Genomic DNA, 121839 nt, shown 5'->3' on the forward strand with positions numbered 1-121839 from the left:
TGGAAGATGTGTTGTGTGGAAGGAAGGGGTTCACTTACTAAAAACTAGAGCATGCAAAGTGTTCATGTAGGGCCGAGTACTTTCGTGAGCAGGACAGAAGTGGGCTCTCTGCTACGGTCAGGACCCATGAGGAAGAGGCAGAACAGAGCAGGGCATTTCTGGTCAAGCTCCAATGCAGCCATTGAGTTCACTCCTGGAGGGGGACATTGTGGTGCAGCTGATTAAGCTGCCAATGACACACTCCCACATCCTATATTGGAGTACTTAGTTCAAATGTGAGCTTCTCCACTCTTCCTGGTTCAGCTATCTGTTAATGTGCCTTGTAGGCACTGATGAAGGCCAAAGTGTTTGGGTCTTGCCACCCAGGTGGGAGACGGGTTGGAGTTCCTGGCTCCAGCTTCAGTCTGGCCCAGCCACTGACTTTCGCGGACACCCAGGGAGTGAACCAGTAGATGGAATATTGATCTCTTTCTCTTCCGGTCTCTGTTGCTCTGCTACTCAAACAAATAAATAATCTGTTTTTTTTTTTTTTTTCAAAAAAGAATTCACTGTCTTTGCCAAAGGCAGAGGGAAAAATAGGGTAGAATGAAGCTTTTCATGGGGGAGCGACATCTCATGCAAGGGTGGTCAGCCACAGGTAGATCTAAAAACATTGTGTTCATGAAAAAGTTAGGAATGTGAGAAGGTAGAGCTCAGTACAGTATACGTATGTTTAAAAACACATATGAACAAAACAAACAGCATATTTTTTCAGGAATATCCACTTATGAAAATATGAGCATATGGAGAGTAAACTTGAAAAACTGAAATTCCATACATTTTTGTGAATGTCTATGTCTATGGGGGATTCATGTTAAAAGTGTTAAAAAATAAAAACAGATTTGTGCAGATAAAGGAACATAGAGTGACTTAAGTGAGGCATAAGGAAAAAAAAAACTCACTCCTGTACCTCAGGTTAAAAGGAAAATATTAAGGATGCAGAAATGATACTGCATTTTATTATTGCTTTCATTTGTATTCCTATATGACCAAAAATAAAATCCAAGAGCAGCAACAAGAAACAGTTCCCGATTGATCTCAAAGGTCTCAGGCATTCAAAGATGGGCAAGGTATCTTGTGTCCTGTGCTTAGAATCGTTTGAGTGACAGCTTTCATCTGTGTGTGTCAAGTGTTTATCTCTGGGAGCTCATTATGAATCAGGAGATGGGATGTTTGCGGGAGAGAAGGGAAAGCAAGTCTGAAATCAGCCTGATGCTCTCGGTCTTCCCTACCTTCCAGATTGCTCCTCTCACTTCCGGAGGGTGCTCCCTAACCCGTCCTCTGCTCACTAGCGATGGAGACGCGAGGCTAATTCAGTCCCTCTTGCTCCTTTCTCAGACTCTATAGCAGAGACACAAGTATCTGCTAGCAACTGCTTCTGTGGAGCGACTGAGGAGCTAGGCCAGCGAGGAGCAGAGGAAGGGGCTTGCCAGCCAGGGACCCCCCGCCCCCTCCTGGGCTTGTGACTTCTTCAGAGCTGAGCGCCGCCTTGGTGCTGGGGCTGGGTGTGTAGCGCTGGGCTGCTAAGCGGCACCGACTAGAAAGGCGGCACTTGGAAAGTCCCGCTCAGCCCCCCGGTCGACAGATGGTGTTTCTGCAGCGTTTGTGTGGAGGGGTGGGGAGTGGTGGTAACAATAAGCAGCAGTAGCCACTTGACAGGCTCCCTGCTGCCAAGAATTTGCATGACGAGCGCTTGCTGCCATCTGGAGAACTTCAGCTCATTGAGGAAGAAGCCGTGTCTCAGCGTGGGTGCTCTGTCGGTGTGAGGGATCTCCCCTCCCCCAGGGAAGCAGAAAGCAAAAGGCAGATTCATCAGATGGACCTGGCCTGGGGGAAGCAGGCGGCACCGTCCCTTAGGGAAAGCCAGGGCTAGCTGGCCGTGCTGGTCTGATCTGGAGGATGTGCGGACAGGTCCGGCATGGCAGAGTGGGTTAGGTCAGCGGAGTCCATCGCCTTTTGAACGTGAGTTTGTTTATACGCCAGCAGTTTGTGGGGGGGGAATGTAGACTCTGGAAAGAGAAAGCTCAAACAAGTACCCCCCTTTCCCATGACCTACACTGGAGAGTTCAGTGAGGCGAAGGCTGACCATTGCACCCTGGGGACCGGGTTCACAGACCACAGTGCGGTGCATTGTAAGCACATGTGCGAGCCATTTCGTTAAACGCATAACAGGTTTCCAGCTGCTAAGATTGTGTGTATTTGAAGCAAAATGTATTTTCAAAGTGTAAAAAAAAAATCACTTTTATGTTGGTTTTACATTTGAGATATTTTCCTTTCTTCCTTGTTAAGTGACCTGGGAATCGTAGGCTTCAGTTCGTTTTTGCTAAGATATGTTCACTAAAAATTAAATTTCTTTCATGAAATTGTCTCTAAATTACATTTACATTTTATTGGAGTCAAATGGTATCTTCAGTGTACCGATGTTTTATTTAGAGATTCTATCCCATAGCTGAAAAAGTTGTTACTGGCTGTGGAAGACTGTATTTAATACACATAATTACGAATTATAAACTCATTGTCTTTCCAGATTTTCCAGTATCAAACAACACAGTGGGAGCTCCTCACAGGAGAAGAGACACGAGCCGTATGAGTGTATTAATTCTAGACTAATGAAGGGTGTGAGAGTAACAGCGTATTTACTACCAACACTCTATGAGAGTTTCAAAGGTGGAAACTGTTGTGTCTATCATCATTATCATAGCAGGTAGCATACTTCCTGCCGTAGACAGAATAAGAGTCTGTGACTGTTATCACCTTCGGGCTGTACAAGGAACCAAAGTTAGTCCTGGTCAAGTTAAACCCATGGGCATTTATTAGAAAGGTATTGAGGCATGATAGGACCTTCAGAGTTGAACAGTCATGACAGAAAAGAAAATACCGCTCCTCCACTGCAGAAATTTGTAATTTTTGACTCTACAACTTGATAAATGTGCACACTTGCTGTGACCTGCGCATCTAAATTCTACATTCTCTGCAGGTAGATTTTGAATGGCCCAGCTTGATATCAGGAGATCACTCTGGACCAATCAGATAGGGGAAGATAGTAGGCAGAAGATGTATAGTAGCGGCTGTTGGAGACTAATTCTGGGTATCAGAGGCCATTTTCAAGGAAGGGGAGCAATAGTTCCACAGTATCATGCCAACAATAATGTGCATTCCATTGTGAAAGTCATGTGGCATCATCTCATCAAGGGTGAAGTATTCTAGTTGAACTGCATTATTTCAGAGAATTTAAGCTTAATGCTCCTGTGCCAAAACTTAAAATCCAAATTACTTAAAACTTGGAAGCACATTTCCCTGCCGTAGTAGACAGAATTATCAAAGTAATTCAGTATTTCTGTGAGTCAGAATCAGCATCATGCACAGTAATTGTTCTACAGTAATGTAGCACACTGATCGCTTCTAGAACCACTGAACATAATGAGAAGCAGGCCCTGGACTTCGGTGAGTAGAGGGAGGCACCTGGGACGTAACATTTATGAAGCCTCCCAGTCCACCATGAGAATAAATTAAGAGTGAGTATTGTCTTAAGTTCTGTGCCCTAGGCTACGTCCTGGCCGCACTCTTCTCAGGACGCTGACAGAAGACTATGTTTATATAACATGGCTCCATATGATTCAGCTGGGTGGTCTCTCAGCTGTCACTTCTCAAGAAAACCATGTTTTCTGGAAGAACTTCACTACAATCATTCTTAGCTCCCTACCTATTCAAACTTTTGTTAGCCATAAACACGTGTCCTTATAGAGCTTTCCATTCCCATATACGACCACATGTATCAATGAGCTACTCATAGATTTAGACATCTGTATACAAACTGACGAGGTTTTCAGGAAAGAGTCATTATGAAACAAACACTAAATGAGTAATTATGTGCAAATACATTGGGATAAACACGTTTCCTATCAGAGTGTGTCTTAAAATACAACTGTTAAAACTACAGTCTAGGGAGAACTAAGCAATTAAATGAGAAAGTAGATAACTATGCCAGTAAAATGATGCAGCATATTTTAAATAAAATTCAAAGACAACACAATTTTTTTGTTTGAGTCCTTGAGGGTAGCCACAGTTCTGGCCTGACTTATAAATAGCACACAACCTGTGTGACAGACAAGATCTAATTTTTGGTATCAAAAGTGATTCCAAGTCAAGGGAATAATGATCCAGGCACAGAACCTTTTTAACTTGGGGAAGTTAGGTCTCGGATATTTTCCTAGCTCTACTGTACCATGATTACATAATCAAAAAAAATTCTTATATTCAAATAAAGTACTTGAATATAAAACTTGGAAAAAATTCTATTGTTTCTCAAAGTGCCTGAGGTGATCTATATACATCGCACAGGAAAACCATTAATTTTAAAGGTTTACATCTTAGCATCCATTTGATATTCATTGTATAGTGGAGCCAATGGTACGGCATTTTTTTTTAAAGATTTAATTTATTTTTCTGAGAGGTAGAGTTACAGACAGTGAGAGGGAGAGACAGAGAGAAAGGTCTTCCTTCCGTTGGTTCACTCCTCAGATGGTTGCAACGGCCGGAGTTGTGTCCATCTGAAGCCAGGATCCAGGTGCTTTTTCCTGGTCTTCCATGTGGGTGCAGATGCCCAAGTTTTTGCTGTATCTACATGATGTCTGTTTAACCTTGCAAAAATTAAACTAACAAAAATTAACCAACAGTTGTTTGCCCCCAAAACACCAAGCCATGAGCTAGCTCAAATTGAGGAACAAATTAAAATACCCAACTTAGTGACAGGTATTGTGGCTTGGAGTGCTGGTTTCAGTCCCAGCTACTCTGCTTCTGATTCACTATCCTGCTCAAATGTTTGAATTCTTGCTACCCATGAAGGAGATGTGGATGGAATTCCAGATTCTTGGCTACAGCCTTGTTCTGGCTATTGTGGCCATTTGGGGAGTGAACCAGTGAGTGGAAAATCTCTTTCCCTCTCTATCACTTTGCTTTTGAAATAAGTAAATAAATGCGTTCTAAAAATAATTCATGTTTGCTGGTAACATAAAAAAATTGTAGGATAAATAAAGTATTATAGACACCTGATTTTAAATGTGATTTTGTATCTTATTTTGTGTAATTATTCTTTTAGTGGAATATGTTAGGTTGAATTGTGTCCTTCCAAGATGGTATGTTGACATCCTAATTAAAGATTAGTTGGTACTTCAGAGTACCAACTTATTTGCACGTAGAATCTTCACTGACGTAATCAAGTTAAAATGAGGTCTTTAGGTGGGTCCCGATCTTGTGTGATTGATGCCCTCATAAAGATAGGACACTTGGACACAGACATGTAGGTAAGGAGAGCATTATGTGACCATGAAGGCGTAGATTGGGCAATGCTTCTGTAAGCCAAACAATGCCACAGACTGGCATCAAACCACCAGAAGCCAGGCTTTCAGACGTGAAGCAGATTTTTTTTCTCTTGGTCCTCAGAGGGAGCCAACCTTGATGATTCTTTGATCTTGGAATTCTGGGAGCCAAAGATGTGAGATAATGGATTTCTGTCTATAGTACTTTGTTCTGATAGTTCAAGCAAATAATATGTGGTACTTATTGGAACAGTGTCTAGATAAGAAACCCTTGTGAATTTCAACACTACTTTTGGATACATACATACTCACAGGCATTCCAAAATCACACATTGTTTTAGGTATCATAGTAAAAGAAAACATGTGGTCTGAAGGGTTCCCTAAAGAATTTGTACTTTATATACATGCTCACCAGTGGCTTGAAAGCCTGATTGCTTTCTGGATCTAATTTTATTAATTGAATACTTTTGGAAAACTTTTCAGAATCATCTTTTTCTTTTTTTGGTAAAGATGTATTTATTTTTTTATTTATTCAAAAGGCAGAGTGACAGAGAGAGGGAAAGACAGAGAGTGAGACAGATCTTCCATCCACTGATTCACTCCACAAATACCTGCAGAAGACCAGGTTGGGACAGGCTGAAACCAGGAGGCAGGAATCACAGCCACATCTCCCACACAGGAGGTAGGAGCCCAAGTCTGTAAGCCATCTTCCCCTGCCTTTCCAGCTGTATTAGCAGGAAGCTGGATAAGAAACGGAGTAACAGGGATGGGACCGGAACTGGCACCCCAGTATGGAATGTGGTTTAACCCACTCTGCCACAATACCAGCTCCGTCACGAATCATCTTGCTACTGAAATGTACACACAGAGTTAAGAATTTACTATAGATCATTTATGAACTACACTAAGCAAAGATCTGTGTAACAAAGAATGATCCTTCCCCCATTAAAACAGTGCAACGTTCTGCCATCAGTGAGTTCACAGGCCATATATGAGCCTTCATATCCTTCTTCCTCCAGGAGATATATTATTGATAGATTACCTTAAAAATCATTTCTTTCTTCTTTATAATCTCATAAAAAAGAAATTTCATAACCTTCCTAGTTTCCTCTTCCAGTATTTCAGAGTCCCCTAAAGGAAGATAATTCTTCCTTATCTCTTGGTAAAATCCCCTCTTTTTAAGAATTTATGCTTTAACAATTTTTTATTCTGTAAAAAATAAAGAGCCTGCTTCTGCAACTACCACATATTATATGCTTTCACGTGGAAGTGATGAATATGGAAATGAAGGCTATAATATTTTTAGTTACTTGTGCTTGCTTTGCCAGTTTTAAAGTGAGATTATATACTCATAGAAATGTTGTTTTCTTTCTGGCTCACTAGGCTGCATTTTTTTTTCTCTCTCTTTGATATACAGGGAGCATAAGTAGGGCAATTTAAATATATCTTTTGAGCCAAGGAAGCCAGCAAGAAATAATCACAATTTTAAAGAAAATAAGAAATGGTGACAGTGTTTAAGTAGAAGATTACATTGTATTTGGATTCTGTTAATTACTGCTGCAACTCCAAAAGCTGTTACAAAGGTCCCCTAGAGATTATTTCCAATCTATTTATGGAATCTTCATAGGCAAGGTTATGAGAGAGTCTTTTTATGAAATTATCTTTAAACTTTCATTTTCAATAGCTCACAATTAACTTCCTGGAATGAGGATGCATAGTAGGCTAAATATGCAGAGGTCATAATTTTCTGACCCACTTCCTTCTTCATGTCCAAATACATTTGGAAATAATTATTTCCAGATTCTATTTGTCTGCTGTGTTAATTTACAATGACATCTTTTCAACTATCTCGGTTTCAAAGAGTCCTGTAGCTTTAAAGTAACGACTTCCTATTTGAAGGAATTCATTACCATGCCTACAAGAATGTGGGTGGGTTGGAAGAGGCACTCCAAACGACAGTAGTCAGTAACTTGGGAAGAAAGCTTGAAACAGATATGGACAGACAGAATAAAGATGGGAGAAAATTAATGCTGAGAAAGAGAGATGGGTTGTAAAGGGAAGCTGGGTGGATCCATCTTGATTAGGAATCTCCAGATTCCAATGGAAGTTTTTTTTTGTCTGTATTTTAAAATCATAATTGGTAATTTGGTTTTATTCATTGAGTTTCACAGAGTAGAATGTTGTACCTTTCTCTTTGATACCATATGCACATTTGAGAAGTGCAGAGCTGCCTTAGATCTCTCCAATGGGCTTTGTCTATGCCAGAGGGCAGCACGTGACACACTCCCATCTGGCATGCAAGTTGCCACTTGGCTGCCACTGTGCTACCAGCCAGGACCCTTGCCACTCCTCCCTCATCTAGTGCTACAGCCCATAAGTCCCCGAAGTCTCTTACTGGCTGCTGGCTCTTCTCTAGTGGCAGATGTGGGGGGTGGGAAAGTCTTTGAGGGCCAAGCATTTGTTATTACCAGTCTGGCATAGACCCAAACAGTCCTCTACTGGCAAAAACATTGATTATGCTTGTCTCTAAAAATACAGCCCTGTTCTGTCCTTTTCTGCTACTCCAGCTCTTTCCATGTTATTGAACACACCTTACTTTGACTTCTTACTCTAATGTGGAGCGTGTTTTACTGAACTCATGATCACTGTGCTTTCATCCCCGGCCTGCACGTGAGTCCTCTCTGGGGTGAGGAGGAGGCTTGATGCATGCTGTCTTTAATCAGCTAAGCTTAGGCTCTTAGCTGATGTGCTCTTGGTTTTGGACATGCGAATCCCAGATCATCAAATGTTTTCATTGTGAACATGATGATAGACTCAGTGGCAGTGCTACAGAAGCCTTTAGAAGAACAGTCTGGAGGTGTAAATGGATTCGATTGCCTTGGTGGCAAGAGAACAACTCCAGGATCATACTCATAGTTCTAGAGCTAGAAATAATCTTGGAATCATTCATTTGTTTGGCAAGTGACAGAACTGATACTGTTCTGTAGCACAGTTATGCATTGTTTATACATGTTGACATTATTTATTAACTGATATTCTATAAAAACAAATGTCATTAAGTGCATTTTTATGTTTTTGGGGTTTGTAGCCTACACAATTACCCTTTGAAACATTGTGAGAAAAAGCGTTTCACTTGAATTTGACCATTTGAGTGCTAAGACCCCCTCTTAGTTATATGTTACATACCAAGGAAATGTTTTCTCTCCCTTCCTGAAAGCCCGTGAGAATATCTTTGGGAGAAACATTATTCAAATCCATAGCTACTCACTTAACATGTACTTTTGAGTATTTATTCAAAGATACCAAACACAAAACTAGGTGCTAGAGATACTTGAGGGACAAAATAAATAAGACTACGGATGTTAAAAATGAGTACCTCACATTTATTGACTTAATGGGTCAGTGAATATGGTCTTAAGAATATAAAACTATTTTTATTTATGTTGTTTTATCTAATGTCACCAACATTTAAAACGTTTGTTAGGTACCCAAGTATATTAGAATGCATTTGTCTGTAAGTGAAAGAAAAGTCAATTAAAATCAAAGCGGTTTAAATAATAAAGGGAATTTATTGGCTCAGTAACTTGAAAGTCCAGCTGGAGGGTGGGCTTCCAGCATGGTTTAATTAAGGCTCCAGGTCAATTGCTCTGTGACTCTTTCAGCTCTGTCCAATTCCATGCATGAATCATGTTAGTTCCTGACAGGCTTCTCTCATGACTGCAAGACAAATGCCAGGAAAAAACAGGGTTTGATGCTTTCTAACCCTTGCACGGGGAGAGAAAGAGTACTCTTATCTCAGGATTCCAAGCAAGATTACTTCAATAGAATTTGATTACATTGTATGTGTACGTCTGAGCCAATTATCATGGCTGGGAGAATGAAATGTATAATTTGATTTAAATCAACCCAGAACCTATAATAGGAGATGAGGATGGGATCGGTTTCCTGCAAAGTAATTTAGTTGGAAGAACAATAGCAGATATTTAAAACCAAGTCTGAGTACAATTAAAAAAAGTAGTAAGTGAGTAGATAATGGATACCAGAAAGTCATCAAATACTAAATAAGTTTTGGGTTATGGTCACATCATGTATGATCTCGCTGGTTGCTTCTTAGGGACAGTTATTTAACAAGCTCAAAATCAGTTTATGTTAGAGGCAATGTTTGAAGTGATAAAGCAAAGAAAGTAAACGTTAAACATTCAACTCAAGGAGTTTAAAAACACCATCATAAAATAACCCAAAGAAATAAAGACAAAAGAGGTTAATAAAGACAATCCAGAAATTAATTAGAAAAGAGAATGGAATTTTTCTTTTTGCAGCCATGTGAGACTTTTTCCTTGTAAATCCACTCTACATACTGAGAAAGCCTGAATATGCTGAGCAGCAGCAACAGAATCTTTGAAGGCAAAGAAGAGCTGCCAAGGGCTTGAGTAGCAAGATCAAGGGAAGAGAGCTCAGAGATAAGCCTTGCCTTTGGAGCCACTTCTCCTCTTTAGGCCTTTGCCAGTGGGAAACAGGGGTAAAGGTTGCAGAGAGAGACTGAGAGGCTGAGCAGAGTTTGGGTAGTCTTGTGGAACTGGGGAAAACAAACACTGGAAAATATAAAAAGTTAAGTGGGAATTTGAGGACTAAAAAATGTGGCATAAGCAAAAATGGAATAGACAGATTTCACTGAGCTAGTAAACTGGAAAGTAGATCAGATGCAAATATCCAGATACCCAGACTGATGAATCAAGAGGCAAAAAGACAAAATATGCATAATCAAGCATCAAAGACCAAAGAGACATGGTGAAAAGACCTCACATATGTGTTCTTAGAATCTTGAAATAAAAAAGAAAGAAAAAGAATATGACCGAAGCAATGTGGAGAGATTATCTTAGAAATTTCCAGAAAACAGATGGCAATAGGAAGAAGATCCAAAGGCTGTTTTTTCAAGAAAACAGCAAAATCTGACAAAGCTTTAGCAAAATTAATCAAGAAAAAAGAAAAATACAAAATAGACATCTGCAAATAAAAATAGGAAATCCAATAATTACGAACAAAAAATGACCAACTAGAAGTCAATAAATCACCTCCAGAAAAGCATTGCTTCGATGTTTTCATGGATGAATGCCTATATACTTTCTTCTTTTTTTTTAAGATTTATTTATTTATTTGAAAAGCACAGTTAAAGAAAGGCAAAGGCAGAGTCAGAGAGAGAGAGAGGTCTTCTATCTGCTGGTTCACTCCCCAAATGGTTGCAACTACCAGAGTTGCACTGATCCCAGCCAAAATCCAGGAGTGTCTTCCAGGTCTTCCACATGGGTGCAGGGGCCCAAGGATTTGGGCCATCTTCTGCTGCTTTCCCAGGCACATTAGCAGGGAGCTGGATGGGAAGTGGAGCAGCCAGGACTCAAACCAGTACCCATAGGGATGCCGGTACTGTAGGCATTGGCTTTACCCGCTAGGCCACAGTGCTGGCCCAGCCTATAAACTTTCAAATAACAAATGCTTCTCACAATGTATGAAATTATTTTAAAGCATTAGAAAAAGATATAAAATATTCCAGTTCACTTTCACTATTTGTGATGATAGCCATTTGAAAAATCTGTCCATAAATGACATAGAAACCTACAAAAATATCTCATTTATGAATTTAGATGCCAAAATTTCATAACTCATGTCTGATAGTATATTAAGAGAAGGCTAGTATATTCCAACAACACAAAAAGATTTAATATTAAAATCCCACTAGTGTATTTTTATCACACAGATAAAAGGAGAAAAAAATATAGTATATTCTGTTCAGTGGCTATGAAACGCTTTGTTCCTGTTGAACTTTATTATATCAAGAAACAACACATTTTATTGGAAAATTGACACACCATGTCATTGATTCTAAAATAAGAGTAATAGACATCATCCTTCCTACCTTAGTTAAGAAAGGGGGTGGATTGAAGAGAGTCTCATGTGTCTGGCTTGGAAAAGCCCCACAAGTGATTTTACCGTAAACCCCAATGCATTTCCCTTTCTTTCCTCAGTGTTTCCCCAATGAGGTCACTGAAATAGAAATTTCCAAGATATTTATTTATTTAAAGGTTTATTTTATTTATTTGACAGACAGAGTGACAGAGAGAGGTAGAGCCAGAGAGAGAGATAGAAAGAGAGAGAGAGAGAGAGGTCTTCCATCTGCTGGTTCACTTCCCAAATGACCACAATGGCCAGAGTTGTAGTGATATGAAGCCAGGAGCCAGGAGCCAGGAACCAGGAGCTTCTTCCAGGTCTCCCAAGCAGGTTCAGGGGTCCATTAAACTTCATATCTATTTTAAAAATGAACAGAATGATGCAGCAGGTTAAAGCCCTGGCCTGAATTGCAGGCATCCCACATGGGCGCTGGTTCTAGTCCCGGCTCTTCCTCTTCCGATCCAGTTCTCTGCTATGGCCTGGGAAAGCAGAAGATGGTCCAAGACCTTGGGCCCCTGCACCCATGTGGGAGACCCAGAAGAATCTCCTGGCTCCTGGCTTTGGATCAGCCCAGCTCTGGGTGTGGCGGCCACTTGGGGAGTGAACCAGCGAATGGAAGATCTCTCTTTCTCTCCTTCCCGCTTTGCATCTCTACTTTTCATATAAATAAATAAAAACTGATGAACACATGAATAAATGGACATTTGTAATAAAGGGCTAATGCTTGAGACTGGTCCTCTTGAGGTAGCCAGGCTTTGTGTCAAACAGGATGATGGGAGGCTGGCGTTGTGGCATAGCAGGTAAAGCTGCCACCTGCAGTGCCGGCATCCCATATGGGCACTGGTTCATGTCTTGGCTGCTCCATTTCCTATCCAGCTCTCTGCTATGGCCTGGGAAAGCAGTAGAAGATGGCCCAAGTCCTTGGGCCCCTGTACCCATGTAGTAGACCCGGAAGAAGCTCCTGGCTCCTGGCTTCGGATCGCCGCAGCTCTGGCCGTTGCAGCCAGCTAAGGAGTGAACCAGTGGATGGAAGACCTCTCTCTCTGTCTCTACCTCTCTCGGTAACTCTGTCTTTCAAATAAATAAAATAATTTTTTTTTAAAAGAACAATCATCACAACTGTTATAAAATCAAGAATAGATAGATATTTCTTTTTCTTTCTTTCTTTTTTTTTTTTTGACAGGCAGAGTCAGACAGTGAGAGAGAGAGAGACAGAGAGAAAGGTCTTCCTTTTTCAGTTGGTTCATCCCCCAAAGTGGCCGCCACGGCTGGTGCGTTGCAGCCAGCGCACTGCCCTGATCTGAAGCTAGGAGCCAGGTGCTTCCTCCTGGTCTCCCATGTGGGTGCAGAGCCCAAGGACCTGGGCCATCCTCCACTGCCCTCCCGGGCCACAGCAGAGAGCTGGCCTGGAAGAGGAGCAACTGGGACAGAATCCAGAGCCCCGACCGGGATTAGAATCCAGGGTGCCGGTGCCGCAGGCGGAGAGTTAGCCTATTGAGCCATTGCGCCGGCCAAGAATAGATGGATATTTCTAGAACTTGATGAATAAGTTTATCAAGTCAAAGACCAGCACGGAGATGTCACTATCATTACTATTCAACGTTATTCTAGATACATTGTCTTATATAGTAAGATTAATAGTAGCTATAAATATTGGAATTGCCACTATTTATATATAAAAGAACCTTAAAAGATCTCAGTAGATTCAACTGATAAACTATTGAAAATTCACATAGCATTGAGTAGCTGGAAGCAAACTAAATGTGTGTATGAGTCATTTTCTTATGTACCAGCCACAACACCATAGGGTGACCAATGATTGTCATGTTCCTGGGACTTTCTCAGATACAGCCCTGGAAGTCTTATCTCTGGAAAACCTCAAAGTTCTCAATAAAGGGGAGAGTTTCATTATCCTAGAACAGGAAAAATTCACAAAAATACCAAACATGTAAACTTCCTAAATTAATTCATATTTTGATTGCAATTCTAATAAGATGTAGCAAAATGACTCCATGTTTGTATGTAAAAACACAAATAATTGAGGTAAGAAAACTATAAGACAGAATAATGAGGGGGAATTTGGATTATAAGCTATGAAAATATATCAAAAAGTGAAAATAATTCCAATTATTGTTCCTGTACAAAAATTATTGTACCTGAACAAGAAATTCAAAGGAGTAAAAACTCTACAGAGTAGAAAACTAAAAGGCAGTTCAAGTATATATAAATATTTTTATAAAAATAGGTCTATATTAATTCAGGAGGAAATATCAATAGTCAAAAATGATGCTAAGGGGCCGGAGCCATGGTGTACTAGGTTCATCCTCTGCCGTAGCACCGGCATCCCATATGGGCACTGGTTCTAGTCCTGGCTGCTCCTCTTCTAGTCCAGCTCTCTACTGTGTCCTGGGATAGCAGTAGAGGATGGCCCAAGTGCTTGGGCCCCTGCACCCTAATGGGAGACCAGGAGGAAGTGCCTGGCTCCTGGCTTCAAATCGGCGTAGCTCCAACCATTGCGGCCATTTGGTGAGTGAACCAATGGAAAGAAGACCTTTCTCTCTGTTTCTCTCACTGTCTGTAAATCTACCTGTCAAATAAATAAATAAAAATCTTTTTAAAAAAAGATGTTGAACAAATTAGTTACAATTTTGTATAAAGTTAAATTCCTACCTTAAGGTGTCATAAAATTTACTGCAGTGAGATTACTTAAATATAAATGAAGCCACCCCATCTCCTTCTCTTTCAAAAAAAGAGAGCTTGAAGAAAATAGAGTTAAGTTGAAGAGGATCATCTTTTAAAGTGTTAAGCAGAGAAAAATCTTTTTGTTTTGAAGCTTTTATTTAATGAATGAATTTTTCATAGAGAAAAATCCTAAAGAATGTATTGAGATATTTGATTCCACACATAAAATTAAAACTGCTAGTATCAAGCAAACAAATAAATAAATACCATAAATAAAACCTAAAGACATATTGTGAATTTGATATCTTTATCTGAATCAACTATGACAGGTTTTATATTGTGAGTTTGTGAGTATTATTTATAATTCCATAAGAAAATTATGTAATCCTTATATAATAGATAATATATAATGTAGACATTCAGAAAATGAGAAATGAATGGCTGAAATACTTAAGGAAATGTGTTCATCATTGCTAACACTCAAAAAATGAAAAATAAAGCATCAATGAGAATATATGACTTTCTTATACGTGATTAGACACAACTTTATTTTGTGCATGATTCATAGATGGAAAAAAACTTCCTCTCCAGTAAAAACTTACCTGATAAAAGAATACTTTCAGGGGCCAAGGCTGTGGCCTAGTGGGTAAAGCTGCTGCCTGCAGTGCCGGCATCCCATATGGACACCAGTTTGAATCCTGACTACTCCACATCTAATCCAGCCCTCTGCTATGGCCTGGGAAAGCAGTGGAAAATGGCCCAAGTCCTGCACCCATGTGGGAGACCAGGAGGAAACCCTGGCTCCTGGTTTCAGATAGGCCCAGCTCCGGCTATTGCTACCATTTGGGGAGTGAAACAGAGGGTGCAGACCTCTTTCTTTCTCTCTCTCTGCCTCTGCTTCCCTGTAACTTTGCATTTCAAATAAATAAATCTTTTAAAAAAGAATACTTTTAAATGTGACACATTGGTTCTGCCTACTTGACAACATTTCAATTTCATCCATGTTTCTATTTTTACCAATATGTACATGTGTATGAAATTGCGTATTTTATCACATTTTGCTGTTCACTATTTTATAATAGTGAGTAAACATGGACAAAGAGATATGCACCCAAATCTATCCTAACCCATTGCAAAACTGTCCCTTCAAGAATAATGAGACAAAATTAAAGGTAGAGAGATAGAGATAGAAAGAGAACACAAAGAAAAAGGAATCATGAAATAGATACGAAGGAACAGAAATAGAAGGGTGATTTGCATCATCAACCAGAAGCAGTAAATGTTGGGAAAACGCTATAAAAATTCCAGGATTTTTAAACCTGGATTTCTCATCTAGTCAGATAATTAATCCAATGAAGGTAATGATAATCCTCTAATTTCAGTGGCTGAAGACATCAAATGTTTATTTCTCACTCAGGTACCAGGGAGGCTGGTGAGAGCTCTGAACCACTTAGTCATTCAGGGACCCAGGCTGATGGAGAGTCCACTACCTACAACACATGTCTTCAAGGTAGGCTTGGGTGTGGACTTCCAATCAGCAGACGTGGAAAAAAGATGTACAGGCTTCACCTGCTTCTCATAGGCCCCAGACTGGAGTGTCCGCATCAATTCTGCTCATATTCCTGTTGTGGAAAGCAGCTGCATGGCCTTACCCAGATATAAAGGGGTCTGAGACATGAAGTCCCTGGCAGGGTAACCACACACACTAACAACTCCCTCTTAAGGAAAGCAAAGCATAAAGTTTATATGACAATTAGCTGTTATCAAAACTTTTATTCAGGATTTTGAAAAAGCTACTTAGAGATGTGGGTCATCAGAAAAAGCAAGAGATCAGGAGGTTGCAAATACAAGACTGTGGAATCAGGAGAGCATGACATCACAGGTGAGGAGCCAGGAGAAGGTCTAGGGTGGCAGCCACACAGCTGTGCAGCAGGCCTGGAAGAGTGGCCAGTCCAGGTTAGACAGGCATGATAAAAATCTGGGACTGTCAGAATATCTGATACATTTGGCGATACGAAAGATAGTATTGTGAATCATTTTATATATCAGTTATATTTAAATTTTGGAAAAAGATTAGGCACAGATATGTAAAAGTTCCAGAAATTATAAAAAATTAGGCAGTTATTAACTTTTGGAAATAATAAAGGTACTAGAGGAATGGGAACATGTGATTCTACATAGCAACAAGTGCTAATGATCGTGAGATACATTTGCATAGGATTTTTTTTAAGTTTTTATTTATTTATTTATTTGAGGAGTAGAGTTACAGACACAGAGAAAGATCTTCCATCTGCTGGTTCACTCCCCAAATGACTGCAATGGACAGAATTGGGCCTATCTGAAGCCAGGAGCCAGGAGCTTCCTCTGGGTCTCACATGGATATAGGGGTGCAAGAACTTGGGCCATCTTCTACTGCTTTCCTAGGCCACAGCAGAGAGCTGGATTGGAAAAGGAGTAGTTTGGACATAAACCAGCTGCAAGAACAGGCTCCCATTTGGGATGTCAGTGCCATAGGCAGAGGCTTAGCCTACTATGCCACAGAGTCGGCCCCTGCAGAGGAAGTTAATCAAAATCTTCTGTATAAACACACTGGGAAGGTGTTGGTGCTGGGATGTGATTGTTAGTGCAAGGAAGTTTATGTAAGAAGGAAAGGGATCTGTAATAATTGGAATTCAGTAGATGAAGTAGAAACATATTAATTAGAAATGTAGAGGCAGAACGCAGACAAAATAGGTAAAAAATGAAAATATTTGCCTTTTAGAATTAGAACTCGGCGTGGAGGATGGAGCAGTGCATGCTGGTTACATAAATATTTCATAACTATTTGATTTCCACAAACTCCATGTGCAAACTACTTTGATTGAATTAAAAATCAATGACTTTTAAGAGAGCACATGGCTAGTAAGAGGCTAACCTACTAGATTGTGGAAGAAAACTAGGATTTTCCACTCACATATCTAGGATGATTTTCAGAAGCAAGAGAATTTGTTTGCTTAAAGTTCTTTGGACATGAAAACTAGTATGGGCTTTCCACCAGATTTGGACTACCATCTTCCAGTTCATTTCAGCTATCATCTCAAAGCCATTTGGTGTATTCATTGGTTGTTGTGGAAGCCACTTGATTATAATTTTTAAACTGGGTTATTTTGATCCTTTTGGTAATGAAGACTCCTCAGCTTTCCCAGAGATGGTTTAGTGTTAAAATGAAGTTTATGTTCAGAAATTGAGTCCTTGTTCTGGCTGAATGTGGCTACTGCCATGCTGGACTGTTGTCCCTTTAGTGTATACTTCGATTCTAACACCATGTAAAGAGACACAGATGGATAAATCAACGTGATTGTCACTCATTGGCACAGAAATTATTAACAAGTTTCTTTTTTCTCTCTCTCTCTTCCTTCCTCCCTTCCTCCCCCCTTCTTCCTTCCTTCCTTCCTTCCTCCCTTCCTCCCCCCTTTTTCCTTCCTTCCTTCCTTCTTTCCTTCTTTCCTTCCTTCCTTCTTTCCTTCTTTCCTTCCTCCCTCCTTTCCTCTCTCCCTCTCTTCCTCCCTTCCTCCCTCCCTCCCTCCCTCCCTCCCTCCCTCTCTTCTTTCCTCCCGCCCTCTTTGCTTTCCTTCCTTCCTTCCTTCCTTCCTTCCTTCCTTCCTTCCTTCCTTCCTTCCTTCCTCTCCTCCCCCTTTCTTTCTCTCCTATACTTATTATAATGAGAAAATTAAAAGAAAAGCATTTCAACTTAGATTCTTATACACAATGGAGAAAGTGATAACTGGTTTGGAAATCCTTTGCTCTTAACTCAAAGACCTCCTATTGTTGATGACTTCCTGAGCTGAAAGGGAATACTCAGGTTTTACTCAGGGACCTTTCCCTGTAGAGAGATGAGCACATACCTCACCCCTGAGATTAGGGAAGATGGCTTTGCACCTGAGAAATTTCTCACTTATCACTTTTCTTTTTCCTTAGGCATATATGGTAGAATTCAAAACAGGTTGGAGCTTTTCTGCATTTCCTGCCAGGTAAGCTAATGAAAGTCAATGTGCATGTAAAGACAAAATGATTAGCTAAGTATTTGCCAAAGCCAAATTTTCCAAGAAAGAAAAAAATGGCAAGCCATTTTAAGAGATGAATAGTCTAACATTGCTCTGTTCAGCTACCGGTGGAAGTCAGCGAATTGCAGTCATGACTTCCTTTGGGCATTAAGAACTAAAGGAACCATATAATGTCACCATTTGTCATTCATGATCATATAAAAGTTTTTGTTTGTGATCTGATTTGCACCCAGACCCTCCCCTCTTTCGCACTTGATTTTAAAAAGTAAACGTTTCATCAAGTTCTAAGACAAGCAAGGAAAGGGATGCACTTAAGGTAGGGAAACAAAATATTTTTGTAATTGTATGTTTTTCTCCTTCTTGGATTGATAATTTTTCTGGAATCTTCTGAGGTTTTTGTTCTAAGAAGAATCAAGCATATCTTCCATTCTCCACTCATTTTCTCAATAGCCATAGGCATCTCTCCTTGGATCTCCTGCCTCTCAGATCTCTTCTCCTCAAGGCCATGGCACTAGTGATCTAGTGGCATAGAGCTTAGCTAATAATCCTAAGGTGACAGGCACCTGTCACACTTACTGTCAAAGCATGTGTTTTGTTTGAAGCTTAGTTTCACTTAACTGTTAAAATTTCCATGTTTGTTTCAGGTTAAAAAATGACATTGCATAAGTCTATGTGGATATGTAAGCCCTTAGGTTATACATAACTTTTTTCAATGAGTTTATAATAATAATTTGTCCAAAGCCTGTATAATACTCCGAGAGTTCTAAAAAGTATATATATATATATATATATATATATATATATATATGGGTTTAGCTCCAGAAGAACTGGTGGAAAGATATTGTGGTGTCAGGAAGTTATTCTTCCACCTTTGTAGTCTCCCTCTTACTCTCATTTCTTTATATACATATGTATAGGCACACACATATTTCCAATACCTCCATTGTGTCTGATACAATGGTGTATGTTAAAATATCAATAGAGAAACAAAACTGGGTTACTCTAGGATTAAGAACCAGAGTTGTAAACTATCCTTTCTTTTCTCATCAGAGAATTGTCAGCATTTGCTCTTCTGAGGCCAAATCATTTTGGTTTTCCTTAAACAATGTAAACATGGATGACTATCTATAGATAGTTCTTTTCATGTTAGCCTCAAGGTTCCTTCTTCCATGGCCTTATCTGGTTTCAGCTGCTCTTCAGAATGAGCACTGTATATTTTCTTAGTCTGCAAATACAGACAAAGCTCCTACTCTTGTGATTTTCCCAAAGGCAGTTTGGTCTGAGTCTCAGTGCGGTGCTGCAATGTATTTGTATGAATAAGATCATCCTTGGGTGAGTCAGTCACTCTACCTCCCACAGACCCACGGGCCAGCACATGTAGTTCTCCCTGGTCAAAGGAGGGGGCAAATCTGGCCCCGCCAGAGCTCACTGTAAACCTTGCAAACAATCTTGGTGCCTGAGGTTATTTTAAACCTCAGCATTTTAGCATCTGACTATTCTTTTTCACTATTAAAAGTAATTTAATAATAGTTTTTAAAGACAAATATTATGGAGTCTTTGCATTTATGAACGAGTTAGTTAAAATATATTCCATATTTAAAACAAGCAATTAGTATTTTTTTCTGAAGATAATTTCCAATGACAGAGTTAATGTACATTTTAACTTTTCGAACTCTGTAATGAATGCTATTTTGCAAACAAATATTTTTAAAAAGAAGAAAACAAGAAGCAAAACAGTAAATGTTATTTCTTAAATTACTTATTTTCTTGGCTTATTTTTCAAGAGTTCCTCTCACTGAGTATTTATACCCTTTATGAATGTTGTGTTTAGACCCAAGTTCAGGGTGTAGAATGTCCCCTAAAACATGTTGTTGATTTGAAGGATTATTGACATCTATTTCTAATAGTAATTAGATGTTTTCATTAAAAATTATTCCTCATAGTACTTTTTCAGCAATAAAAATGAAAATGCATTGTTTTTCCTCTGTTAATTTATACATAACCATTTTTGAGTATACCTTAGATGCAAACATTCATTTAGGTTTCAGAAAACACATATCACTGACCCTGTATAGTTTTCTTATGAAAAAAATACAATTTTTGCTCCTAAAGGTTTGATGGCTTAGTTTAGCACCATAGGGTCTAGTGAAGTAAGAGCCAATTGTGTTTGGCTTTGAAAAATGGAAAGAAGCTAGGCAGAAAGAGGCAGGCAATTGCAGGAAGTTAGCAGAAGTATGGGCTCAAAAACTGGAAGAAGAAGAAACAGGTTTCACTGAGGAGAGTTTCAGTTGAGGTTTGTGGTAGTTATCTGTGGCTGTGTAACAATATTAACACAAATAGGGGATTAAAACATCATATCTTATTATCTCACAATTTCAGTAGCTCAGAAATTGGAGGCAACTTGGCGGGTACCTCTGCTCACATGACTCACAAAGCTGCAGTTGTTGTTGGCCAGAGAAGGAGGTTTCATGTGAGGCTTGATTGGGAAGGATTTGATTTTAAGCCCAGGTTATTGTTACTAGTACTCTGTTCCTTATGCATTGTCAGTTCCTTGTTGGTTATTGCCAATCCTCAGCTGCTTGTCATGTTGACTATCTCCCAAACACTGCCGATAGCTTCCTGAAGCCAGGAAAGAAGGGAGTGTCTCCTAGCAAGAAAGGCATTGCAATTTTATGTGATATAATCATGTACACCCCATCACCTTTGCTGTATTCTGTGGGCAGGACGCAAGTCACAGATCCCACCTATACCTAAGGCTTGGAATTGCACAAACAAGTAAATCACAGAGCCAGGGACCAAGAGAGCCACTTTGGAGTCTGCCTACGATAAGAATCAAACCAAATAAGTCAGACAATGATTAAAGGCTATTTTTCAAATGAAAAAAATGTAGGTGCTTGTCGCTCCCCCTCTTCGTGGAGGAGCAACACAGGACCCTGCGCTGTTCCTTTGTCTGCTCGGCCCTCCCCGGGTTTGCTGCTGGTTCTTCCCGGGTTGGCTACTATCCCTTCCACCTCCGTGGAAGGGCAGTTCCCCCTGGCCGCATTCCCCACTTCCTCAGGGGAGCGGCACACCGCCGGCCGGTTCTCTCGGGGGCTGCACGGGTTCCCTTAGATGTTCCCCATAGATGTTCCCGGTGCATGCCGTCTCTCTCCTCCTTTATAGTCCTCCTCCGCCAATCCCAACTCGGCTGCCCACACGCCGAGTACGCTGCTCTCCTCCAATCAGGAGCAAGTCCTACAGTTAATTGGTTGAACTGGAGGCAGCTGTGCGGAAGCTGTTTACTTCTCTCCCAGCGCCATATTGTGGGAGAGCAGATGCATAGAATAAGTCTTAATTCCAGTAACAGTCTAGTCCGAGCTGCTCCCCACAGATCCCCCTTTCTTTTTATTTTTTTATTTTTTATTTATTTATTTTTTTTTTTTTGGCGTTGATACGCGCCTGTCTTCGGTGTCCCGCAGCACACACTCTGCTCTACTTGCTAGAGTTGCCACAGGCTCTTACAAGTCCTATCCATCAGGCAAACCGAATCCGGGTCCTCTCTTCGCCATGTTGTGAGGAGGTTTTTAGGCGCTGATGCGTGCCTGTGTTCAGTGCCCTGCAGCGCATGCTCTGCTCTGCCTGCAGGGGACTTACAAGACCTATCAGGCAAACCGAATCCAAGCCTTCTCATTGCCTTATTGTGGGGGAGACTTATTAGTGTTGGTTCGTGCCTATCTTCGGTGACCTGCAGCTCATACTCTGGTCGAGCTTTGCTGGCGCTTACCGCCTTAAATCAGGCAGACCGAATCCAAGCCTCCTAATTGTTGCATTGTGGGGAAGCTTTACTGATGTTAATTCGTGCCTGTCTTCGGTGACCTGCGGCTAGCCGCCCAGGTGCTCATCGCCTCACTAATCGGGCAGACCGAATCCAAGCCTTCTAATTGGCATGTTGAGGGGAGGCCTTATTTTTCTCTATTTCTCTATCTCCGGGCATTCCTACCTCTCCCATTTCACTTCTATCTTCCAGCATTCCCATTTCTCTTTTACTTCACTTCCAAACTTCTGTTTCTCTTATCCCCGCAGCTTCCCGGCACCTCGCCGCTTCAGCCCGCGCGCCTCTCTCATCTGCGCAGCTTCCCGGCTTTGCGCGGCTCGGCTTTGCGCGCTCCGCGGTCTCCACGCTTAACCCTTTCGCGTCTGAACCACGGCCTACGCCAGCGTTCCCTATCTATTCACGCCCCGTGCTCTCTCTGCACGCGGGCGGCTTCCGCGAGTAACACAGCGTAGCTTGCGTCTCCACCACTAGCATTCAATCCAAGTTCCCCGGGCTAGCCTGGCGAATTCAACCCAGCGTACGTCTCCGCCCCACGATCTGGCTTCCCGTCCTTTGCTCCCCGGGCTAATCAGACGGATCCCAATCTGGCTTACGTCTCAGCTTCTGGTTTCAACTTTTCGCCCCCTATTCCCGGGCTAACTTGAGAACCCCAAAGTGGCTTCCGTTTCCGCCTCGGCCTGCCCCCCACGGCTTCAATTTCCCTAACATTTTTCTCTACCCGGTATGTTTCCCTAAGTTTTCTTCCAACAATATTCCTCTCATTTCTCCTGGCTTCTCCCCACAGTCCGTATCCGAGTCCAAGCCTCCTCCAGGTTTCACTTTCGCTTTCAATCTCCTAGCTTCCCCGCCATAGTCCGCATCCGAGTCTATGAAAGCTTTCACTTTCGCTTTCAATCCTAACTTCTTTCCCACAGTCCATATCCGAGTCTATGCCTAGGCTTTCAATAGCTTCTTCCGGCACCTAGGCTCTTCGCTAGTCTCTCTCTCCGGTATTTTCCTGCTTCTTCCCGTTTCTTCCCTCCTAAGTTTCCTATCCGTCCTAAGTTTCCTATCCGAGTCACGGCACCATTATGTCGCTCCCCCTCTTCGTGGAGGAGCAACACAGGACCCTGCGCTGTTCCTTTGTCTGCTCGGCCCTCCCCGGGTTTGCTGCTGGTTCTTCCCGGGTTGGCTACTATCCCTTCCACCTCCGTGGAAGGGCAGTTCCCCCTGGCCGCATTCCCCACTTCCTCAGGGGAGCGGCACACCGCCGGCCGGTTCTCTCGGGGGCTGCACGGGTTCCCTTAGATGTTCCCCATAGATGTTCCCGGTGCATGCCGTCTCTCTCCTCCTTTATAGTCCTCCTCCGCCAATCCCAACTCGGCTGCCCACATGCCGAGTACGCTGCTCTCCTCCAATCAGGAGCAAGTCCTACAGTTAATTGGTTGAACTGGAGGCAGCTGTGCGGAAGCTGTTTACTTCTCTCCCAGCGCCATATTGTGGGAGAGCAGATGCATAGAATAAGTCTTAATTCCAGTAACAGTCTAGTCCGAGCTGCTCCCCACAGGTGCTGGCATTGTGGTGTAGTGGGGAAAGCCACTGTTTGCAATGCTGGCGTCCCATATGGGTGCTGGTTAGAATCCTGGCTGTGTCACTTTTGATCCAGCTCTCTGCTAATACGCCTGGGAAAGCAGTGGGAATTGGCTCTATTCCTTGGACATTTGCACCTGTGTGGAGACCTGGAAGAAGCTCCTGTCTCCTGGTTTTGGATTGGCCCAGGTCTTATTCTTATTTTGAAGGAGGAGAGTATTGGTTATCTCTCGTAGTTTCTATAAAAGGCATCCTACAAAGCCAAGACACTGTGGCAAAAAATGACTTAAATGAAAAATCTCTGTGAATGAGATCCCAGTGGAAAGAAGGGACCATCAAAGAAGGAGGTACCTTTCTCTGAAGGGAGGAGAGAACTTCCACTTTGACTATAGCCTTGTTTAAATAAGGTCGGAGTTGGTGAACTCAAGAGGCTTCCATAACCTTGGCAGCTCATGACAAGAGCCTTGGGTGATTACTGATGTCATAAATAAGAGTGTCAATTGTTAAATCAACAACAGGAGTCACTGTGCACTTACTCCCTATGTAGGATCTCTGTTTTTAATGTGTTGTACTATGAGAATTAATGGTAAAAATAGTCTTCAAACAGTACTTTATACTTTGTGTTTCTGTGTGGGTGCAAACTGTTGAAATCTTTATTTAGCATATACCAAGTTGATCATCTGTATATAAAGATAATTGAAAATGAATCTTGTTGAAGAATGGGATGGGAGAAGGAGTGGGAGATGGGATGGTTGCGGGTGGGAGGGTGATTATGGGGGAAAAAGCTGCTGTAATACAAAAGTTGTACTTTGGAAATTTATATTTATTAAATAAAAGTTTTCTAAGAAAAAAAGGCATCCTACATAGTTGAAAGGAAATGAGTTTCGGAAGAGCTCTTTCAGACTTCTTCTGGTCAGGAGATTAGGGTATAAAGTCATTTTCGTAAAACAAAGTCTTAATAGAAGCAGCACCATGTCTCTGGAAAGAATCTTTTTCTCCTTCATTCTTCCACTTGTTCGGTAAAAAGTCAATGGGAGGCTTTTGAAAGCAACATGGGATGAAGGTGGAAGAGCCACTCAAATAAATCTAATCAAGGATTCTTGTCTGCTACCTTCAAAGAGAAGGCAAATGGAGCATTTGTGTAGATTCAGCAGGCAGGAGACTTAAGGTATCTCTTGACAGTTTGCTTGGATGTGTAGCCCTGTTAAGTATTAGAAGCATCTAATGAAGCCAGAGAAGCCTTGAGGGAAAAACAGGTACTATCTGAATCTAATCACAAAAGAAGTTCAGGTATGTTAGTCATAATCAAATCAGGTTGCTAGATTATCTGAATAGAGTTTGAAGTGTTTGCTTTTCAAAACAAGGATCTGATTAGGTCTTCATTAGTTTAATCAATCAATCACTACCTCATTAATGTTCATTGCCACCGAATCAACAGGTATAGAGGCTTGCTGACAAAGACCAGATACAGAAGGGAAGATGAAGAGCACACAGAATGAACTCTTATTTGAATTTCCATGCAGATATTTGCTATTTTACCTTCTTTTCTGTTTGGATTCATTCACGTCTATCTCCTTAGAGATGCTGTAGCCATTAACACCATGGTCTTGAGGTTCTCCACACTTGTATAATCTGAGACTCAGGAGGGCAATGTGATTTGACTTGGCCACAAATCAACGTGGCTGCAAAAGCCAGGGATTGGGCCCCTAAGAGTATGTCCTCTGTGTCAAGTTCTCAATTTAATTCTTGTACTAGTGATATCACAAAGAAGAAAGAAGTTAAAATGAGATATATCTAAGGATACATTCACTTAAGGATAGCAATGAACTTCAGTGAATTATACTTCATTTACATATAGACTTGTTCTTTTTCTTTTTTAAAGATTTATTTGATTTTATTTGAAGAATATATATATAATCTACCTTTCATATATATATATATAGACACACACAGAGATAGAAAGAGAGAGAGAGAGAGAGAGAGGAAAAAGAGCTTCCATCTGCTAGTTCACTTCCCAAATGGCTGAAATGGCTGGAGCTGGTCAGATCTGAAGCCGGTAGCCAGGTGCTTCTTCAGGGTTTCCGGCAGGGGCCCAAGGACTTGAGTGATTCTCCATTGCTTTCACATATGCATTAGTAATGAGCTAATTAGCTATGTGGGGCAGCTTTGACTTGAAACTTTGCCCATGGTGGTGGTGACTTTACCCACAATGCCACAGTGCCAGCCAATGAATCTTATTCTTTAGCCTTAAAATTCTGGAGCTTCTCTTAAATTTAGGAGTCTGACTAGATGCTATAAGACTTAATTATTGGGGCCGGTGCTGTGGCTTAGCAGGTAAAGCTGCTGCCTGCAGTACTGGCATCCCATATGGCCACTAGTTCAAGTCCCGGCTGCTCCATTTTCAATCTAGGTTTCTGCTATGGCCTGGGAAAGCAGTAGAAGATGGCCTAAGTCCTGGGCCCCTGCAACCATGTGGGAGACCTGGAAGAAGCTACTGGCTCCTGCTTAGGATTGGCGCAGCACCGGAGGATGTAGCCAATTGGGGAGTGAACCAGCGGCTGGAAGAGCTCTTTCTCTCTCTCTGCCTCTCTTTCTCTCTCTGATTTTCAAATAAAATAAATAAATCTTTAAAAAAGACTTAATTATTGATGAAAATGCATATAGAAATCCTTAGATGAGAGATGCCGTATAAAATTATTCTGTATAAAGTGCAGAGTGCTAGGTGTAGATTTGACCTGAACACAAACCACTTGGTGAGCCAGTGGCCAGGTTATTTTGGGGGATTATGTTTACCATTGCAATAGCAGGGACATAGAGAGTATGGTTCTGTTATTCAGTCTGAGAATAAGCCCTGAGTAAATTTAATCAAAGTCCTCCTCTCATTAATTATTAAGTTTTTTTTTTTTTTTTTTTTTGGCTTTCATCAAGTATCTTTGTTTTTCAAGGTGGTAGTGTCACTACCTTATAGTTCGCAAAATGTTCATTTTGATTATCTTTGGAGTCTTAAAGTCTGTGGGTATTACCAGACTCCTTTTATTTTTTAAAATAAATACAGCCATTTGTTATAAATACAGCATCAGAAAAATGAAGCTCTTTGCCAGAACAAGGCTGCTTGCCTGTCTGAACAGAGGTAACCCCGATGTCACCATGCCAGGGCCTGCTGTGGCGTCACTGCTCAGTGGCAGTTGGCAGTCCTGGGAGGGTTACCAAGAAGGATTCCGGTTCTTCTGGTCGTAAGTGCCAGGAAGTTAGGTCTCTCCCACTGGTTTTATCACCTTGTGTTATGAAGTTTTATGGAAGAATTGCTTCACTCTTCAGGGTCTCAGATGTTTGTCTTACCTCATTTAGGAGAATGCACCGGAACTGTGGGAAAAAGGCACTGAGTATGTCTTCCCAGGCTGTGTATAGTTGTGCAGGTTGTGCACTATACAATTCGTATCAAAGAGGGTACAGATATTCATTTTTTAAACATTTATTTAGACATTCTTATTATTACAACACTGTTCTAACAGGTTGGAACAAAGTGTTGAGGAAGAGGGCTTTTTTCTAATTTATGCAAAAGTTTAGGGCCCTGAATCAGGGCAAGTGTATGAAAAAAAAATATATAAGATTTAAGCAAAAAGGAAGGGTTAAAGTTCTTTATTTTATTGTTGGTTCATTTAGTATGCAATTTGTAAGACTATAATGCAGTTTATATTTATGAGCAAAAACCTATAAATTCTACCAAATGATAGATGTCCCATCAGACAATACTGAAATGTAGAAATTTCAGATATGATTTTCAAAACATTTACAGCTAATTAGAAAGTCTTGGCTGGCACTGCAGCTCAATAGGCTAATCCTTTGCCTGCGGCGCCGGCACCCCGGGTTCTAGTCCCAGTCGGGGCGCTGGATTCTGTCCCGGTTGCTCCTCTTCCAGTCCAGCTCTCTGCTGTGGCCTGGGAAGGCAGTGGAGGATGGCCCAAGTGCTTGGGCCCTGCACTCGTATGGGAGACCAGGAGAAGTTGGCTCCTGGCTTCGGATCAGCACGGTGCGCCAGCCACAGCAGCCATTGTGGGGTGAACGAACGGAAAGGAAGACCTTTCTCTCTCTCTCTCACTGTCCACTCTGCCTGTCAAAAAAAAAAAAAAAAAAAAAGTCTACACAGCTACAAACATCAAACAATGTAAAATAAGTGAAATTCTTTCCTCTAAATTTCACAGGTGACTGAAACTCCAGGTTCTGTAGGTCCTTGAAAGAACTTGCCCAAGAGATATTTCTACATTTTCCCACCTCTGTAATTTCATCAAAGATGACTCCTCTCATACTCAATGCTTCCTCAAATTATGTCTCAATGATAAATGAGTCATTTCATTAAAGAGTAATGGTTTACAGTGTTTTAGTTAGCTTGCATATGGTATTTGAACTGAAGCTTGACTAATAGAAGCTTGGAGACAAAATTGAGTACAAATTATAAATAGGTAAACCAAGGAAAGCTCCAAGTGACCAAGGAAAGCTCCAAGTGACCAAGACAAAATATCCAAAAGAGGTGGAAGGAAATGGATTTTGCATGTTGAAAACAATAATTAAAAAAACATAACAGAAAAACAGGCATCAAACATGTTTCTCCAAATTCTAAAAAATCTGTTTTCTATTATGCTCCCAATCAATTTATTACATCATGTTTAATGGATTACAGGAAGTTCTCAATGAACTACAATATTACTCTTTTAAAAAACTTGACAGACAGTGAGCTCTCTGCTGGTTAACCCCCCCCCCCAATGCCTTCAGTTGCAAGGGCCAGCCCAGACCATGTGGGTAATAGGGTACCTCAGCAAAGATCTGCTGCTTCCCAGGGTGCATGCTAATTGGAAGATGGATAAGAAGTGGAGTAGCCTGGATTTGAGCAAGGCAGTCTGATACAGGATGCAGGCAACCAGGCAGTGTGTTAATGGCTGAGCCAAACTCCTGTCCCTCCCATTTTTTTGTAACCAGGTTTACAAAAGTTTTATTGTTTATCACATCTCTTGCAGAGTTCCTGTCATTTAGTTTTCACGTTTAAGGTAACATCTTGGTGATATCTTTCAAGTGAAAACTCTTGATTTCCTTTCTTTTCCTTCTCCGTCTTGTCACTGATTTAACATCGCTGGCCATAGTTTCATTTGGATTCTCCTTATTAAAATAATTTTTAATTGCTTAACAGTTATGATTTTTACTAATTTGTATTATTTTTAGAAATATTAACATATGATCTTTGTTCATTTTTATGGGGTGCAGTGCAGTATTTCACACATACGTACAGTGTAAACCAATTCACCTAAGCAACTAGCCTTTCATTTCCTCATTTTTTTCTCAGTGTTTGGCACCTACCAGTTCCTCTCTTCCAATTCTTTGTATGGGATATAATACATTGTTGTGGACTATTATTGTCCTATAGTGATGAAGAACTTCAGGACCAATTACCTCCGTCCGACTGCATTTAGGTGCCCATTATTTGATCTTTCTCTATCTTGGATGCTGATGACTTCAAAATTATTCTGCTCTTTTAGCTGTCTTCACAACTTTCTTATTTCCACTTTCCTTTTCTCTTTCCTGGACCCTCCTAATTCCCCATATCATATTCTCTCTCTACACCTATATTTTTTACATGCAATCTCTGAGCATCTTTATTTTTGTTGATATTTCTTCACCTTGCCTTTTCAAATTCTTTCCCTTTCCCTAAATTGTTGGTCATAACATTGTAACTGTTTTGCTTGAGTTATCAGCCATATTTATGTCTTTCCTTCAGATGTTTCCTAAATTCATTTTACTGACACAGACACAATTAGCAACTTCTTTCTTAATTCCCCTGTCTAGTTTATTTTCATCTGATCAGCAACAAACATTATTTTACTCATTTCCTGTGACCTCCAAATTTAAACACCTCAAGAGATTCTGGTCTTTCCATCACCTTCTTCCTTCCATCTCATTACCCTCTACTGTTCATAGTGTGATGATACATCCTGGCTTACACAGGATAGTCCTAGTCTCTGCCTGCTTCTCCAAAGCAATTACAAGTTGTGTTCCTTTCACTTCCAAACTGTCCTACTTGGATAATAAATTATGGGACATCAGATTTATCTGGGACTTTCTTCCTGAGTCTGCTCATATACAAATTGATTTTGCAATTCTCTGATTGGAGTTGCTTGCATACTTATAAGTATTGGTATACACCATTATTCCTGTGATTTTTTAAAATGCTCACCTTATCATAACTCTCCTATCTGCCAAACTGTGCTCAAGATCACATCGGGTAAACCTTATTCATTCTTTCCTCTGGGTGCCACATTTCCTCCAGAACATTTCATTTCCTATAGGCCAACTCATCAAAACCGCACCTCACACAACAGTGAGGGCTTGGATATTCTACTTTCTATTCTTACCAGTATGACCTGGTAGAATCAGGGTCCATTTTTTCAGGGGCTATGAGACCATTCATCAAAATGGTCACAGTTTTAAACATTGGGACTATAATTATTATCAGTTTATGACTATTAAATCATTACTTATAGGTTGCATTGTGGCATAGTGGGTAATGCTAATTACCAGCATTCCATATAGGTGCCAGTTTGTATTCCGGCTGCTCCACTTCCAATCCAGCTCCCAGCTAATGGCCTTGGAAAGCAGCAGAAGGTGGCCCAGATTGCGTGGGCCCAAGTACCCATGTGAGAGACCTGGAGGAAGCTCCTGGCTCCTGGCTTCATCCTGGCCTGGCCCTGGCTGTGGTGATTATTTGGGGAGAGAACTAGTGGATAGAAGCTTCCTCACTCTCCCTCTCTCCCCCCATCCTGTAACTCTTCCAAATAAATAAGTAAATAAATCTTTAAAAAATCATTACTTATGAAATTCCTCCCAAACAAAACCAAAAATAAAAATAGATTTTTATCTTATTTAGTTTACTTCTGATCTAATGATACAGGAGCCAATTTTGACACGTCTTGTCAATTTGCAATGTTACCTGGTATATTTCTATGTGACATATGTAGATCTGAGTTCTTCTATTTCATTGCTTTTTGAAAAGAGTTCTGTACTGACAACAGTTAAATAGCATGTTGGCCGGCGCCGCGGCTCACTAGGCTAATCCTCCGCCTATGGCTAGGCGCCGGCACACCGGGTTCTAGTCCCAGTCGGGGCGTCGGATTCTGTCCTGGTTGCCCCTCTTCCAGGCCAGCTCTCTGCTGTGGCCAGGAGTGCAGTGGAGGATGGCCCAAGTGCTTGGGTCCTGCACCCGCATTGGAGACCAGGAGAGACACCTGGCTCCTGCCTTCAGATCAGATCAGCGCGATGCGCCAGCCACAGCACACCGCTGCGGCGGCCATTGGAGGGTGAACCAACGGCAAAGGAAGACCTTTCTCTCTGTCTCTCTTTCTCTCTCACTGTCCACTCTGCCTGTCAAAAAAATAAATAAATAAAAATAAAAAAATAGCATGTCAACCATAAAGAATTATGAAAGAAAACTGAATTTTTGCTATTTCTTTTTTTAAATGTTGAACTTTCTTCTTTTACAAAAAAATTATTTTTTATTGGAAAGGCAGAGCAACTGAGAGAGAGGGAGAGACAGAGAATATCTTCCATCCACTGTTTCATTCCTCAGATGCCCTCAACTGCCAGGTCTGGGCCAGGGCAAAGCCAAGATGTGAGTGCAGGGACCGTTGTCTGCTGCTTCTCAAGCACAGTAGCAGGGTGCTGGAGTGGAAGCAGAGTAGCCAGGATAGAACTGGCACTCCAATACGGGATGCTGGAATAGCAGGCAGAGGCTTAACCGGCTGTGCCACAACACGGTCCCTATCTTTGGTATTTCTACTAAATAAAGGAAGTTGCAATTTTCTCTCATAAAAAACTTTGGTATTGGGGCTGGCGCTGTGGTGTAGTGGGTAAAGCTGTGGCCTGCAGTACTGGCATCCCATAGGGTGCTGGTTTCAATGTCGGCTGCTCTGCTTCTGACCCAGCTCCCTACTAATGGCCTGGGAAAAGCAACGAAGATGGCCCAATTGCTTGGGCCCCTACACCCACATAGAGAGCTGGATGAAGCTTCTGGCTCCTGGCTTTGGCCTGGCCCAGCAGGGACCACTGTGGCCACTTGGAAAGTGACCCAGCAGATGGAAGATCAGCCCCCACCCCAACCCCGGGTCTCTCCCTCTCTCTCTCTCTTTAACTTTGACATTCAAATAAATAAATAAACAAATGAATGAATCTTTCTAATAAAACTTTATATGTTGGTACCTTCTGTTTTGTACATTGATCTGAAGGTCAAACATGATCTGGAAGACCCTTGTTTCCCTCTGGTTCTTGCCTTTGTAAAAATAGCAAAGTTGCCAAGTATGGATTGTATAGATTTAGCATTATCTACAAAATGTTTCAGAGGAATTCAGAACAAATGTTGTTGGCTGGTGTCAGGGAGGTTGACCGAAAGCAACAATTTCTATTTCTTTTCTTGTTCCTAAAGGAATTCTGTTGGGTCTTATCAGGGCGACTGGAAGAAAACAGCTGAGGATTGAGCACAGTGAATGAATTCCCTCACATCCTTCAATGTGCAATAGTCGGTGAAAAGGAATGTAAACATTCTTATGGTAAAAGGAGTTCAAAAAGAAACCCTAAATCCTTGCAATTAATAAACCAATAAACTAAAACATAAAACTGCACAACTATTTGAGGGGCTGATAAAAAGGAAAAGAATTTCAGTTATCTTTTTGAAGAAAGGAACAATAAAACAAGTATATTTAAAAAACAAGATTAAACATTGCACAACAGAGAAAATATAGAAGGCACCAAAAAAGAGAAAGTAAACATAAACTTTTATTGAAAGAGAATGCTGGCCAGCGCCGTGGCTCACTAGGCTAATCCTCCACCTGCAGAGCTGGCACCGGGGTTCTAGTCCCGGTTGGGGCACCGGATCCTGTCCTAGTTGCTCCTCTTCTAGTCTAGCTCTCTGCTGTGGGCCCGGGAGGGCAATGGAGGATGGCCCAAGTGCTTAGGCCTTGCACCCGCATGGGAGACCAGGAGGAAGCACCTGGCTCCTGGCTTCGTATAGGCGCAGCGCCGGCCGCAGCAGCTATTTGGGGGGTGAACTAACTGAAGGAAGACCTTTCCCTCTGTCTCTCTCTCAGTGTCTAACTCTGCCTGGGGAAAAACAAACAAACAAACAAACAAACAAACAAAAAAACAAAAGAGAGAGAGAGAATGCCTTATGGAAAGCCAAGACACTGTGGCAAAAAAAAAAAAAACAAAAAACAAAAAAAACAAAAACCTAAATGAAAGGTCTCTGCGAGCGAGATCTCTGCGAGTGAGATCAGTGGAAAGAACGGGCCATCAAAGAAGGAGGTACCTTTCTCTGAAGGGAGAAGAGAACTTCGACTTTGACTATGACCTTGTCTAAATAAGATCTGAGTTGGCAAACTCAAAAGGCTTCCATAGCCTTGGCAACTCATGACAAGAGCCTCGGGTGATTACTGGCGCCATAAATGTCAATTGTTAAATCAACAACAGGAGTCACTGTGCACTTACTCCCCATGTAGGATCTCTGTCCTTAATGTGTTGCACTATGTGAATTAATCGTATAACTAGTACTCAAACAGTACTTAACACTTTGTATTTCTGTGCGGGTGCAAACTGTTGAAATCTTTACTTAATATATACTAAATTGATCTGTATATAAAAACAATTGAAAATGTATCTTGATGTGAATGGGATGGAAGAGGGAGCGGGAGATGGGAGGGTTGCATGTGGGAGGGAAGTTATGGGGGGGGGGAAGCCATTGTAATCCATAAACTGTACTTTGGAAATTCATATTTATTAAATAAAAGTTAAAAAAAGAAAGAGAATGTCTTTTAAGAATGATGATTTGATTTAATAACTTCCTTTATTCCCTGATCCATTGCACTGAACTTTTAAAGTTTTGCTTTTTTTTTAAAGTTTATTTATTTGTTCTTGTTTTTTTCAAAGACAGAGACACACACACGCATACACATGTACACACACGCACACACATACTTAGAGAGAGAGAAACAGAGATGGAGACAGAAAGAGAACTTCCATCCCCACATGCTTGCAACAGCAGAGGCTGGGCCAGCTGAAGTCTGGAGCCTGGAACTCTGAGTCTCCTATGTGGGTGGCAGGGACTCAACTATTTAAACCATCACCCATCTGTCTCCCAGGATGCACATTAGCAGGAAGCTGGATCAGAAGCAGAATAACTAGGATTTGAAACAAGTACTTCAATATGAAATATAGGCATCCTAAGTGCGGACTAAACAGCTGTACCAAATTCCTAGTCCTACTATTATTACTTCTTGAATCAACTATGGTAGTTTGCGTCCTTCCAGATATTCATTCAGTGCATCTAGTTTGTTGAGTTCATTGATGTTAAATTGTTAGAGTATTTCCTTATTATCCTCTTAGTATGAGTACAACTCATTGATATTGATTTTTTAATTTCTGTTATAGATAATATTTATTTTTTGTCTTCTACCCCTGATGAATCTGTTCAGAATTTGTCTTCTCAATGATCCAGGTTTCAGTTTTTAGACTTTATTTTTCATTTTATATTTAATTGATTTCTGCCCCTATCTTTATAATTTTATTTCTTCTGCTTACTTTTCTATTTAGTTTTCTCTTTTTAAATTTCTTAGGACTGGGCTGGCACTGTGGTGTAATGTGTTAAGCCTCTGCCTGCAGTGGTGGCATCCCATATGGGTACTGGTTCAAGTCCTGGCTGCTCCACTTCCTATCCATCTCCCTGCTAATGGCCTGGGAAGGCAGTGGAGGATGGTTCAAGTGCTGGGGACCCTGCACCAAATGCAAGACCCAGAGGAAGCTCCTGGCTTTGGATCAGCCCAGCTCTGGCTGCTATTTGGGGAATGAACCAGCAGATGGAAGAACTCTGTCTCTCTCTCTCTTTATGGCTCTGCCTCTCAAATAAATAAATAAATCTTAATAAAAAGTTCTTAAGGTGAGGGCCAGGGTCTTTGAGTTGTAGATTTTCTTTTTTTTAAATATATATTTTGAAAGTCATAAATTTCCCTTTTAGTACTGCTTTACTTGCATCTCACAAATTTTTATATGTTGTATTTTCATTTTTCCTTGCTTCAAGATGCTTTTCCTTTTGTGTCAGATTGTCTAAATCTATTTAGATATATATTTGTTTTCTAAATACTCGGGGATTTTCCTGACTTTCTTTTCTGTTAGTGATTCCATATGCAATTACTCTGTGGCAGAGAACTTATTTTCTGTGATTTGAATCTTTTTGAATTTGTTGAAGCTTGTTGTATGGTTCAGAATATGGCTTGTCTTGGTCTGGTAAATGGCCCACAGGCATGTAACAAGAAAGTGAAAAATCCTGTGTTTCTTTAGAGTTTCTTAGTAAGGGTACCAATTATCAATTTTTTTAATCCCTGTGTGCTTTTAATGTGTTGCTAAATTTGAGAATTAATGGACAGGACCACTTTGATAATTACCCAAGTGCCCTGTTAAAATGGTTGCTGAGTGCTCCTCCCACAATTTCTGGCCCAACAATTCTATGTTGGCTTCAAGAATTTGCACTTTTAATACTTTCTAAGGTGATGCTGATAATGGTATTCTGGCATTACATTTTGAGAGAGACTGGACTAGATTCTTGTTACTGAAGTACGGGCCATGGACTAGCAGTGCATCACTTGGGAGCTTGCTGCCTATGCAGAATATGTAGCCTTACTCCATTTCCTGCTAGTTAAAACATGTGGTTTTAATAAGGTAATCTGGTTGGTCATAGATGCATCAAAAGTTATAAGTCACTGGACTAAAGCATGGATTTTAATTCTGATTCAGTTATTAGTCAGTGATGTGGGCTTTGAGATTCTGCATTGCAAGCAAGCACCCAGGTGATGCCTGGACTGTTGGTCTGTGATGCATTCTTTCCATAGCATATCATAGCGTATCTACTGGATGCACTGCAGTTAAGAGGCTATACCAAGAGAAATGGTGCAAAAATCCTTCCATCCAGAATCTTCATACGCTAGGGAATGTAACATGGAAATGCTTAGCCAACACATTTAATTTGGTAAGAAAGGAATGAATATCAAAAGGAAATGATGTGGTATGTTTAGGGTGGAAGTATTATAGAATTAGAGTTCATGTTTAAATCAAAGCTTATTTTAGTCAGAAATAGTCTAGTAAACAGTTGTGAGTTTGGAACTAGCCCTAGAAATTTAGAGGGATAAATATTCTTAATTATGAAGATTTAAGGAGTAGTCACACTTACCTGTGGCAGAGGAGAAAGACATTGAGTTAGAACTGGAGAGTTTCCAATATGGAAATAGGTTATATCGATAATGCATACATCAAAAGGACCAAGGCCATTGTGTTAGTAGGCAGAACAGGAAAAACACATTATGAACCAGGTTCAAATACCATTAATTCTGAGTATGGATTAGACTCATCTGAAAAACTAAAGTTTGATCCTTATAATTAAGAGTTTTGTACCAATGTTCATTCCTTAGTTTTGACAAGTATAGTACAATTTTTTTACATGTTAACATTTGGGGAAGCTGATTGAAGAATACATAAAAATTGCTTTATTTTTGTAACGTTTCTGAAGATCTAAATTTATTCCAAAAGTGAAATAAAAAAAATTGATGCTAGAGCTGAACTGTAGATCAATTAGATTAGATTTTATCAAATTAGGACTTTGAGTTTTTTAAGGTCTTAAATGTGCTTCAGCATTGAGAACTATTGGTTTAGGTAAGAAAGTTGTAATACTTGGGAAAGTTGGAAACCCATAATATTTATCATTCTTTTAGATACGCAGCATACAGTTCACTGATTTTTGACTTCAGAAACAATGCTTTCATAAAGAAAAAGGAAGAAGGAAATCATGAAATGTTTGATAAACATCTTCTATGTTCTGGGCATTCAAGATGAAAGAGTGACTGAAGTTCCACTCCTGCCACTGGGTGAATTTATAATTTAGTAGGAGAGATAGAAAAGTTAACCAACACATCACAATTGTTTTATATTTGAATCACATGAAAAGTAAGTGGGGGCAGGAACTTTGTATAGGATCCCTTTGTGGTGAAAGCGAGTTTTCAGGTCCTTTAAAGTCACACTAGCGCTATCAAGAATCTGGTTTGCCTTGAGAAAAAAAGCTCTGATTACCCTCTCTCAATTCTCCACCATCTAAGTATTTTATATAGTTGTCTGCCCTTATCTGTGGTTTTGCTTTTCTTAGTGTTCATTACCTGTGGTCAACGTTGATCTGAAAATGTTAAAAAGAAAATCCCAAAAGTACACAATACAAAAGTTTTCAATTGTGTGCTTTTCTGAGTAGCATGATGAAACCTTTTGCTGTTCTGCTACAGCCTGCCCAGGACATAAATCATTTCTTTGTTGCATCCATGCTGTATATGCTATCCACCTGTTAGTTACTTAGCAACCATCTCAGTGGTAGCATTAACTGTTGTGGTATCACAGTGCTTATGTTCACACAATTATATTTTTACTTAATTATGGCCCCAAAGCATAAATTTAGTGATACTGGCAATTTGGATATGCCAAAGAGATGCCAAAAGGAACTTTCTTTAAATGAAAAGGTGAAAGATTTCCTCTTTTTTTTTATTTGACAGAGTTAGAGAGAGAGACAGAGAGAAAGGTCTTCCTTCTGTTGGTTCACTCCCCAAATGGCCACTACAGCTGGCGTTGCGCCAATCCAAAGCCAGGAGCCAGGTGCTTCCTCCTGGTCTCCCGGGTGGGTGCAGGGCCCAAGCAGTAGGGCCATCCTTCACTGCCCTCATGGGCCCACAGTAGAGAGCTGGACTGAAAGAGGAGCAACCGGGACTAGAACCTGGTGCCCATACGGGATGCCGATGCCGCAGGCAGGCAGAGGATTAACCTAGTGAGCCACGGCACCAGCCCCAGGATTTACTCTCTCTTTTTTTTTATTTAGTAAATATAAATTTCCAAAGTACAGTTTATGGATTACAATGGCTCCCCCCCATAATTTCCCTCCCACTCGCACCCCTCCCATCTCCCGCTCCCTCTCCCATTCCATTCACATCAAGATTCATTTTCAATTATCTTTATATACAGAAGATCAATTCAGTATATATTAAGTAAAGATTTCATCAGTTTGCACCCACACAGAAACACAAAGTGTAAAATACTGTTTCAGTACTAGTTATAGCATTACTTCACAATGGACAACACATTAAGGACAGATCCCACATGAGAGGTAAGTACACAGTGACTCCTGTTGTTGACTTAACAATTTGACACTCTTGTTTATGGCGTCAGTAATCACCCTAGGCTCTAGTCATGAGTTGCCAAGGCTATGGAAGCCTTTTGAGTTCACTGACTTCGATCTTATTCTGACAGGGTCATAGTCAAAGTTGAAGTTCTCTCCTGCCTTCAGAGAAAGGTACCTCCTTCTTTGATGGCCCTGTTTTTTCCACTGGGATCTCACTCACAGAGATCTTTCATTTAGGTCTTCATTTTTTTTTTCCAGAGTGACTTGGCTTTCCATGCCTAAAATACTCTCATGGGCTCTTCAGCCATATCCGAATGTCTTAAGGACTGATTCTGAGGCCAGAGTGCTATTTAGGACATCTGCCATTCTATGAGTCTGCTGTGTATCCACTTCCCATGATGGATAGTTCTCTCCCTTTTTTATTCTATCAGCTAGTATTTGCAGACACTATTCTTGTTTATGTGATCCCTTTGGTTCTTAGTCCTATCATTATGATCAATTGTGAACAGAAATTGATCACTGGGACTAGTGAGATGGCATTGGTACATGCAATCTTGATGGGATTTTTTTGGAATTCCCCTGGCACTTTTCTAACTCCACCTTTTGAGGTAAGTCAGCTTGAGCATTTCCCAAATTGTACATCTCCTCCCTCTCTTATTCCCACTCTTATATTTAACAGGGATCACTTTTCAGTTAAAATTTAAACACCTAAGAATAATTGTGTGTTAATCACAGAGTTCAACCAATAGTACTAGAACAAAACAAAAAATAAATTCCTTTGGGTAAATTCCAAGGAGTGGGATGGCTGGGTCGAACGGTAGGGTTATCTTCAGGTTTCTGAGGAATCTCCAGACTGACTTCCATAGTGGCTTGACCAGTTTGCATTCCCACCAACAGTGGGTTAGTGTCCCTTTTTCCCCACATCCTCGCCAGCATCTGTTGTTGGTAGATTTGTGTATGTGAGCCATTCTAACCGGGGTGAGGTGAAACCTCATTGTGGTTTTGATTTGCATTTCCCTGATTGCTAGTGACCTTGAACATTTTTTCATGTGTCTGTTGGCCATTTGGATTTCCTCTTTTGAAAAATGTCTATTGAGGTCCTTGGCCATCTCTTAAGTGGGTTGTTTGTTTTGTTTTTGTGGAGTTTCTTGATCTCTTTGTAGATTCTGGTTATTAACCCTTTATCTGTTGCATAGTTTGTAAATATTTTTTCCCATTCTGTCGGTTGTCTCTTCACTCTCCTGACTGTTTCTTTTGCAGTACAGAAACTTCTCAATTTGATGCAATCCCAATAGTTGATTTTGGCTTTGACTGCCTGTGCCTCCCAGGTCTTTTCCAGAAATTCTTTGCCTGTGCCAATATCTTGAAGGGTTTCTCCAATGTTCTCTAATAACTTGATGGTGTCAGGTCTTAGATTTAGGTCTTTAATCCATGTTGAGTGGATTTTTGTGTAAGGTGTATGGTAGGGGTCTTGCTTCATGCTTCTGCACGTGGAAATCCAGTTTTCCCAGCACCATTTATTGAATAGACTGTCCTTGCTCCAGGAATTGGTTTTAGATCCTTGATCAAATATAAGTTGGCTGTAGATGTTTGGGCTGACTTCTGGTATTTCAATTCTGTTCCATTGGTCTATCCATCTGTTTCTGTACCAGTACCATGCTGTTTTGATTACAACTGCCCTGTAGTATGTCCTGAAATCTGGTATTGTGATGCCTCCAGCTTTGTTTTTGTTGTACAAGATTGCTTTAGCTATTCGAGGTCTCTTGTGCCTCCATATAAATTTCAGCACCATTTTTTCCAGATCTGAGAAGAAGGTCTTCAGTATCTTGATTGGTATTGCATTGAATCTATAAATTGCTTTTGGGAGAATGGACATTTTGATGATATTGATTCTTCCAATCCATGAGCATGGAAGAGTTTTCCATTTCTTGGTATCCTCTTCTATTTCTTTCTTTAAGGTTTTGTAATTTTCATCATAGAGATCTTGAACGTCCTTGGTTAAGTTTATTCCAAGGTATTTGATTGTTTTTGTAGCTATTGTGAATGGGATTGATCTTAGAAGTTCTCTCTCAGCCATGGCATTGCCTGTGTATACAAAGGCTGTTGATTTTTGTGCATTGATTTTATATGCTGCTACTTTGCCAAACTCTTCTATGAGTTCCAATAGTCTCTTAGTAGAGTTCTTTGGGTCCCCTAAATAAAGAATCATATCATCTGCAATGAGGGATAGTTTGAGTTCTTCCTTCCCAATTTGTATCCCTTTAATTTCTTTTTCTTGCCTAATAGCTCTGGCTAGAACCTCCAGAACTATATTGAATAGCAGTGGTGAGAGTGGGCATCCCTGTCTGGTACCAGATCTCAGTGGAAATGCTTCCAACTTTTCCCCATTCAATAGGATGTTGGCTGTGGGTTTTTCATAGATTGCTTTGATTGTATTGAGGAATGTTCCTTCCAAACCCAGTTTGCTTAGAGTTTTCATCATGAACGGGTGTTGTATTTTATCAAATGCTTTCTCGGCATCTATTGAGATAATCATATGGTTTCTCTTCTGCAGTCTGTTAATGTGGTGTATCACATTGATTGTCTTGCGCACATTAAACCATCCCTGCATACCAGGGATAAATCCCACTTGGTCTGGGTGGATGATCTTTCTGATGTGTTGTTGCATTCTATTGGCGAGAATTTTATTGAGGATTTTTGCATCTATGTTCATCAGGGATATTGGTCTGTAATTCTCTTTCAATGCTACATCTTTTTCCGGCTTAGGAATTAAGGTGATGCTGGCTTCATAGAAAGAATTTGGGAGGACTCCCTCTTCTTCGATTGTTCTGAATAATTTGAGAAGAATTGGAGTCAGTTCTTCTTTAAATGTCTGGTAGAATTCAGCAGTGAATCCATCTGGTCCTGGGCTTTTCTTTGTTGGGAGGGCCTTTATTACTGTTTCAATTTCTGTCTCAGTTATGGGTCTGTTTAGGTTTTCGATGTCTTCCTGGTTCAATTTAGGTAGGTTGCATGTGTCCAGGAATCTATCCATTTCTGATAGGTTTCCCTGTTTGCTGGCATACAAGTCCTTGTAGTAATTTCTGATGATTCTTTTTATTTCTGTGGTGTCTGTTGTTACATTTCCTTTTTCATCTCTGATTTTATTGATTTGGGTCTTTTCTCTCCTTGGAATTTACCCAAAGGAATTTAAATTGGCAAACAAAAAAGCGGTCTACACCCTAATGTTTATTGCAGCACAATTCACAATAGCCAAGACCTGGAACCAACCTAAATGCCCATCAACGGTAGACTGGATAAAGAAATTATGGGATATGTACTCTTTAGAATACTATACTGCAGTAAGAAACAACGAAATCCAGTCATTTGCAACAAAATGGAGGAATCTGGAACACATCATGCTGAGTGAAATAAGCCAGTCCCAAAGGGACAAATACCATATGTTCTCCCTGATTGGTGACAACTGACTGAACACCAAAAAGGAAACCTGTTGAAGTGAAATCGACACTATAAGAAACGGTGACTTGATCAGCATAGCCCTGACTGTTAATGAACAACTTAATACATTATCCCTCTTAGTAGTTTTTTTTTGTCTGTTCTACTTAATATGACTGGTTTAATTTTGTAATTAATACACAGTTATTCTTAAGTGTTGAAATTTAACTGAAATGTGATCCCTGTTAAACATAAGAGTGGGGATAAGAGAGGGAAGAGATGTAGAATTTGGGACATGCTCAGGCTGACTTGCCCCAAATGGTAGAGTTAGAAACATACCAGGGGACTCCAAATCAATCCCATCAAGGTGGCATGTACCAATGCCATCTCACTAGTCCAAATGATCAATTTCAGTTCACAATTGATCATAATGAAAGGACTAAGAGTCAAAGGGAGCACATAAGTCTAGTACCTGCTAATACTAACCGATAGAATAAATAAAGGGGAGAGTGATCCAACATGGGAAGCGAGATACTCAGCAGACTCATAGAATGGCGGATGTCCTAAACAGCACTCTGGCCTCAGAATCAGCCCTAAAGGCATTCCGATCTGGCTGAAAAGCCCATGAGAGTATTTCAGGCATGGAAAGCCAAGACACTCTGGCAAAAAAAAAAAAAAAAAAGCCTAAATGAAAGATCTCTGTGAGTGAGATCCCACTGGAAAGTACAGGTCTTCAAAGAAGGAGGTACCTTTCTCTGAAGGGAGGAGAGAACCTCCACTTTGACTATGACCTTGTCTAAACAAGATAAGAGTCAGAGAACTCAAGGGGCTTCCATAGCCTTGGAAACTCATGACTGGAGCATAGGGAGATTACTGATGCCATAGACAGGAGTGTCAATTGGTAAAGTCAACAACAGGAGTCACTGTGCACTTACTCCTCATGTAGGATCTCTGTCCTTAATGTGCTGTATATTGAAGCTTAGTGCTATAACGAGTACTCAAACAGTATATTTCACTTTGTGTTTCTATGGGGGTGCAAACTGTTGAAATGTACTTAATGTATACTAAACTGATCTTCTGTTAAAAAAAAAAAAAGAAGAAATTATCAATTCCCAACTTGACTCTCACTGGGATTAAACATGACAATAGGTCTGATCTGATTTCATCATCATTTAAAAAATCATCTATTATTTTTCACTTTATGTTTCTGTGTGGGAGCAAACTGTTGAAATCTTTACTTAATGTATGCTAAACTGATCTTCTGTATATAAAGAGAATTGAAAATGAATCCTCATGTGAATGGAAGGGGAGTGGGAATGGGAAAGGGAAGGGTTGCGGGTGGGAGGGATGTTATGGGGGGGAAGCCATTGTAATCCATAAATCGTACTTTGGAAATTTATATTCATTAAATAAAAGTTAAAAAAATAACTAAAACAAAACAAAACAAAACAAAAAATAATACTAAAATGGATAAAGTATTACATTGTACATCAACAGTCAGGACAAGGGCTGATCAAGTCACTGTTTCTCATAGTGTCCATTTCACTTCAACAGGTTTCCCCTTTGGTGCTCGTTAGTTGTCACTGATCAGGGAGAACATATGATATTTGTCCCTTTGGGACTGGCTTAATTCACTCAGCATAATATTTTCCAGATTCCTCCATCTTATTGCAAATCACCGGGTTTCATTGTTTTTGACTGCTGTATAGAATTCTACAGAGTACATGTCCCATAATTTCTTTATCCAGTCTACTGTTGATGGGCATTTGGGTTGGTTCCAGGTCTTAGCTATTGTGAATTGAGCTGCAATAAACATTAATGTGCAGACAGCTTTTTTGTTTACCAATTTAATTTCCTTTGGGTAAATTCCAAGGAGTGGGATGGCTGGGTCGAATGGTAGGGTTATATTCAGGTTTCTGAGGAATCTCCAGACTGACTTCCATAGTGGCTTAACCAGTTTGCATTCCCACCAACAGTGGGTTAGTGTCCCTTTTTCCCCACATCCTTTCCAGAATCTATTGTTGGTAGATTTCTGAATGTGAGCCATTCTAACAGCATGGTACTGGTACAGAAACAGATGGATAGACCAATGGAACAGAATAGAAACACCAGAAATCAACCCAAACATCTACAGCCAACTTATATTTGATCAAGGATTTAAAACCAATCCCTGGTGTAAGGACAGTCTGTTCAATAAATGGTGCTTGGAAAATTGGATTTGCACATGCAGAATCATGAAGCAAGACCCCTACCTTTCACCTTACACAAAATTTCACTCAACATGGATTAAAGACTTAAATCTATGACCTGACACCATCAAATTATTAGAGAGCATTGGAGAAACCCTCCAAGATATAGGTACAGGCAAAGACTTCCTAGAAAAGACCCTGGAGGTGCAGGCAGTCAAAGCCAAAATAAACATTTGGGATTGCATCAAATTGAGAAGTTTCTGTACTGCAAAAGAAACAGTCAGGAGAGTGAAGAGGCAACCGACAGAATGGGAAAAAAATATTTACAAACTATGCAACAGATAAAGGGTTGATAACCAGAATCTACAAAGAAATCAAGAAACTCCACAACATCAAAACAAACAACCCACTTAAGAAATGGGCCAAGAACCTAAATAGACATTTTTCAAAAGAGGAAATCCAAATGGCCAACAGACACCTGAAAAAATGTTCAAGATCACTAGCAATCAGGGAAATGCAAATCAAAGGATTTACTCTTAATAATAAATAAAACTGAATGAGTAAAATTTGTAAATGTCTAAGTCAAGCATTTTATATTTCAGCTAAGGTTTTTAAAGGGTAATACAATTCTAGAAATTTTCTTTGTATGCGGGAACTTAGTGTACAAAGAAAAAGATGGTTAGTTTGGTTGTAGTAAGTGAACTGCAATGTGGCAGTTTTAAAACACGTCCTCTAGTTCTTTGGCATTGCTCTCACAGAGAGGTAGGATCTTGGCTCTGCACGATGGAACAGAGCCAAAGTTAGTAACTAACGTATAACCAACAGAATGCATTGGGAGCCACGCTAGTGACTTCCAAGGCTAATTCAAAAGAGGCTATGTAATTCCTTCTAGATTGTCCTGGGTTGCTCACTCTGGGGGAAGAACATCTCCAGTGAGATCTGCTGGAGAGTGTCCTCTGCAGGTGCTCTGGTCAACCCTCCCTGAACGCAAATGTGCAGGAACTGCCAGCTCCCTCTACAAGCCCAGGGGAAGCTATCTTGGCCAGCCCAGGCCAGTACAACCTTCAGTTGACTCCAGCCACATCCCTGTCTCACCATGACCTCCTGGGACATCTCAAGTGAGAACTGCCCCGGCAAACACTCCCTCAGTTTTTCTTTTGAGGCAGGGGTGTGTATGTGCACACACACACACACATACACATGTCCTACTCTGTGGTTTACTTCTGAAATACCCACACTCAGATCTGGCCCAGCCCAAACCAGGAGCACAGAACTCAACCTGACTCTCTCACGTGGGGCAGATACCCAACTACTTGCTGTCTCTCAGGATGTACATTAGTGGGAAGCTAGAACTGGAAGAGGAGCCAGGTCTTGAACCTAGGTCCTTGGATATAGAATTCGAGCATTTGAAGTGGTATCTTAAGGACTTTATCAAACCAGCACTTTGCTTCTTCTGATTTTGATACACAGAATAAACCAGTTGTTCAAAGGCACCAAGTTTTATGACACTGTGTGAGGAAGCAAGTATAGCTAGAAGAGTATTAGAAAATTTGTCTGAAACTATTTCTGCAACAATTTGTAGGCTTGAAGCTCTTCACCTGCAGTCCACAGAGGTTGATTTGCTGACTAATTGTTACCTAATTTTAATTGAGTATTCCAGGTTTTACATGCACGTAGGCTGCACAGTCGCTTTGATGCATTGTATTGCTGGTGGGGAGGAGTCATGGTTTAAATACACTCTGAAGGGCAGCTGCTGCCAGGGAGGAAATGTGTCTCACTGGACTGTGGAGTTAGGCCCAGTTTTTCTGGCTCCAGCCACCTGTTTCAAATGAGCTAAAATAGCCTATGTGTAGAGACTTTTGGAAGTAATCATTAGAAAAGGATATAAAGTGTACTCATTTTGTAAAGTTGACTGTAATAGAAAAAAATCAGATTCAATTTATAGTATAGTTATGAAAGCATTTCATGAGTGATTTCTTAGTGAAGAATTTTATATTCAAATGGTAAAATATTTAGCATTGCAGCAAGAAAATGAAGCTGTCCTGAGAAAGACATGAGGCTGACTTTATGGAATTACTCTGTTGAACGTGAGGTGGTCACTCTGTATATATGGCATGGAAATCTGTTCTTGGGGAGTGCCCTCTGAACAAAACATGGGTTGTAGTGCCACATACAAGATGCATGAATTCATTGCTATTTGAAATGTTTACGTAGCTGTTGCTGTTATAATTGCTGTACTCTTAAGAATTTAAAATTTGTATTAATTTTCTGTAACCTGCAAACTCCTGCCTTTATTTTTGTTCCCCTCTGTCTTTTTTTTAAATCCTATTAGAACCAACCAGGAAAAGTGTATCCAAAAATTGGAGAAGGGCTAGTGTTGTGGCTGGGTGTGTTAAGCTTCTGCTTGCTATGCTGGCATTCCATATGAACTCCAGTTTAAGTCCAGGCTACTCCGCTTCTGATTTTGCTCCATGCTAATGTGCCTGGGAAAACAGTGGAAGATGGCTCATATATTTGGACTCCTGTCACCCTGTGGGAGACCTGTATAGAGTTCCAGGATCCTGGCTTCAGCCTGGCCCAGCCCTAGCTGTTGCAGCCATCTGGGGAGAATAGATGGAATATCCGTTTCTCTCTGTAACACTGCCTCTCAAATAAATGATAGGAATCTAAAGAAAAAATTAGAGAATGTGGGAAAGGAGAAAAAAGAGGGTGTGGGGAGGTGTGAGATGACATTATCAGTTATTTTCATTATTATCTCTTCTTTTTCTTATCTTTCCTTGAGACAACCTCCCATCTCCAGGTTCTGAGATGTAGCCATCAGTGTCTATCTTCATGGGCTGCCCCAAGCTTCTGGAGACATAAGTTAGCATGCCAGGTTCTCCCCACGATTTCCTTAAAGGAAAAGCATCCAAGATTCTACAGCTCAGCACATTCCAGTGGGTGACTGACGTGTCAGTCTCCTTTTCCAGGAAATAACCTCATCTCCATGAGTGCTTCCTTCTGGCCCCTTTTATCTTGCTTGAGCTGCATTTGTGAGAGGAGGCACTCCATGAAGAGGTAGGAGAAAGCTTCAAGGTACTTTCCAATCCTGCTAATCCTTCCAGGAAAATCTTCTTACTGTGTCTTCAGCCCCTCTAGGTTGTTTTTTAGCTGATAGACTTGGTGGTTGAAGAACCAGTTTGGTCACTTCTTAATAATGTGTCTATTGATAGATCTTATTTATTTGAAAGACACACACACACACACACACATACACACACACACAGAGCTCTCTCATTCACTGATTAACTTCTCAAATGCTACCGATGGCAAGGTCTGGGCCACATTGAAATCAGGAGACTAGAACTCAATCCTGGTTTCCCAGGTGGTTGTCAGGACCCAAATACTTGAGCCATCACCTACTACCTCCTAGTGTACGCGTTGGTAGGAAGCTGATATTGGAAGTGGAACCAGGACTCAAGCCCAAGCACTCCGATATAGAATGTGGGCATCTCTAAGCAGTGTCTTCACTGCTATAGCAACCACTTGCTCCCTATAACTTTATTTTTAGAATGAGGAAGGGGACAATTGTCAACTTTCATCTGTAGATGTGAGGTTTTTGCCACACCTCTCAGACAAGAAGAAGAGCTTCACTTCATGTCTTACTACGTTAGTTATGAACACTGTTAAATGACCATAGGTAATGAGGGATGCCATTGGAGTGCTGTTCTCAAATTTTAGCTTTGACATGATGTTTATGAACAATCTGTATGCTAATTCCTTTTCTACGGACCCTACATTATTTGAACTCTGAACTCTCAGCTAGGCTTGTTATTAGAAGATATCACCTTCTTTTCCTCGCCTTACTTTTTCCCTTTCTTTTTCTTCTTCTCTCTCCCCATCCCTGTCTCCATTCTTTCCTTTCTCTCTCCCTCCCTTTTCTTCCCTCTCCCCTGATCTGTATCCTGTTTTCTGCTCTTTCCACTCTGTCTCTACTTGCCATTTCTTTCAAAGGCAACTGATATATTTTACCACAAATATAATATAAAAACTGGTGTGAAAAGAGAAAACAAACCAGAGACAGATGTAATATGAAGCTAAGAAACAATAAATACACACTTTCTATAAAAGCCTATGTAGTTGGTACAAAAGGACTGTGAATTTGGTACTAATTGGCATCCTAGCAGCCAAAACAAAAGAGAAAGCTGCTTGGTCACTTATACAACTTACACTGTCTGTGACATAAAAGGAGACTAATTGGCCAGGAAAAAACTTAACTACTGCTTGTAATAAGGACAGATGGGAATTTCTCCTGAGGGTGTTTGAACAACAAACCCTAGAACTACCTTTTAGTAGACATAAGAATATGTTTGTGAGGCTTTCATACAGCAATCCTTGGTGGAAGTACATGGGATTGTGCCAAGGCTTAATTCAGTAGCAGCAAATTGATGAGCCCTAATCCCTACCCTGCCTGTTCCTTTATGCTAGGCAGCAAGGAAAACTTTTATATAGACAAGAAAGTGACTTAAAAATCTCAGGGGAGGAAGTGAAGGCAGGATGTTTTGCCATCTTAGTTTGAACATAGGCAAATACTTAGATCCATATACACACCGCTTATATTAAATGTAAGCTAAGAGTCATGTCCCACAGAGAGAGGAAGCCAATGTGGCCTATAAAATTAATATCATTCTGGGGAAATCAATGGTGGTAGTAAGTTCTCATGTGCAGTGTCTAGTCAGCATCACCACAGCAGGAGAATACCACTTCCTGAGCCTAGTTAGGTACTGAGGAAGCATGGAAATACCAGGCCCAGTCTAGAGCACACCACTGCCTCCTGTGGAATTCTGTACCCTGCAATGGTGGGAAATATAAAACTACTGTGGCTGTACATTTTAGTTCAAAGAATATACTTTCAATTTAATAACATTGAAATAATTTTCCAAAAAAGTCTGTTCTCTGTGGCAGCTGTTATGCAAGAGATTTTAAAACACTTATTATTTTTTTTAAAAGATTTATTTATTTACTTGAAAGTCAGTTACACAGTGAGAGGAGAGGCAGAGAGAGAGAGAGAGAGAGAGAGTCTTCCATCCTCTGGTTCACTCCCCCAACAGGCCGCCAGGGCTGGAACTGCGCCAATCCGAAGCCAGGAGCCAGGAGCTTCCTCCGGGTCTCCCACATGGGTGCAAGGGCCCAAGGACTTGGGCCATCCTCTACTGCTTTCCCAGGCCATAGCAGAGAGCTGGATGGGAAGTGGAGTAGCTGGGTCCTGAACCGGTGCCCACATGGGATGCCAGCGCTTCAGGCCAGGGCATTAACCCGCTGCGCCACAGTGCTGGTTCCCGAATCACTTATTTTATAAATCTTTGTATGCTGTCTTATGTCCCAGAATTTGAAATTCCAAAGTTGAGCATCTGAATCTCACACTGTATTTGTAGTCTCTGTCTTTATGTACCTTGTGGTGCTTCATTTGCTTTTAAGTCTTGGTTGGGAAAGACATTTGGATTCTTGGGTGGTGCTTTTCAAAGTATCTGATCCAAGGACCACAGTATAGCCCTCTCCTCCTTCATTTATCCTGACCCATTTCTATGAAATCCAACAAAAAATGAATGAAGAAAATGAACTTGGGTTGGATATTGTGACAGTACCAAGTATTAAGAAGTTTCTAAGCACTTGTTCCTAGTCCTGTGTTTAGCTCCTTGAGTATCAGTAACAGTTTGCTGTTGGGCTTGCTGGAGCCCAGCTGTACTTGGAGGAGCATGCCTCGAAGGTTCTTGACGTGGGTCAAAGCAGAATTTTAGTTAATGCATGATCCAGTTGAGACGCTGCTTGCCTTGACATCATCTTACACTTTCAGCTGAACTTCCTGTTCTTTTAAGTGTATCTTGCTGGCTAGCAGATAAAGCACAAGGCAGACACTAAGGCTAGCACATAATTTGGGGGGCTCAGTGAGAAACGGGAATATAGGACTCCTTATTCAAATACTATTAAGAATACTAAGACAATGAGTGAACATTAAGCTAACTTTGTGGACCCTTCTGAGGGCAGACACTGTGCGTGCATGGGTCACACACTTCTGAAGCTGGTCCTGACGTTGCCTTGACTGAACTAAACACTCCAGCAAGAGGTCATCTACTGGTGTTGAGGGATGCTGTATGAAGCAGCCCCTGAAACTCATCTACAGACGTGGCTGTGGTGCCTAAGCTCAAAGATATTGTGACCTCTAACACTATTGTTCCTTGACATATGTGCATGGCAGAAAAAAATGTAGAAAATGGCACTCCTTTCTATACTGATTTCAGGGAAAGCCAGGTACCTGTGAGAGTCTGCCATTAGTGTAATTCCAGTTTATAAGTTCTTTGGATGGCTTTTGCTTAAAATTGGCTTTTGGCTTTCTCTGGTTTCTGAATGCCAAAGCATCCAGATTAAATAATATGATCAACTTGGTGGCAAATACCAGAATTATTCTTACAGAACAAACCGAGTTTTTTCTCTACTTTTGAACAAAAGTAATGGACCATTAGGGTGTGAAAAAAATGAGCTCCAAGTTCAAAATGGAAGATGAAGAAAGACAAAAAAGGAAGGTCTTATAAGCACATAATTTTGATGAGTTTTAATTGCTACAAGGAAGACCTGCTCTATTCATCTTCTCAGACCTTTAATAAAGTGTACTACACACACATTAATGGCTTGTATGATCAAGTTTTCCTTTTCATTCCTTTTTCTTTTAGCAAACATATTTTTATGATATCTAATTGAGAGGCAGAGCAAGTGTGTGCATGTGTGTGTGTGTGTGTGTGTCTGTGTCTGTGTGTGTGATGAGAGAGAGAGAGAGAGAGAGAAAGAGAGAGAGAGAATCTTCCATCTATTGCTTCACTCTCCAAATGTCTTCATCAGCCAGAGCTGGACCAGGCTGAAGCCAGGAATCTGGAATACCATCTGGGTCTTCCATATGGGTGGAAAGGGCTTAAGTAATTCATCATCACCTGCTGTCTCCCAGGATGCACTAATAGAGAACTAGTTCAGAAACCCAGTAGCTGTGACTCACACTGGCACTGTGATATGGTTACAGATATCCCAATTGGCAGCTTAACCAGCTGTACCACAAAGCTCACTTCAATAAATCTTAAAGTGTTCTACTTCAGGGATCCCAGGGTACAGAACAGAAACAGCATACATAAGAAAAAACAACATTAAGTCAGCAATGCACAATGCATATATGTATTTCTACACATTGTTCTTCAGCGTGTTTTTATGGTATTTCTGTAACTTCATTTGTCACTCACTTCTCCCTTATCTATTAATTCAATGTCCATTTATGAGCACTGACATTATTCACCTACTGTAGGCAACTTGTCCGGTTAGCTAGGTGCAAAAACAACACTCTTAGGCTCATCACCTGCCTAGGGGAGCCTAGGGGAGGCTGTTATTAGTGGTCCTACTGTGCTAGTCAGTGAGGGAGACTTGTGTGTGGAATCTGCCTGGGGAACGAGAGGTAAATATCACTACAACAAGTACAAGCTTTTTCCCACCAGAAAGAATTTAAGACTTAGTTAATAGACTCAAAGTTCAGTTGTCCAAATACTGTATATCAGTTTTGACAATGAACCCTTTCAAAGAGTTAGGTAGCTATTATAGTAGCAATGCTAATGATAAGAGCTAATACTTATTGGACACTTATGTTCCATGCTCTAAGTACTTTCTCTGAGCTAACTGATAAATTGTCTCAGCAGTCTGGTGAAGTATCTACTGTATTCCTGAAATTTGGTTCCATGTTTGTGAAATGAAAGGGTTGGCTTTCCATGTTCAGTCTAAATTCTAAAGCTGAGAATGATCTGGCTAGGTGGCTTAGTGATATACACTCTAAACAGTGATCCTTGAGCTTTGGCACGCTTCAGAATTACCTGAAGGGCTTGCTGAAAAGCAGATTGCCAGGCCCCACCCCCGGAGTTTCTGATTCAGTAGGTTTATGGGTACAGGCCTGAGAATTTGAGTGTCTATCAGGTTCCCAGGTGATGCTGATGTTGCATTGGGCTGAGGCCAGAAATAGGAGGTTGTGATGTCATTCAGGCCTGGAGAGACCATAAAAGAAATCTGTGGCAATTGATCACCTCTCATATAAATATGTGAACTTCAGAGTCAGTGTTACTCAACACACGCATTGCACTCATGTAGTTGACCCTTGAGCAATGTGAGGGTGTAGGGGTGCCAAAATCCATACATAACTTTGACTCTGCCAAAACTTTACTAATAGCCTGCTGTTGACCAGCGCCTTACTGATAATATAAAAAGATGGGTCACACGTCTTTTGTGTGGTATGTATTTTATATGGTCAAAAATATGTGAGAACTATGAGAGATCCCTGTGTACTGTGATTCAGTTTGCTGAGGGACAATCTGTTCATGCAGAAATGATTAGCATTTTAAGTAGGTACTTGCAACCCTTGAGCTTACTACAATAGAAGGTGACTGTGAAATTATTATAGTAGTACCTGTATGTATGGTTTGTACAATAATTAATTTAATGCAGTTATGACTTAATGCTACATCTTTATGTTTGCTTACATTTCTCTAAACTGCAAATGACACCTTGCATGGTCTGTAATTGTATGTGAAAGTTTTGATTAACTTTTTATAATATACATTGTATAGTTTATGGCGGTAAACTATAAAAGTGACTATATCTACACACCTTTTAAGAATTCATGACATACCAAACTTTTTCTTAAAGACTTAATTTTTATTTATTTGAAAGACAGTTACAGAGAAAGAGAGACAGATGAAAGAAGAGTCTTCCATCTGCTAATTCATTCCCCAATTGGCTGCAACTGCCAGAGCTGAGCTGATATAAAGCCAAGAGCCAGGAGTTTCTTCCAGGTATCTCATGCAGGTGCAGGGGTCCAAGGGCCTGGGCCATCTTCCACTGCCTTCCCAATCAATAGCAGAGAGCTGGATCAGAAGTAGAGCAGCCAGGACTTGAACCGGCACCCACATGAGATGTCAGCCCAGCAGGCCAGGGCTTTAACCCACTGCACCAACAGTGCTAGCCCCAACATACCAAACTTTTAAAAAAGTTTTTATATATATTTGTTGTCCACATTGATCATCTGTGAATTTTTTCAAATTGTTGCACATCTCCAAAACACCTTCAGTAGTAAGAGGACCTGTGCATTTCAAATCATGTACTTCAAGGGTTAACTCTATTTCTTTTCATTATTGGAATGGGAAAAGAATTTTTAATTTTTTTGTAAAATCAAGAAATTATATTTATTTCCATCATGCTAATCCTACCTTTTAGAAAACAGACTCTCTTTTAGGGTTAAGATTCACTGCAAAACTGAGAAGAAAGTACAGAGTTTCCATCCACTCCCTACTTCCACTCATGCACAGCCTTCTCACTGTCAACATCACTCATCCACTGGTACATTTGTTAGAACTGATGAACCTATATCACTACATTCCTCTGACCAATGTCCGAAGTGTGTACTAGGATTCACACTTGCTATGGTATTATATTCTATGGGTTTGAATAAATGTATGATGACATACATTTAAAATCCTACTTACAATATAAATTAGTTTTTAAGTGATCAAATTTTCATATTTATCTTTTCTTGTATGGAATATGTTATAGTTTTTCTCAGAGGTAAAATAATACTCATTTTGTTGAAAGATTCCATCTGTTTCTGCCCTTCCCCCCAAACTGCCTTCCACATACTCACTTTTTTTTTTAAGTTAAGAAAGGAGCAATAAAAAGATCTCATTGGCTAATTTAAATTTTTTTCAAAGGTAGGAAAGTCCCAATAAAAGATGCTCTGCTTCAGATTTCAATGGCAAAGCAGCCCTGGGATTAAGTGGATTAGTGTGAAAAGCTTTCTCAGAAAGAAAAAGAAAATCCATTCTTGCTTTCCTCTGAGTGAGTGTGTCTGTGATTTCAATGGCTATGATGGTACCAGTGCGGAACAGCCACCACACAAATGGATGGTGACAGCTGTGCTGGAACGCCAGGGTACACAATGATTGGACATGCAGTGTGGAACTCTGAGGAGTGCTTGTTTTAATGCAATTCCCTTTATCTGTGGGTGGTGGGGATGCCCTTTAAACAACACTTCAACATTTCAGCACTATTGGAAGGCAATGTTTTTTTGGTGGAAAGAGCTATCGACTTGGGGATTCATTCCGATCAGGGTTTGAATCCTGGCTCCACAGCTCGGACAGGTGTTTCATTTTCTGAGATTATGAAATTGGTGCTGATGGATGACAAAATCTATCTTCTCCAGTTATGTGAAGCTTAACAATGAGCTAAGAAAAGTCAGAGTGCTATTATCATTATTGTCAAACTTGCTTCATTAAAGCAATCATCCTTTTTCTTAGTGTTTCCTTTCCCATAATGTTTTTTTATTAGGCAAGATATTGGCATAAAGTATTTTAGGTGATTATAAAAATATGAGGGGATTTCAAAGAATTTGTAAGAACTGGCATTAAAAGATAATGGAGGTGGAGCAATTAAGATTTTTTTTGGGACACCTGTGTCCCTTGTCAGAGTCCTGAGTCCCAGTTCCACTTCTGATTCAAGCTTCCTGCTATTGAACACTCTGGGTAGCAGCAGGCGATAGCTCAGGTTCTTGGGTCCTTGCTCCCCTGTGACTCATCTAAATTGATTCCTGGCTCCTGGCTTTGGGCCGACCTAACCACAACTCTTATAGGCATTTGGAGAGTAAACCGGTATGTGGGAGATCTCTGTCTCTGTCTCTCTGCCTTTCAAATAAGTAAACATTTTAAAAATCATAATGTGAGCTCAAAGAAATGTTCCTGAGAGCTCCTCGCTCCAGCAACTCTTTGGATGACGTCTCCTTTCAATTTTACAAGGACAAAAATCAATCTAAAATTAGAAATAAGGGATACCAAAATAGTGAGAAGTAGTAATACAATATTTTGCATAGGAAAAAACAATCTTTAATAAAATATTTAAAATTATTTTTTATTTATTTGAAAGAGGGAGAGCGAGAGAGAGAGACAGAGAGAGGAGACAGAGAGAGAGAGAACTATTTCTCATCTGCTAGCTTACTCCTCAAATGTTTGCTACACCTGGGGCTGGGCTAGGCCAAAGCCAGGAGCCCAGAAGTGAATCCAAGTGTCACATGTGGGTGGCATGCATCCAAGTACTTGAGCCATCATGTACTACTGCCTCTTAGGGTGTTACCTTAGCAGGAAGGTGGAATGGAAGCAGAGATGAGACTTGAACTCCAGCATTCCAATGTGAGATGTGAGTGTCCCAAGTGGGCACCAAAATCCTGCCCGATGCCATCCTCTTGTTAAAGTAATATTAGGAAACTTCCTTAAGCTCCACAGTCAAATACCAAGTAAATTTACTTTCTTAGAATAAGGTGCTTTAACAACGGTATTTCTATTTTAGTTCCTTGTGATCCTGGCTAATTATAACATCACATTGGCTTTAATTTTGTATATTAACGTGAGCACTGATAGGTTGTATACTTTAAAATACTTATATGAGACTGATAATGTCATTTGCTATGTCAAGATGATTATGAGATGAAATCCAAAGTAAAGAGAAGATGAAATTGTCGTAACTCTCCACTACTACCAAATCTGGGACATAAAGGAACTTGTCCTTTGCAAAAAATATCTTTACTGTTTACAGTGAGATGTCAAATGTCAATTGCTCTGAGATCACAAACAAAAACATCCTGAATTTAACAGATCATTTTTCTTTTATGTAAACTAATTCTGTAGTCAAAGTCACAAAATATTTCAGAATGAAGTATACTGAGTGATTAGAAGGACTTGGCAGCATTGTGGACATGGAAACAATACATGACAGTTGGGGTTACTTACTGACAGCCAGGAAATTCCTACCTATTCATGATGTTGGAGGCTTGAACTGCAACGGCTTTGATGGTGTTGCAAAGGTTTCATAGTTCTTGTTTGTAGTTGAGACCTAAGAATATCTGATAACAACTTACACTTTTTTTCTACAGCACGAAACCCAATTGTACTTCAAAACTTACATAAGCAAAAATCATTGTTCCCTTTTCAAATTTGATTCAGATCGTTACCTCAACTGTCAGGCCAGAAGTAAAACATACTGTATGAGGTATTATTTAATTTTTTAAGGGAAAACAAAATGTAATCAATATTCTTATCAAAGACTTACTATTTAGTTGAAGGCAGAGTGAGGAGAGATAGAGAGATTATATCCACTGGTTCACTACCTAAATGACCACAACAGCAAGGGCTGGGCCATGAAGCCAGGAGCTTGGGACTCAATCCAGGTCTTCCACTGCTTTCCCAGGTATAATAGCAGAGAGCTGGATCAGAAATGGAACAGCTGGGACTTGGTATGTGCAGATGCTCCTGTATGGGATTCTTGCATCACAAGTAGCAGTTTAACCCACTGTACCAGGAAGGGTGGCCCTAACATGACCGATATGCTTTACCCTCCAATTCCAATATTTGAAAAATTCTATTTTGAAATATGATTCTTATTAATATTGTTAACTTAAAGTTTTATTATCAAAGACTTGATTAGTCAATTAAAAAAAGAGGGAACTGCATTCCACTTAATGCAAACATGCATGTGGTTGGAAAAAAATGCAATGTCACTTAAAATGGTGAGCAGGCCATCAATTAGGTCATCACTGGTGGTAAATGAGGGTGTTGTGGTAGATACCTATGTCATTGAGCTCAGGATGTTGTCAACAAGGGAGCACTGGTGAGTCTAACAGTAGTGATGGAATAGCTTGAGGTCCACCTGTAACAGTGGAATTCATTCCCTAAATATTTTTCTGGGCTCTCACTGCCAGGTACAAATTTATTGAGTATACAGGATCATTGAGGCAAATCTATATCCTCAAGAAGCCCACAGTATAAAGCAGACAGCTGAATAGTAACAGCACTCTGATAGAGGACTTTGAGTAGGGGGTTCCTAAGGCCCATGGGATGGTGGGGAAAGATTGTTTTTCCCTGGTGGAGATGTTAAAGTTTTATGAGGTCATATAACCAATAATGAATGGTCCTAGGGTTTGAAGCCCAAACTGTGTCGACTCCTCTGCAGATAAGGATGTCTTGCTGAGGTAATAGAAGATGGAGGCAGAGAGGGACAGAGAGAGATTGGAAACTTTTTAATATATAAAATGATGTGACTGATTCAATGTGGAGTGTGGTTAAGAGGATTAGGTGTCAGGACTCTTAGGAGGAATTCTGGCATTCACAGCTAGGGAGAAAATAAAATCATTTTTAAGAAAAGAAATGGCTAAGCAAAGTAATGATCTCACTTTTAGACCTGTTGTACTACTATTGCTTAAGAGTCTGGAGTTTAATCTAAACAGGTTAATAGTTTTTGGTGGTCCTTGGCCTACAAGTGGTGGTTGAAGTTGTGTTTGAAGATAATATTTCCAAGGGAGAGTGGGAAAGCTAAGCAGTTTGAGATACAGATCCTGGAAACACAGGGATGGAAAGAGGAAAGAAGCCAAAAATAAATTAGAGAAGAAATGACATGCAAAGTAGATAAGGAACTAAAAGTACACAGTAGTACAGAAGTAAAGCACACTGCTCTCTAGAATGGTGATGGCTGCTGATGGAGGCTGATCTCATGTTACAGTGCATGCTAGGCATGTTCTAGCCACATTGCAGAATTAACTTCTTTGATCTCACGCACTCCAGAAAGTAGATGCCATTACTATTGCCATTTTATGCTATGACCTGACCAGGATCATACATTGGAAAATAGAAAAGCTGGGATTTGAAACCAGACGGTTGACTCAAGAGCCCATGCATCACGTTGCATTATACCAAGTATCTGATCTGTGAATTTCCAAAGAAACTACAAAATGCAATGGTCTCTTTATCCTACTTCTATGATCTGAATGCTTGTGTCTCCCCAATATTCATGAATTGAAACATAATCTCTAGTGCAGTGGTATTGGAAAATGATTTGATCATGAGAGTGCAGCCCTCTTGAATGAATTAATGTGCATATAAAACAAGATCAAAGGGCTGGTGCTGTAGCATAGCAGGTTAAGCTGCAGCCTGCAGTGCTGGCATTCTCTAGGGGCACCAGTTTAAGATTTGGATGTGCCACTTCTGATTCTGCTGTAATGTACCTGGGAAAGCAGCAGAAGATGGCCCAAGTCCATGGGTCCTTGAACCCATGTGGGAAGCCCAGAGAGAGCTCCTGCCTCCTGGCTTTGGACTGGCCCAGCCCCAGTCATTGTGACTGAACTAGTGGGTGGAAGATCTTTTTGTCTTTCCTTCTCTCTTTCTGTAAGTTTATCTTTCAAATAAATAGGTAAATCTTAAAAAAATGCCAAAGAGAGCTCATTTGACCCTTCTACCATGTGAGGATGTGGTGAGAAAATGCCATTTATGAAGCAGAAAGTAAGCCAGACACAAAATCTGCTGGCACCATCATCTTTGACTTCTCATTTTCCAGACCTGTGAGCAACAAATTTCTATTTTTAAAAAATATCTATCTATTTATTTATTTATTTGAAAGTCAGAGTTACACAGAGAGAGGAGAGGCAGAGAGAGAGAGAGGAGAGAGAGGTCTTCCATCCAGTGGTTCACTCCCCAATTGGCCACAATGACCAGAGCTGAGCCCATTCGAAGCCAAGAACCAGGAGCTTCCTCTGGGTCACCCACGCAGGTGCAGGGGCCCAAGGACTTGGGCCATCTTCCACTGCTTTCCCAGGCCACAGCAGAGAGCTGGATTGGAAGTGGAGTAGCCAGGTCTCAAACCAGTGCCCAGATGGGATGCCATTGCTTCAGGCCAGGGAATTAACCTGCTGCGCCACAGCACTGGCTCTGCAACAAATTTCCGTTGCTTATAAATTATCTAGTCTACTAGGGTGTTTTTGTTATGGCAATACAAATAGATGAAGATGCCTTCATTTTGCTCTTTGCAAAATGTTAAGGTTAACCTTAAAATTCTTTTAGGCTTTATTTCTCTTATGTAAGTTCCTGGTGGAATAATTTGATACAGTGTCAAATGTTTGGGGGACTACTCTGCTGTCATTCTTCTGAAACAGATTCAGATAGGAGTTTTCAGTCCTTCAAGCCTTTCAATCCTTCAATGGTGTCATGTTGTGTATTTTATAATAAAGGCTTGTGCCTCACCTGGACAACTCCTTGTGTGTTTTCAACACATGCCTTTAGAAACCATACCATACCATAGTCATCAGTCTCTATCCGCCCATAACAATCCTCATCTCTTTATATTCATACATTTCTATAATCTATCATTGTGTGTAAGCTGGGCTTGAATGGGCATCTTCCCTCTAACAAATAGGCTAACACAGAAGTATCCATACATGACTTGGAGGTTAGGTGACAAAAGGCAGCCTGACATCTCTTTCTTTTTCTCTTGGATCACTCTTTTCTCTGAGGGAAGCCATATTGTGAGCTTGTTCTTGGACAGATACACAGGGCAAAGAACTAAAGCCTCCTGCCAACAGCCAGTGTGTGAATTTGGAAGTAGGCTGAAAGACCAGTCAAATCTTCAGAGGTTGCAACCCTCAAACTAACAATTGATTTAGGGGAACCAAGTGACTTGATTTTCTAGGGACATTCTTAGCATTAGCAACGAAATACTATTTCCTGGGAAATTCCTCTCCAATGGAAAAACTGGGAAGAATTTTCTCCCTTGATTGATTGCAGCATCATGAGACCCTCACCCCACCCCAAGCCAGAAATAATTGGCTAAGCTTATGTAAGATAACTTTCCAGAAACTGTGTGAGGTAGTAAGTTGTGTGTGTGTATATGATAATTTGTAACTTAAAAATGAATATCTAATACATATACCATATCATATTGCACCAAGAAAACAAATTCTGTCTGTGCCAAAAAGGGTATCAAAGAAGCAAAATATGAGGGCTACATTGTAGTTTTCCTCACAAACTGCTTAGGAGATTCCTCCAGATTCTATTTCACTACACTTTCCTGGCAGAGAGCATTTTGTTTTTCCTAGCACCTTTATTTCAACTGCAATGGAGAAATGTTACCAGAATGCCTTCCCATTGGAATAGTAGGAAGCTACACAGGAAAATTAATTCAAATTATCTATGAATAATCCAAAAAGCAAAGAAAGGCCTAAGGTAAATAAAATATAAAATGCTGATGCCTTATCTTCTTTTACTCTTCATTCAATATAGGCCATGGAGAGCAGTCTAGAGTAATATTTCATGTTAGAATTAGGTTTAGAGATAAGTAAGATTTACAGGCATGCTTATGGTTTAGAAATGAAAAAAAAACTCAGATTTTGCTTAATAAGTAGGTGAATTCAGAATCTCACAATGTACCAATGAATATGACTTACCAATATTATATTTTTTTCCTGCTGTGCCTAAGATATTTGATAATTATATATTGTTTCATGTGATGATTTGGCTTCCAGTATATTATAAGATTTGGTGATACTAAATTTTGAAGACATGGTCTAAATATTCTAAATATACTTTTTGTATTAGAGATGCTTATGTATTCTATTACTGCAAAAATCTTAATCAAACTCTATATAAGCAATTTTTCAAACTCAAACCAAATATATTGCAAGTTAATCATGGATATATATATATATGTACAAAAATACACATTTTTTCTATTATTTTATTTTACAAAGGGGGCGGACTCACTCTCTGTGTGTAGTTGTCTATTTGTATGTACTTTACTCCAGTGTGGAAATTTGAATCTTCAAATGTGGTTCTTGGTGGTGGAACTGAGAGTCAAATGCTTTTGGAGTAAAGGCATGGGGAAATAAAGAGCAAGGTTGAATCCTTCTGGCAGCTGAAGGAAAGTGAGTTTGGAGAATGTGGAGGCTGGGTTTCATGAAGGTGTTCTAAGTGGAAGATATCAAGTGGGTATGTGTTGAACATAAATCTCCAAGTTTCATTATTGTGGATTAGAAAATAAATAGGTATAAGTAGAACAATTCAGTGAGTTATATGTTAGCAAGAATCAAATATTTAAGACATTCTGTTGTAACAGTATTTATTTTTAACTTACATGAAAATTAGTGAAATTTAACATTATATATAATTAAAAAAATATTCAGGTAAGAAATTCAATAAACTTCCTTGTATAGGAAGCTGGAAAACCTTCTGATGAAAAGGATCACTCTTTCCCCACATTCCCTACAATATTCCAAGCAAAGAATCTGGTCATCCATGGACACTATTATATTTCTTCTGTGATTTTTAAGTTAGAACCTAAACCTCTTTATTTCCCCTGTCAATGTTATACAACAATATTAGTTATTTGGCTTATTTTGTTTTTATCTCTTCCTATAGTTCTTCCGTTGTCTATGTTTCTTTGTACCCTGTCTTAAAAAGAATTCACCTCCTATTCCCTGAAATTTCCAACATCCGCACACTTAATCACTCCCTGTGAAACATGCCCATTGTAATGTTCATCACCACAGATCTGCAGCATCCCAGATGCTTCCTGTGAGACAAATCCCAAGTGCTGACTTCTGAGTTACAGGAAGCATTGTTCTGGTTTTTTTTTTTTTTTTTTTGTCCCAGAGTTTAAAATGTCAAAATAGTGTAAAAATGCACCATGTGATCTTTTGATTATTGAAAGGACAGTTCTGATTCTTTTAGATTTTCCTCCTTTTCTCTTTGGTACATAACTTTATCCCCATTTATACCACTTGCCAACCTTCTATCAGAGATCAGATAGAGTCAAGACATATAGATAAAACTTAGACTTGAGGGCATTTCCAATGACAAATTTGGAATTGAATGACATGAAAATGATAGGCGGACTTTGATTGCATCCTGTATTGGTAGAAATTTGTCATGATTTTCTACAACATTACTGATTTTGAAATATAATTTGGTGGCCGTATTTAGATCTAGATGTGCATAACACTTCAAACAAAATCATGAAGCTGATCTGTTAAAAGGCAACTCAGTAGGGTATGTGATAAAATCATTTGTCACATTCACGGCTCAGTGGGAAGAAATGACATCATACCTTAGACTGCTAGAGTTATGAAAGCTCCGTCAGCAGGAAGCCAACCTGTTATTCCACACTCATTCATTCAACAAATATTCGTGAGAGCATTATGATAAAGACTGAGGATGAGTGCAGGAGAGAGATATGCAAAGTATTGAGAGATCATAGAGGGAGATATTCAACTCAGCCTGGGGGGTAAGAGGTGTTGCATACCAAAAAATCTTTTACCATATTATATGTAGCTCATTCTCAATGAGTGAGTAGGAGTTAGATAAGTGGAAAGAGGTGTTAACAGAGATAAGAGGTAGATAGTAAGAGATAAGCATGAGCAAAGGATGAAGGCAAGTAACCCAGCACCATATAGGAAACTATAGACATTTCAAGTTTTTCTGAAATATAAAATGTGAGCTTGAGTGGTGAAATATTAAAGCTGTGAGAGTGAGTGGCAAGAAATGAGGGCATAGCGGTGAGCAAGGCACAGCGTTCTACATCAAGGAGCTTCATCTGAGGAGATATAGAACTACTATGGATTTCAGATATGAATTTCTGGGCTAGTGGACAATGAGCTGAATGCAAAGGAGACTACTAAGGAGGTTGCTGCACTATCTGAGCAAGAAGAGCCTTGGTTCTGATTGTAGTAGTGGAGATAATAAAAGTAGATCTTAAAAGTGCTTAGAAGTAAAATCAAGACTGTGATTTCATTGACTACACTGACTATAGTCTGGATATTTATTTGAATGCTAGTATCATAAACTAGAGAATGTAGGAATAGGAACAAATTTGAGGTTGGAATTGATGATTTAAGATGTGAAGAGGTCAAATTTGAAGTTTCATTGTTTATTCTGGTACCGTTATTCAGCCTGAAGTTCATCAGATGAATCAGAATCTCCAGAGGGAAGCCAGGATCAAGGATTTGAACTTGGGAGACGTGAGCAAGTATAAGCTCCTAGAATGACAGATGTAGATGAAACCACAAAGAGAGAACATAGATTCAGAGGGGAGAGGCAAAGCTTGTGAGAGCCTAGTATTGAATAGTTATGCAGAAAAAACAGGAAAATATGAGGAAAGCCAGGAAGATGTGGTGGCTTAGAGACCAAGTCTGTGGAGTTTAATAAGAAGGAGGTGATCAACAGCACAGAAATCATGTTGCTTCCCACAGGTAAAGACTGAACCATACTTATAGAAGTAGACACTTGGCATTTGCTTGTGACCTTAGAAGGGAAACTAAGAGAAATTTTAGCTGAGTAATGAAGGTATTAATTTCCCATGAGTTCTGATGCAAATGAGAATACAGTCTGCACTATTGAGTTCTTTGGAGAATGGAATAGGAAATTTGAATGACAGGCCAGAAGAGAGTCAGATCAAAAGAGATTTATGGGGAGAGTCTTATACATGTTTAAAGAATCTGGATAAAGGAAGGCACAGAGGAAGGAGTTAGAAGCTAACTCGCTACTTCACTTCTTCTCTGATCCTTGTACAATCTGACCCTGTAGAACTTCACTGTGGACAGAAACTCAGAAATCTGGATCTTAACAGAGCAGAATCTCGTTGATCCAGTTTTTCCAACCACAGATACTCACTCATGAAACATGTTGTCTTTCTGGTTAGTGCATTGCTTGGGGGCGAGTTGGGTAATGAAATAGAGTAGTTGAAGAGGTGTGATCTAACTCCTTCATGTCTGCAGGATACATGCCAGAGTCTTAGGAAACAAAGATCAGATGGAGAATTAGGAAGGAGAATAGGTGAAGATGTTAACTGAAAGCAATATTTATTATGAATGAATTAGAAATTGAATGGTTGTCTACTTAAGTTTTTGGATTAAGCAAACTAATCTTGCAGTTTATTAACATGGATAACTGAGGTCTGTTTGCTTCTAATCTATGCTTTCACCTGACTTTCAAATAGATGTTCAACTTCATAACTCCCTTTGGGTTCTACTTGGGCCATCTTCTGCTGCCTTCGCAGGTGCATTAGCAGAGAGTGTGATCACAGAGTAGCCAAGACTCACACCAGTTCTCTGATATGGGTTTCTGACAATGCAAGCAGTGGTTTAACATGTTTTGCATAACACTGGCCCAAGATTTATGTTTTTTTCTTAAGTTATTCTGGATACATTTAGATATCAAGCCAAGCAAGTAGACTGAAAAAGATATGTATGGGTAACACCATACATGTATTAAAAAAAGAAAATAAATGAAGCCGTTCCTTCTTTGTAAACAAGACTAATGTTTGATACTTTTCATTATGTTGTCTAGGCAAATCTGTAAGCCTTTAAAGATATTCTTCCTGTGCTATTTTTGCAGGAGTACTACTTAGCAATTTTGTGAACCAGACTTTATCAGATGGAGGTGTGTCTACATCTACAGAGGAAAAAATCCGCCAAATTCACTTTGGTGGGTCATTCCATGACCAGCAGTAATAGGTCCTGAAGATCAGGGATGGATTCTCCCTCATCACCGTGTAAGCACACTGAGCTGCTGAATGAGAAAAAGATGCCTCCAGCGTGATTGGAAGGTGTACTGAACTACAGCATACAGCCCAAAATGAGCCTCATACATGATGGCTGGAATACACATGATAAACAACTATAGTGATGTGGGTAATCACTCTGAGGCATAGAGGAGAACAGCTACTCTTGGGCCACAGATTCAGTGTGATCCCTTTGCATAAGGAACTGCATGGCCATTGAGGATACATTCTGCAAACATTGGGTATACCTGAAAAGTTCATTGATTTCTGAATCTTTAAATGTCACTTTTAATGTGTACTTTAATGGAGTTGATTATCATATACTCTGATAGCCTCATTGCTAAATTTTAAGAGCACAACTGTGTTTGTCTGTGTTATTGCCTCTATTATTCCTTTTCTCAGTTTTTTCTTGCCCTTTCTTTTCTTTACTTCTGTCCTTAGCATTAGTATCAACTTTTGGCACCATAGTCACACTGGGACATGATTTATCTTGGTTGTCCTCCTAAGATAAAATAGAAAACACTTTCAGAGAAGTATCACACATCTTGTTCATACATACAGATGTAGATTTTTAGCAATACCCTGAACTAGGCACTTACTTCGATTTTTCTTTTTAGAAATGTGCATGTAATTTATTTTATTTATTTTTTTGAGAGATAGATTGATTGATTCATACCCCAAATGCTTGCAATGGCTTGGGGGTTAAAGACAGGAGCCCCGAATTCAATCCAGGTCACCTCAGTGGGTGAAGCCAATTACTTGAACCATCCTCCCAGAGCCTGCATTAGCAGGAAGCTAGAGCCGTGAGCTAGAGCTGGAGTCCGATTATCTAACCCAGGCCCTCTGATATGGGATGCAGAAATCTTAAACCACTGACTTCAATGGCAGCCGGGTATTGAACTCAGGTCCTGCAGCATGGGTCGTAGGCATCCTACTGGAGCATGACTGCTAGGTTGAATGCCCACTTTGTTTTTTCAAGAATAATAAATAATATTTTCCCATTTTTAACATTAATAAAGATGCATATGATAAGCAGCTGCACCGGTTTATCCACCATTTTAATCATTTCAAAGCTATCCCAAAAGGAGTCATGAATTTGTTTTCCAGAGGAAGAAACTGATGTTGTAGAAGCCCACATAGCTCTGAGGAGGTGGACCAATGACTCATGGCCATTGAGTGTTTTCTTAGGGAATGTTGTAAGATATGCTTTGAAGTAAATTTACCAAATTGCCATAGTTAGGTTGTGATAACTAGAAGAGCCGGAAACCCAGTGACAAAAGGAAGAAGAAAAGCAACAGTAATAGTAGTAGCAGAATCTCCGGATACTAATCAGATTCCTCAGGAAGAGCTTGTTGATTGTAAGATGTTACAAAATCTGGTTCTCAGCCATCTCCCAATTTATATCAAAAGTTCTTTTTAGAGTTGAAGATTGCAAAGAGGAGAATGGATATACTTAATTCATTTCAACTTGTGCAGCAGAAGCATGGTTCAGCCTGATTGGTGGCACTTTCCAGATTTAAAACTCTTGATTTAATTATGAGGCTTAGGAGTTATTTAATTATGCTTGACTTAATGGTTCAGCTGCCAGTAGAGATGCCCACATTCCATATGGGAGAGCCTAGGTTCAAGTCCTGCCTCTGCTTCTTTTTTTCTTTTTAATGGAATGCTGCATTTACTTATTTGAGAGGTAGAGCCACAGACACACACAGAGAGAAAGACAGAAAGGTCTTCCTCTGCTGGTTTACTTGCCAATGGCTGCAATGGCTGGAGCTGGGCCAACCCGAGTCTGGACCCAGGAGCTTCTTCCGGGTCTCCCACATGGGTGCAGGGGCCCAAGGACTTGGGCTATCTTCTGCCTTCCCAGGCCATAGCAGAGAGCTGGATCAGAAGAGGAGCAGCAGGGCCTTGAACCATAGGGGAGCTGGTACTGCAGGCCACAGCACCAGCCCCCTGCCTCTGCTTCTAATTCCAACTTCTTGCTAATGCACACATTAAGGGCAGCAGTACATGGATAAAGTAGCTGAGTCTTCGTCACTGATATTGGAGACCTGGGTTGGGTTTCCAGTCCCTGGCTTTGGCCTGGCCCATCCCTAGCCACTGTGGGCTTTTGGGGAATGAACCAATGGTTAGGAGATTTCCTTGTTTGTCTCTACAATCTCTCAGGCTCTTTATGTGACTCGGTGCCTTTCAAAAAAATACATTTAAAACATTTGAAAATGCATTTAATTATGAGGCATGCAATTGGGCATGTATACATAAATATAAAAATATACACACATTTATAAACACATGTATATAAACATGAAAATCACTTTAATGAAAAACTTGAGATGATGGTTTTTTTTGTCCACTAGTTGAAGTGATCTAACCTTATATGTACCTAATCTTCTTCTTGCAGATAATTAATTAAAATATGCTATGATTATAAAGGAATAATACAGGGTAAATATTGGTTAAAATTATTAATTAATCTTAAAGTCAGCTAATATAAAAACAGCAGGGCAAAATAAAACCTGGGATGTACTTCCCTGGTATATAAAGATTCCCAAGATGGTTTCTGCATAACTAATTACAAAACAAATTCTCAAGAAATTATTATCTCCTTACATCCCACCACCTTGTAACTGTTGGTTTTGGCCTCAGTTGAGTTGGTTATAAAATATGCAGTGTTGTCTAAGCCAGAAGTAAATAGCTCATGGCAGCCATGTGCTCATTAGTCAACACCAGTGCATATTTGAGGTGTGTTGAGGGGCAGTGGGAGTGCCAGTGATTACATCTCCAGGTGCAAGGTCTCTTTAGCTGTAATTCTAATGCTAATCTGGAGCAGTTTCAGTTCAGGAAAAACTGGGAGTATCATATCTCCTCTGGGGAAACCTCATTATCCTGGCTGCTATTTTTGCTCAGCACCCATTGCCAATGATGGAGTTCCAGGCAAGATGATAACACTTTTTTTACCTTTTTAGCCTTTATACAAGTCTATCTTTATTTGTAAAAAATAATATACAACTAAAGCTAATTTGATTTTTTAAATCAAAGTTCATTTAGTGTTAATGTACATTTTATAATAAAATTGTAGTAAAATACTGACATTTGATAGTTTAAACAAAGTATCATTTATGTAAAATCATGTTTACAGCATGTAAAATCTAATTAGAAAATTCATAGTTCATAAAAGTACATGTGTTTTGTCGACAGTTTGAGAACATTATCATAAATTTACTAAAGATATAGAACAGAATTCACAGTTAGGCTTGACACGTAGAACTATAAATTATACTCTGGATCCACTGACATTTTTGTTAATAAGGTGCATTTGAAATATTAATTCAGAATACCAATATATTGTTGTTTTATCATATAGCCAAGGTCTACTGGTTTTACAATATACCTAATAATCAATTATTTCACCAACAATTAAAATGACAAAGATCTAGTTGAAAACACCAGACAAATGCCTTTAACAGGATCATCAAAATAAAAAGAACTAGCAGCTTTGATTTTAATTCTCATGAGTACATACAATATAAATCATATTTACAGTTAAAATTTGTACAAAAATCAAGCCCTGAAGTATTTTTCCCTAAGAGAAAGGTTCTGATCTTAAAACTTTGTTTAAGAAAAGAGAGAAAGAGGTAGTGTGTAAAAGGATTTTACTTAAAATATTGAACCCCTGCACCACTAACATTATAAATGAAATTTAACCTCCTACATCGAGCATTATTTTCCTAACATACAAAGGCCCCAAGAGGAGGGTCAATCGATATACCAGATCACAAAGTACCCTCAGGGATGAGATATTCTGATAATGAGCAATCAGGTAATAAAAACCTCAAGCTAAAATTCATAACTTTCCCTTCTAGTATGTTTAATGGTAGCAACCAACATAGAGAAATTCCATTTTGATGAAAGATTTTACATGTTGTCTTTTGAAGTTTTATTTATTTTACTCATGAGAGAGAGAGAGAGAAAGAGAGAGAGAGACCTATGCATTGGTTCACTGCCCAAATGCTCACAATAACTGGGACTGTGCCAGGCTGAAGTGAAGCCAGGAGTCAGGAGTCAGGAACTCAATCCAGGTCCCCTACTTGGGTGTCAGGGACTCAATCACTTGAGATATCTCCTTTGTTTTTAGGTATGTGCACTAGGAGGAAGCTAGAATTGGAAGCAGGGTCATTATTTAAGCTCAGGCTCCATAATGTGGGATGTGAGTGTCTTAACGGTCTTCCTAACAGCTACACAAAATGTCCACCCCAGATTCCAGGTTTATACTGTAATTTTTTGTCTTGATTTCTGAAAGAAAAATCTATCCTGAGATTCCAATGTTCAGATGACTATATGCATAAGAATCATCACTGTTCAACCTGAATACAGGAATTATGCAACATTTGCTATAGACCAAATGAGATTGGTTTACAGACTTTCAGAAACTTAGGAAGATAATGAAATACCACTACACACCCTCATGTAGGAGAAGCAATTGGAACTGTTGTCTGTTGCTGTTGGAAATAGAAAATGGAATGCTTCTTTGTAAGACTTTTTGACAGTTTCTAATAAAATCCATTTATCCTATGACTAATCATCTACTTTTGAATATACATTCATGAAAAGACTTTTATCAGAATAATCATAGTGTATTCATTCATAATATTCCTGATGTATAAAAATGATACACACACCCACACACACTCACACATACATACAGAAACTCATATAACAATATTTTAAATAATAAGGGGCCAAATATACCGTGGTGGTCCCATGGGCACATACTGCCTAAAGACATTGAAACCATTTTAGTTTATGCACATTTATTACACGATGGTCACATAGTGATGAACTCGTTAACAACAGTTTCAGAACTCATTCATGGAGTTAAGTGATGCATGACTGTATATTACTCAATAGTAAAAAAGAATAAATTCCTAATACATGGAGGACATTGTTGAGCAAAAGAATCCTAACACAAAAAGTAGAGGTCTTATTGTATTTACAGAAAATTCAAAAGCAGGTCAAACTCATCCTTGGTGATGGAATTCTGAGTAGTTGCTACCTGCAGAGGTGGGCAGGTATTATTGACTGTGACAAAACTTTCTGGAATTGGTGATGTTATTCTACATTATGACCAGGCTATGTTAGAGTAAATTGTATATCAAATTCCCCTAGCTGCAAAAAAAAAGTGTCTTGTTTTAAATTTTATTGTGTATAAATTATACCTCAGTAAAGTATCAGAGCATAAAATTTTTAAAATTCCATAAAACATTTTAAGTGAATAGATTATAAGAGAAACGTGTGGTGAGTACTCAGTGATGACAACTTGAAGAAGTAATAAGATGCATGACTTTCATCAGTATTTTATCTTCTGTGCTTTGGTTGAGGAGTAGGCAGTTTGGACATGATTTCTTGGAAGAGTGGGTAGATATAAATAAAGGTAGTTGATGGTGGCATCTCAATTCAAATCCATGGCTTATCCAGACAGAATGTGAACAGAGCTCTGCTTTAGTATCTTGAGGAGCATAAATTTCAATACCTCAGGACATAGCACTTTTAGCACGGAAAGTAGTGGTAGATATGCGGGATGCTCATGTGCATGGTAGCTGTCCAGGATAAGCTTGGGACATTTTATACTATGCACAGATTAGCATTAATTTCAAAATGCATGTGGGGCCATTGTTGTATGTACTCCTCAAGAACTTATTGGAGCCAGAAATTTTATTTTCAAGAAAGGTAAATTTCCATATAAAAAGAACAAGAGTATGAGTAAGAGACATTGGATATAAAATATTTCTTTCAAAGATTGATTTGTTGATTTACTGATTTGAAAGACAGAGTGACAGAGAGAGAGAGAGAAAGAGAGAGAGAGGGAGAGAGAATCTTCCTTCTGCCCATTCATTCCCCATATGCCCACAATAGTCAGATCTGGGCTAGCCCAGATAGGAACTCTATCCCATCTTCCACATGGGTGACAGAAGATCAAGTACTTGGGCCATCTTCTTCTGCTTCCCAGGTGCATCAGCAGGAAACTGGATCTGAAGCGGAGTAGTTGGGACTTGAACTGGCACACTGCTATGGGATTCTGGTGTAGCAAGGGACAGCTTATTAACCTGCTGTTCCACTAGCCCATGGGTATAAAAATTATTGTAATTTTAATTGTCCTCAAGACCAGTGAGTCTGGTGGCTTTGAATTGTATGAAAAAGGTGATATGCATGTGTTAGTAGAGATGTATATTTTCTCAGGCCCCAAAATCAAAGATTAATGCTTGACTAGACTTGTCTATCAATTTTATTACTATAGTGTTTAAGCAGTTAGAAATCAAGTTTCAGTTTCTAGATTTTATAATAGTAGAGTAAGATAGCTAGGATTTTTAAAAATTCCATAAAAGAACTCACTCAACAATACCTATCAAAAATTGAATCTCTATGGCAGCAAATGGCTACGCTCAGCAGAAGGAGATCCACAGAGGGAGCCTTTATTTTGGAAAGGCTTTATGGTATTCTCTGAGCAATCTGGAATGCTCAGACTGAGAGGTTCCCGTCCACAGAGGGCCCTGCATTGCCAAGATAAAAGTAGAAGCCATAAAAATGCTTATTTCACTATCACAGGGATGGGTTTCAAATAAGAGGTGAATTGCACCCATGAGCTCAATTAACCTCGCTAAGGTACAAGGGCAGGGGAATAACTCAAATGTGGATTTTCTGTCTGAATAGCAAATATTAAAACCCAACCCAGCACATGAAAGTTTATCTTATTATCAGTGTGAAGGCATGAGTGGCAATTTCTACATTAAAGATAATTATTGAATAGTGGAAGATATAGGAGTCAGAGTAAAACAGAGCAGTATTAATTTCAATTCTACATTTAGTAGAAATTTAGCCCATAAAAGCTATTCTTTTGTTCTACATTCTTTATCACAATAAACATAAATTTTTCACAATAGAAACTTAGGAAAAGATAGTGTGATGGATATTGGAGTCAAACAGACCTGAATTTGAGTTTGACCTCACCAGTTACTAGCTACCCTTTATCAGCATAGGTGAGGTTGGGATTTTCAGCTGCCAGGTCTCAGTTATTGTTAACAAAGGTTTATTTCTCATTTATATTTATATATCTTAGTAGGTTGGCTATGGCTCTGTCTCATAGCCTCTTTATTTCAGAGCCCAAGGTGAAGAATCAATCATCTCTTGTTGTTGATGATATTGCTGACCTCATGGGAGACGGAGAAAAGAGGAGGCAATGTAATGTTTCTGCTGGTCTAAATAATGTCCATAGTCTAGCCCGAGTCAATGGGTCAGGACTGTATAACCGTTATGTAAGGAGGGAGCTATTGGAAATGGTAGATAATATTGTGAATAATCTACTTCTATGATTTCAGCAAATTTGCTTCTCCAGATCTTAGCTTCCTCAAACTGTAAATCAGTTCTAATACTTCCTGTCTCACAGAGCAGTTCCCAGTAAACAGATATAAATTATCTGACTTTGAATATTCTCTGAAAAAATTAATCAAGCTCTTTTTCTCTTCCCATATAATGTCTATGTGTATGGGTAAGTGCTTTTTGCATAACTGTGAATTTCAGAGAGTTAGGAAATAAATTAGGTGTTTAATCTCAGTAAAACAGAACTGATTAACAACTACTTGTTAACCACCAGTATTATTTTGAGTGTTGTTAAGTCAATAACCTAAAAGAAACACTAGGCATTGTCATTTTTCCTCAAAATTTTACCAATCCAATGGGGGAAACCAATATTAACAATTGGAATAATAGTGTTTATATTAAGCTTAATATGTAAGAATACGAAAAAGTAAAATAGTATTATTATTCCTAATTCATATTTAATTAACAGTTCAGTAAAAGTTATTTTCAAAGAATGAATTCACCTATTAACAAAGTTTTATAATATTTTCTATGATTATTACATAGTGCTGTATATACGTTATACAAAATTGAAGATATACAAAAGGATTTAGAAGGAAAATAATCTCTCTCTAAGAATTTTGCTTAATATTACTCCAAGAATACCTATGATTAACATTTCATCACATTTTCACGGTCTTTTTTGAATATATTACGTATTTTTGTATGTGTTTATAATATTGTGCAACTGGGGTCACAATGAATCATTTTTTCATAGCTGGCTTCTTCACATTATAATTTATTTTCTTTCCTGTTCATTAAAATTTTTTTAAGAATGGTCAATGGCCTTTTATCATGTATCATACCATTTATTGATACCTTTTATGTTTACATCATTGAATATTCCATGAATTACTTGATCTTTTCCTCTTAATGATTTATTTTGTTACATTTTGTTTTTTGCTATGTTTTGTTTTACAACTAAGACAACGCCAAATTAACATCTTTGGGTATACTTGTATATCCTTGTTTGCACCTAGGGTAAATGATTAAGATTAGAGTTCTAAAGAAATAATTAGATCAAAGAATGTTTTTCTTTTTAAAGTATTTGCTACATACATATTATCAGTTTATTTTTAAGAAAATTTGAAAAAAAATTAGCGAACACTTAATTCCTTACCATAGATATAACACCAGGGTTGGCAGTAGATAGGATGAGGGCTTGGAGGATAGTAGGGAAATATGAAGAGCACCTTCTTTAAGAGTTGACCCTGGGCAGGGGGGACGGAAACAGAGATTATGAACACATAATAAGGGACATAATGGGCAGAACTGAGTGTGGGCTAAAAGCCAAGAGCAGTGAGTTCAAATTACTAAACTGGAATAGTGGCGTTTTAAAATCCTAGCCCACGGGAGTGATGCATGATTTTGTGTCCTGGTTGGTTTGGTGGGCAAAGAACAGATTACATAGTGGAGTTAGGCATGTGTGATCCTTTCCCAAGGTTGCAGAAACAATTAATGACTTGTGATCTGGGTCTTCTGATCCTGTAGTCAGTGAACTTTGCACCATAACACATATGTACATTCAAAAGTCAAATTACAACACCAGGCATGATGCAATTAGGTGACAAATGCTTGACACATATGTGATTCCTGAGGCAGCGGTTCTGAACCTCAGGACTCAGCGTTAGACCACAATTTCAAAATAATGACTGACAATTTTGTTTTTCTTAGTCCTATGACCTCCTGCAGCCGACTCACTGTCTCCTGCTAACCCTACTTGTGACCCAATCATCCATTTGGCGATTCTGGAATGCTGTTGTGTTCTCAAACCTGATATTTTGTTGATGTTCTGTTCCCTCTGCTTTCCAAAAAGTGCTTTGGATGTGTCTTCCCATGTCCAGTGGACAGTCTGGCACTTGTTAGTTAAAATTTTTAAGCTTTATTTATTTTTTATTTGAAAGGCAGGGTTACAGAGAGGCAGAGGCAGAAGCAGAGAGAGAAAGAGGTCCTCCATCTGCTGGCTCGCTCCCCAGTTGACTGCAACGACCAGAGCTGCACTGATCCAAAGCCAGGAGCCAGGAGCCAGGAGCCTCCTCTGGATCTCCCATGAAGGAGCAGGGGCCCAAGGATGTGGGCCATCTTCACTGCTTTCCCAGGCCACCGCAGAGAGGTGAATCAGAGGAGGAGCTGTGGGGACTCAAACCAGTGACCATATGGGATGCCAGCACTGCAGGATGCAGCTTTATCCACTACACCACAGTGATGGTCCCACTTATTAGTTAATTTTTAAAAAGTGATTGAGCATTTTTTCTGTACCAGCTCTGTTCTATCTCCTGGAGGCAGACAGGCCTTTCATCACAGATTGTTTACATTTTAGTGACAGATGACAGACAAAATTCAAGAAAGTTAATGAACCCAATAAATTTAGAAAGTGGATTGATATATGTTATAAACAAACTTAATCAAAATGATGGGGGTGGGCCATATTTGGATTGATGACACAGAAGGACTCCCTGAGGTGATGCCTTTGAGTTGGAGATGGAAGAACAAGAAGAAACCAACCTTGTGATGACTGGGTAGAGCATTCTGTGGAGAAGGCATACAAAGGCAAAGGCTCAGAATCAGGAACAAGCTTGGAATGTTTAAGAAATAGCAACGGGGTCAATTGGCTGCAGGGTGGTGAGTGAGGGGGAGAAAGGTAAAAGATGCTCTTAGAGACACAGGGGACAGATCCTGTGAATCAAGTGGCTATGGTTAGGAGTTTTGATTTAATATTTGTTTCAGCAGAATGACATTAGAATGCTAAAGAGCCAACATGAAGGTGCCTGTTTCAAAACTAGTAATAATGATAATAACAGCAACAATTAAAAATAATGAAATGTGCTTTTAGTTTTCTCTCCCCAGCTCTCACCTCCTTCAAGTAATATGAGAAGGAGATCAAAGAGATCAGAGTGCCAGTGGAGAATAATGGCATCGAAGGGTGTTAAACTCCCTGAAGCCTGAATATAGTCTAACTGGTTGTGATAATCACCAAAATGGAGAGCTTCTTGGAACAAAATGATGAGATGATTGATGTATTTTTGGAAACCTTAGGAGTGAACTGTCTATGGAGTATTCAGGTAGTTTTTCAACAGACCTAAGATAGAATAGTCTGGAACTATTATGAAGACCTTGAAATAGAACTACAGATTTGAAAACCCATCATACACACTGTTCAGCATATACTTTTTGAAAAGTGTGGGTTGAATGCAGCTAAAAACTATTAAACAGCATATTTAGTGAAAAAGTAAAAATCTTTTTAAAAAATGTTATTTAAGGAATACAAATTTCATACATTTCATATATACAAATTTAGGAACATAGTGATTCTTCCCACCCTACCTCCCTCCTGCCCATACTCCCACCCTACTTTCTCCTTCCTCTACCATTCCCATTTATATTTTTTATGAAGATCTGTTTTTAGTTAACTTTATACTCGTAAGATTAACCCTACACCAAGAGTCAATAAATAATATGAAGAAAAAAGAAAAGAAAGCAACAACAAACAAAAATATTTTTCCTTAACAGCCCTTGTCTTAATGGTTGACAAGTAAAAATCTTTACGAGGAAATATTTTAGAAGAAATTTATTACCTGGCCTACAGTAACTGATAGAATATACAGTGGGTAGTGCCACTTGGAGCTCCTCTTCTTTACCTATTGCACATTAGGCTATGGTACTGGTATAGGAGCCATTTTGTTCCTATGAGATCAAATAGCAAATCACAAATTGGGGGTCAGAAAGTTGTTTTCTAATGTTTATTTACTCATTTTCATTTATTTGAAGGCAGAGAGAGGGAGAGGAAAACAGAAATCTTCCATTTGCTGGTTCACTACTCAAATGCTTATGATAGTTTGTGCTGTGCCAGGACAGATGCAGGAGCCAGGAACCTCTTCCAGGTCTCCCATAGATAGATGATAGATATTCAGTACTTGAGCCATAATGTGCTACCTCCCAGGCACATAGCAGGTGACTACGGGATATGGGCATCCCAAGTGAAAATTTAACCTGTTGTACCACAGCTTTGTTCCAAGAAAGCTTTTTCTTTTTTCCTTTTTTTAATGAGTGAATAATTTTATTATGTGAACTCAGATATGAGACTTTAGGGAAAGAAAACACCTTGAAGTGGAGAGAACAAAAATGAATGATAATGAAGGGCAGGAGCCAACCAACATAAAATGAGCTCACCCAAGGGGATGAGCTTCATGGTGCTGACCATGAGCTTCACTCTTTAAAAATGAAGAGGGGAATTTATTCAGTAGGAAACAGATTGTGGGTTGTCTTTGTTCTATTACATGAAAAAAGGAGAGCTCAGAAATTATAGCAATATGATAAACACAACATTGGAATCTTTGAACAATTTCCTTTAAAATATGGGGTGTTACTTTTCTAAGCTATTGTACTTATATTAATTTTTATACTTTTAAATGATGTCTCTGGAATGGTATGTCCTTAAATATTGTCCTTAAATATTGAAATGTCCTTAAACATTGAAAATAGAATTTACTAAATAAATTAACTTTAAAACCCTTTTTTGTACCATGTTTTGTCCACTTATGTTCTCTTTGTTTAATAATCATAATTATGGACACAAATAGAATTATTCAGATCAATTCTTCAGAGTAGTGGTTCTTCATCATGATTGTGCTTTAGAGTCAACAGTAATAAATTTATTTTATTTTATTTTATTTTATTTTATTTTATTTTATTTTAATATTGATGTCTGAGACCACTTCAGGGCAATTGAAATAAAATCTCTGAGAAGGAAGATCAGATATTAATAATTAAAAATGAATTTCCAAGGTAATTCCAATAGGAAATTAGTGTTGGAAACTATGTAGTGAGAATAGAAGAGAGCTGAGGACATGATCCCAATAAATGTCCAGGAAGAGAGAAAGGAGGAAGAAAAAGAGTAGGGTTCTGAAGTTGATTTGCTGTGAGGTAAGTATGGGAGTAGAGGAATTAGAGATAGTGAAGATGGGCTATGCTCTCATGTCATGGGTAAATGAATACAAACATGGGTCCATAGCTAAGTGAAAGTCAAGGGAAGACTACATATGTCTTTTAAAATATGGACATCATTGAGCATGTTCAGAAACCAAGGGGAAAGAACTGGTAGGAAGTGGAAAGTTGAAGATACAGAAATGAGAAAGAACAGCAAAATCCTTGGGGAAGCAAAAGAGAATTATATATAATCATGAGTGTAACATGATTACCTTTGGTTAGGAGAATAAGAAATTCATTAATTGAGATCTAATAAAAGTGATAGCATAATAAGAATATCTTTATTGGGAGAAGGTAAGTATGATTTTATGGGCGTAGAGGCTGAGTGAGAAGAATATTTGGTGGGGTTGGTGACTTGAAGAGAGTGAGTCACTTTGTAGATTATAGTGCAGGGTAAAGGATGCCAGTGACTGGAGTCAAATGGAAGGATGGCAGTGGAGTGTTGAAGTTCCACTTGTGATAAGGAACTTTGGTGTTAACCTTCAGGTGACTTCAGTAGTCCAGGTACAGAAGTGGAGTTGCATAATGGTTCAATATTTTGGGGGCTGGAATCTTACTCAGTGGCTGATTTTAAACAATAAGAAGGACAATAATGTCAACAATATTATGGCCTAAGGGATGGATCAGATGTTATAAGTTGCACAAAGAATGAAACAAAAATAAGTAACTAATAAATGGAGAGAAAAGGAAGGTCTTTAGTAAACAACACAAAGACAACATTTATGATGGGAAAAGTGGGGTAAGAGCTGAGAACACAGAGACTGTGTCAAGTGAGGTGTTGAAATGAGACTCATAGGGTGATGTCTTAGTGTGCTCAGACTTCAGTAACAGAATACTATATACTGGAGGGTTTCAACAGTAGACATTTTTTTCTCTCAGTTCTGGGGCTGGAAAGTTCAGAGTGCCAGCTGATTAGATTCTGAATGAAATTTCTTTTTTTTGGCTTGCAGATGGCTACCTTCTTATTGTGTCTATATGGTGCGGAGATGATAGATAGAGATCAGATAGAGATGGAGGTGGTAGAGGGAGGGATAGAGAGCAAGATATAGTGCCTTGTCACCTTCTCTTCTTATAAAGGCACCAGTCCTATCAGATTAGTGCCCCTACCCCATGACTTCATATTAACCATTATCACTTTCACATAAGTTCTTTCTCCAAAGTAGAAATACTGGGGGTTAGAGTTTCAACATATTGAAATTTAGAAGAACATAAATATTCAGTTCATGACATGCCATCCTTGGCCTTCTGAAAAAATTCATGTCCAACTCACATATACATACATTCATTCCATCCAATATCACCCAAAGTCTGAACTCATTCAAGCATCAATTCTTAATTCTAATGTCCAAAGTCTCTTCTAAATATTATCTTTATCGAATATTGATGAGACTTGAGATACAATTTATCCTGAGGGAAAATTCCTCTCCAGTGGTGAACCTTTAAAACCAGATAATTTATGTGCTTCCAAAATACATGTTTAGTGGGCATAGGATAGATGTTTCGTTCCAAATGGGAGAAATAGGAAAGAAGGAATGGATGATAGGTCCTAGATAAGTCCAAAACCTAGAGAGCAAATAACTCTGGATTTTAAGTCTAGAGTATAATCCTCCAATCCTCTTTGGTTCCATATCCTGCCTTCCAGCCACTCTGGGATGGTGTCAGCACAGCACCACCCCCTTCCCAGACCCTCCAGAGTGACCCTGCCCCTTTGGCTCAGCAGGATGGTCCTGCTCTCATGGCTCTCTGTGAGAGCCCAATGATGTACTACACAAATGTATTTCTGCAATCGGCTTTTTCCTTTCGCAATTTATTAGCCCAGGAGTCATCTGTTTTTCAGACTGCTTGGAATCTTCACATCCTCCATGGCCCAAGTTTTCTATGAAGCAGTTGTAACCTGTCTCTTCTGCCTTACCTGTCAACCATGCAGATTTGCTACACTTCAGCTATGTTGCTCAGCATTTCCCAGTGGATTCCCCTTCCCTTATGTAGGCTCTTTACCAAGTTGCTATTCCTAAGTGTCTCATGGAACCTTTTAGCAGCTCCTGCACCATAAAGGTGATGTGTTTTCAATTATCAGCTTCTGGTCACAAGGCCCTCTTCTTCTTCATATCACTCAAAGAAGAGATTGCAGCTGCGGGGCCTTTAACATGCTGCCCCCAATGAGATGACTTACGCTATTTAACAGAGAAAATTTATACACAGGAAGAAGGACCACCTCTTCCTGTCCCTCATTCACCCATGCTTTCCTTTCCATGCAGAGAAATGGTGTTTTGCATGGTTGAGGCAAAGTCCCTTTCCTACATCCTTTTAGTTCACTCTGTTTCCTCAGAGGCCTCCCTCCATTTCCTATTTCTTCTATATATTTTCAATTCTCAGTTAAATGCCTCTTTGCTCTCACCAGATAAACATCTTCTACTTAACATAGTACCACTGACCCTCTTGGCTGGACCTCCTCTTCTGAGGGCACAACTTCTCTCCTCTCTCTCATAACCTGACTTCATCATCCACAGTTACTACCCTTCCTGTCCTCTTCCTTCCTGATCTACTATTCTACACTCTACTCTGGCTGCTGTTCATGTGATCCTCAGAATTTATCCCACTGAGTCACTAATGAGGTCGTTGTTGAGCTTTCTTTGTGAGCAGTGTTCATTACTTACTCTCCTTCAAATTTTCCCAGTTATTCTTCTCTGATTTTCCCTACACTTCCCTTAAATATTGGTTTCCCTGATTCTTGTCTCAGTCCACCTCTCTCTCACTAGACAGTTTTCTGATTGATCTTATCCTCTCTGATATCTTCAAATGCCACCTGTGAGTAGAAGGTCCCTAAATGATCACTGCCAGTCCTCCTCCCCAAGCTGTCTTCTCATCCAGACTCATACTCTCCACTGATTTATACCTCTTGAGATGGAAGTTCCAGAGTCTCAAACTTAGTATGAAATAAACAAGCAAGCTCAGCATCTTTGTCTTCTCTAAACCTCTCATGCCTTTATTTCTTGTTACATTTATAGAAGGTGCCACCATCCATGTACCAGCTCTACCTGGAACCTGCCAGTCATCCATGATTCTTCCCTCCCTGTATCTCCACCTCAGATTGGTTACTTCAAATCTTCAACACATCTCTCCCCTACTCCGACTGATACTATCATTTTGTGGGTATTTATTGTATCTCTCTGAGATATATAGAGTCTTCTGATCTTGCCCTGAGATTCAGATTTCCTCACTTAATTCACTGCATCACTGAAAACTGGAGGGGAATACACCTGAGTGGATGTTCCAGCTTTCCCATAGCGTGCAGGAAAACCATTTCAAAGCAAATTAACTCTTCCTAATCTGCCCAGCTTCATTTCTTACTATGCCGTTCTCCTAGGTTCACCATTTTCCCTCTATATGCCCCTCTCTTGTATTTAGTTTATCACAAATCATTCAGAGCTACTCACCCCAAACGGGTCATGTTTGCTTTTGCGTTTGCACCAACACTTTCCTCTGCCATGCATACATGATGTGTCTTCTCTCTCCTTTATACTCCACTCAGTGCCTCCATTACCTTGAGAGACTGAAACTGCTGCCTTCTCAGATGCCCTGGCACTCGGCCTTCCAACTATTATAGCTTCTGTTGCACATAGGATCCCTTCCATGTCCATCTCCCTCACTGAAATGGGAGCTCCTAAAGGTAGGAGAGAATCTCAGTTATTTCTCTTGTCTTCAAAAGTATCCTGGAGACAGGGCTGGCCACAGAAGAGATGCTGTCATGAGCTACACATACATTGCACATTCAAGTGGGAGGTATAAAGTTTATCAGGAAGGGTCTTGAGGTGCTTCTGAATCCTTCTCTGATTTGGTAGACTATGACAACATCATGGTCTCAGAAATACTGCTTTAAAAACTGTGCTGATCCTGGTCAATACAGAATGTACTACAAATCTCCCCAGTACCAAGTCCTCTATGACACAGTACAAGCTAAATATATATTTTAAAAATTAATAAATGAACAGCTTAGTGACTTGAAATATGAATTCTGTTTTAAAATAGTCTGGCAAGAAGAGTACCCATTAAAGAATGATTAAGGAATGAAGCATCTTCATTATGCTCTAGTGCAAAGGAGGAATATATTCCTCAAGTTTTTCTCTTACAGAATTGGTGTTTTGCTGAAACGCTTCTCTGGACACGTCTCATGTCAATTCTAAATGTATTTTTGATTGTGTGTGCGTATTGTTTATTTTCTTACCTTTGTGGAAAGGAAGTATTGTATTTACTTCTCAGTTTAGCTTTCTCAGAAATCCCTTCCCACAGTCCTCAGGAGCATACATCCCTCTGAAGTTAACTATTTCCTGCAAACCCAGAGCGCACGTTCACACAGAAAAGAAGGAAGTGAGAATGACAAAACTGTTTAAGGTAAACACGTCTGTGGTTGAGATTTCATTTCCTCAGGACTCAGACTTTTTGTGTAGCTAATTTCACCATGAAAGCATTAATAGCTTTTTAAGAAAAATGGAAATATTGGCTAAACTAAACTAAGAAAAATATTTTGAGAGAGGATGAAAGCTGATTGTTGATTCATAAATTTGATCAGCATGAATTTGATCAGCTATAAGGTAGCATGTTGCCAAATGTAGAGAGCAGGGGCTGGTGCTGTGGCATAGTAGGCTAAGCCTCTGCCTGCAGTGCTTTCATCTCATATGGACTCCAGTTCATGTCCTGGCTGCTCCTGTTCCAATCCAGCTCTCTGCTATGGCCTGGGAAAGCAGTGGAAGATGCCCCAAGTGCTTGGACGCCTTTGCCCACATGGGAGAACCAGAAGAAGCTCCTGGCTTTGGATCAGCCCAACTCCAGCCATTGCAGCTATTTGGGTAGTGAACCAGTGGATGAGAGATCTTTCTATTGGTCTCTCTTTCTCTCTCTGTAACTCTACATCTCAAATAGTAAAAAAGGACTGGATTTTCTTTTAAAAAATTTAGACAGCAGATGTGAAACATATAATTGACATTGAATTGTTTACTATTGTCATACTTTTTATGATTCTTGGGATGTGTTGAAAAATCAGTGCTGATACGTGAAGGGTGCTTTCATTCTGATTGTGACTTAGATGTTAAGTGAAAATTGCAGTTATGACTAGTTCTCTGAAACTGGCAGAATAAAGGTGACATGTCTTGTATGTGTCATGAAAACCATAGTTCTTGTTAGAAGGACTGCATCTCTTCTGAGTTAAACACAAGTGCATTAGTGAATGTGCTGTCTCTCTTTTCTCTCATATTTTACTGTCAAATAATAAATACTGTATTTTGTGGATGCATATTCCCAATCTAAGATCTCTTCTGGTATGTAGGTGTATAAAATTTTTGTTAGTATTAGATAGTATTGACCAAAAGAAAGCTGCTATATCCAAGATGAAGATAAGGACAACTTCAAGACAAGAAGATTCTAAAAACACAAATCTCTGAACTTAATACAACACCATATGGATGGGTCCAGGGAGTTATACTTTCATGAGCTCTGTAGGTCATGTGGATGCATAGCCAGGTTAGGGGAGCCCTGGTAATAGCTCATTTCTCCATCTAGAATTAATTTCAACATCTTACAGGACACTCTACAGTACAAATAGTGTGCAAAACAGTGGATGCCAAATAACGTCCCTGGCCTTGGCAAAGGGGAACGGAGTAGGTGTTATCCTCTTCTTTCTCTCTTACAGTGATAAATATGGCTGTAGTAAGTAGACATCAGCTGCCTGCAACAACTTGACCAGTTGACACGGTCAGTTGGCCGTTGGTGAGAAACATGGAAATTCTTTGATGTAATTTATCATTTTTGAGTTGAGAAAACATTTGTAGAGCTATTAAATTACATGAAAAAGTCACATAGGTCATTCTGGAAAAAATAGTAATGAAACTAAGGTCTCCTGAGTTCTCATTAAAAAAATCTCTAATCAAATTTCATCTTAATCTTCTGGTCATTTCCTATGACATTTTCGCTAAATGTGTTAATTTTTCCTCAGAAATGCAGGCATTGCATAATATAGTAGATGTCAGTTTAAATGCCAGCTCAGAGTCCCTTTTTTCTTCTGTTGGTAAAAGTCTTTTGCTTTTCATTGTGAAGGCATTTATCCTTCATTTTCACCTAGTTTTAGTGTGATTCGCACTAGTCCCTGGCCTGAGGAATAGGGCATGTTTGAAGATTGATTGACAGATTTGCGTTAGGTAGGAAATCATGCAGCCCAGTGAAAGTGTTAGTGCACCTTGTTGGAAACAATGTGAGAGAGCCATTTTCTCCATCAGGTTCCTTGTGAAAAAGAGAGAATCTATTGCTGCTGGTGTCCAGATTTGGCAGCAGTCGGGGAGACGCTGCCCAAGAATAAAGACCTCACAGAAGAAAAACTCCTGTGGAGAAAAGAGATTGATTCCTGGTGTCATTAGAGTATCCGGATTCAGTTATGTTATTTCCAGAACTATTCCTATATATTTTAGTTCACACAATCAATAAACTGACTTCTGGCTTAAGTCAGTTGGATTTGTTTTTTGTTACTTGCAGATGAGAGACTTTTGGTAAAATACTTGGTTCTGTCATTTCTCAACCACTCTACCACCACTGTGTGATACTAGCTTTCTATTTTTTCCCCCTGGGAAGGTATTCATTAGAAAAGACCTGAAAGCATTACCTGAGCTGGTATCCTTATCATCACCCAAATGAGTGGCTTCATTATTATAGACCTTTCTTGATGTCCATTTGGTTAAACAGGTGGGGAATTGTTTTATAAGTGCTACAGCACTCATCTAATCTCCTGAAATGTCATTGAAAAATGAGGATTCTTGCATCTATGGAGTTTACTTTTATAGAAGTATAATTAAAGAGGAAGAGATAATAATAATAAAAAGGATGAGGTAAAAACCTGGCATGCAATTTATTCTGTGCATTTGATAGTGATAATTAAGATGTAAAAGCAAAATATAGTAGGAAACCCCAGCTCCAGGCTGATCCTTACAAACCTAGGATGCTGTGAAGCACAGACTTGATCCAGTGGACTCAGGGACCCACATAGTTCAGCCCAGTGCCAGGCTGGTCGCTAAAGACCTAACATCCAGGAACAACTGTGTCAATGAATGACCCAGGATGCACTCATGGATTCAAGCCCAAGGCCCACCCTTGAAGACTCTGGCTCCAGGCCTGCCCTGGTGTTAGGCTGCCCCTCTGTGGATTTGCACTTTAGTCTTATCCCCATAGACGCAGGTACCAGACCCTTTTCAGTGCCAGTCTAGTCCAATGGAATTAGGTTACTGTTCCATCTCAACATCAAGTTAACCCTCACATGCGTAGGCTCCAGTTCCCCTCTGCAGATCCATGCTCTCAGCCCACCCTCACAGATTCAGGCAATAGGTCCACATCAGCGAATCCTAGCAGAATAGCCTCCATAGAGCCAGGCTCCCATTTTAAAACTATAGACCTACGGTTCAGGCTTCTGTTGATACAGGTACCAGGCCCAACTATCTGCGGACCCATGTATCAGGCCAGTTTGCCTGAGCACTCCAGCAGCAAGACCTTCCCACAGATCTTGGCAAGATAGTCTGCACAGAATCTTTAGACCAGCTGGTTGTTGGGGGGCTTTTCCAACTGAAGGCAATCTTTTTTTTTTTTAAAGATTTATTTATTTATTTGAAAGGTGGAGTTACAGAGAGGCAGAGGCAGAGGCAAAGAGAGAGAGAGAGAGAGATCTTCCATCTGCTGGTTCATATCGCAAATGGCTGCAACAGCTGGAGCTTCGACAATCCGAAACCAGGAGCCTGGAGCTGATTTTGGATCTCTCATGCAGGTACAGGGTCCCAAGGACTTGGGCCATCTTCCACTGCTTTTCCAGACCATAGCAGAGAGCTGAATTGGAAGTGGAGCAGCCTGGACTTAAACTGGCACCCATATGGGATGCCGGCACTGCAGGTGGTGGCTTTACTGGCTACACCACAGCACCGGCCTCAGATAGATCATATGTTAAGTCACAAAACAAATATTAACAAATTCAAGATTAAAATCATATCAAGTATCTTTTTTGATCACAATGTTATAACATATAAATCAATAAGTGTAGAAAAATTAGAAAATTCAAAAATACATGGAAATTAAACAACATGTTCTAGAACAAGCAATGGCTCACAGATAATAAATCAAAAGGAAAAGGAAAAACATATCTTGAGACAAATGGAAATAAAACATACCAAACTTATAGGATATAGCAAAAGCAAGTCTAATAGGGAACTTATGGTGTTAAACTCCTACCAAAAGAAGAAAGTTCTCAAGTTCTCAAGAAAACAACCCGACTTTGTGTACTAAAGGGATTAGAAAAAGAGTCAAAACTAAGCTGATAGTCAGCAGGATGAAGGAAATGATAATTATCACAGCAGAAATAAATGAAATGGGGCTAGAAAAGCAAAAGAAAAGGTCAATAAAACTGAGTTAAAGGTTTTTTTTTTTTGATAAGAGAAATAATACTGACAAACTTTTAGGCAGACTAAGGAAAAAAAAAGGGGGGGCTTAAATAAAATTTTGAAAGAAAGAGAAGTTGGTGTTGTGGCTTAGTGGGTACTTAGTGGCCACCTGAGACACAGGCATTCTATGTGGGCAACTGTTCCTGTCCCAGCTGCTCCACTTCAGACCCCGCTCCCTGCTAATGGTCTAGGGAAAGCAACAGAAGATGGCCAAAGTATTTGGGCCCCTGCCAAACATGTAGGAGATCCAGATGAAGCTCTTGGCCATTGTGGCCATCTGGAGAGTAAACTAGCAAATGTAAGTCCTCTCTCTGTTTCTCCCTGTGTCTCTGTAACTCTGATTTTCAAAATAAATAAATGAATCTTTTAAAAAATAAATGAAAGGAAATCACAAGAGACAACTGTAAATTGTTACATACCAACAAATCAGATAATCTGTAAGAAAAAGATAAATTTCCAAAAACATACAACCCAGGACTGAATCATGATGAAATAAAATTCTGAGAAGATGTATAACAACTAAGGAGATTGAATCAGTATTCAAAAAACTCCCAACAAAGAAAATCTCAGGGCCTAATGGTTTTACTGGTGAATTCTATCAAACATTTAAAGAAGCATTAAACACAGTCAATCTCAAATTATTTCAAAATGTTGAAAAGGATGGAATACTTCAGAATTTATTCTACAATGTCAACATTACCTTGATGCCAAACTCAGACAAGAAAACTACAGAAAACAATATTATAAGCCAATATCCCTGATATAATGGAAACCATCCTCAGCAAAATACTAGTAAATGTTTTTTCAAAGCTCAGTGGAAAGATCATACACTATGATCCCGTGGGATTTATCCCTGAGATGCATGAATTGTTCAGTGTATGCAAATCAATAAGTGAGATTCTATTAAAATAATCATTAAAGAGATAAAATTATATGATCATCTCAGTAGATTCAGAAAAAAAATGCACCTCAACATAATAAGGAATATACATGACAAGACCAGAGGTGTCATCATACTCAATGGTAAAAATCTGAAAACTTTTCCTCTGAGATCAAGAACAAAACAAAGCTGACTCCTTCACTACATCTCTTCAGTATACTGCTAGAAATGTAACCAGAGCAATTAAGAAAAATCAAAGGCATCCAAACTGGAAAAGAAGAACTAAAATTGTTGTTTGGAGATGACATATTCTTATATATACAAGATCTTAAATACTTCACCAAAAAGTCATCAGATCTAATAAATGATTTCAGTAAAGGATATAAAATCTACAAATAGAAGCAGGTATTTAGCATAGTATAGATGTCACTTGGGAACACCTATATTCTATATTCTGCAATGGAGTCCTAGCTCTACTCCTGATTCCAGCTTACTGCTAATGTGTACCATTCGGGGAAGCAGGTGGTGGCTCATGTGCTTGGGTTTTTGTCAACCACATAGGAGAATTGGATTGAGTTCATGTCTCCTCGATTCAGTCTGGTCCACCCTTGATAATTACAAATATTCGGTGAGTAAATCAGCAGATGGGAGATGTCCATCTGTCTCTCAACCTTTCAAATAATAAATAAATAAATAAAATTTACATACAAAATATTGGTAGCATCTCTATATACTATAATGAGCTACCTAAAGAAGAAATTAAGAAAACAATCCTTTCACAATAGCATCAGAAAAAAATTACATAGAAATCAATTTAACCAAGGAGGTTAAAACTGTAAGCTACTAATGAAAAAATGTAGAAGACAAAAATAAATAGAATTATATCTTGTGTTCATGCATTGGAAGAAATAATACTGTTAAAATCTAAATACTACCCCAAACAATCTAAAGATTCAGGACATCTCTATTAAATTTCCAATGGAAATTTTCTTGAAATAGAAAAAATAATATTAAAGTCTGATTAGCCAAAACAATCTTGAGCAAAAAGAACAAAGCTGGAAGTATCACACTATGTGACTTCAAAACAAAGTACAAAGAAATAGTGATTAAAATAATATAATACTGTGATAAAATATCACAATTTTAATGAAGTAGACTAGAGAAACCAGAAATAAATCTAACAACTTTATAATTCACTTATCTGAGACAAAAATACCATGATCACACAATGGGGAAAAGATAGTATCTTCAATAAGTGGTGTTGTAAAAACATGGATATCTATAAGCAGCAGAAGAAAATTGGATCCCTATCTCATAATATATTTGAAAATCAGCTCAAAATGCTTAAAACATTAAACATAAGACATAAAACTAACACTACTAAAACAAAATGAATAGCTTCTTTATATTGGTAATAATGTTGCAATAAAAGTAAAAATTTTTCCAGCTAAAACCATCAAACTGAAAATCTTCTGAGCAGTGTAGGAAATAATCACCAGAGTGAAGATATATCTTACAGAATAGTGGAAAGAATTTGGAAACCATAGATCTGGTAAAATATATAAGAAACCCAAGCAACTCAATAATAAAATAATAGCCCAATTTAAAAAAAATGAGCAAAGGATTGGAACAGACATTTGTCAAAAGAAGACATACAAATTGCCAGCCAGTATATGAAAAAATAATAGCCAAAACATGTAATCACTCTGGGTATCCAAGGATGAAAAGATAAAATTATATGTGTGTGGAACACTATTAAGCCTCAAAAAAGAAGAAAACATCATTTGTAACCACATGGATGAAACTGAATAAGAATTGTATAGAAAGTCAAATGCTGCACGATTTTACTTATATGGAATTTACTTAAATCAAATCTAAAAAAAAAGTCAAACTTACAGAAGCAGAGAATAGGGTGGTGGTTGACTGGGGCTGGAGTAGGAAATGCTCCTCAAAGGTACATGCTTTAATTAAATAAGATGAACGTGTTCTGGAGATTGATTGTATAGCACTGGGAGTATAATTAATAGTGGAGTGTGTGTGAGTACTCAGGCAATTGTTTTTCTAAGAATGTGAACTCAAGTGAAGCTTCACTCAAGTGAAGCTATAGACTTTTGTATAGCTGATAAGACTCTTTGTAGAGAATTTTTTTTAAAGAAATGCATGCTGTAGTTTTTTGAAGGGCCACTAAGTATAGTTAGCATCTGATGTTGAATGTTGCTAAATATTTAATTTTTTCTTTAATTTCTTGACTTGTGTATGGTAGCACGGCAAATTTGTAGGAATTAGTATCAATAATAAATTTGGGGTTTTCTTTAGGATGTTGCATTCTGTGTTTTTTTTTTAAATTTTTTTGTAAAATTATTATTTTAAAACTGAAAAGTAAAACATAGTAATAAAATAAAATAGTAATGAAAAATAAATTATTGAAGTGAACCATGAACCATTATTTATATTTTCATTCAAAAGTACTTACAAAATGAAGGAATTATTTAGTAGCCTCATCAAAATAATATATATTATATAATAATATATTATATAATATTATATTATATTATATATAATATATAATATATAATAAAATATATATCAAAATACCATGGTAAGAATCAAAAGGCTTTAAATTCAATGAGTTCATGTACATTAATATAATTTATAAAACTGAAATATATGAGATAATATTAAAATGAGTACTTTGTCATTTACTCAATAAAGTGGAGAGCAAGTGAGGATTATTTTATTTGGATTTAGCAGAGGAGTGGCATGATCTGGTCTGCATTTTTTTAAAAGTCTCTCCTGCAGTGTTGATATTAGCTTGGTGTAAAGGCAGAAACAGGGAGAACAACTAGGACGGGTTGGTAGATAGTGTCCACTGGTGCTCACCTCAGCACTCTTTCTTCTAAACTTTCCTCTACATCAAGGAACCAGAAGCTTGCAGGCTACTGTTTCTGGTTAGGAGCTGCCCATGGAAATCATGGTGGAACAGTGTAAGTCGGACGGGTGGAAAAGCCATTTTTCTGCTTCTGGTGACACCTCTAGTTGTACTGGCAGTATAGATGGTGGGTAACTGGGCTTCTAGAAGATAGAAAAACCATCAACTGATATGGAGACAATTTCTAATGGACTCTTTGGGCTAGAAAGGGGTTTGGGGGTAGTGGTAGGGAAGTGGGGATTCAATTTTGGATATGTTAAATTTAAGATGACTATTAGATATACAAGTGCGGATGTCAATAAGTTGCCAGATAGTTCAGAATTCAGGACTGAGGTCTAGGCCACAGACAGAAATGTGAAGCTAGTGCTGTTGTTTAAAGCTATGAGGTTGAGTGAGGTCTTCAGTGAACAGAGAAAACATTACAAATTGCATCTTGAGGTCCTCTGACATTCAAAGCTCAAGAAGAAGAGAAACCATCAAAAGGGACTGAAAAAGAATGACATTGAGGTATCAGGGACTTCACTAAGAAGAGGCAGTGACTGACTGTCAAATTGGTGGATAAGTTAAATAAGGTGAAGACAAAATCAACAGCTGGATTTAGTTGTGAGTGATCCTATGACCAGCTGGAAGACTGTCTGTCTAGCCTATGCAGGAAAAACCCTGGTTAAGGACTCAGCACACTGAGACCCACATATGACCTGACTGCTGGCAGGCAGCAGGGGTCCTAGGCACGTTTTCCCCACCCCCACTTCCTGTTGAAGGACCTTATAATTGTCAGCTAGGTAAACAACTCTTGGATATGGCCCAGACTCATAAAGACCACCTGGAAGGCTATGTGTGATATGTAACCTTCAAGCTGATTGGAGAACCACAGCAGTGCCAGTATCAGCTTTATCCTATAGAATTAGTATTGCTGGGGCTGGAGCCGTGGCACTGTGGGTTAAAGGCCTGGTCTGAAGTGCCAGCATCCCATATGGGCACTGGTTCTAGCCCGGCTGCTCTTCTTCTGATCCAGCTCTCAGCTATGGCCTGGGAAAGCAGTAGATGTCCCAAGTCCTTGGGCCCCTGCACTCATGTGGGAGACCTGGAAGAAACTGCTGGCTCCTGACTTTCAATTAGCTCAGGTCAGCGGATGGAAGACCTCTCTCTCTGTCTCTACCTCTCTCTGTTACTCTGTCTTTCAAATAAATAAAAAATAAATCTTAAAAAAGAATTAATATTGCTACCCTGAGCTAGCTACTCCCCTATAAAAGCTTGTGCCTAACTGCTGATAAATGGACATGTTCACCGAAACTGGTTCCAGTGCTTCTTGTAGAAGAATGCCGTCTCCCTACCATCCTGACAGTGTGGGCCTCTCAGGACTAGCCCACATTCAGTGATGAAAGTTATTGATAACCTTGACAATTGAAATTTTAAAAGTTATTTATTTCATTTATTTGAAAGGCAGAGAGTCAGAGAGAGAGAGAGAGAGAGATCTCCCATGTACTGGTTCACTCTCCAAATGCCTACAACAGCTGGGACAGGGCCAGGCTGGAGTCAGGAGTCAGAGACTCAATCTAGGTCTTCGGCATAGGTGTCAAGGATCCAACTACTTGAACAATCACCATTTTATTTTCAGAGTGTGTATAATCAGTAAGTTGGATTTGGGTTAAAAGCCAGACTTAAAAAACCAGGCACTGCGATATGTGATGTAGTTATCTCAAGTGTTGTCTCAATTCCTGGCCAACCATTCATTCATTCCACAAGCAGTTTATATAGAATGTGGAGGTGAAAAATCTTGACTCCAATATACTAACCCACAAATTCATTTAAAAATATTTATTTAGCATCTCTTTTGTGCCAACCACTAAGGATCTAGGATTAATAAAAAATTGCCCCTGTCTTTTTAGAGCTAAGAGCATTTTTGTAATAATAGGTTATGATTTTTTATGAAGGTATAAGCTTCTAAAAGGACAGTTATTTTATGTGTGTGTGCACATACAGATACACACTTGAAGGAATGAAGAAATCAAGACGACACAGGCTAAATGAAGTTTACTATGGAGGCTACAGGTTGCAAGGGAAGAGGTACTGTCTATGAGCAAGGACTTGTTAAATTCGTCTTATCTTATGAATTGAAGCATCTGGCATCTTTGAAAAGGGAATATTGACTCTCTTTTTGTTTTTATTTGTGGAAGTGTTTGACCAGTTGCCACAATTTGATTTTAATGTGATTTTATCTCTATGGAGCTTAGTTTAATTGCTAGTTTGATCAGACATCTAGAATATGAATTGTTGAAAAAATAACATGTTGCATTCTTTTTTTTTTTCTTTTAGGCAAGATTATTTCCATGGTTTGTATTTCCTGCATACAAGTAGTTATTCACAGCTTTTCAGAGACTAGGACTTGTAAAACAGTGTTCTGCTCATCTAACTATTGTTTGATGGAAACCATATAAAGTCATATCTGAAACTGTAATAATCTTTTAGTTAAGCTTTAATACAAAATACTGTGCAAATTAATACAATTGAAACTGAAAGAGAATTTAAGTGGTAGGTACATTAATTCCTAAATATTAGTTTCCTGTAGCTATCAATAGCAAAGTAATTACCAGACGCTAATAACATGTTAGTAGGTTTTGAAGTTGTTTCTACATAAATAATAAACATTTTATAAAGCATAAGGAAACTTTATTTTCACAAACATGTTCAAAATGTATCAGTGTTTTGAGTTTTCTATTTTTTTAAAGATTTATCTATTTATTCGAAAGTCAGAGTTACACAGAGAAAGGAGAGGTAGAGAGAGAGAGGTCTTCTATCTGATGGGTCACTCCCCATTTGGCTGCAATGGCTGGAGCTGTGCCCAACTGAAGCCAGGAGCCAGGAGCTTCTTCCAGCTCTCCCATGCAGGTACAGGGGCCCAAGGACTTGGGCCATCTTCTATTGCTTTTCCAGGCCATAGCAGAGAGCTGGATGGGAAGTGGTGCAGCTGGGTCTTGAACCGGCACCCATATGGGATGCTGGCGCTGCAGGCCAGGGCGTTAACCCACTGTGGCACATCGCCGGCCCCTGAGTTTTCTATTTAAAGACAAGTAGTTCTATAAAGACACTATTAATAATCTAGTTACCAATAATAACTTAGGCTAAGGTGAGATTACACTGTGATAACAGCCATGTATTTTGTTAACTCAGCTAATGAAGTCATCCTCCAATGAAATCCCTTCATAAGCATGACCTAATCAATTTTAAGTTCAGCCAACAGGTATTATTATTATTTCACAGCCAGACCAAATTTATTTAGAGAAAACAAACTTGCAGAGGTCAACCAACTGCCATGTGTACACAGACCAAAAGAACATGTGGCAGAGGGCCCAGACCCCAGCAGGCTGGGTCTTTTTATGTCTTAGGTGGGCTAGGGGTAGGGGTGGGGGCAGTAGGAGGAGGTGAGCTTCTTCATACAGGTTCTTCAAGTTTGATTCTTCAAGGGTGTGAGACTGAATTGGTCTCTTGAAAGAAGGTAGGGGTAGCAATAATCTAAAATGGCCAAGGCTTATATCCTTGTTCCATCAATCCTGACTCTGAGTATAGACAAGGAGATGGGGTGCTGGTTTTCTGGCTACTTCCTGCTGATATGGGGCATAGATATCCTATACTCAGGAACTGATTGATTGAAAAAGAGCAGTCTAGTGTAGTTCCTGCATGATAGCTTGGGATATAACAGTCATTTGTTCCTGAAGAACCTTTGGAATAAATTAATTATGCATAGTAGAAATAGGAGCACTATGATTATGAAGATAAAGGAGGTATTAGAGACATTGCCCAAGGTAGAAAAGGTTGCCGAAATGAGAATGAAAAAGGGGAAAATAGGACAGCAAGTCTCCTGTCCAGTTAGTGGGAAGATGGACGTATGCCTGGTTGCCACAGAGAAAGAATGATCCCTAGTGTATATGTTCTGTCAAGGAGCCGGGGATGGGGTTAGTCTGGTGTGCTTCTAGTACTGGGCTCCCTCATTTTCTCCCTCTGCTCATGGAAATCCTGGTTGCTGTCAGGGGTTTGGGTGAGGACTGAGGCTGAGTTCTTCAAGCTCAGTAGGGGCAGAATAGGGACCAATGGTCAAGACAGAGTTCTAGCAGAAGGTGACCTCTTTAGGGGCCTGGAGAACTAGCTCACAGAAACTATCTTCATTTGTGATTTCATGTGCATTGCCTTGTAGAAAGAGTTTGGGAGGATGCCCTCCCTTTCCATTGTTTTGAATAGTTTGAGAATTGGAAGTAGTTCTCTAAAATCTGGAAGAATTCAGCAGTCAAGCCACGCGGTCCTGGGGTTTTATTTGTTGGGAAGGTCTTTATTATGCATTCAATCTCTGTCTTGTTATTAGCCTGTTTAGATTTCCTATGTCTTCGTGACTCAATTTTGGTGGCTTGAATGTGTCCAGGAATCTATCCATCTCTTCTATTGGAATATAGCTGTAGTAATTCCTGATGATTCTTTTATTTCTGTGGTATCTGTTTTGACATCTCCTTTCTCATGTCTGATTTTACTGATTTGGGGGTCTTCTCCCTCCTTTTTTTTTTGGTTAGTTGGGCTAAAATAAACAAAATCAATTTTTTTTTTAAAAAAGAAGCTATTCATTTCATTATCCTTTATAGATATCAATTATGTCCATTTGGTCCATAGTGTCAATTTGCTCTGTTTATTCTGTGTTGATTTTCTGTGTAGTAGATCTGTTCCTTGATGAAAGTGGGGTGTTGAAGTTCCCCATTACTATTCTATTGTAGTCTATGTCTCCTTTTAGATGCATTACCATTTGTTTTAAATAGCCAGGCACCCTGGCATTGGGTATATATGCATTTACTATAATCACATCTTCCTGTTGAATTGATTCCTTTTCTTTTTATTTGACAGGTAGAATTATAGACAGTGAGAGAGAGAGAGAGACAGAGAGAAAGGTCTTCCTTCTGTTGGTTCACTCCCCAAATTGCCACCACAGCTGGCACTGCACCAATCCGAAGCCAGGATTCAGGTGCTTCTTCCTGGTTTCCCACAAAGGGTGCAGGGGCCCAAGCACTTGGGCCTGCCTCCACTGCTTTACCAGGGCCACAGTAGAGAGCTGGACTGGAAGAGGAGCAACTGGGACTAGAACCTGGCGCCCATCTGGGATGCCAGCACAGCAGGTGGAGGATTAACCAAGTGAGCCATGGTGCCGGCCCCTGAATTGATTTCTTAATCATTACATAATACTCTTCTTTGTCTCTTTTAAGTGTTTTTGTGCTAAAGTCTATTTTGTCTGATATTAGGATGACTACATATGTTCATTTTTGCTTTCCATTAGCATGGAATATCTTTTTCCATCCTTTTACTTTCAGTCTGCAGGATCTTTGTTGGTGAGATGTGTTTCTTGTAGGCAGAAAATAGATGGGTCTTGTTTTTTAATCCATTCAGCCAGTCTGTGTCTTTCAGTTAGGGAATTTAGGCCATATACAATCAAGGTTATTACTGATAAGCCATGATTTGGTCCTGACATTTTTCCTTAAATATTCTTTCATTTGATTTGGATTTTCTTTGTACTTTTACTAGTATATTTTCTATCTTCACATCTTTCATAATGATTACTACCTTTCTGTGTTTCTATGTAGCACATCCTTAAGCATCATTTGTTGTTTTTGCTTTTTATTTTTTTGAGAAAGCTTTTATTTAATAAATACATAATTCATAGTGGTTCTTCTCCCCATACCCTCCCTCCCACCCCCACCCCCATCCCATCTCCTTAATTATCTTTATTTACAGAAGATCAACTCTATATTAAGTAAAGATTTCAAGAGTTTGCACCCACACAGAAACACAAAGTATAAAGTACTGTTTAAAGGAAGACACGTTTTATCATTAATTCTCATAGTACAACTTATTAAGGACAGAGGTCCTACATGGAGAATAAGTGTACAGTGACTCCTGTTGTTGATTTAACAATTGACACCCTTATTTATGATGTCAGTGATTACCGGAGGCTCTTGTCATGAGCTGCCAAGGCTATGGAAGCCTTTTGAGTCCACAAATTCCATCAGTATTTAGACAAGGCCATAAGCAAAGTAGAAGTTTTCTCCTCCCTTCAGAGAAAAGTACCTTTTTCTTTGATGGCCCCTTCTTTCCACTGGGATCTTAGTCACAGAAATCCTGCATGTGTAGATTATTTTTTGCCACCTTGTCTTGGCTTTTCATGAGTATCATTTGTAAGGCTGGATAAGTGGTGACAAGTTCTTTCAAATTTTGTGTTTTTTTGGGAAGTTCTTTATTTTATTTTCGTTATAAAAGAAAACTGTTCTGGGTAAAGTATTGTGCATTGATAATTTCTTTTTTTTTAGGGTTTGGACTATGTCTCTGCATTCTCTCCCCACAGGTAGGATTTCTAGTGACAAATCAGCCATTAATCTATTTGGAGATCCTCTAAAGGTAATCTGACATTTCTCTTGTGCACATTTTAGAATTTTCCTTCATGTTTTACTGTTGTGGGTTTGACTATAATGCATTGTGGTGAAGATTTTTTTCTGAGTATGGCAGTTAGGAGTTTTATGTGCTTCCTGCATTTGTATGTTTCTTTCTTTCTCCAAATAAGGAAAGTTTTCTGCTACTATTTTGCTGAATAGGCCTTCTAATCTATCTGTCTTTCTACACTTTCAGGAACTCCAAAGACATACATATGTAGTCATTTGTAGTATTCAACAAATCTTGAACACTATTTTCAATTTTCTCTCCTCCTCCTTCTTCTTCTTTTGTTTTTTGTCTGACTGACATATTTCTAAGGATTTGTCTTCTAGCTTGGATATTCTTTCTTTTGCCTCACCAAATCTCTTGTTGAAGATTTCTACTGTATTTTCTTTTTGATATATTGAATTCTTCATTTCTAATATTTCAGTTTAATTTATCTTCAATACCTCCATCTCTTGGCAAATTTTTCATCCATATCATATATGAATGTTTTATCTCATGAGTTTGTTTCTCTGTGTTTCTGAGTACTTTTATGATCATTTTTTGAATTAATTTTCAGGCATTTAGTCAATCTCTTTGTCTTCACATTCTCATATTGAAGTGTTATTGTGTTCCTTTTGAGGTTTCATGCTGTCTTCCTTGTTCTTGTTTCTTGTACTTTTGCATTTTTTGGCATTTGTGGAATCGCTTGTTAGTTTTCTTCTCTGATGGATTTCATCTTGGAACTGTGCCCCTGAGGTTTAGTAGAGTGTCTGCTCCTTCACTGGATGTCCACAGGCATGTGCTAGGTGGGGCTGGAGAACTCTGGTCAGTGCTCAAGTGTGGGGAGAGAATCCGGGGGACACCTAAGTTGGGTTGATAAATTCCCTCTATTGTCTGTGGGAGGAAAGTATCTTCATATCTGTTGGGGTAATTACAACCTCACCTACTCTCTTCCAAGGCCATTGACTTCCAGGGTTAGTCCACAGTGGGTAGAACCTTCCCACTCACACCTCAGAGACACATGAACTGCAAAAGTAATCTGTGCAGTCCTTACTGTGAGCATGGAACCCTCGGCAATGACCCACCCCAAGCACTCAGGGCGCTCTGAACCTCTGAAGTCAGACACAGTGAATGCCCAGAGAAATAGCTACACCCTACTCCCTGTCATGCAGTCACAGAATTCCTACAGTCACAGTGCACAAGGCTCCTACAGTCAAAGGGTTTAGAGGATCCACGCTCAGCCCCTTGAGCCAGTTCTGTACAAGATGCTTCCAGAGCCAGCTGCCTGTGGGTGCTCCACCTTGGCAGTTTGAGCCCCTGAGACTGTGACTGGTTGAGGGTATGGGAGCACCATTCAATCCTAAGTGGGTAACAAGCCCCCTGCCAACCCTTCCATCCAGACTCAAAGTCAGTAGTTAAGTTAATATAGATTTTTCCCTCTGGTAAAATCACCTGATCACAGGTGTGAGGGCCTCCGTAGCTCTACTGGCATCAAGATGCATCTTCTCCCTGGCAGTTGCAGGGTGCCCTCATGGGTGGATGGGGAGAAAGAAATGTGCTTTTTCTTCACTGAATTAGATGGTTACCCTGCCCCCTGCTAGGGCTCCAGGCCAGACTCAAAGTCAATGTCATCTGCACAGTTCTTCCTTAGACAATATCACCAGTAGCACGGGTTGCCACTGTCTGCTTTCAGCTCCCTCTCAGAAGTTGGCATCTCCTCCAGCCCCTGGTTGTGGAATTTGTGGTTGGCGTTCCTGCACTGCTGGGCATCCGCACTTTCCATGCTGCTCCATGATATCCCTCTTCTTTCCGTGGAATTTCCACTGAAAACTCTCCAACTCTTCCCTGGGAATACACTTTCTCTACTTTTCTTCTGTCTTCTCTTGGTCAAAAATAAGCACATCTTTTCCCTATTCAGCCATCTTGAGATCTCCACGGGATAGTCTCTTGATGCTGTAGGTTGGTGCCTGCGTAGGGGCCTAGCAGGTTAAGCCCTCACCTGTGATGCCAGCATCCTATAGGGTGCCGGTTTAAGGCCCAGTTGCTCCACTTCTGATCCAGTTCTCTGGTTGTGGCCTGGGAAAGCAGCAAAAGATGGATCAAGTTCTTGGGTCCCTCTTCCCACATGGAAGCTTGGAAGAAGCTCCAGGCTATTAGTTTCAGTCTGTCCCAACCTCAGCCACTGAAGCCATTTGGGGAGTGAATGAGTGGATGAAAGATTTCTCTCACTGTCTTTTCTCCTCTCTCTGTAACTTTGCCTTTCAAATAAATTTAAAAAAAAAATCTAAAAGGAAAAAAAAAAGCCTATAGGTTTTCTGAGCCTTTTGTGGGAGACCTGAGTAACTTCTAAGCCTCCTTATTCTGAGGCTACATGGCGCCCAGTTAGAATGGGTACTATGGACTGATTTGTGTTCTTTCAAAATTCATATATTGATGCTCTACTGCTAGATGTGACTTATTTGGAGTAAGGACATAGGTCAAATAAGATCAAAAAGGTGGGGCACCAATCCAAGAGGATTTGTGTCCTCTTAAGAAGAGTCATCAGAGAGCTAGCTCTTTCTGTCTCTGCCATGTTGGGTGACAATGGCAGGTAGGAATTTAACAATCCAGGAAGAAAGCCCTCAATAGGGGCCAAACCCTGCTGGAATATTGTAAATTAATCTCTTTAAGATACTCATCTATGGTAGTTTGTCATGGCAGCCTGAGTTGACACAGGGGATAGTTTATCAGAGTCCCTAGTTTTGTTATACCCTGGACTTTCCTTTTTCACTTTCTTGTCTTTTTGGAGTTTAGCTGAGCTTTGTCATAATTATTTTTTTTTCTGTATCAGCAGGCAACCTCATAGCAAAGTGTCTTTGAGTACTGGCTTTGCTTCTTTGGGGTTTTGTCTTCTAGATTTTGGCCAAGCAATTCCTCCGTATCTTGTTACTTTAAGGAAAAACTGTTATTCCTACTTTAAACATATTTTTCAAGTATTTGCTTGTTCTGAATAGGAATGTAGGTCTGAATTACACAGATTGTAATTGTTAGAAGGCAGTTTGTCATTTCATTTTGCAGATGTAGAAACAGAGAAATACACATCCAATAGAACTAGAGTTTAAATCCAACTTGGTCTTAAATAAAACTTTTTTCTCATTCTACTTTGTGATATAGACTAACAAATGAATTTGGAGAAATTTGTCTATAAGGTTAATGTGCTGAATAAAAAGGTTAGAGCTCAACTTCTTTTTTCTCTTATTTGTTATCTGTCTTTCCCTCATTTTCAGCCTAGGTTTGCAACACTTTCTCTATTAATAGTAGTAAGTAGAGAGATTTAAAAAGATAAATAAATTCTGGCATTGCTGATTTTATACATTGTGCATAAAACATTGGATTGTTTTTATTATGCACCCAGGTGAGAAAATTATGGAATTTATCTCCAAAAGAGTACTTAACGATGTGATCTCATTAATCCTCACAACATGATCTTCATGTCTCTATTTTATAATGGTAACAATTTACCAGTAGGAAGTCAATAACTTGACTAGAATCTTGATTTCAAGAACTCTTCTTTTTGCATCCCTTGATTGCTGGGCATATGACTGCGCTGCCTCTTCATACTGGAAACTTTGTAATTTATCTGGTGCATCAGTCAACTCAGACTGCCATAGCAGAAGCTCATAGCCTGGGCGGCTAAACAACAGACATTTTTTTCCTCACAGTTCTAGAGGCTGCAAGTTGAAGATTAAACTCTTGGCAGTGAAGATCTGAGGTCTGTGTCCTTGGCTACAGATGCCCACCTTCTTACTACATCCATACAAGGCCATTCTTCTGTTTGCGTGGTCTGTGCCCTAATCTCCTCTTATAAAGACCATATTTGATTAAGAATCACCTCGGCTGGCGCCGCGGCTCAGTAGGCTAATCCTGGGTTCTAGTCCTGGTCGGGCGCTGGATTCTGTCCCGGTTGCTCCTCTTCAGTCCAGCTCTCTGCTGTGGCCCGGGAAGGCAGTGGAGGATGGCCCAAGTGCTTGGGCCTTGCACTCGTATGGGAGACCAGGAGAAGCACCTGGCTCCTGGCTTCGGATTGGTGCAGCGCCGGCTGTAGCTGCCATTTGGGGAGTGAACCAACGGAAAAAGGAAGACCTTTCTCTCTGTCTCTCTCTCTCTCTCTCTCACTGTCTAACTCTGCCTGTCCAAAAAAAAAAAAAAAAAAAAAAAAAGAATCAAAAAGAATCACCTCAATAATCTTATTCATTATCCCTTTCATGTTCTCATTGTCCAAACAGTCAAATTCTGATGTGTTGAGAGCTAGGGCTTCAACATATGCGTTGGTGGGGAGAGGGGAGAGCAGAATTAAAATCAGAACTTTCAGTATGACATTCAAAAGTATGACTGTATATGAACATTGTATAAGATCTAAGATAAATGGTATTGAATGATATTTGGGTCATGTTTAAAGAGTTGGAATGGAAATTTTTCTTGCTTTTATATAAGATGAATACACAAATGGGGACTACCGACACATAAATCAATACCACAACGTTATCCTTTGATAAATACAGATAATAGTGATTAACATTCAACTTCATTTATGTGATTATCCCAGTTGTATGTTGTCACTTTTTTGTAATAAATGACTAAATTGCAAAATGTGTTTTATGTTTGTGTGTACTGTGTTTTGAGATGGAAGAATTGAACATTGTCATATTAGTTCTCAGGTCTGTAATAAGGAGAATAGTCAGTTAAAGACTGACAGAGTTCATTTGAGTCTAGGCAGTTTTTCACACTCCTAAAAATACAAAAATATTTCTTGCAAAGTTTAGGCATGAAACATCCTCTTCTTCAAAGCCTGCCCATGTGCTTGGGATTTACAAAGCAGAAGCGACACATAGCTGAGTTGGACCTTTACCCTGACCTCCCAAATGTTTGACGGGAAAGTTCCTCCAAAGCATGGAGAAGCAGGAAGCTCAAGTTGCCTTTTTGCCTCATTCTGGAAGTTCAGAGTGATTCGTTTTGTAAGGAAAGTTGGGATGATTGCAAGGGGGCAACGTGTTAACTTCATTATTCTTATGCCCCAAGAAAAAAATGAGTGCTGGGCTAAATGGCAGCAACTCTGTTAGAAGATCTGAGCGTTAAATACTAGGGTGAAACGAGGAGAGCGTAAAGCATATTAGTCAAAATTTTATTTACCTTTCTCATTTTAAAAAGATTTATTTATTTACTTGAAAGGCAGAGTTACAGAGAGAGGAGAGACAGAGAGAGATTGTTCCCTTTCCAGATGGCTGCCATAGACAGGTCTGAGCCAGGCCAAAGTCAGGAACAGAGGCACTAGCACTTGGGCCGTCTTTCACTGCTTTCCCAAGGGATCTGGATTGGAAGTGGAGCAACGAGGAAAAGAACTGGTGTCCATTGGGCCAGCACTGTGGGACAACAGGTTAAAGCCCAGCCTGAAGTGCCGGCATCCCATATGGGCACCGGTTCTACCTGGCTGCTCCACTTCTGATCCAGCTCTCTGCTATGGCCTGGGAAAACAGTGAAAGATGGCCCAAGCCTTTGGGCCCCTGCACGCATGTGGGAGACCTCGAAGAAGCTCCTGCCTCTGGACTTTGGATCAGCTCAGCTCTGGCTGGTGTCCATATGGGAATGCCAATGCCACAGGCGGTGGCTTAACCTATTGGGCCACAGCAATAGTCTCTAGCCATATATTTTCTATAGCCATGGTACAGGAGGTTTCATAATATGCTCTCTGGTATTGGTGGGAGTGAATTAGGCCAGAGCAAGACCTGATGGTGAGATGGAACACTAAACAGCAGATAACTGGGATGTATTTTTTCCTTTTGTTTCTGTTGTCAAGGTTGAGATATTCCAGTCTGTTAAGGATGTCTGTTTTGCTACAGGCCATTTGGAAGTTCAGATAAGGAACTTCCCAATGGCTGCTTCCAGAGGCACACTTCAGGAAAAGATGAGTCCATGTCAGGACATAGCATTGGGGATAAGCTGAAATCACTGTGTGTCTGCATGTTGACAGGAGAAAACAGGTGATTATTAACAAACCAAAGAATTTAGAAGAGGACTGGGGAGACCACTCAGGGCTATGCTCTCCCCAAACAGTCTGCTATTATGTAAACACTAATAGATTGATGCTTTCAATGCTGCCAGGTATCAATGAGCTAGCAGTACTCATTTTCTTCCTTCTTAGTAATATCATATTTCAACTAGCAATAGAAGAGTAACCAGTAGTGGCCTTTTTAAACACAGGTATTGTTGGGGTGGGCATTTGCCTTAGGAGTCGAGGTGCCAGTTAAGATTCCCTGCTTCCCATATTGGGTGTCTTGTCCCATATTGGGTGGCCTGGTTTCAAGCCTTGATCTAGTTACTGATCTGGTTCTTAGTTGTTGTGTGCCTTTTGTGAGTGAGCCAGTGGAGGGGAGCTCTGATTGTATGTTTCTGTTTCTCTGCCTTTCAAGTAATAAAGACATTTAAGAAATCAAAAAATTTTTAAAGACATAGATACTATGTTTCAGCATAAAACAATATAACAAAATGTACCCAGATATTCAGAGATATTTTGATTCTAATTAATTTTCTATATAAGTAGCATAATCAAGAACACAAGGTTAAAGGATGCAGGTTGCAGAGTCAAACCTGGGTTCATGTTGGTATTTACTGGCCCTGGAACTGTGGACACATTACTCTCTGCCCCTTTTTGAAGATCAATTTTTTTAGTTGTAAAATGAGGATACCATAGTTATCGCCCATTATTATACTATAATACCATAAAGTTAATTTAGTTGTAAGAAAAGTACTTAGATGTAAATTTGTGTTGAAAAATCGTTTTGAGGGAGGGCATTTGACTCAGTGGTTATTGGAGTGCCCAAGGTTCAAATCTCAGTTCTGCTTCCAATTCCAGCTTCCTGCTAAAGCACACTCAAGGAAGCAGTCGTACTGGTTCAAATATTTGTGCTCTTGCCTCTCATATGAGAGACTCAGGTTGAGTTTCAGGCTTCTGGCTTAGGTCTGGTCTAGTCTTGGTTGCTGTGGGCATTTGGGGAGTGAGCCAGTAGAAGCTCTCCTTCTCTGCCTTTCTCTCTGTCTCTATACATTTTAAATATAAGTAAATAAAGTTGATAATGAAGTGTTAAACAATTATTTTTTAAGATGATGGTGCTCAAGAATTTCTAGCTTCTGTCTTTTCAATAATGGTTCTCTTGTACATGTATAACATTCTCTGATTTAGACAAATCTTAAGTTATGTGGACTGCAGAACCCCATGTGTAACCATATCAAGTGTTTCCCCTGTTCCCAGGGTCTGGATTTCATCTTCCCTTTTGTCCTATCAAGAAGTCTCAGTTAAGAGCGAGGATTGTGCAAAGGGAGAATCTCATTCACTGGGCAAAGTGATGTACAAGGGGACTTCAATTTTGTGCAAGAAAAAAATTAAAAGATAGGTCTATTTTGGTGCAATAATCTTTGAAAGCCATTCATAGTTGTTTCATTATATGCACGTTGCATGAACTTTTGGAAGCCCTCTTGTATTTTGGTAGGGGAAATTCTCTAGCCCTTTGGCGGCGGGGGATGCCCTTCGAGTCAACACTGGAAAGAAGTGTAACTCCAAGGCTGTGTGATGTCAGGAGAAGCAAATGAAGCACTAAGCTGGACATGGGCCACTCACAGAAATTTATCCAATTGCACGTTCTCTAATTAGGGAAGAATTCAGTATTCACATAAAGACTTTAAAAGAACTTGGTGCTCGAGGTAGGGATAACATAAAATAATTCCCCTCCCAGGCTATAATAGGAAGAGACGATAGACAAAGAAAGTTTACTCAGTGTTTCTAGGTCTATATTATACAATTTATTATGTATTATATGGATTTAAATAAAAAGATAAGAAAAAATCCCATTTTTAGTTTTGAAGCTGCAAGAATTTTCATTAGTGCAAACATTTCCTTAAGTTTAATTTGTTTAGGAGTTGGTGGAAGAAAACAAAAACTGACAAATAAATGAGCCCTCCTGACTTGACACCTTGGATTCTATTTTAACAACAGAGGAGGTTTTTCAGATTTGACCCATGACTTGATGAAGCTATTTTTAAACAGCTAGCAGTATTGAGTCTTGATTTCTGAATTATTAAAAACAAAATTCAATTCTAATGGCTGTATATACTTCATTTAAAGTGAAAATTGGCAGGGCCCAGACTGCTGTGTGGCTTGTTTGGGTATAATCCAAAATTAAAAGTGGTGTTTAGTTTAAAGTGCTGAAAGGAAAAAAGTAAACAAAGAAAAGTTTGTTACACAGACTGTATGTGACCCATAAAGTCTAAAATATTTTATCTGACCCCTTATCTAAATGATTACATAATATATTTTCTTTTAATTTTCTATCAGTGCTGTATCTTCTCCCTACCCCGTCCATATCCTTCATAGGTCTTGTTGCTCTTTGATTATGCAGCTTCTTCATGAAGTATAATTGAGAGAAAAAACAAACATGATATTTCATTACCCATACCCCCATACTGCAAAAAAAAAAAAAAGAAAAACAACCTGTGACTTCTCTTGACTATTTCCTTCTTAAATATGGCATCATTGCAAATCCAGTCTCTAACCTTCATGCTAACTAGAATTAACCTGATTTTGAATAGAATCTTCTTCTCTGTGTCTGTCATTAATCCATAATTTTATTTAGGAATAATTTTCATTAACGAGTGGTAAACAAAAGCAAGAAGACTGGAGTTCCAAATACTGGTTAATCTTCAAAATTCGTAAACACATGGTGGGAAAAAATCCTTTCATAGTGAGGAAGAAGATGTCACAGAAGCTCAGGAATTATCCAGCTAGAGGGAAAATTCTTTGTTTTAAACTGGAGATAAAGAAGGGCAACCCAGTGTGTTGGGGAATTACAATCTGCTACTTGTCTGGCTTTTTCTTTGAGTGGAAATTGACACATGAAAAACACAAATTTGTTCCTCCAGGAAAATAGCAAATTAGTTCTTTCTCTCTCTCTCTTTCTCTCTCTCTCTCTCACTCTCACTTTCACTCTATCTTACCAGTGGTGTATCATGTTTTGCAGTCCAGAACATGGGCTCCTGTTGATACTGGGTCCCAGATATCTTGGACTTTGTATCATCTCAGGCAGGAAAATTCCTTCTGTTAGCTGAAGAAAGGCACATTGTCTGGTGCAAAGCAAAAACAGTAAAGAGAACCTACAGGTATCATCTAGAGCAAGCCCATTTTGAAACAAACAAAAAAAAATAGGTCAGATTAATAATGTAAACTATTGTCATACTCCAGAAGGTCTGTGAGAAGTTTTCTCTTTAGGTTTCCTGAGAAATTCCTTACTTGTTTTCAAAAGCTAAACTAAAAAATAACATTTTGTAAGTTTATTATTAAGAAATAGGTTTTATTCATGAACTGATTATATCTTGGTACATTCGTTTGCCGTACTGCTAACTACCCAATTATGTTTTATTTTGACATCGTATTAACATAGAAAATGAAGAAACTAAGGATTCCAGTGGCAGTTTTTACAGACAGGAAGAGTTTGGCAGGTCCCTTAAAAATTCCCTTAGGACTTTGTGGGAATGCACAGCCAACCACAAAGCCATTCCTGGAATATTTCCTCTCATCCAGCTCTGGAGGATTCTTGGTTGTCACATGGCCTGGAAGAAATGCATGGCTGTGTTTCCTTGCTCAGGGGCCCCTTCCCCCCGCGCTGGCTGCAACCCTTCCCTGAACTTTGGTGGAGTGTGACACCCACTTCCTGGTTGCCAGCTAACAACATCCTTGAAAATGAATCCAGGAGCAGGCATTTTGCCTAAGCAGTTAAGTCACTGCTGTCCTGTGTTACAGTAGCTGGGTTACACACAGTTCTGGCTCCTTACTCGAGCTCCATACTTCCTTTCTGGAGCAATGGTGATGGCTTAGGTAATTGGGTTCCGGGTACCATTGGGAGACCTGAATTTTGAGTTTCCAGCTTTCTGCTTTAGGTTGGTGTAGCCCAGTGACAACCATGAGGGTAACTAGTGGAGTGAACCAATGGGAAACTGGGAAATCCTTCTCTCTCTCTCTCTCTCCCTCTCTCGCTCTCGCTCTCTCTTTCTCTTTTTCTTTCTGTCTGCCTCCCAAACAAATAAAATGCAAACTTAAAAAAAGGAAGACAAATTTCAGAAAATGGATAATCATTTAAGGAAATCAGTACAAAAGAGGGAGATTGTAAACAAAATGTAAATATAAAATGACCTTGTTTACTTTAGGAAGAATGCCATAAAAGCCGCAGATTATGAGCTGTTTTATTTACCATAGGTCAGTTTTTAGATATGGATTCCACTGGTACAAAAGGTGTTATTAATAAATCAGCTATTTCTTTGTTTTAGCGCATGGTGCCACATCACAACTAGTAAACACTAGATAGACCTGAATCAGAGATCAGATTATAATTTATCCAAAAGTTGTTGAAATGGTAGTCCAAGGTATGTTTGAAGATGTGTGGGAGCAAATCTGTTCTCTCAGCTTCAAGCTCGTTCTTTTTTATCCTGTTGTAAATTTGATTTACATCTTCTAGACCCTTCTGCTACAGACACTGATGGAAGTGACGGGGGAAGAGGGAGAAGCTGCGTTGCCCATACCTTGCCCCTGAACCACACACATGAGCTCATGCATGGAAGCACACGAGCACACACAAGCTTAGGGCAGACATGCATTACTGACTTATGACTTTTTTAGAATAAAGCCTGTTGGTGGAGTATGTGCTCAATGGTTGTCAGCTATCATTGCTGTTGTTTTATGAACAAAAATGTTCCAGCGTCAGATTAATCTGGGACAAAGTCTGGTTACGTTTTGTTATTCTAACATTCTGTTCACCCGTTTGACCACCAAAACTTTCCTCACCATGCATCATCTTGGAGAGCTGTCTGTAGAAGATATTTTGGAAAATGTTGACTTAGTGGGACATAGGGAGTTATCAGAAACAATGGGTTTGATCCTGCTATGGCTTCTTTACTTGCTCTGGGATTTGAGTAGACTTTACACTTCAATGGATGCTCTTTTGTTTTCTCCATAGCATTGTTTATTTTTGTGGGGGACACAACTTAGGATGACCTCTCCAATGACCCATGCCCTAGTAGGATCTACTGTCCTTGAGTGTGACATTTGTTGGACCAATAGTATCAGGCACAGGTGTTGAGAGAGCATGTCCTAGATTATATTATGTTATGTTGTAAAGGTAATTGGCTGTGACTCCCGAGATCATGTTTTAGTATGTGCAACTCCATCTTAGTAGATGGGGAGGAGGAGTGAAAAGGAAAGATAGAAAGACCTGACTGCTGACCTTGGAAAATCTGTTATGATGAGGACGATGTGAAGAGAGCCATGTGACAGGGCATTATGGGTAGCTCAGAGGACCTCAAGGGCACAGCAGCATGGAAATGAATTCCGTCAACAACCATGTGAGCTTGCAAGAGCAGCCGGTGCTCCAGAAAGAAATGTACCCCATCTAACACCTTGATTGCAGCTTTGTGAGATGATGAGCAGGGAACCCAGTTAAGCTGTACTTAAACTCCAGACTCAAAGAAACTGTGACATGACAAATATATTTTGTTTTTGGGCTGCTACATTCGTGGCAATTTGTTAGAGTTACATTAAAAAATGAGTGTGGTCGCCTTTCCAAATTCTGTTGAACTTCTTTCTTCATTACTAACAAACCTAAATTTTATTCAGAATGTCAGTCTGCCCATTTTTTCCTTAATCTTTTGCCAAAAAGGGGACTGAATAGTACATTTTTAACTAGTGACTTCTAAGTGGAATTCTGATGGGAATTCTTGAAGTGTTGATTTCTGGCTAAGGATACCTCTTCCCCATTTGTCCCTCTGCACATGGACTTGATGCAAAAGGCCAAGAGACTCACAGAGATGCTAGCCTCACCCTGTTTATCCACTTATCTAAGGCATTCATATACCTTCATATAGCTTATTATGTAAGAAAAATACACCCCTTATTTGTTTAAGCTACTGTCTGCTTTTATGTTATGGGCAGCCAAATATATTCTTTAATGGTTGACATAGAGGATTGTTGTTGAAATCAAATGAGAAGATGCGGATAAAGCACCTGGCACAATGGCCAGCCAAGATTGGCCATTCTCTCAGACACGGATACACCTACAAGCCTTTGCTCTTTCGCTTCTCTGTTCTTTTACCCTTTTATCAGCTCCCTTTCTTTCTTGTCTGAATTCCATTCAGTTATTCATTCTTTTTTGCACAAAATATTTATTGAACACATTCTAGTTCTGATGATGTGCTAGGTACCAATGATACAAATGTCAACAGAATATATATAATATATATATGTGTATATATATAAATCCACACATGTTTAAATATAGTAAGTCTTTAAAAATGTATGTATTTTTATTTGAGAGAGAGATGGGGAAATCCCCACCCACTGGTTCACCTTCTAAATGCCCACAATAGTTGGGGTTGGGAACTCAAGGGACTCAACTACTTGAGCCACCATCTGTTGCCTCCCAAGTTGCAAATTAGCAGGAATTTCAAATCAGGAGTAGAGCCAGGACTGAAACTCAAGCACTCTTACATGCAATGTTGGCACCCCAAACGGTATCTTAACTGTTAGGCCCAATGCCCACCCTTGATAAAGGAATTCCACACACTAACAAGCAGGTGATAAAGATTTTTTTTGCATGGGAGTTGGAAAGTGCATGTGAAAACCAGTGGGTGACCATGGATGAAGGAAGTTATAGCCTTTTTAGAGCCTGGCACATGTTTTCTGATAGCATCTCCTCACCATCCACCTAAATGGTCTCAGGTCACTCTCTTTCCTCTTTTAATGAACTGCAACTCTGACCCTTTCCTTCTCTCATCTGATCTCAAAATTCTTAGAAGCATGGCCTGGGATTTCATTTGTGTTTCATTTTCTTTATTGTATAACACTGTTGTATCTCTTAGCTGGGATCACTCCTATTTTGGTCTTGATTTTATTTCTAAAACTCCTAATAAAGACACAACCAGTAAGTATAGCAATGAAATTTGTTCTCCTTGTTAAGATATTTCTGTTCCTTTGACTAATTACTCAATACTTATTCCATTTTTAAATGTCCCTTGTTGTTATGTGTAAGTTGACTTGACTTGCTGTTGAGGAATATGACAGCTGGTCTGTCAGGAAAATGGGTTTTCTAATACTTCAGAGACACTGACAGCTCTGGCCAACTGCAGCCCTTTCCTCATGGAGGCCCACCTGGATAGTGCTTACAGCATAGAAGAGCAGAGCAAGCCGGAAGACGCTGAAGAAACAACCCACTCTGTTCCTTCTCTCTAACCTGCCTATACAATGTTCACCCTTCTTCCAAGGCAGGAGGCTCCGCATTGCTGGGGCTAGGGCAAAAGGAATGAGGAGCAGTTATGCTAATGCAGGGTAAGATGCTATCTTCATTTAAAATCTGATTATTTTGTTTATCGTTTGTTTTTGACATTAATTTTGATTCTTAAAAAATCGCATTAATTGCTTTTTTTTGTTGTTGCTTTTGGTCCCTCCTCTAGTTTTGTACTCACAGTGAGTGCCTCAATCATCTCCACTCTGAGCTCTGCAACATGCTCACTGGGTAATTCTATGAGGCCCCTTCTACATAGCAATTTCAGGAATAGGGTATGGTCCTGCCCAGCTGGATGTTTAGTAGCTTAATAGATCATATTCTACTATAGTTGTGCTAAAATACTCTAGTATTCTGGGAAGCTTTTTTTCTTCAGTCATCATGTTGGCTTTCTGTTGTTGTAAAAAGAAAAATGAAAAGCAAGATAGGTGTCAGAGACACTAGAAAGTGATGTAATACTCAACAATGCTACTAAATAAAATTATTCCTAATAGTCCTCAAAACCAAACTGTTCTCTGAAACAAATCTTACTATTCCTTGATATCCCCCAATTAAAATTCAGAAAAAAATCTCAATATGTGGAGAAACATTATGAAATATATCAACGCATGATTGGATTTGTGGAATCTAATGGATGGATATATCTTATTAAGTCTTCAGACTCTGCCAGTCAGAAGGACAGCCTGTTCTTTGACAAGTGCATGCCTGCCTTTGGAATTCACAGCACATTCCAGGAAAATCATATCCAAACTACCTTGGTTGTTTACTCCAAAGAAAGCCTATTTGCACCTCATTTTTCTACTCCTTAGTTTGTTTACACTGAAGCAAAACATTCTCACACAGGAAGACTAGATAATCTTTCTCAATACAGGGAGGTTTCACTTTTCAGGGTCAGGAACTTCATGTCTGCAAAGCTAATTATCAGGAGATTGTAGACCAGTCCTCCAGGCTCCATGTCTGTGTCTCTAACCTTTGCCAAGGGCAGAATGCCATTATAGATAGGTCACAAGATACTCAAATGATGCAGTCTAACTTTAATAGCATTGTTAGCTTGTTTTCTGATGCTGTATAAAGACTCTCATTAGAAATCATTTTGGTAGATTTGAGGGGGCTGTGTTTAACAGTGGACTAGTCCAGTTTCAAAATACTTACCTGGTTAACTGACACATCTTAAACTCTCATACTAGCTTTGCCATAATTCCCTACTATGGAGAAGACCACAGCAAGTGATTTGACAAAGTTCATCACTTGTGTAATTTTGTAAGCTTTGACTATTCGGTAGCATTATTTCAGGTCAATAGCTTGCTATCTTCCAAGAAATATCGAGTAGCATGGCTCTTGGACTAGATTCAGGTAGTTACAAAAGTTCAGCCATTCTAGATAATTATTCAGGGGTGAGTGTTTGACCTAGTAGTTAAGATATCAGTTAAGATGCTCACATTTCATATCAGAGAGCCCGAGTTTAAGACTCAGCTCTTGTTCTAATTCTAGCTTCTTGCTAGTGGTGACCTTGGGAGGAAGCAGGTGATTGTGCAAGCAGTTCAGTCCCTGCCACCCACATGAGAGGCCTGGACTGAGTGGACCCAAGATTTGACTTAGGTGTTGCCTGCTGTAGGCTTTTGTGGAATGAACCAGCAGATGAATGCCCTCTCTCTCTAACTCTCACTCTTTCTCTCTCTCCCTCTCAAAGATATAAGTACAATTTTTTAAAAATTAATTGTTCACAGTCTATAGCTTAGTTCTGGATGGCTTGTACTAACTGAACATGTAGATCTATGTTATCCAATGTGGTAGCCACTAGACACATGTTGCTACTGGGCACTTGAAATGTGACTCAACTGAACTGAGACATAGCATAACAAAACACATGGGATTTTAAAGATGTAGTTAAAATGCTAATATTATGAATATAACTGCTCAAATCACGCATGTTATAAAAATGTATTTAATCTGCTTCTATTGATTCTGTTAGGTGGTACAGGCAGAAAATTTTGAATTACATATGTAGCTCACATTCTACTTCTATTGGGCAGTGGTGGTCTATATGTTAGGGAACTAAATATCATGGAAGGAGACTGCGATATGTTTTGTGCATTTATTCTGCCTTTGAAGTATTCCAGAAGCAGTAATTTACACAAAACCCCTGTGAGGATGATAGGAAATGCCTGTTACTAACATCTCAAGGAAAATAACTTCAAAGGATGTTGTCATCTTGACTATGATTCATAAGTGAGAGAAAATCTTGGGTTCACGCTTCAGAGGGTAAAACACTGAGGGTCAGCTGTTTCCTTTATTACTAATTTTTCCTCAGGTCTAGCTAAAAAGCAGAGAAGTCCTGGGCATGGGGAGTGGTAGATTTAGGAAGTTAGGTACAGATAGTAATTCTCATGGAACACCTTACAGAGAGAAGGTCCTCAACAAATGTTTTCTAAATTGAGATAAGGAAACAACATGAATTTAAATTAAAAGGCTCGCATTGTTAAATTACTGCTGGCTCCATGGAGGGTTATGATGTGATAGGAGAATTCAACTCCTTGTTTCAATGACAAACTTTTCCATTCTGCCATGGTGCAGCTATAAAGTATGGGGTCACTACGCACATGTCAGGCAAGCAGAGGCTGGAAAATAGTACAGGGAGAGTTCTAAGAGATTAGATAGGGTCAGAGGTGCATACACACCAGGAAAGCATGCAAAATGTCAAGATTGGGAAGTGTGGATTCCATCAGAGGAGCTCAAAGTTAGCAGAAGAGTAGTCTGCAGAGATGGGTGTGGGGAGACAGTCTTGAACTCTCTTAGAAGAGGTGAATGCTATAGCTTAAGTCCTGTGAAGCAAAGCTGGACTCAGCCACAGGTCTCTTGATCTACTTCCTGCCTGAGTAATGACTGGTTCCAGACTGTGTGTAGGTCTGAGTCTCCTGAGGCAGATAGTCTATTTCATTTGATTGCAGATTGGAAGAGAATAGCTGCTGAACTGAGATGCAGACAACTTTGCATGGGTTTGGCGTTTTGCCATGTAAAATGTGAGCTGGGCTGCTTAAGTTGTGGTTCAGGGTTGGAGGAAAAGGATTGAAAATGAAAGCCATCAGTCCTATCATGGCTTTTCTTACTGCTACTTAAGAGACCCAAACTCTCTTTCTCTCTTTCAGTATTACTAAAGCTACTAAGTGATCTAGATGTGTGGTTAACTACTCCTCCTTTTATATTTTTGTTTACTTTTAGGCATAGAAATAGAAGATTTGGCATATGTAAAGTTACGGGTAAGGATTACCTGCTTTTACTGTAATACTCTATAGACTGAATTGAAAAGCTCTTGTCTCAAAATGACCATAGAATATCACACTGGAAAGCAGCTCACTTTTACTGTGATACTGGAATGTGTAGATTATGTCTGATCCAGTACACATACCATATTTTGAATTGAAATTATGTACCATAATTTGAATTGAGATAATGACTTCGGTGTGCAACTGGTTTTGACAAAATGGCCAACCAGCAGTTTAGTAAGCACTTTAGTGATAGCTTTGTTGCTCTGTGTCAACACATGAACTCTTTTGTGCAGTTATTATTGGCTTGAAACCAAATTGGTGACCAATGTGTAGTCTAAGAGCTGCTGTGTGACTATCAATAAGGATTTAGTGATAAAAAGCAAATGATACACAGCAACATTTTACCCACCCCTCTGAAGACTTGAATCATAGCTTCTTAAATGACTTCTGGACAGACTTGGTCCCTATTAAAAGATGGATCATCTTTACCCCATGCTAGAGATGTGGTGAATCATAAAAACAGAAAGAACTCTCAGATTTGACAATTTGACACTCATCCTCAGCGCTGGATTTACTTAGAAAATGGACATCTTCAGATTTTTGGTTATGGAACATCTGAACAAGCACAAATAGTTGTACAGCCCATAATTGCCAGCTTGGGCCTTGAAAAAAGAAGCATTGCTTTTTGCAGATTAAAGACTAGCATTGCCTCCCCCAGCCCCCACCACCAAATCCAGCAGTCTTATAAATACAACAGAAATTCTCTTGCACTATAATTATTGTGGTCAATTATGCTAAACCAAGCACATAGTTTTTCCTCCAACATTTTCATAAGTAAGGAAAAAGTTGCCTTCATCACTCATTTTTAAAGATGGACTAACAAGTTTGGATCATGTGAGAGCTGACTCACTTTTTTTTCTTCCACACATCAGATGTATTCATATGTAGGGGAAACTAACTAGATTCACTCTCTGTTTACCTTCATTGGGACGAGATGAACAAAGACTGAAAGCTACATCAGAGTTTTTAAATGCTGAGAATACCTTCATAAGGAGCAGACCTCGTGCTTATCCAATAGTTTATGATGAGATACCCTCTTATGTAGTGTTGTTCTTTTGTTATTGTTGTTGTTTGACAACCTTACAGAGGTACGGTTTACATACTATAACATCCAGTCTCTGTAAGTGAACAATTCAACGAATTTTAGTAAATTGATACAGCAGAAAACCATCACCTCTTTCCCATTTTAGAAAATTTCTATTATCCCTAAAATATTCCTTGTTCCTGTAGATGGTCATCTTGACCCTACTCCCACCTATATCTCTAAGCAAGCACTGCTCTGTGCTTTTTCTTTGTAAAGTAGTTTTTCATAAATATCACATGTAAATGAATTACACATCAGGCATGTTTCCTGTGTCTTACCTCTTAGGGATTCATCTATGTCATCACGTGTATCAGTAGTGCTGTCATTTTTATTGCTGAATAATGTTCCATTTAGCAGTGGTAACATTTGGATGATTCCAGTTTGGGGCTGCTATGAATAAGACTGCTATGAACATTTACTTACAAGCCTTTTTGTTGTCTTCGGTTTTCAACTCCCTTTCACAGGCATCTAACAGTTGAAATGCTCTATATTGGTAAGTTTGTCCTTACATTTTTAAGAAATTATCAAATGTTTTTCAAAGTGGCTTGCCATTTTATGACTCCCATTGACAATGTATGAAGATTCTCCTTTCTTCAGATATTCATCAACACTGGATATTATTTGACTTTTTAAATATAGCAATTCTAGTGGACGTGTAGTAGTTTTAATCTGAACTACCTAAAGAGAAATGAGTCTTTTCATCTGCTTAATTAACTATTTGCACATCTGCTTTGGTGACATGGCTTAACATGTTTTGCCTTTTTTAAAAATTGGGATGCTGGTCTTTTTAATTGTAAATGTTCTTTAATTATTCTGGATAAAACTCTTTATAAAAATGATTAGAAAATATTTTCCTTTATACTTTTGCTTGTCTTTTCATTAAAAAAAATAAAGCCAAAAGCATAAATGTCTTACTTGATAATGTATGAAAACTTAAAATTTTGATGAAGCCTAATCTGTTAGTTATTTTCTTTTATGGGTCAAGATTTTTGTGCCTATTTAAGAACTTTTTTTTAAACTAAGATTATGAACATTTTCTTCTGGAAGCTTTCTAGTTTGCCTGCTTACACTGATGTTCCTGAACGGCTTTGTGTTGGTGTTTCCATATGATATAAGATGTCTTAGTGCATTTGTATTACTATATTAAAATACTCCGGAATGAGTGGTTTGTAAACAGCAGAGATGTGTTTCTTACAGTTCTGGAGGCTAGGAAATCCAAGATCAAGGTACTAGAGGATTTTGTATCTCTTGAGGGCCTGCTTACTGCTTTAGAGATGACTTCTTTGTTGTTTGTTGTTCTAACAGCCTATATTGGAAGAAACTAGAGAGTCTCTGAGGTCCCTTTTGTAAGGGTACAAATTCCACTCCTGAGGAGTTCCCCTTCATGTTCTGATATCCCTCTGAAGGTCTCTTCTCCAAATTGGTCATGCAAGAGTCAGGCTTCAGTTATGAATTTTGGGGTGACATATATATATAACATAACATATATAACATAAAGTATAAAACATAACATAACATATATAACATAAAGTAACAGTTTAAGGTGATTTTTTCCCATTTTTTTTTTCTGCTGAGATGATAATGAGATTTTTGTCCCTTATTCTACTCTTAGCTATTTTTTTTTGGGGGGGGGGACAGGCAGAGTTAGACAGTGAGAGAGAGAGAGAGAGAAAGGTCTTTCTTCCCTTGGTTCACCCCTCAAATGGCCACCACACCTGGCGCGCTGCCGTAATCCGAAGCCAAGAGCCAGGTTCTTCTCCTGGTCTCTCATGTGGGTGTAGGGCCCAAGCACTTGGGCCATCCTCCACTGCCTTCCCATGCTACAGCAGAGAGCTGGACTGGAAGAGGAGCAACCAGGACAGAATCTGGCGCCCCAACCGGGACTAGAACCCAGTGTGCCAGCACCACAGGTGGAGGATTAGCCTAGTGAGCTGTGCCGCTGGCCGGCTATGTTATATTAATTGAATTGTGTACCATGACCAAGTGGGATTCATCTCAGGAATGTAACTTTTGTTTAGCCCTGAAAATCAATTTTATGTTCCTGGATTGGCTTGCTCATGTATTTTTTAAATATTTATTTATTTTATTTGAAAGGCAGAGCTACAGAGAGGCAGAGGCAGAGGCAGAGAGAGAGAGAGAGAGAGAGAGAGAGAGAGATCTTCCATCTGCTGGTTCATTCCCCAGATAGCCAGCAATGGCAAGAGCTGAGCTGATCTGAAGCCAGGAGCCAGGAGCTTCTTCCAGGTCTCCCACACAGGTGCAGGGGCCCAAGGACTTGGGCCACCTAGTAGTGCTTTTTCAGGCCACAGCAGAGAACTGGATCAGAACTGGAGCAGCCTGGACTCTAACCAGCACCTGTATGGGATGCTGGCATTGCAGGTGGAGGCTATACCTGCTACACCACAGTGCTGGCCCCATGCTCATGTTTTTTAAAGATTTTTTTGTGTATATGTTCATAAGAAGTATTGACATATTGCTTTTTTCCCACTGATATTGTTTTTGGCACTGTTTTCTAGCTTTTTTATTTGCTTTCTAGAGAGGTAGGATTTGTGTGAACCTTCTCATTGAGTGGAGATTGGGAGTCTCAAAGTTGCATCAACCGTGCCACTTAGTTTTACAGATGAAGAATTTATGGCATTCCATGATGAAAATTCAAGAATGAAAGTTAAGCAAACATTATGAGGCTAACTGCACTAAAAAAGAAAGCACTTAATGTAATGGAACGGCTTTTTCACCAAAAATAGGAATAAACTAAAGGCAAACTTATTTTCTTTCATGTTAAGGGAGAGTTTTTATGAGAAAGGAGGCCTACAGCTGAGTCAGGTACCTATCTGACAGTGTAAATAGGTTTCACATCCATTCTACACTCTGGGCAACAGCTGGCAGTACACAGCATTGACTGTTTCAAGATGAGAGCTTGTGTGTGTGTGTGTGTTTATTCCTTTTACTTGCTTTTTGTTTACTTTCTTGCTAAAGAAAATTTAACTCAGTCTTAGTGCTCCTTATTTTATCAAAAGGAGTTACAGTTTATCGCCTTCCAGAGTTAAAAAAATGTTATCAGTGTGCCTGTAATCTTTAAGTGATTTCTGCTGAGTTATCTGCTTCTGATGTAAAATGTGAGCCAGTTGGTAGTCCTCTTAGAGAGATTTCATTTCATAATCCAGTTATTTTCTTCACTGTGGAGTCCAGATACAACCCCTAGAAAATCTGTAAAAGCTAGCAGTCCTATGCTTTGGATGAGTGTTTTATCGTAGGCAGAACAACATGTCCATGTCCTAATCTCTGGAAATTGAAAATAATGTTACATTACACAGAAAGGAGAATTAAAATTGTTGGTCAGTTGACTTTTAAAAGAGGAAGGTTATTTTGGATTATTTGGTTGGGCCAGTGTAAGCACAAAGGTCCTTAAAAGTAGAAAAGGGGGAAGAAGGAAAGGTCAGAGTAATGCAGAATGGGAACTTAACTGGTTACTGCTGGCTTAGAAGACAGAGAGAGGATCGTGAGCTTGGGGAGCTGGGTGGCCCCAGTGCCTGGCAAAGGTGAGAAAGGAGTTTTCCTCAAGAGCCTTCAGAAAGGAACACAGCCTTGCTGGCACCTCGATTTTGGAGCAGTGGGAGTTTTAACTCCAGAACTATGTGATGATAAATTTGTATTATTTGAACAACCAGGTATGAGATCATTTTTTCTGACAGCAATAGGACGTGAATACATGTATGTTTCTTGCTGCTGCCCATTCCATACTTAACGTTACCAAGGCTGCCTTTGCACAGCTCCCAGAGGAACTGCTTGCATACAATGCTTGCTTGTGCTTCACGATATTTCTGCATTGTGGAAGGATCTTCTGTTGGAGCAGCACTCCTGGCTTTTCTCATCTCCTTTACACGCTATTCTTCTAGGGTGGAGAGATGGCCTATTTGCTTGGCAAGTGTGAGGACAGGAGTAGGGCCTTCAACAAGCAGCAGCTTCTGTTTGGGATCCATCTGTTTGTGGGAACTACATCTTTTGCTCTGACCTCTGGGGCTAGCTGGGTTTGTTTGCCTCGTTCAGGATTGTGATACCAGAGAAGGATGCAAGCCACTTCTTCAGATCCAGCTATTAGGGCAACAAAGGTGATATATATTTTTTAACTTGCTAGATTCTGTGGCTTTCTCCATTAGTTCTAAACTCAGGCAGAATGGAAGGATCATGTCTATAGAATTTCACAGACTACAATACTCTGAACAGCTCCAAAGCAATATTTCAAAGCATGTCGTCTTCAAATGAAAACAGAACCCACCAACTTTGTTTCCAATTTTTTTCTGATTTCCCATTCCATGGAATGTCTGGCCAGTTGCCTGGGCCTGAAACCCAGGCCTCTGTTCTCTCTTCATTTTCAAACATCTGGTTAATCCTCAGGTCTCCTTAATATCTTTCAAGTTCAACTACTTTTTGTAATGTCATTACCACTGCCTTGTTGCACACCCTGATAATGTGCCCCTTGGATTACTATAATCCACCTCTTTTTTTCCTCAAAGTTTAAAACACGGAGTGTCTGTAACTCCATCTCTTGGGAGCTGCTCTATACTAGAACCCAGGCAGAAAAATAGGTAATTTTTATGCATGCCAAGGTCTGTGAGACCTTGTTAACCTCCTTCCTCTTCAATGCTCAGAGTGATCTGTCTAAAGTATATTGCTGCTGCTGATATTCTCCTGATTATAATTATTTATGGGTTTTCCCCAAGCCATAAATACTCAATCCAAAATCCAATGTGTGACAACCAAAGCCCTCCCAGATCTGATTTTTGCTCCCCATGGGATGGCTTCAGATCTTGGTGTGAAAGTCATTCTAGGAGTCTGCTGTGTGGACTGCTTCCCATATTGGTCCTTCCTTCCTTTTTATTCTATTATTTTTACTGGGTACCTGATGTTACTTATATCATCCCTTTTAAACTTAGACCGATCTGGCTGGTGCCACAGCTCAATAGGCTAATCTGCCTGCGGCACCGGCACTCTGGGTTCTAGTCCCGGTCAGGGCGCCAGATTCTGTCCCGGTTGCCCATCTTCCAGTCCAGCTCTCTGCCGTGGCCTGGGAGTGCAATGGAGGATGCCCCAAGTGCTTGGGCTCCTGAACCTGCATGAGAGACCAGGAGAAGCACCTGGCTCCTGGCTTCTGATCAGTGCGGTGCACCGGCCACAGCGCGCTGGCTGCAGCAGTCATTGGGGGGGTGAACCAACAGAAAAAAAGGAAGACATTTCTCTCTGTCTCTCTTACTGTCTACTCTGCCTATCAAAAAACAAACAAACAAACAAACAAACAAAAACTTAGACCAATCTATCTGTTGCCTTTAACATTTAATATGATCATTTTAACAATGAAAATGGTGTTTATACCACCGATTCTTAAGGGTTTGGAGCCCCATGAGTTCTTAGGCTGTACCCTGAGAGGTAAGTCTATATGCCTATATGCAGAACTATACTGTTTTACAATTTTGGACTATCTGCTCCATCTCTTATTCTCTCTCTTATTTTTAACTGTGATCTTTTCCCAATTACCTTAAAATACATATAATTAACTCTATGTTACATAGAGAGTTCAGCATATAGTGTGAAGTAGAGAAATGAGAGAAGAAAACCAACAAAACAGAAAAAAAAGATATACACAGCAAAAAGTAACAATGGTAAACTGTCCCTCGACAATCAGGTCAAGGATTCTTGAAGACATTGATTTTAAAAGTGACAATTTCGCTTCTATAGCTTTCATTTTAGCTGTGCTATTAATTCTCCCAAATCAGGGAGAATGTATGGTATTTGTCTCTTTGGGACTGGGTTATTTCACTAAATATGAGGTTTTCCAGCTTGCTCCATTTGTTGCAAAGGGACAGAGTTCATCCTTTTTTACTGCTGTGTAGTATTCCATAGTGTACGTATCCCACAATTTCTTTATCCAGTCTTCGGTTGATGGACATTTAGGTTGCTTCCATACATTTCATTTCTAAAGATAGCATCAAAAGAAAACAGATCATAACTTAAATGAACACATTTAACAAATGTTCAATGAGTGGTGTTCTAATAATTGTGAGTACACAAGGGAAAGAACAGGTAAAATCTCCTGCTGTCATGAGCTTATATCCTCAGCAATCATATCATCTTCACCAGCACAGGGGATGCTACTTTAATCAATATTTTAAAAGAAAAAATATTTTTTAACATTTGAGTCAGATTGAGATAGTGATGAGTAGCATAGAAAAAGTATAAAGCATGGAGACACAGGAATGTTGTTTTTTTCCCCTTCAATATTTCCTATGTGATAGCTCAGAAATGGGAACAGATCAGCCCGTAGATGTAGCTTTTCAGTCAATACGCAGGCTACAACTGAAACCTGGACCATGAGCAATGCCTATAAGTGCAATGTTGTATTTAGGAAAGAAGCACAAAGGTGGTAGAAAAATGCAGTGAGGAGGAGAAAGGGAAAAGGATACAGTCTTTGCAAAAGCACAATTTAAGGATCCTCTCAGTGAATCCTGAGAGCTCATTAATGCAGAAGTCAACTGTTAAGTGTGCTAATAATCTGGCTGTAGTGGGAAGTCTTGGTCCCTGCTAGTAAGGGAGGTACAGAATACCTAGGGAAAGAAATGCAATCAAATTATCAAAGGAAAAGCATGACAAATACTGTGACAGAGATGAACAAAGTAGTATGGAGACACTAGAAGGAGTTACTTGCTCTATCTTAGGACCTGAGGTAGGCTTCATGGAAATGTGGCAATTGAGCAGGAAAGGTTATTCAAGGCATGGACTGCCATGCCTGTCCAAGGAATGATGAGAATGTCACAATAGCTGGAGACAGAACACATGGACAGAAGAGGCTGAGAACACACATGCAGTTTTAAGCTAGTCTGGGAGTCAGCACTACAGCCTAGGGTACCTAGAGGCAGCACTACAGCCTGAAGCACCTAGAGCCAGCAGGAACTTGTATTTACTCACGCTCTACTCTGCTGTCAGAAATGTATTAAAAATTAAGATTTATGATGTTGATCCCCATCTTCAAAGGCACAGAACACTCCAAACTATCACATAACAACAAGATACAGATTTTGACAGGGCTCAGGATATGCTGACAATATGGTACTTTTGTATTTGAGAAAACAGCAGAACAAGGAAGATCTCTTTGACGTTCTGCCACTCACCCTTGAACAGGCCATAGACAATTTTTCTGGCCATCCTCTAAAGTGGGTTATTAGACCCTCATTCCAGAGAGTTCATCCCTTTTTGGAGGCACAAAAAAGAATCTGAACAAGCAGGTCCCACTAAGTTACTCCCAGTTTCTGCCTTTTTTAAAAAATTATTCATTTATTTGACAGAATGTCAGAGAGTGAAAGAGATAGAGAGAAAGAAAGATGCTTCATCTGCTGGTTCACTTCCCAGATGACCACAACAGCCAGGGCTGGGCCACACAGAAACCAGGAGCCAGAAGCTTCTTCCAGGTCTTCCACGTAGGTGGCAGGGACTCAAACACTTGCACCATCTTCTGCTGCTTTTCTTAGGCTATTAGCAGGGAGCTGGATCAGAAGTGGAGCCGCTGGGACACAAACTGGCACCCATAATGGATGTGGGTGCTGCAGGCAGCTGCTTTACACATTGCAGCACCAACCCCTCATCCCAATTTGTCACCATTAGGTCATAACCTTTTGTTCTCCAACCAGCCTGCATGACTGTCCATAAAACACACAGATTTCCTCATTTATTTGAGTCCTCATTTAGGAGGGAGCCTGCGTCATATAAAACTTATATTAAGCTTTTCTATTATCCATCTGTCTTTTGTTGTAAGGATCTCAGTCAGGCCTAGCTACAGGTGATGAAAAGATACTTTTTTTCTCCCCTTCAGCTGTCACATGCTGATGAGGGCCCTGAATGGATAGCACAATGGAAGTCCTGCTGAGGAAGTATAAGTCTATGTGTTGGTTTGGTAATTGGCCTTTGAGATGGGCTTGGCTCCATCACCTTGTATCCATGACTCGGCACATCCTATCTGCTCCCCTCCCCAATCTGTATGAAGGTAAGTCTGTGAGAGCAATATAATACAGTAGCAGTAGTATGACCTTCCAGTGCTAGGTCACAAAATGCATTGTGGCTTCTGCCTTGTTCTCTCTTGGATTATTTACTAAGGAGGAAACAGGATCTCCTGCTGTAAGAACACTCAGCTAGTCTGTAGATACCCCATGCAGCAAGGAACCCAGCCTGCTTTCTAATTGCTGTGTGATTGAGCCTGGTTTGGAACACATTTTCCATCCCCAGTCAAGCTTTCAGATAACTGCAGCCACAGCTGGCATTTTGGCCATAATCACTCCCAAATTCGAGACTCACAAAAATTTTGAGAAAAAAAACTATATATATGTATATGTATGTATTTAACACCTCTGAGCTTTAGGGCAATACTCATGTAGCACTCAATAATTAATACAATCTTTGCTCAGAATTAAGAGAGACTCTAGAGATTAGGCAGGACAGGCACTGAAAATTGGGTTCAACATAATCCATGAAACTTGAAGCCATCTGTGGAGTCCTTCTCTGTTTCTGTTGGCTTGAGTTGGCATACATGTTGAGATCTTTCTACTAGCCTTGGTCTCAGGAGATGCAGGGTCTTGTCCAAACTTGCAAGACTAGTGAATGATTAGAACTCAATTTCCTGACTGTAAGTCGAAGGCTTTTGTCACTATTGTGCTCCCATCCATTAAAATGGCTTAATTTAACCTCTTTAATTTATGAGATATCTACCCACTTACTAAAGATCAGTCATTCTACTTGCTGAGAATTACTCATCTAGAAGAAAGATAGTATACTACTTAAAAGAGTGGGAGAGTGTTTGAATGTTAATTATAGTAGGCTGAATAATAGTCCCTGAAGATATCTAGGTCCTGTTCCTTGAACCTGGAATGCTACTGCATACAGCAAAAGGGAGTTTGCAGAGGTAATTAAGTTAAGGATCTTGAAATGAGATTATCTTGAATTAGACAGGTAGGTCCTAAAAGTAATCACAATGTCCTTATAAAATGAGGCAGAGGGAGATTTGATAAAGAAGAGATATGATGAAAGAACAGGGAGAGACAAGGTGATGTGATGCCAGGCCATGAGCCAAAGAATGAGGCCATCATCCATGCTGGCAAAGGGAGGGAAACAGACTCTCCCGTGGTGCCTCCAGACGGAACCAGCCCTGCCTACCCCTTGACGTTAGCCACTGTGACTGATTTTGGACTCCTGACCTCCTGAAACCACTACAAAATATGTGTGTCGTTTAAGTCTC

General features: G+C 39.5%; 1 long non-coding RNA gene across 2 annotated transcripts; it reads left to right on the forward strand.

Moving 5' to 3' along the window:
• The first annotated feature begins 1749 nt into the window (after positions 1-1749).
• Positions 1750-68252, forward strand: LOC149126512 (uncharacterized). 2 transcript variants are annotated; one of them, XR_016233791.1, is made up of 3 exons: positions 1750-2001; positions 17940-17992; positions 63518-68252. It is a non-coding gene; the product is annotated as an uncharacterized LOC149126512 (long non-coding RNA). The 2 variants fall into 2 exon arrangements; XR_016233790.1 differs by lacking the exons at positions 17940-17992; positions 63518-68252 and adding an exon at positions 2567-4538.
• The last annotated feature ends 53587 nt before the right edge of the window (positions 68253-121839 follow it).

The sequence above is a fragment of the Oryctolagus cuniculus genome, chromosome 5 (assembly GCF_051225735.1).
Source record: "Oryctolagus cuniculus isolate XC-2025 breed Fujian yellow rabbit chromosome 5, ASM5122573v1, whole genome shotgun sequence".
Classification (NCBI taxonomy): domain Eukaryota; kingdom Metazoa; phylum Chordata; class Mammalia; order Lagomorpha; family Leporidae; genus Oryctolagus; species Oryctolagus cuniculus.